Source organism: Sinohyriopsis cumingii, chromosome 3 (genome assembly GCF_028554795.1).
Source record: "Sinohyriopsis cumingii isolate HCF-2022 chromosome 3, ASM2855479v2, whole genome shotgun sequence".
Taxonomy (NCBI): domain Eukaryota; kingdom Metazoa; phylum Mollusca; class Bivalvia; order Unionida; family Unionidae; genus Sinohyriopsis; species Sinohyriopsis cumingii.
The window spans coordinates 58,080,830-58,225,008 of NC_142963.1; the positions used below are offsets into that span (position 1 = coordinate 58,080,830).

Genomic DNA, 144,179 nt, shown 5'->3' on the forward strand with positions numbered 1-144,179 from the left:
TGTTATATCGTTTTGGCCTTAGTCGACAAAAAATTTTTATATGAGGCGCCGCAGCGAACAAAAGCTGTTCAAATGAGAAAGTTGCAGTTGAAATTTGGATGTCGTATGTCGAGAAACACAAAATCACGTGTTGGATCAAATTGCATGTCCATCAAATTCCATTATCTAGATCGATATTTTAGATTTGATATGTTGAATTATACGGTGGTTGCTTAAAGTTCTATTTCCTATGACGACGTTTTACAGCGTATATTTTGAATTACACAGCGATGGTTGAAATTTCAATATCATATGTCGATAATCCCTAATTTACATGTCGTATGCAACTGTTTATGATGAAAGTTCCATCTCATATGGCGAGAATTTAGATTTCATCTGTTGAATTTCAAAGCAACGAGAAGCAGCCTCCTTGTTTAAAAATATCGCGGTCCGTTCACGAGAGCGACATCTAGCGAAGAAATTCATAGTAATTCTCGACCTGTGAATGGTAACTTTCAAACTATAAATGCATGAAATGTAATGGCGCCTCATAATTGAATACACGAAATCGGAATGGTGTATCTTAATACTCGATAGTATTAAAAATTATTAAAGTGGACATTGTGTAATGTTACTTTTAATACCAACACATCATTTCACCATATAAAAATAACAATTCTGACAAGCACAATAAAATGTCCAATCACCGCTGTATAATTCAACAGATACAATCTAAAAACTCAACATACGAAATGGAACTTTCAGCACAATCAATGTGATTCAACATGTTAAACTGAAACTCCCGACATATGACATTAAAATTTCAACCACCGCCGTGTAATTCAGAAAGATACAATCTAAAAACTCGACAATGGGCATCGAATTTTCAACCGGCGCTATGTAGTTCAACAGATGAAATCTAAATACGGAACATAAGAAATGTAACTTTCAACATAAACTCTTTGAACCAATACGTAAAGTAGGAATTCTCGAAGTATGACATTGAAATTTAAACTACCGCCGTGTAACTCAAACGACACAATCTAAAACCTCGACATAGAAAATATAACTTTCAACCACTGCTGTTTAATTCAACAGATACAATTTAAAGTCTCGACCTAGAAAATGGAACTTTAAGGACAATCATTTTTGAAAGAACACGTGAAATCGGAAGGCTGGACGTACGACATTAAAATTTCACGGGCAACGTTCTGATTGGACCAGATCTGTCCGCTAAGGCGCTTTATATTTTGTGATAAAAGATATCACAGCCCCTCACCCTCCTCAGGAAAAGTAAAGGATCAGGCTCAAGAACACAGGGTTGGCAAGTCCGTCACTTTGAACTTCGAACCCCAGCCGAGTCATACCAAAGACATACTTTTTTTTATACTAATAGCTGCCCAGTGCTAAAAATCGCTATAAACTGCCATCGTAGTGATTTGACAAATTTTTTAATGCTACGTTAAAAATCCAAATCACAAACACACGCACGCACACACCTGAACTTGATTCAAACACATCTTTCTGTATATCACTACTGAAATACTTCACTCAGATTTATTACAGTAAACGACGAGTGGCAGAATATTTAAAATTATTACACAAGTTGTCCCGTCCCTCCTCTGAAATCACGACAGGTCTTAGAGAGAACTCTTAACTAAACCAAACGTGTAACCCATTTCGAGTGACTAATGGACGTTTGTTAAATCCGGGTATTCTTAATTGACTGCAGTAACAACTTATTTATCCTTCATTAACTAATGTGTATGATCATGTTTTTGTTTTTTTGTTGGTTGTTTATATATATATATATATATATATATATATATATATATATATATATATATATATATATATATATATATATATATATATATATATATATATTTAACCACATATAATATGCGTATGTAATGTTCTTATTGAAGGATTCCTCTTTCCTTAATTCAGTGTATTTGTGGAGATGGCTCAAGTATAGTGACTTAATTTTCGGACTTTACTGTTTGAATGATTAAGTAAGACATATTCTTGGACAAATACACTGACATTACCATTGAATCCAATGCTTTCTTAGTTTACATTGAATAGACAAATATTGCCGATAATTCATGTGTCATCTGTTCTGGGCAGATTGATCACTATTGATGAAAAGTATCAGCCAAAGATCCCATACTTTCTCCCACCACCATTACAGTTGTCAGACTATTCCGCAGATGTCGGAAATTCTGTCTAAATTGGAATTTTGTTCCGTAGCCAACACAGTCGCATATTTAGTCCTCCAAAGGTTTTCCGACAGTTACAAATTAAATGTGTAAGTAAGTAAATAAGTACATAAATAAATATTTACTGTAGTGACAAAAAAGAAGTATGTCCCTTCTAGTTGCCACTATATATAGTAGTGTGCAACACATTTCAAAGTTGCTGTGCTCTCTCGTTAAAATGGGACCGACATACGGACAGGTCAGACGGCAAACAAATAGGCTCCTTCTTCTATCGCAGTGATGGCATTATTATTTTTGATTAAATAACAGAGAAGAGAAAGATATGTGAAATAAAATTATTGTGTTATTTGTATTTTCTCTTAATATGACATTGACTTTGAATAGTGTACGACATAATCTACGTCACAATATATACATGTTAGAAGTTTACCCAAAGTATCTTTAATGGTTCAAAAGTCATACTCTGGTCAAGGAATCAATTCCGAGTTACATTTATTCTTGCTTTAAACTACACTCGAGGCAGGGTGCATGGCTATGATATGCAACACACCATCTATACATGATATATAACTGAACCAAGTTTTATAATAAACTCAATCCGTAACATTTTTATTCTCCTAACAAGTCAAAGAATTACATTTTCCCTTGCCGCTACATAGGACTCGAGGCTGGGAGCATAGCTATGTAGCTGTGTTACACATCCCATCATACTGTCACGACAAGTACTTTAGCAGTTTCATTAACACATTAACCCCTAGCGACGACTTTACGGGGGCAGGAGGTAGTAGCCTACTGCCGAGCTCTGTAGCGTCATGGTCATGCATGATACACTAATGTGGATGGTATTATAGAAAGTTAAACAGATGTAGCTCTACAATGGTACCAAATAATCTGGAATATCTAGTTGCACAACAAAATACAGATAGAAAAACCTCATTTTTTTGGACCCGACTTTTTTTAAACGCAAAATTCGCCCGTGGTCGGAATCCCATTTTGTGTCCGGATTTTAGACTTTCTGGTCTCCGATCTAAGGCAAACCGGTATGAACTGCAAGCAGACAGATGAGCCTTTGCAAAAAGTAGGATAAGATCGGCATTTGGAATAAAGAATGGTATCCATACGAAAATAATGGCTCCGTTTAGCAATAAAAAAAAAAAATTAAAGAAGTCCAACTTTTACCCTTCTGCTCATGCGCGAGTCAAATAGCCAATGAAAAACGATGTTTCTAACACAACTAAGCAGTATGTTATTGAAAGATGACCGGGGATTTGGTGTTTTCGAGTCTATTCAGAAATAGCATTCAAAATGTGTTTCCTACTCGATTTTCAGGCAAAAATGGCAAAATCCTCCAGGGGTTAATGTGTTAAAATATCTTCAGTGGTTCAAAAGTTATACTGCGGACAAGGTATCTTCACTAGCCAAGTTTCCGATAACCCTGTAGATAGGGTTATCGGAACCTTGGCTAGCGAAGATGCGGACAATGATACAATTCTCATAACTACAAATTTTCTTGTCATGACCTTGACCTTGATCATGAGGGAGGTGGCCTTATGATGTTACACGACACCCCATAATACACGATAAATACTTGAAGAAAGATTAATTTGTTCCGAATCAACAAAAATACATGTCAAACACAAGTCCCCAAAAAGGGTAGACGTTCTACTAGCCAAAATGAAAAGCACCGAAATCACGAGTTCATTTTCTTTAATATGCATAAAAATATCTTGGCTTTTAAAATATCCCTAGCTCTTTTGATTTTTTACCAGTAGAGCTATAAATGATAATGTCCCCATTTCATGGCCTACAAGTAGAGACAGTGAGCTTGGCTATGGTAAGTAAATCTCTCTCTCTCTCTCATACATACACACACATATCCGATCTGCACCATGATTGGCTAGGACCAAGTATAAAGCCTAGAACATTCTGGAGAAAGCTTTGTCAATTTTTTGCGTACGTACTAAATGAATGGCCCCAAACCATTTTCGTTTAGGTCCAGCAAACAATCACAAGTAGTCTTGCACTGCAAAACCCATGCCAAAATGGTTGTAGGTTTTTACGATTTTCAAGATCGGCTTCTTGAGCAGCAACACCTTTCACTTGTGACCAACTAGATCAGGTGTGAACTCGCAAGTGAAGTTTATTGGCATATCTTGTTGTTTACGAGTAGCAGCAGAAATAAACTCGCGCCAGTTGATGGACGGACAATGGTCAACAGACCATTTCACAAACTCTTCGGATTTATGACCATGGCCTAAACCTTGAGGAAGTTGGCGTGAATTTCGTAGGCAACATAGTGTCTAGTCATGATAATAGGTTGTTGGTTGTTGTTGTGGGGTTTAACGTCATTTTTCAGCACACGATAGGCTATGCATGGCGGCCAGTATTAATGGTGGAGTAAGAAACCGGGAAAACCCCGGGAAGAACCACCGACCCACGAGAAGCTACTGGCAAGCTTTCTCACATACCCATATTGGCCGAATCCTAGACTCGAACCTTGCAGTGATCCGTCACGGAGAGCGCTTTAGACCACTCGGTGCTCCATGATAATAGGCGTGTCTGCTTTGTATTTTTAACGTATCTTTTAACAATTTTTCAGTCATATTTACAGTGTGACCTTTCATAGTGACGTCTAGCACTGGCGCATTATGCCGCAGACATGTAGCAAGATGTCCCACCAAGTCACATTATCCTCACACCAGGCTGACCATTCCTAACACTAACTTCTTAATGCTAAGCGCCAAGCGAGGCAGCTGTTTGTACCAATTTAGAAAGTCTTTGGTATGTATGACTCGGCCGGGGATCGAACCCACGACCTCCCGCATCCGAGGCGGACGCTCTAACCACTAGGCCACGGGAGCGATCATGATATCAGGTAAAGTTTCGTTAAAATAACTCGAGTGGTTTAAAAGTTATACTCCGGGCAATGCTGAAATGTGCAGATTCACGTTGCATTGTTTTTTTTTTTTTTTTTTTTTAATCATTTTTGAGGCAGTGAGCACAACTAAATGTTACACTATACTTCGGCAAAGTTTCATTTAAAAAAAATCCCCAACCACTCCAAAGTAAAGGCCAGAAAACCAAATGTAAATAGGAAGATGGATGGACAATGTCACAGTATATAGTCACAGTATATAACACAAGTACTGTAAACAGCACACTACACATACCCTGTGTTTAACAGTCCACTATATAGGGCATGATCAACCAGTGATCTTTGTTCAAGGTAAGCAGAATTCAACTAAACGTACTCTGCAGAAACTATAAATTTATATTAGACCAAGTATAACTGTTAATGATTTCTTAGGTGCAATCCATTTAGTACGTACGCAAATATCTGGCAAAGCTTGATCCCCTCTCCCTCCCTGTACACATGCGTACTTTTTTTAACACCCCCCCCACCTACGTCCGTACGCTTGACGCACCCCCTTTCCCGAATCCTATAGAACGGTCTATATTTAATCCACGCAGAATTAATCAAGGATTAATAATATTACCATGTTTAATAAAACAGACAGTCCACCGACGTTGAATGTCTGGCCGCATCAAAGTAATAAACTGCGTAACTTTAAAGGGTTTGTCTAGTGTCTGCTAAAATTCAAACGCCGACTGAACCCAGTCAAACAGGTTACGTATTAGACAAATTATTATCGAGGTTTCACCACCCTCACCCCATTTCCTATGTGTACGTACATTCTCGGAATACCCCCCCCCGCCATACGCAAGCGTATGCATTTGGGTTACGCCCCCCTCCTCGCTCCATGCGTACGTACTAAATGGACGGCCCTTTAACGACTATTAAACCCCAGAATCAGTCGGTTTAATTATTTCCACCAAGTGCACGCCATTCACAAAGCCTAATCAACGAACACAGTCTAAAACTAGGGTCTCAAACTCAAACCATCCTGAGGGTCGCGTGAGAGCATTTTCGATGGAACAAGGGCCGCACCAACTATGTTATCTATAAAGACACCATGCGACTCCAATCGTTTTGTGGGCCAAAAGATACGGTTAGGCCGGACATACGCGACCCGCGTGTTCGAGACCATGGTCTAAAAAAACAACTTATTCTGCAAAACCGATTTTTCTTCGAGCTACAGTGACCCTGACCTTTGACCCCCAAATTATTAGGCGCCTTCCATGCCTCAAGTGCAAGCAAGGCACAAACTTTGGTAAAGATACGTGTTCTAATAGTCAAGTTCTTATGCATAACACATTTAATAATCTCCTTTTCCATGTGACCGTGACCTTTTGACCCCAAAATAGATATATTCTTTCTTATCCAGTGTGCATCATCAACACACTTGGTTAATATATATTGTAGAGAACCTACATTTTCATGCAGAAACCTTGTATTCCATTACCCACGCCACGTTTATGTTGTAGAACGATGGTTATCGTGTTGAAACCATTTTTCTTCTTTCAGGCACAACAATATTGGCCTATACCTCCCCCCCCACCACCAAAAAAAACCGATCGACTTCTTTCTTACCCCATGTGCATGCAATCACAAAGTTTGGTAATTGTAAACTGCGGAAAAGTCAAGTTAATGTGCAGAAGTGGAATTGATGACAAATGGATGGACATCACAACATACTACACACCCACCATCTTGTTATGGGCACATAAAATCTGAATCTGATCGCCTACAAAACCTGTCTATTCCAAGCGACCATATACAATATTTGCAGACCGCTCCGGTGCGTGTGTGTGTGATTTGGATTTTTAACGTAGCTTTAACAATTTTTCAGTCATATCACTACAATGTCTGCAGTATGGCAGTTTATCGTGATGCCTAGCACTGGGGCATCATTTTATCCCGACACCAGGCCGACCAGTAACAATGCTAACCTCTTAATGCTGAGCGCCAAGTGGATGCTCTAACTAGTCCACCGGACAGACCGGTGGCCAAGTGGTCAGAGCGTCCGGCACAGATGCTGGAGGTCGCGGGTTTAAGCCCTGGCAAAGTCATACCAAAGACTTATAAAAATGGCACTTACGCTGCCTCGCTAGGCGCCCAGCATGAAGAAGTTAGTGTTAGGACTGGTTGACCTGGTGTCAGGATAATATTACAGATTGGGACATCATGCTACATGTCTGCGACATGATGTCCCAGTGCAAAACATTCACTATAAACTACCACAATGCAGACATCGTAGCGATATCACTGAAAAATTGTTAATACTACGTTAAAAATCCAAATCATTTACACACAATCCTTTTCACATGACCATCAACTCGCTAACATTCAGTAGTCAAAGGTAGCCATGCAATCAGTAACAGAGAAATTCTCAAGTTCCAACCTACTGTAAAGACATTGAAAAAAAGGGAATTCACATAAAGGAAAGTAGCAAATCATACCAATTAGATAAAGGATGGGTATAAATGATGAGCAAAGAGGTATAATTTATTTTAAAATATTTTACAAAGTTTATTTTGTTTGGTCTACGTGCATCATTAATTAATGACAGTAGGTCATATTTTCACATGGCTCAGCAAGATTCTGCAAGTCCACGTGAACGAGTACAGGGCAAAATACAATACGTAATTATATACAGAATGAAGGATACATAACAAATAAGGTCATGTTTAAAACCAACATTAGCATGTAAAAGTAAGATACAAGTCCAAAAACTGACAGCTCCTTGCGGAGTTCACAAGTTTTACCGTTTTACAAAATCCATACTTGTTAATGCGGCTTTATAATCTAAAAAGAAGTTTCTTAAAAGAAGTTTGGCAGAAATATTACGCTGTTCATAGTTATTACAGCTAAGAAATGTTTTCTATTTAATACTTGAAGGGAAAAGATCTTGTAGTTCTTGACATCGCAGGTATATAAAAAAAAAAATCGAGGAAAGAAAAGTCACCGTTATGCATCAAACATAAATAAGAGTATGAAAATATGTTAATTAATGACTGATGTTATCAACTTGCAAAGTAGTTGTACCAGTGACAAAATTGTGAAAAACTCGTGAAGAAATGACGCTACTGAAATAAGGATAGTCTTGAATGGAGAAACTCCTTGGAAGGTATGGAAAACATTATTTATATGCAACCAGAAACTTAAATAAATTAGTTAAAAGTCCATTGGTGAAATTTCATAGCATTTGTTTAAACTTTAACTACTGTATCAAACTTCAAAGCCCAAGTCTAAATAGTTCCAATTTAGGAAACATTACAATGTGAACAGGAATCTAACTTCATTAGATCAAAGCAATGAAAACTTGTAAAAAAAAATTAATTATTTAAAAAACTCATGGATCCGGATTTGGTAACATTCTTTGATCAAATAAAATTTATGAAATATAAATCATGATCTGAAATACATCCTAAGAAGTCAGAAGTCTAATTGCAAAAAAGTCAACATCAAAAGATAGACTTCAAAGAATTTTAATTATTAATGTGCTAGCATGATCCACAAATGACAGCTCTTTTCCAATTTCCCATAAACACTCTATTTATCTGAATGTGGGAAGGGATGAAGATTGAAAGTTCTCCCTTTGATCTTTTATAGTGTAATTAACGTTGAATATACAACCACAGCTCGAATGTCTGGTGCATGCAACTAACTTCACAGCTCTGAATTACTAATTACAGAGGTATACTGCCTTCTCATGCAGCTCAGCTCTTGTTCAGTTTGCACATATGTGCACTACATAATCACATCATACAGGCTTAAACCAATAACTTTGAAATACACGCACGCGGAAATTTTGGCTTAGTATAACAATGTCAGTTAATACCAGCATTACGTACTGTTTAATTTATATACCATAAGCCATCAAATTATGATACTGTAAAAGTGTGTACACATTTTTCTTATTCTGAGTGAACCAATAAAGCGTTACATACGGCCCTCTTAAATGACAAGCCTTTGACAGATGATTTGATTTAAAAGCCAGGATATTATATTAATAGAGTAGATCAAAGCTTTGTGCTTCTTTTCAAAGTGGTAACTTTGATTGATTTAGAAACTCTTAGCTAACAACCTGTTGCCAAAATCTCATTAATATTCATATTGTTTTGATCTTGATTGAAGACCGATTAATATTTAACCTCCAAATTCCTTTGATCCTGAAACCTGAAAATGACCCTAACTGGATTAGCAAGGTTGTTAGACCATGTTCTGTAACAAGACCAGGAATACACTTACTCTACCCAAACAACCCCATTAAGCAAGTGGAACCCCCGTACATGTATTCAGATCCAAATAATGAAATGTGTGCATGTATATTTGATAGTACCAGTCTTTTTTTCATACACCCTAATTTATGCCATCAAAACATTTTTCTGCCCTTTCTTTCATACAAAGAACGCAACAAGACTTTGTAAATATCCGTACATAGCACCAGCTTCAAATTATAATCAAGACCTTTTTAATATGTAACTTACACACCCAACTATTATATAGAAAGTGCAAGAAAACGACGCACATCATGTAATCTCTTAGTAATATGAATGTGTACTGCTATTAGTGCCTATCCCTTTGAACAAGTACAGCATGTGATGATTTACTTGTACTATTCAATTGTTAGAGCATTGATTTTTCTCCCATTGATATACTGGCATTTTTAAAAAATAAATTCCTTTCAATATAAAATAATTTTCATTACCCGATTTGTTCTTTCTTATTAAAATAACTAAAATATTAGGCAAATCTAACATATTCAAAACAAGAATAATTACATTAGCATTATTTAATGTTCTTTTATGATAAAATGATGCATTTGATAGAAAACTTGGCAAAAAGACGGTGTTCAAAGAAATCAAATTTCAAACTGCAATAAAATAACTGAAAAATTACTTTAAACACTCTAGATTCTTTTAATAAGACATTTATTTTAACACAAATCTGCAGGTGACAGCTGGCTGCAAGGAATAAAAACTTAGACTGGACAATAAATAAAAACTTTCTTTGTAAATAACTTTCAATCTGTACATTCCATAACACTTCAATGCACAAGAGTACTTCTAAAAAAACCTTTTAGTAGTGTTTGTTAACATAAACAACAAATTAGAACTGGGACAGCTACAAAATGAAAGAATTGTTTCTTGAAAGCAAAAATTTATTTATGGAACAACTTGTCTTGATATTGCCCCAATTATCAAAAACAAAAGCAACAAGAATTTCATTATTTTACCAGATATTAGGTTTTAAAATATTGTAAAAATATACAAATGCTTCACCAAATTTGCATGAGGATCGTTTTGGACTCCATTATGGTATAATTCTCACATCTTTGCTCAATAATTACAAAACTGACATTTTGTATGATAAAAAAAGAAGAAACAACATTCAAGGACACAAATTATTTCCATGGATGACAGATAAGCGTCGCAAGTATGAAATATAATTCAAAAGGATGCAACACTTGGTACCCACATTTAAAACCTGATCATATTTGTTCATACACAACTCTCCCTTTATAACTAGTGCACAATGGGGTCCAAATAATAGAATACACTATAAGCGAGGATATGAATAAAAGAGAGACCTCCACAAAATAAGTTATGCCATCCCTGCTGGACACAAATGTAGGGGCAAGAGACGTTGCTGTTTATTGGCTGAATACTTGTTTAATAATCGCTTTGAGAATAATTGTCAATAGTGCTTTTTTTTAAAACAAAGTTGTTTGCTATTCTGTGTAAATTATGTTCATTTCCAAGATGCCCAACATCTGAAAGATCATTAACATTATTCCAACAGATTTCAATATATCCAAAAAACAACTGATCACATCACTGAATTTTGTTGTTGACAAGTCTGGTTCCCTGCTCATTATTTTTATTGCCAAGTTCAATGCAGGAAGTCACAAAAGGTAAACATTTTCTTGTAGTGAAATGCATGCCGATTGAGCTAAGCAGTAATATTACCTAAATGCCGATACAAAACTATCCTGAATATATTTTAAAATCAAGTCATGTCATGCTAAGGAAATTCTAACAATCAAAACCTTGTTGCCTGGTTAGTTTTCTGTTCATCAGCATGGCTCTGTATCATAACAAAGATGTCCACCATCCTTTCAAGCAATTCATGAACTACACTTTTTTTAATTAATGGTCTAGAAACTAAGGTGTTCAGATTCACATGGTTTCACATTACTGCACAATCTGGACTTGGATCTGAAATAATTCACAGCCTAATTGCAATAATCCACAATCCATTTAATAAACTAGTCTTTTATTGCAAAGAAAAAGTGTAAGAAAGATTTAATAGTGATCAAATTAAATTAAATCTGCATATATCCAAGTCTGGTTTATCCAACATTTTGAAGAGATTTTGTGTCAAATATAATGTACAAGACTAGACTTTAAAACAGTCGTAGAATTTGTCACCTTGCTACTGTTTCCTTAATACTTTATAATGCTTGACCTGTATGAGAAAGTTTAAATAACCTCTGTACAGAGGCAACTGTTATACATTGGTTCGAGTTGTGTTCAAAAACATTTCCTCCGATGTGCATACCTTTCCAATGGAAGAGAGCGAAACAATTTACGTGGACTGGAACTAACAATCTTAAGTACACAGACTGAACCTGACACTTATAATTACCTGGACTGAAATGGACAACCTAGTGCTAACTCTCTTGGACACAGACAGAAAAGTATCACCTTTAAATTGAAAATAAATGACTAATTCGATATGTACACCATAGCCACACAACAACCATACATACAAATCATCACAGACTCTTTAATGATAAATTCTTTACCTGATACTATATGTACATGGTCATAATTACTTTGAAAGCAAGTTTCACTATCTCATGACAGAAATAATTTAAAAATAATTTCAGGTACACAATTTAAATGTACTGAGAAAATTGTAAAAGAACTGAATCTCTTAAGAATACTAAATCTGCATAAAAGAAAAGAAATTTTCTTGTAATTTTTAAAATAATGACCAAAATTGTTCAAATCTGAATATGAAGGCTTCTATCAGACATAAATTGCCAAGTTTTTCCAGAAAATGATAAAATACTGTATATACTTGCTTGCGAGTCCAACTTGATAACCATAAATGGATCTTCAAAATTATTTCCTTTAACAGAATTAGAATTTGTTCTGTTAATCAAAAAAAAAAAAATTTTCATATACAATTAATTTTTTAAATAATTATGGCTTTTTTTACAACACTATTCTAAAGTTTGAACTTTTTAAAAATTATGCTAAGATAATCTAAAATACCACTGCATTCAAATCAGATCTAACTGCAAACTGCCTGCAGATCAATATCTCCACTGTTTTGCAGATGGACTCGACTTATGATTATACACAGTACCTCAGGAAAAAAGCGAAAAAGTGGTTGAGATGAGGGTACAAAAATGTTTCCAGTTCTGTCATGGAAAGCAAAATGTGACAACTCTGTTGGTAGTAGAATGTTTCAAATATATACATACAAGTATAAATAACATGGCAGTGTGGAAGGGCCTGATATGCCTCAGTGATGATGCCAAAAGACCCCTAGGGACCAATTGCAGCCCTTAAATCCTGGTAATGGGAACCAGTTATCATCAATATAAGCATGCAGACTAAATATATTTACATTTACTGCATTTTTGTGATTCTGATGACTGCAACACCAGAAACACTACACAGTATCTGAGGTATGTAAAATATGAACAATATTGTTTATTTTTTTTAAAATTTAAAATTAAAATCTTCCTGAGTTTGCAAGAGCAATGAAAGTCATCTGTTACAGCATTCTCCACAAGTTGGACTAAAGTGTTTGAGAAAATTGTACCAATACCCAATGCCAATGGAGTACACTGATGAAGACTACCTGAATGATATGCAATAGTGGTCGTGTTGCCAATACTGTCAACGAGCAACGTGTCTGAATTTGTCACTTTTCTAAGAGAACGAGTTGGACAACACAGTTGTATCATCATTTCTATGGAGGCATTTATTACACGTCCACTCACTATATACAAGTCACATTTTTAAATCTCTTAATAACAAATGGAATTAGACTTTACCATCGCCCAAATTATACACAATTTCACCTTGATATCACCCTATATTCAACTGCACAATGTAGAAACTAGCTTTGATTATATTCAAATATACACTAGTACACATAACGTGTTGAAATGCAACTTGTTTTACGTGCATGTATATTAATGGGCACTTCAGACAGGAAAGTTTACTTTTGATACATGTTCGCCTCCAAAAAGAACCCATTAGCATGCTGCCAAGTAACTATAATTATTGGAATTTAACATGTCAAAAATAAGTCTTCACAGAAAATAAATGGGTTTTGTCAGCAATACATGTATGTTTAAGAAATAGACAAAAATGAACAATTTTGGGAAACTTTAAAATGTGCACAAAAGAGCCAATTATCAAAACAGTAAACTATTATAATGGAAAGTTTTTAAAACAGAAAGAGTTATCATGTGTACTCGCTTAAAAGTTGTGCCAAACTGCAAACAACAAATATCCTGATCTGTCATAGCATAATACACCTGCAGATAAAGGTACATGTTGTTTGTGCCACTGATTATGCAACAGCAGATCTGGGTCTGTGCATTTTGTAGTTGGTCATGACTTACAAACGACTATACATGGTGTCAATAATTATAGATTAATATATATAGATTTTCTTTTAGCAGCACCATTATGTCATCTATATATATTTATTTGTTATATTTATTCACCTTAGGAAGTATACCCGACAAAAAGAAGATCAAAACCTAATGTAACAATGAGCACTGGTATATTCTATGTCCACATGTTCAAAAGTGCTCTGTATATGCACTGTAGGGCATGGTCCACTCTGAAGATTGAAAATCAAAAGGTCTCAATGACCTTGACTTTTTGCTCCAGGTATGCAGTCTTGAACGAAACTGTGCAAAACAATCCAACCCATTTATTAGATTTACCATGACCATGACCAATGGACTCCAAAACCTGTTTTATTTATGCCCGAGTGAAGGCCATCCACAAAGTTTGTTCCCAGTTTGAAATATGCAAATAAAGTGTGTGGAAACAACATTCCTTCTTTCAGTTGGTGAACTAACCATGAAAATTTTAAAATCACCCCCCCCCCCAACAAAATTAATAGGCTTTGTCCTTGCACCAGCTGAAAACCATCCACAAAATTTGGTAACGGCAGATAGTGTAAAACTAAAGCTATTGTGCAGAAATGCAAAAAGAGACTGATTAACATCAGCAAAATTTTAGTTTCAGACCAAATGGGCATCACAAGCTGTCTATCGCTGAAAACCCATTGTCAATATAACCAACTTTTTAGGTGTAGTAGTGAAAAGACATTGTGGCATATGTATCAAGATAAGCATCCTTTTCATATAGGACCAACGTGGCATCACAAGAGGTCTTTTCATGAATCATTTTCACAATTGACCAACTCGACTCTGAAAGAAGTTTCCAGGTTACTTTCAATAGGACCTTTCATCAAAAAGGAGTAGCAATGACAAGATTTTCAAGATGACTGCCATGGTGACCTAACTGGACATCACCCAGGCACCATTTCTATTTTGGACCAATCAGTAATCATAACAAGTCTCTAATGAAAACCTTATTCTGATTGGAGTTTCAGTCAGAGATTTCAACATGGCTGTCATGCTGGTCACATCAGACATCAGTTTAATATATCTTCATTCAGGACCCACTAGGTATCATTTAAGTATTTTAGTGTCGTCTCTTTTAGAAGTAGAGATATGAAACTTCTGCTAACGGATTGACAGATGACAGACAAGAAACCCTCATATAAAGCCAGTCTAGCATATAACTGGAAAAGCTATTTAGTACAAATTTTAAAGCATGCATAATGGGCTGGCTTTGCCTAAAAACGTCAGACTTCCTGAATATTTCTGACTTGTTTATCCAGTTTATCTTTAGAACTGCCTCTGCTAACTTGTAAAATAATTTACTTATTCAGGTACATAATGCATGGCCAAGTGACCAGACAAGCCAGCGTAGAATGCACTGGCAGATCTGTCTCCATTGTGTGCAACTGTGCACAAATTGTACATGGATTAATTTGGTTTTAAATATTCTTTGTCATACACAATGAAAATGTACTGCATAAAATATTTATTTAATCATTTTCTAGAATCCAGTTCCCCTGGTTGGGGCCATAATATTCTTTATCATCAGAGTCAATATACCACATGAAGAAAAAGCAGCCAAACATCATTCCTGTTTTTTTTTTCTTTTTTCCTGGCAAACTCTTCAATCTTGGGCAAGACAGGACAACTGTCCTTATTAGACCTTTAATCTCTAGACACAAGTTTTGGTAACCAGTCTATGGTAGCAGACATGTCAGTGGTTGTGCGAGATAGAAATGCATTCCTCTACTGCCACCTTGTGGAGATTATTTTGTGATGGGTGGTTAAATCTTGCTTTTGCCTCCAGCTTTGATGAAGATGCAAGACTTGGGAGTTTCTGAACTTCTGGACCACTTAGCCAAGGTAGTTTTTTGTTGATTAAAAAAAGTCCTCACGACCTGCTAAATTCAACATCTAGCTTTGATCTATCTTGTCCACCTTAGCAACAACTTTTCCATCCCAGAGTGGTAGGAATGCACTATCATCCTTTATTTCTTCAAAGACTACATCTGAGTCGAACTCTTTGCTGTTGCTGTAGGTCTTGAAGAAATACCTGAAAAGAAAGAACAGACCCACTTAAGTTTATATTTCATACCACAAAATTAAATATAAAAAAAAAAGATTGCTTCTATTTACCAGAAAGTTTATTAAATTTGCTCAGGCTGGATTAAGATTATAAGGGCACTAAAGAGGGGAGGGTCTAAGTATGTATTACATACTGCAAAAATGTGTAATGAAGGGCCTAAAAGATGACTTTACAAAATTAAAATGATGGCCAAAGAGTAAGACTATATAGTCTTATTAGCTAACAAGTTCATGGCATCTCGCATAATTAGTTTGTTTTAGCTTTCTTAATAATGAAACATGTATTGCCTGGTACATATGCCTATTTATTCAAAATAAATGCAACTTGCAGGGGCATTGTATACACAGACAATTTCAATTCAAGACTGTGATAGTTATTTAGACCCAAGCTGCCCAAGTTACTCAGCAGGGAAATTGGGGCAGGATACTGGTTTAGATGTCATGCTGTTAGCTAGGATAGCTTTCCACCTAAACTCGAGAACATATGGTACAAAAAATCCAGTGAAGCACTTCCACAGCAAGATCATATTCTCCCCCCTTTAATGTTGGATGTAGAGGAAACTGAGGCACTTGTATGTAGTGCTTGCGTTCTTTTATCTCAGGTACATTAAAAAAAAAGTCATGGCTAGTCATAAACTTGTATCATAATTAACTACATTCCAATGGGCCTCAACTAGACAGCCATTTCTTTCCTTAGATAACTTAGAAACAGCAAATCTGGAGCTAAACACATTTTCTTGCATGCATGCAAAAGGGCCCAATTCAGGTCTGTATTATATTCCCTAAAATACATTTAAAATGCCCCACCGAGGCTCCATCTTCAGTTTTATCAGACCATAATACTCGTTAGATAATCCTCTATCAAATACCAATGTTACTATTCCACATCGTCAATACATCCATCCGTTAATATAGGTCAAGTACAGTCCCTTTTAAAACTTCTATATAAATTAATACTGTATATACATGCTTACAAGTCGAGTCCAACAGCAGATCCTGATTTGTCTTGGCATAATGCACCTGCGGATCAGAGTTTATGCTGTTTGTTCAAATAATTACGCCTAACAAACTGCACAGGCCCAGAGCTGCTAGCAAGTTATGCAACAGCAGATCTGGGTCTGTGCAGTTAGACTTGTCTTATAATCACGTTTAGACGGTAATTAGAACAAAACTTTGCTAAACATGAGCCATCGAAGGTAGTCGATGGAACAGTTTACCCTAGATTCATAAATCCAACCAATATCTACTGGTGAAAATAATTTTATAATATATCCCAATGACAATTTTTCTCACCCCAACCACCACTCTTGTGGTAAAGAAGCTTAAGAGAAACTGCCCTCTACGAAGTGGCAAATTTCCTACCAACATGCATAAATGGTTTTGTCAACAAAATATCCGGTGAAAACCGTGCTCTGACTTCCCACCTTTTTTTTCTTCTCCCGTAGGTGAAGTACCTGTTGATTAAGAAACTCTGACCAAATACCCATGTAGGCACACTCGATAGTTCCCTGTCTACCAAGCCTTCAACATACATCACGCAAAATTCCTTTCCTGTCCTTGTTCCCACATGTCCCCTGCTACATTAATCTTAGCTGAAAAGTTATCCTTTTGATGTATAGTGTTCAGCAAAATATAGCACCACTGTATGTAACAGATCTGTATTTATACCTGTACTACAGCAAAGATAAACCATGACCGATTACACAAATAAAAAATGCCAATCTGGGTCAACTTCAGCTAAGTCCAATGCCGCTGACAAATATTATTGGGAAACCTATCGTTTCCTTATGACACATCAAATGTTGTATTATACCATTTATTTCACTATTTTAAAAAGTGAATAGTAGTCGGCATAAATCTCAAGCAGAATGGGTTAACAAAAATGGCCATCTTTTAAGGACTGGAATAAAACTTAGAACATGGAGCAAATTTATGGGGGGGGGGACCAAATTTATCTTGTTCTATATTTACCTTTATCAGTATATACTCTTCATTATCTACATAAAAAATTGCTTTCAAGCAGGACAGATGACAAGTACTCAAATATGTGAATTTTAGAAACAAAAAGAACCCACTAAGAATAATAGCATACTACCTATTCAAAACCCACCGTTTAAGATAACACAAATTTATACTTTGCATGGCAAATCAGGAGTTTGCAATCTGTTAATATCAATTTATTCATCAGCAGCCTTGTTTACCGAGATGTCTACCAATCAACACCAACAGGTGATAAAACATGAAATTTTTTAAAGACAGTCTCACAAATTTTAAGTGAAGATCAGATTTTAATTAATTGGGCACTTGTACAATTACAATTATTTTTTATTTATTTTTTCTTGACAAAACAAACATGGATATCCAAGACAATTTCATGACTTTAAGAATATATTAAATTGCCATTCATAATTTACCATGGTAGGCTTTCATAAGAAAAATATGAAGAGACCCAAAACCAATATAAAGAGGCCAAACTCTGGTAAGCATCAGAGGCACAAAGCTGCTAAGGGTCTGGAGTATACAGGCCCCCCATTTAAAAAAATTTAAAAAAAACATAAATACTCATTTAGGTATATCTGGGAAGCATTTCTGGCTAAGATTACAAAGGAAAACAGGCATTTAATTTCTGAAAATTCAATTATTTCCATTTACAATCTTATCAACATGATAATATCGGTTAGAAAATTACAACGAAACTGCATGGAACAATCGGACTACAAAAGAAAATGCATGTATAAAAATGTGTACACGTCTAAAAATTGACGAATACATATTGATTGATAATTTCCACTGTATAACGTTTTTATATTCTCTATAACAATGGCAAATACCGCTTTCCAGAATATGCAATCATTAGGAAGTATGTAAAAAGTATATGTATATTGATCAATAATTTCCATTTCTACCAAAGTCAATTAGATTACCAAGATACAAGTGTTTTAGTTTTAGAAAAATAAAATGTGAGATCTACAAACTCTTTTCAAGCTCAGTTTAGTTTGTTGCTTAGAACTGTAAAAATTCTTGCCATCTGAACTGGCCAGGAAACAACGTGAATTTGGTTCTTAATGAAAAACCTGACTCGGAATGCTTTTGATTATATTTGTTGTGGGGTTTAACGCCATTTTTCAGCACATGATAGGCTATACATGGCGGCCAGTATTATTGGTGGACGAAGAACCCAGAAAACCCCGGAAAGAACCACCGACCCACGAGAAGCTACTGGCGAGTTTTCTCACATGCCCACATTGGCTGAATCTTAGACTCGAACCGCCGCAGACAGAGGTGAGATGGCAGTGATCCATAACGAAGAGCGCTTTAGACCACTTGGCCACTCGGGGCCCCGCTTTTGATTATATGAAGATTGTTTAAACAGGGATCAAATACTAGGAGTTCAAATGTTCACCAACATTTGGAATTTGTCCTGATTGCAAAGTATACTGATCAAATCTTTGTACTTAATGCTTCAAAGTATTTTGTTTTCATTTTCATTTTCTGTTATTTATATTTTGCATTTTACACCAAGAAACGAAATATGTCAAAATAATACTATTCTTCTTACCAGTGTCCATAAAGACACCCCCCAAATGTTTTCTTCTTGAATTTCAATTTCATTGCAGTTTGAAATTTCACCCACCCACCCACCCATGTAATTATGCAAAATTTGGAATTGCTGGTACGGGGTATGGCAATGATGGTGAGATTTTTCTGTAATTTGCAATGAGATGGATGGATACTCAGAGGAGGCAGCTGAATACTCCGGCATAAAAGATCATAAAGCTTCAGATGCAAAACACTATGTTAATTAAGCATTCAGGCCAATCTTGTTGATACACTTGTTCTGCACAGTCAACATTCACGTCTCATTCACTTAACGTAACCGACATCACTGGGACAAGTTCTTGATGTTCAGGCACTTTTCCATTAGCAATACTGGATAATGGTGACTATGGTCACAAAACCTATGATGTGCAACTGAGTGCACATCAAGTTGGCTGTTGTAACTAAGTGATCTGCCAATTTTTCCAAAATAAGAAAAATGTCAGGGACTAAGATCCCGTCTGTATTATTTTACAACAACAACAACAAAAAAAAACAAGTTGAAAAGCAGGGTGTAAATTACCCGATTCATTAAAATCTTTTCCAAGAAAACTAAATGGGAGGGCTGATAAACAACGTCTGAATGATACCAAATCTACATATTCCAAATTTACATGTTATTTGGATAAAAAATAATCCCGTTGAACACGTTTTACATAATCATGGCTCTAGTGCATGAATGCCACAAGGTGATGTTTATTTTTGTGTACTAAGTTTTAATGAATTTTATGATCATTAAAACAAGTATGGAGACCCAACAAGGAGTTCCTCCCACAAAGAAAAATATACTCTAAGGTGAAGTTTGAGATTTGGGTCTGTAAATAAAAATTATATATCCAATAAGAGCGAATGACAAAGAAGTCATATTTTCACCCATCTATTTTGTGCATGGGTGAAATAGGCAATCTCAATCAACTTCTACATATCTAAGCAACTGCAAACAGACCAGTCTTTCTGAATCAGATACGCTTGTATTCAACTGGAACTAACCAAACAAAACTTCCACCCCTGAGATGAAAATTTCCCTATTTTGGAGAGGCATTTTTTGGGGTACCAAAATGAAACCCTAGTATTTGCATGGAGATAATGACAATAAAATCATCTGTGGCCAACTCTATGAGTACTCATTTGGCTGCACCTGACCTCTATCTCATTCCAATTGTACCAAGATACCTATGTGAATACCTGGGAGAAATAATAAAACCAATTAACCTGTACTTGAAGCAAAAGCCAGCCGTTTTTCTCATCATCACTGCCATTGGTAGCCAGAACATTTTACAGCCACAAATACTTTCCCTCAAAATGACAACACCATATGACCATTTTTCATGTTTCATTCATGTTAGGGCAATAATAAAACATTTCTTCAAGTTGCTTGCAAATAAAAACATCTGAGCCTCTGTGCAAGGCCGATGTGCCATTTTGATTAATGCCAAGTCTTTACACTCTAATGCTTGCTTTGGCATTCTTCATTATGTAATATTCATTCTATACCTAGGTCTTTTTGCCCCTGGACATGGCTGTACACTTGCCAAGTTATCTAAATTGTTGACCAATATGAAACCAAAACAATTATCTTTACAAACTGGAAATGAGTTCATGGAAAATGGATGGACCATCAATATCCAAAATCATTTAATTATTAAACTTGACCAAGTTGTGAAGGACGCAAGTATGTACAGACAGACATGACTAACATCACATACCAATAGTCATTTGTGGTAGGGCATACTAATATCTGCTCTATTTTCATCAAAATAATTTTGTGTTAACATCAAAACTGCTTGAAGGGACAAGATTTTGAGCTCTTTACCATCAGGCTGTACATGTAAATGAGCAACTATCCAACAGTTTCAAGTTTACAAAACATTATGAATGCGAAAGTCTAAAATGAGAATAAATGAAGACTTTGTGTAAACTGACATTCATGTAATCGAAACAGAAACAAGTCAACATGTTCCAGAACTACATGTGCTCTCATGCTACATCTCAGCAGAGTCACATGGGTTCAGAGAACAGAGGATGCTGGTGATAGACTAGAAGACCCAGTATCCTAAAATGCAAAAGAAAGAACACTGAAGTTATCATTCTACAGAGGAAGCCTTAGGCTACAGAAAGCCAGTTTAAGAAAGTCTCACTGTACAATCTAAGTTCCTTTATCCAGTTAACATGCCCGCTCACTCACTTTTGTTGCATTTTACCTAATCAACATGTCTATAAATGAACATTTGATGCAAAGTTATGACTGCAGTAAGAATATTTTGGTGTGATTTAAGTTATCCTACATACCTGTAGTTTCCTTTCTTGCTGATAAGATGCTTGAATTGACCCAATGTAACGCTGGAGGACTGAATTGTGATTCTGTATGGAATTGGCTCTCCGCACAGGTAGTAACCAATCACGGTTTCTTCTGGTTTGCTTGAAGTTGAGGTGTTGCCACTACCTGAAGATTTCTTGGATCTCTTCCTGAAAAGAAGAAGAAGAAAAAAGATGTCAAGTAGAGGAGATGAATGATATTTCAGTGCACAATGCAATATACTTTTTGCAGTCAAGGAAAAATTAAAAAATTAACTTTTCAAGAGAGCAGGGCCAACCCACACCAAGGTTTTACTCAAATGAGACTTTCAAATTTTGCTTGTGATAAAATTGGGAATACAAAAATTGATTTTATTCCAGGATAAACTCAAATCAAAGGTAAATGCTGGCCAGGTAATAAAGAGATGTAGGGAAAGTCTCTAAATGTAAAAACATTATAAATTACATGCTTAGCTAGCATCTAACATCCATATGCTTGTTACAAATGTACTGTATGCATGCTTTTTATTCTTGGTCATGTGCAGGATTACACATTTGTTCAAGACTTTCTTATCACATCCTTGAAAGAACCACTATGTACTCAAGCTACCTATTGCTCATAAAAGTAAAGGGTACTAATTGTAATACTTACAACTGATTACATGCAAATTAATTGATTAAGCATTTACTCAACACAAGTCAATATCCAAGTGCTTACTCTGCAGTCTGTGCTGTAGACTGACTACTTGTAGTCTCTCCCGAGATATCAAGGTCACAAGGTACAGGCTTTGTGCCTGGAACAGCAGGGCGCGGCATCTGTGTTGAGCTTTGAGAGGTGGGTACATTTGGACGCTTTGATGGAACCCCAGCAAAGGATCTGAAAATTAAACATTCCTTGTTGACTTGAAAACATGGATCTTCCCTCCCCCTGACAACAGGCAAGTCTGGCGACAATATACTAACTGGTATATAAAGGAAAAATACACCAATACCTAAGTCAAGAAGTCTGAAGATTTGGACATAATGACCTAGTTTTAGCGCAACTGATTTTCTCTTTAAAATGCATTCAAATTAAAATTTTCACAAGTGTAGGTAAAGTGGGGTCCAGGATACTCATGGTGCAACCAAGGAAAAAAAACCAAAACAGACTGAAAAAACAAGGAAACATACAAATCAAGTAATAAATGGGCAAAAGGCTATATCCCATCCAAACATTTGTGCTACAATTACTACTAAACAGATATTAAAATATTCTTGATATCTTGCTATTTCATGTCCAAAAACTTCATTTATAACATAATTTATTAACCTTTTGTGATAGAAAAATATTCCGGTTGCAATAAACTATGATGTAGTCAAACATACACATATACTATTCAAAGAATCTGAAATGACAAGAAATCTGGAGACGGTGAACACTGCTGGGTTTCTGACATTTATAGATAGTCTTACAAACAAGCTGTACAGAGCCAAGAAAATTTTTATACTTTGATTTGACTGGTTTTGCAAGGTCAGCCTCAAGCACAAGTCGACGGTTGACCTCGTCCAGCTGCATTGTGGTGTTTGGATGTGGCATAAGTGGCATGGAGGGATCCTGCATAAAGGGCTGATTCGGTTTAATGACAGCTGGAACACCTGTCCACCCTGTACCACGCTCAGCTGATGTGGACCGATTACCATGCATGCTGCTCTTCTTTGATATGCTGAAATATATTTTAAACAGACCTTAATATACATCTTATTTAACATGAAAGACACACAAAATTAATTTTAAACATGAAATCTGTCACTAATATTGAACTTACTCAGCGCTTTCCAACACTCAGTTGGGATATGATAGGAAACATTTTCAAACAATTACCACAAATTTTTAATGTACCAAATTTGATACTATTTTCAACGTTAGCTGAACAAGATACATGCTGAAGACACTGCATTCTACTTTCATGTACTGCTGTCATCAATAAAAATCCTAACTGTCAAGTCAAACAATTATATATTTTTTGCCAAACTGTCAAATAACTAATATAGTTTACCTTGCTTTATGCCCTTGTGAATAAACAGCAGATGGCACAGATGTCTTGCCAGACCGCTTATGTGATGAACTCTTGTCTGAGTCTGGGTAAGCTGAACTGGCTCCACGATTCTCATTGCCCATCATCCATTGTAAAACTCTAGAATACAGAACAAGTCATACAGTGAATCAAGTTATTACTGGTATTCTTGTCGTCTACATATTTCTGAACAGAGAAAAGTATTTCAATGAGATAGTCATAAAGTAGATTAAAAACAATAACAAGAAAAACCAACAACAAAAAATAATCGTTCTAGACAAATAAGCATCTGCAAAATCAAAATGCAAAGAATAGTCTAGACAACTATGTCATAATGAAATCTAAGTAAGATGCAACTTTAACAATGGCACTAAAACCTAAATCACTTCTAGTATTCTAAAAAAAGGCTTCCTAAAAGATGGCTAGATATGACCATATTGGATGGGAGATACAAATGCAAAAACTAGCAAACTGTTCAAAGAATTTTAAAATACTTACAAAATGATAGCTGAGGGACAAAACATGGGGTAAAGAGTGACCAGATTTCGTCTGGGGACAAGACATTTTTACCAAAGGAATTCCATGCCCAACCAATGAAAACTATAGCCAGTCTCTAAAATGAAATAAGACCAAAGCAGCAAAATACAAATGGAAAATAGATTCCAAATACATTTGCTGTTTTTAAAACTGTTAACAATGAAGATTAATATACTAGACTGATTAACCCTTAAAGTTACACTATTGGTAGCGGTCTTGTACTGCTTATTGCAACTGGAGTCTTTTTTTCATGTGAACAGCTGTTTACAGATTCTATGGTTGTTAATCTAAATTTAATTGGTACAATGGACCCTGGAACAAGCATTTGTCATGTTTTAACTGGTCAAAGAAGTTTTAGAAATGCATGTTTTGATAGGAACTACTTGCTCGAATTGGCAGACTCCAAACATGGTTCACCTCAAGATGCTGACTTGATTTTTGAAAATACTGACTGATTATAGCAATGATGACAGTGATTTTTAAAGTTTTGAGGTATACAAGATTATTAGAGCTGGGAAAGAGTTACTAAATGCCAGTGAGAGATTTAAATACAAGTCAAATGTACATGCTAGATGGACCTAAACTGATAGCATGTCAGTCAACCCACACTGCTCATTTCAAATTTAAATGTATAACTGGAGATTATCAACCATATAAGGCTAATTTTTTTTCTAAATTAGGATTTCTTGCATATGACAATAGGTTAAATTAACAGAATAAATGGAGTAGACTTGATAGACAACAGCCGTGAGAAAATGGAAGCCTGTTGCACCTGATGAACTGTTAACTGTTCTTTTTTCATATAGGTTAGGTCCATGAATTTAATGCATGAATCTGAATTCCATTTTTATTGGACAACAGAGTTTGTGATAATTAACCCCATACCTCGCCAAAAAAAAAAAAAAGAGTTGGCATATACATGTATTTCCAACTTCTAAGCAAGCAACACTTGAACAGGTAATGAACTTGACAGGTGATTGTCATATTCGAGAATAAATAATGAGAAAACTGCAAAGCTTTGTCAACTTTTGTTACCGAGTTTAGGGTATGTAAACTTGCTTGTGTTGTTCCTCAACTAGATATTCATTAACTGTAATCTATTCTACAACTGAGAGCTTTGAACAAAGTGTAAAAAGATGTACTGGCTAGGCCACGTAAAGAATATAGTATTTTTAAAGGACATATTTGAACTAGCTGTGGACAATTTTGTGTGCTCTGGATGTGTCGAGATTGCTGATCTAAACAACTGGCTTGTCAAAGATTGCTTTGATGCGTGTTGCCAATTTCAAAGAGACAGTGATAACTGAAAAGATTTCTTTGACAGGTGTGTTAGGACAAAAAGAGGCACTCCTCTCCAATGATTAGTCTCCTCAAAATCTAGCACTCAAAAGCAGTGTTAATCAACTACTGCTTTGGAGATTATTACAGGAGATTTACTGAATCTTGATTTTTGGCAAATATTTAAATGAATATAAAAAATGTGTTCTTAATTCCTTGTTAAACAACTTCTCTACAACTGTTTAGATGGATGTTGCCAATACCAATTTGAAAACTGGAGTGTGTGTGCAAGTTATCTGGATCTGGAAAGTAGCTTTAACAATTTTTCTGTCATATCCTTACGATGTCTGCAGTTACAGTTCATCCTGTAGACATGTAGTATCGTGTTCCATCCAGTCACATTATCCTGACACCAGGCTGACAAGTCCAAACACTAACCTCAATGCTGGGCACCAAGTGAGGCAGCTGCTAGTACCATTTTTACAAGTCTTTGGTGAGACTTGGCCAGGGTTCAAACCTGTGACTTGTGCATCCGAGGCAACTGCTCAAACCACCCAGGCCACTGGAGTGTTTGAAAATATGGAACTGGAAACAGTGGACATGACACTCCCATAAATAAAAAAAGCCAGCATTCACATATATAAATTTAATTATATGCTATGAGTTATGTATGATTGTATTTTGACGCCGACCTAGTCCAAAATCAAGTTAATTGTCCACCTGACCAGAATCATCCATCTTTTTATTATTCTGTAAACAACCAATACATAGCTAATATTTTCTCTATGAATACGGGTTTAACAACAGGATCAATATCAACAGAAATATAGATATTTATCTTGGTACGAGTCAAGGACATTATGTTATTCTTTATCATCATTTTAGTTACAGACCTTATAATTATAACTAAGATTTTGTGTAAGGTTTTTTAATATAATCTTGTTTACTGGACAAATTATTCATTCCTGTGATAACATCTGGGCAAAAGTAATTTATATTGTTATATTCAGATTTTGATTCGGGTGAAATTTTTAATTATTCTCTGGAAATACTAAATGCTTGATATTATTCTTGGAAAGATATTAACTGGGAATTATAGTGAATTTAAACAAGGATACCTTGGAATATGTAACTGTGATTCAACGTAAGACTGTTGACAAATCAATACAACTCAGGGCACTGATACATTAGTACATTAGAGACTACATGCCACTACACGCACATCAAAACTTTATTTATCCATAACTGTATTAGTAATTCTAGGATTATTTGGGATTTAATTTGCAATACTGTTAATTCTTTTATTACTATTTTCACTTTGTATTCCAGACCTGCCAACCCTGACGAGTCCGTCTCATAAGGCAGTTGATTTTTTCCCATAAGGCTGACCAGTTTTCAGTAAGGTGTAACAAAATATCAGTAACTGCTGTGTAAAGCTGGAAGACATAATTAAAAGTTTGATGCATTGACAATAAACATTATGTTCAACCTAAAAGTTTGTAAAGTACACACAGACTTTATTTCCCACTAGTACAGTTACACAAACCTAGTTCCAAACCCTATACACCTCAATGGCTTGTTGCTATCTCTCAACTTGACATAATTCTTTTCCAATTCACATGGCGACTGCAATCATATCTACCGCCATGAGACATACTCAAACTGACATGTCCAATAAACATAATTGTTTCATTTCCAGCTTTTATTCACAAGAATCTCAATACACCTTTTTATTCTTCTGTGTTGATTATTAACACTTTTCTAGAAGCTTATTTATCCTTTCGTCTTAAACATGCATCGCTTTCTGGATGCCATTTTAAAAAAAATTATATAATCACAGTCTGATCATGCAGGTGCTTCGCATGAACAAATAGGTGCAGTTTAAAGTGTCTGGGGTGCTGCTGTAAAGTCTGGTTCACTGACTAATTTTACTAATTCCAAGATGAAACCAGGATCCGTATAAAATATGGATGAACCAATTATCCGGACTTTTCGGCAACGATCAATTTCTGTATTTTTTGCGAGTATGCCGTAAGTCTGTGTTTTAAGGGTAATTTTCATAAGACTTATGACAAAATCGTAAGAGCTGGCAGGTCTGGCATTCTAGAAAAATAAATTATTAGTTGAATTTTATAACACTTGTTGGTTTCCACTCTTTTCTGACCATAGAGTCGTAACATCGATATTGGAATATTTGAGTGAAGGCCTCTGTTGTACTTTTCTTTTTCTGGTAAATCTGCATGAGCAACTAACATTAGTTGAAATTGTAGGAACAAAATGTTTTAATACTAAAAATTGATCAAAATAAAGTTAGCACAGTTCAGTTCTTGGCAGTTCAATTTTTCAGTTCAAGATCTTTTTCATACAACATTGCTCTCATAAATTTTCTTCCAACACCCTCATCTACCATTTTTATGTATGTACATGTCAGTTTAGGCTCTTCCTTCTATAACAGCAGTCTAACCCTTCCTTTTGATAACTATAATTATTGATATTTGGTTTAAAGGTACAAAGATAAAATGGATAAAAGTTCAATATTGTAAAACATGCAATGGGATTTCATTAAAACATCTGGATTGTATTTTTTTTACGTTAGCCATATTTTGTTGCCATATTTTTGGACAAGCTCAAATCCCATGGGCAAATTCAATTTTCCATTCGAATTTCCAAAGCTGATTTGTTTAAGTTTTGTAAAGCCCTGATTTAAATTTAATTTCCATTAAGAGAAATGTTAATTTGAACTCATTCAGATTATTGATCATTTACTACGGACATGTCAGTATTAATAAGCATTACTAAATTCATCTACCATTTTAGTTCAACTACAGTGGAACCCCGCTATAACGCGCCCCGCCATAACGCGAATTCGGATATAACGCGGTCGTAGCATGGCTCCCGAAATTTCGTATATTCATTCACACATGGAGAAAAAAAATTTGGAGAAAAGTAAAAAAAACAAATCAAGAAATTAACTTCATTTTGGGCATGAGATTAGTTGTGACTTTTAAATTAATATGATCGTGGCATGGTTCCTGAAATTTGAAATTCATTTACGTGTATTTTTATCGGACCGTGAAAATATTTGTTTAACGTACGAGAAATAGTGTGTAAAACGTTTATTATAATTTGGTGGAAGAATTCGCGTATGACTTTTAATAATAAACGATCGGAACTTAACAATTTATCCAGGTTCTTTAAGTGATTTTGGAGAAGTGATCGTGTATGAATTCTAAAATAATACGATATATATAACGTACGAGAAATAGTGTGTACAACGCTTGGCTTCTGAAATTTATCAATTTGAACAGGTTGTGGTGAAGCTCCGTATTCTACTCTAGAAGAGAAAACTGGTTTCATTAGGTTTTTGAATTGTTAAGCCGAAGTAAACATTATCGGAAGTGTTACTTATTACGGATCCATGAGTAAAGCCAGTAAATCGTCTTTGTGATTGTCTTCCATGAATTCTGTATACAGTCGTTGCTCAAACAATAGCCGACATGGGCTTCTTATTTAACTGCAATCACAGCCAAGCAGCAGACAAAGCTGTGGTTGATACAAGAGTCGCACAATTTAATAAACGTCAAAGGACGAAAGCCGCCAACATGTATGCTGTGCTTGGCGGTGTGATCAAACAACAAACAGTTGAAAGTAAATAATATCCAATACAGACACCGTATGTAGACCCGGGAATAGCTGCATGCAATGACCGTACGATATCAGACGGCAAGTAAATGGTTTCAATATTTTGTTCATCCTATATTTTACACGACGAATTCAGACTATTACAAAATTATTGAATATTTTAAATCTGTACGATTTTCAATGAACTTACATCCATTATGGATGAACTGCATGCCACGACGGCACGGTAGCATACGGTGTTGATACACTTTTCATGATATAGCGATAGTCTGGTATTATCGGTCAATCTGTATTATCGTTCAAACAAATAAAAATTAGTAAATGTTTTTAATGCACAGTAATAACCTATAAATATATTAGCCATCGATTATTTTGAATATATCTTAATTAATGCATTCCAGTTAATATTCATCTGATGGTAAGCCGACTTTTGATCATTGTACATGTATACACGTATATGTTCTCGGAAAAAAAGTTAAATATTGTAAAACCCCGCATTAACGCGACCCCGCTTTTAGCGCGATCCGATTTTATGGACCCCGATCATCGCGTTATAGCGGGGTTCCACTGTATTTCTGTCTCATTTAATCAGCTTAGTAAAATAAATGGAACCAAATAGTACAGCCTGATTCTCAAGTTCATCAGTCAGTATAGCTTGGCAACATCTTCATTAAGAAAAGATGTGAAGAAACAAAGATGTATAGTATGGAATGAATGACAAAAATCGATACACATGGAACATGACAATTGGTTCCATTTACATATGGCAGTGATGAAATAATCTACACCTTAAGTGACAGTCTGAGTCCATTTCATTTTGGCATGGAACCCTAGGATTTTATTTATTTTTATTTCAGCCCCCCAAACAGATTAAACAAAACATTACCCATGCTCTGATTTGTAGTAATTAAAAAAAAAAAGAAAAATTATCAATACAAATCCAAAAAGCCAAAAAAAGATATTATCAAGATAAAAGTAAACAAAAAATCCCCGTTAGAAAGAAAATGACCGTTTTCCACCCTACACCCAAATTTAAAATGGCTAGTCCCTAAACGCTCCCATCATGGACATAAATTAACCAGCCTTTATAAATCTTTACTGGACAGATCTGACAAGGACTTGGAAAGCAATTTGTCTGATTTTTGTTGCAAACTAAAAGTACTCATCATAACATCAGCCAATAGATTTTTAAAAACAACTGACAAATTATTTGTATTCAAGCTGTTTATTTTCAATTTGATATCCCTGAAGTGAAGTTGCAGCAATAAACACAGATTTATCCATGATATTAGCACTAATAAAAGCTTGGAATACTCCTTGATTGCATGTAAGAGATGTAATTACAAAAGGGATTTTAAAAAATTATCCTTGTCGACAAGATCAAGGGGAATAAGCTGTTGAAAAGGATGATAAAGAGCACTTGAAGTTGTACGAATGTGCATCTCGTTTGTTTTGAAGGCTGCTTGTAGCGTATCATAACACTTCAACCACATCTGTGACTCTTTGTAATGCAGGCACACTTCAAAAACCTCCTAACAGCTGCTTTTGTTCGTAGGCCTTTGAACTTGTAGCGAAGTAGAAGATCAAAGCAAACTTTTTAAATATTTACTCGTCTCTCTGAAATCAATCTCTGTGAAGAACGTTTTCTCATGTCTAGTGCATATTACACCATGCATATGGTATGCAAGTTGACGGCAAGATGCAAATTACCACGTAATCATAGGCAGTCCAGCATCAAAGAAACAAAATTCAACTCGAAAAATAACAAACTTTTTGCTTTTCTTAATGTTGTTTTTGAGGGGTGGGGAAAAGTTTTTAAAAGATTTTTTTCCATGCCGCTAACCATATCAAAATAGTATTCAATTACTTTACACTTGTCTCGGTTTTGTTTTGTTTTATAGAAGACTTCACTTTTGAAAAGGGGCCCCCGTATGGCCAAGTGGCCTAAAGCGTTCTCCGTTACGGATCACTGCCATCACTCCTCTGCGTAGGTTTGGCCAATGTGGGTATGTGAGAAAGCTTGCCAGTAGTTTTTCGTGGGTCGGTGGTTCGTAATACTGGACGCCATGCATAGCCTATCGTGTGCTGAAAAATTGCGTTAAACCCTACAACACGTTTGAAGAAAAAAAAAACGTGCATAGCTTCTAGTATTTATGTTGAAAAGCCATAAAATCCCAGACACTAGACGGGTCTTTTTAAATTATCTCTAAAATGCAAATTTTCTTTTTTAGAATGTTGGCATCTTGTCTGTCACTATGAAACAGTTTATCCTGTGATGACCTGCCTGTTTGAATAGTTTAACTTTATTGTTCCTAATAAACACTTAGTTTTAATATTAATAATACCTTTTATTGCGTCTTCTCTTTAATCAAGGAAAATTGAAGGGTTCAAAAATTTAATTTCCCTCTCCAAGTGACTCAGATCTTGTGAACAAAAGGTACAAAGCAAGCGAAGTCCTTAATGTGCAGAGAACAAAGAAACATAGTTCCTTGAAGGTCTGCTTCAATCGCTTTCATTTCAGCAATCTTACAGCTTGCCTAGAGATCACATGACCTACATAAAAGCCAACACAGTCTACCCGTGGCTGCAGGATATCTCACAAACACACAATACACCATATTTTCCCCGCTTTCATCCTGAACAAAAACAGGACAGAGTAGCGCTTTGATCTTCCCTCGAATTTCATTGAGCTGGTAGCACAAAGACGACGCTATTCAAACAGCTTTTAAAGCTGCCAGCCAAAGATCACTGGCCTCTATTGAGCTGGATTGTATGCCAAACTTCGCCAAAAACAAGAATAAAAAGATAAATCTGCCCCTGTATTTTGTTTTGTACATAAAAGAGGATAATAAACTTGATAAATTTGGTATGTGATGTGATCCACAAGTGGCAAATTAAACCATTTGCTTTACAGACACAACTGTGGCCAAAATTACAGGCAACATAAAGGCAGTTAGATATTATGCAACTGTTAAATAGCAAAGCAGACTATATGACGCAAAGAAAAAGTAACTTGTTTATCTTGTTGTCATGAAGTGGAAATTAAAAAGAGTGGTTGACAAGATATGCAACGATCAAAGTAACTAAAACATCAAACAAACGGTGCAAACGTTTCTGATCAATGGGAATATCACAGTTCAAGGCACAAGGCTTCCTATGTGCGAGGTGCTTGGCACTACAGCTCCGATATAGTTTCTTAGTTTTTGGTATCAGTCTATGGTCATGCTACACACGATTCAGCTATATGCAAATATTTTCCGCTACCATATATTTCATCGATTAACGTACCACTGCTTGAATATCTAATATATACTGGATCAAAAAAGCTAAAATTCATGTGTGCCTTTTCTACAGCAAATCTGATTGATACTAGTTATTATCAATATCAAAATTAATGGATTGCACACTTAAAAGCCTTTTCAAGAGTATATAGGTATATATAATGACGATTAAATACTGATATTTCAAGCTTACATAAAGTTAGAGAAATTGACATGTATACAAGTGGAGCCCAACTACGAACTGCGCAGACTGAGATCTGAAGATGCATAATTCGCTAGCAGGTCTGGGTGTGTGCAATTTGTCAGGCATAATCAGTAGAACAAAACAACAATCACCTTGATCTCCAGGTGCACTTTACTATGGCAGATCAGGATCCTTTTTTATTGCAGTTTGACTCAATTTACAAGCGAGTATATATGCTTTATGCCACTGATAAACATTTGCTATCGAATTATTTATATATCCTGTGGTAATTATGTTAATACCGAGGATTAAGACAACTTTTTACCCCTTTTGATGTAAACACCAGGCGAAAAAGCAAACTGCCAACCTTCAGGCAACATACAAGACTACATTTTAAAGGTGTGGCTAAGGTTTAGTTTTGTGGGTTGTAAAGTCTTTGAAATCCAAGAGCCATAATTATACTCTTCTCAATTAATACAGGCACATGGATTACCAGTCAGTGGAGAATACCAGGGAATAACAAACTTGTTCAGAGTGAAAACACCGCTCAGATTACAAATGGTGTACAATAAATGATGGTCCACATATCATTTAGTGGAAACATGACACGCAATTTATGGCTCAAAATTACAGAGAAGGCCCATACATATCATAGATAGCATTTCATTTCAGGCTTTTGTTGTTGGAATGAATTAAAGGTAGCAGATGATAAAACAATACAAAAACCAATAATCATATTCCTTCTTAAACATTTGCAATGTCACTGCAAGTGCCTCTTGGATAAAAAAAATTCTGGGCAACTGGAAACCCAACATCAAAGGAAAAAAAATTCTAATTTGTAACTATGACTGCCATAATATTTACTATTGATTAGCAAAATAATGGACTGACTCTACCTTAAGATTCTGGCTCTCAGACACTACTAACATGTCAAGAAGCTATGCAAAGTTCTAAAGTATTGTCTTCAACTGCTTAACAAGATTTAAACTAAAATTGTAAATTTAAATTTGTTTCAAACCAGCCCATGACTTGTGTCTGCCAAAGCCAGCAATTTCTGGAGCCAAGTTGAACATGCTGTCTGACAATGACAATATGGAAAATAGTTAATAATTAATAACATTTTCTTAATTTCAATCTTTTTTTTACATTTCGGATTTTGCCAACAACTTAGGTTTACCACAAATCAGTACACAAAACTGGTGATGATTTATAAGGAGGCACAATCGTCATTGTTCAGTCATTCATGTGTGGGTAACCATGTGGAAAGACCTCTCCAGGCTGTTTTTTGGGGGGCAAGGCACAGGGGCACTTGTCATCTCATTTAGATTAATTCATTTAGTTTGGTATACCAAATAAATTTAGATTTGGGGGGGGGGGGCAGAGAGTGTCAAATACATCTGTTACCGAAGAGGCTGAACAATTTTATTAAAATGTCTTCCCAGTCCTGCAAGTATTTAACAAAAAAAATTGACTTGCCTTGAATAAAGTCTTACTCAACCAGGCATTATCAAAATCTAAAAGTTCCATTGTGTGAAAGGTCGTTTTCTGGAGTTTACTAACCATTTTAACACCAGCCATAAGTAGTTACAATTTCAATCCAGTCTTCTCCCCCTCTGGAAAGCACTTATGAGTGAGCGTCTGCATGAGCTTGATCATGAAAACAATGTTCCAGCGGAAAGTAGTGACTTTCAATGAATAAAGCAATACTCTCAACTGAACTAATTTTTATTAAATAGAACCACTGTTTACTCAACTGCTGGAAATTTTCAAATGCAATTCTGATCTGGGCTAGCAAATTGCTATCAACTACAACTCCATCTTTCTTCTTTGAACTTGTCTAAGTTGATATTCCAACTACACTCTGGTTCTTCAATATAAAATGCTTCCTGCTCCACCTCTCAACATGCTTTTTTTTTTCTTTTTTTTTTTTACTACACATCAAGAAAACATCATGAAAATTCTAGAATCTTATGACTATTCCATTTAAAGAAGAGAAAACAAGCAATTACCATACCCAAGTTAAGGAGGACAGGAGTTAGAGACTCGGTAGAAGCAGGAATATTTCTTCAGGGTACGCAAGTGCCAAGAATACCTCCCTGTCCCAACTAGAAATCAATCTCTTGCTGAATAAAAAATTTTTTCTTCAATTTACCTTTAAGATGGTTTGTTTCTCAAAAGTCCAATTTAGTTCAAAAATGGAAGGCAAAATTCACTCAGTTAATCACCAGTGAAAGATCTCTGGTAGGATACTCTATTATTAGGGGGTGTCTGGTAAATGATCATTCCCTAGCCAGTACAAGTGATGATTTTAGCATATGTCAGATTTAGAAACCCTTACTACAGTAGCATCAAAGGTTTCAATGGGTATATTGAATATACAATTTCCACCAGAGGTATTAAGGTCACAAGTAGTAGCATTTGGAACAATCACATGATTGGGTGGGGGTGGGGGTGAAGAATTCAGTAGCTTGTACTTACTTGGTTGTTGCTGGATCTGCAATATTGGGAACCGGTGACACTGACTCCACTAGACTAATGCCACTGTCAATATTACTGCTAGAATCAGAATGCTTCCGATTTGTTTTACGTGCAGTCCTTCCACGATCATGATCACCCTTGCGCTCATAATCACCCCAACACACCATACTATGATTCTGAGCTTCAATTTCAAGCTGTGATTTGGATTTACTTTCTCGTCCATGATGGTGGTGGTGGTGGTGGTGAATATGCTTGTGAGTTTCAAAAGCATTCTTGTCCTCACCCATTCCACTGTCGAACGAAAGTGTGGAATAATAATCTGGTCTTTTCTTTGAATGTAATGCTTTTGTATGCAATGTCCCTGGCATACTGGCAGGACCTGAAAATGGATGACCCTGTGGATCTTTACGTAATGTCCTATCAGGTGATTTTGATCGACTTGGTGAATGTCTCCCAGGGGATCGACTAGGTGTATCCTGAGCAGATCTTTCCCAAATCCTTGAACAATGTTCATCAAGAATACTGTCTGCATTTTCCTCCTCAAAACCAATTATTGAGGAGCTCATTAGAGGCACAAGTGAGGTAGCTGTGTTATTGTTCTTTCCAGAAGAACTTGAAGTGCACGACTTGTTCAGATATGACTTGTCCAACGCAACCTCGTCAGATATATCAGACTGAAACAAAGAGAATTTCATCATTACCAAAGAACTGACATGAAAGATTTGTCTCCAACTTGCTTAATTCAGCGTTGTGTGGAGTACCAATGTACTATGTGTCAGCCATTTCTTTTTTTTTACATAAAATATTGCGACTTTTCATGCACAGGGATGTCCTCATGCACCTACAATCTCTTTGTACTGTTATCATTTATCTAGCTGATTATTTATTCCAACAGAATCCATCTCCCTGACTGCCTAGATAATGGACATCTGATATTGCCATGCTACAAAGTGAACCTCAATGTAGTGCAGAAGCCTAAATGGGAGATGTGAATTCTTGCTTGTAATAAATGCTGTACACATGCAGAATACAAGGGTTTGCTTCCAAAATATATCTAGCAGACAAATTAATAAACTGGTCTCTAAAGATGAACTTTTACAATGGCTTAATTGAAATATCAGTTTTTGTGCGATATCAAGGTTCAGTTAAATACTTTATCTTGTGCAGCGAAACAGAAAAACATTTCAACTTGGTGAAAACAGTTTAATTCTTAAAAACAAATATAAAAATTAAATCAGAAATTCGTTGATTTAAAAAAAAAAAATTATATTTGCACATGACCAGTACTTAAAATGACTCAACCGTAATCAAGACGGGTATTAACACTGACATGAATTTTTCAATGTGGGCCTCGTCCACATACAATATTGCATACAATGCAAACAAGGAACATTCAGGGTACCTCTAAAACAGTATATATGGTAGGAGCAGATTGCACAGCATCAGTATTCAAGCAAAGTGATTAGAATAGCAAATGGAAATAATTAACTTCTGCACCAATTCAAAGTGGAAAAAAATTATGACTGATAGGCAGAAACTGGCACCCTACAGTGACCATTGTTGGGAGGTTTCTTTGATCTATAGGCTCTTTTCTTTTCGTTTGGATTACCAAGGGATGCATATTGTACATTTAATTTAGCTGTATTGTCAATGACCATATGTCTCTGATGCTATTGTTTTTAAAGCATGAAACCCTCTATATTCAACTGATGATAGAAGTAATCTTGTACAGCCAAAAACACACACTTGCAGATCAAGCCAATATATGCTCTTAATTCAATACTTGGCTTCCAATAACTGTTTTCACTAGATAGACGCATGAAAATTGTCTGCAAATTAATCATCTGCAACTCATTTACACATTTTATTCTCAAACATTTCCATGGGAAAATGTAAATGACCATTATAAAAAAATTACGTTTTGCTTATACAGGAAAGTAGTGGTAGAAAATAATGAAACTCATAAGACAAAACACATCCTATGTGCAGCAGAGTTAGCATACTTGAATGGTCGTACTGGCATAATGTCAAATCATCTAAAGCACAAACAAAAATCCACAAACTGAAACTGCTTCAAAATAAATCCAAACTCAACAACCAATAAAAGCTTTCAAAATCTTCCCTACCTTCTTCAATGGTGAAAGCAAAATGGCAACAATGCACTGAAAATATAGCCTCCATGTGTTCAAGCAACCTGAAACCATTCAGCATAGTTTCTGCACAAAACTAGATCCATCTTATAGTCTCCTATTTTTGAATTTTCAACTTTTAATAGTTATGTTTAAACCTGGTAAATTACAATTAGCTTCATGTATTAAATGTCTGCATAGGATGCAAATTCATCCAAGCTTCGTAAGCCATTTTTTTGCTCACTTTCAAGACCCCTTAATGGTCGGAAGTGACCACCTGATTTTACACAAATGCTGCTATTCTCAAATTTACTAACATCTGGTGTGCTTGTGCCATGTCAAATGTATATACATGTCACCAGCAATACAGGATTTTAGATCTAAATTTGCAATTAGTTTAAGATACAAGATTTTATTCTCATTACCAAAATTACTGCATTGATGTGCAGTTTATTTAGTGGTCACCTTGGTATCAAGTGAGAAATAGCACAGTAATGTACATTCAGTTTGCATCATTGATGGATGTGTATTCTACCCATATCTTTCAAACTATTGGGGAAATGTAAAAAACTTGCAAACACTTTTCTTTTAAAATGATACTTGTACACTGTAGCAACAGATGTATTTATTCTTCAAAATTACATTGACGAGATTGCTTATCAGCCACTTTCAGCTGGAGAAAGCCATCTTCCTTGTGACCTACTACAAAATTGCAACATCACATTTTCATGGATTCATCATCAAGTTTCTTCAAAGACATGTAAACCTTTTCAATATTTTGTGAATGACACTTTCTCATTCCAGACTTGCCAACCCTGACAAGCCTGTCTCAATAAGGCAGTCGATTTTTTCCCATTAAGACTGACCAGTTTTCAGTAAAGGTGTAACAAAATATCAATAACTGCTATTGCAAAGCTGGAAAATGTAATTAATAGTTTGATTCATCGACGATAAACATTATGTTCAACTCAAAAATTTGTAAAGTACATGTAGACTTTATTTACCACTAGAACAGTTGCACAAACTCTAGTTCCAAACCCTATGCAACTCAATGGCTTGTTGCCATCTCTCAACTTTACATAATTCTTGGAAATTCTTTTCCATTTCACATGACGATGGCAATCATATCTCCTGCCACAAGACATACTCAAATTGGCACGTGATGTCCAATAAACATAACTGTGTTTTTTCCAGCATTTATTCACAAGAATCTGAATACTCCTTTTTATTTTTCTGTGTTGGTTATTAACTAACACTTTTCTAGAAGCTTATTTTCCCTATTGTCTTAAACATGCATTGCTTTTTGGACACCATTTTTTATAATTCTACAATCAACAGTTTGATTATACAGATGCTTTGCATGAACAAACAGGTGCAGTTTGAAGCATCTGGGGTGCTGCTGTAAAGTTACTCTGGTTCCACAACTAATTTCACTAAGATGAAACCCAGATCCAAATAAAACACGGATGAACCAGTTATCCTGATTTTTTGGCAATGATCATTTTCTATAGGTTTCGCTAGTATGCCATAAATACTTATTTTGAGGGTAATGTTCGTAAGACTTGTGACAATCGTAAGAGTTTGGCAGGTCTGTCATTCATTGTCAAATTGATTAAGCAAATAAAAACAGTAGCTTCTTTAATTTAAAATGAAATCTTCTCAACAGCATGAAGTTTGGTAAGCATCCAGCAAGGGTGGTCAATGCATTCCCTTGGTGAAAAGCATGAAGCTTGAGTAAAAGAATGCTTGAGAATTAATGCAAGTTAACTCATTATCATATGAGGGAGACAACCCATGATGTATGTAAATTAATGTCATCTGTAGGCAGGTCAGAAATGACAAGAAAGGTAAGCCCATAAGGATAAATACCTGACTCATTACTTTGCTCATGGACTCTTGAAGCCGTTCCTCTTTTTCTTGTTCTTTCTGTACCCTTTCTAATTTCTCTATTAACAGCTTTGCAAAACTTTTGGGATCAATTTCTGCTATATTTCTATCCTTTGGAGCTCGGTCTGTTCTCTGCAACAAACACACGGATTTATTTGAGTACATTGAAATGTAAAAGAGATGAAACAATTACTGATTGCTGACAATAATAATAATAATAATAATAATAATTTATTTTAAAAATAGTAACCAGTTCATATTCATCTATTAGAAAAACTGAAGAACCGGCTCAAATTAGTATATTTTACAAGTATGAACAAATGAAATAAACTTCTTACATAATTCTAACCAAGTTCAGTCACAAGTAATCAGCTGATAATAACGTAATTACCAAAGTTTCATGTGTACTTCAATTTTGCAAACATATGCCAACATTTTCAAGGAAGAAAAAAAATATGTACAATATATGCCCCAAAATGCAGCCCAAAAAGTCCAAGACCAAACAGTAAGGGAATAATCCTATAAACCTTACAAAAATCATTCAAATGATACAAAACTCAAATCAACTTGGTTACAAATGTATATAAATGAGCACAACATGTTTTCTTTGCCAAAGTAAAGCTATAGTCACTCTATAAAGTGCAAAAGATTACTCAGTATTCAAAAAGCATTTAAATCTAATTAGGTCATCAACATAGAAACTGAAACAAGCTTATCCACTTTTATCAGTAACAAACTGTATTTTTTATAATTATTCAAAATTTTCAGCAGTCAAGAATCCAAATGCTAGCAGGGGACTAAATTTTATCATTTGTGTCATCATCCTGGCTTTTTTGTTCACCATAAAAAATGAAATATTCTGCAGCGAAATTCAAAATGCATTTTATAAAAAGCTAGCCTGTCATAAGCAGACAGATGAACACCGCCAGGATAAAGGTTTTAATAGAGGTATTCATCAAAGTTGTACCCAAAGAAAGCTGTGGTATTTAAATCAGAAGGATAATCATAAATTTCTTACTGGAATGAAATATTGGTTGATTGCACTTTCACGATTCTGTTCAGCACGTTTTTGCATCGCCCGTTGTTGTTTACGAAACTTCTTGGATTCTCTATGGGATAAACCATCTCTGAAAGAAATAAAGAAATGAAATAAAGATGGGAGCCCATTCTTTTTATTTCAAGAACATAATCAAATCTTTTACTTATTAGTACCATAGGCAAACAGAAAAAAATCTCCAATTGATCTTCAATACAAACAATAATTTGGTTATTTTTTTAAAAGATCTTTATACAGAAAAGAACAAGCAAGACTGTGTTCATTATCATCAATTATAGAGCATTCCCACCAGCTTAATTACACAAGTGGAATGTACAACTGAGAGATCTGATGACAGATTAGAGACTATGCTGTCTGTAGTCCAGTCCAATTATGCATAAAGATGTTGGATTGGGGAAAATTAAACATAACCTATATATATATATGTTTCATTTGAAAGTACACATCAAGTCTAAAAGGCCCAATACATACAAATTATATTGTCACAAGCCAGATTAAACTGAACTTTACATACCCTGTTAACAATCAGCAATACATACAGTATATATCAATAAACTAGTCCAATCTAACTGCAAACTGTACCGACCCTCACAATGTGTTGGTAGAGCACACAATACTGACCCTAATCTGCTGACGGATTATGCAACAGCAAATTAATATATATATATATATATATATATATATATATATATATATATATATATATATATATATAGAGCTATCTGCCAACTTGCAAACTTTTCATGTCAACATGATTTCATTACTTCTTTAAAATTCATTTTCTTAGTGAAGATTAAAAAATAATGAAATTGATAGTCTAAAGCCCCAAAAAATTGGGATTTATAAACAGCTAAATAACACTTTAAAATGAAAATTAAAGGCAGTGAAACTAAAAATGTTGTGATCAAGGGATTACGAAAGTTTGTACCCATGATTAAATCATGATTTTAGTTCAGGAAGGATGAAACTGTTTATTTTCTCTAGAAGTCTGTTGAAATTGTCTATCTGCCAGTGATGTCAGAGTGATATATGACATAAAAGTGTCTTTCATCTGGTATCAATACATCTCTTTCATGTAATTTTTCAAGGCAGATCTAACAAGCTGATCAGGTCAATCCTTTCTTTTCCAACCCACTCGAGTCTCAAAAAGACAAGCTTAATTTCTGGTTATGATATTCATACTTTCTTCCTTAATTTTCTTCAATGAAAATTTTAAAAGATCTCAGTCAGGACAAGAAAATGCCATGTTCATCCTCCCCTATTACAAGGTTCGAGACATCATCACCATTTCTATTTCTATGAAATTTTAACAATAGAAAGGTTAGACCCTCCAATAAAAATAACAAAAAAATTATGGACATATTGAAATGTCTTGTTCAGGCTCAAGGCTTTTCTTTGCCCAAGCATAGACATCTTTAAACAAGATGATGTTGCTTGTATAGAGTGCAAACGTTACAATATACTAAAGTGAAAAAGGTTTATTGTTACAAAAAAAGAAAGGAGGGTAAGAAAATCACAAAAAGCTAATTTTTTTTAACGAACCTGCTACCTATCTTGGGGCATTAATGCCTTTATTCCGCAATGCAAAAAAGAAAAATATGATAAACTAAGCTTGAAAGTTACACTTTACCCCCCCCCCCCCCTTTAGCCTAGGGCAATAAGGAGGCCAAGTGAATTCCTGCTGTGTACTGGTAATCCAGGTCTTATCTGCCTTAAATGCAAACAGCCACTATGTGGCTTTTCAAGTCCACAAGTACACTGATGGCCAGCAGGGTTCAAAGAAATGATACTCAAATAGCATGTATCAGCCCTGCTATGGAACCACAAAGAGAACAACTTCAAACAGATCAAAACAATGAAATGAATAGATAGAAAGACTTGTGATGCATGAATAAGCCATGAGATGACATTAAATACACATACATTCATCTAATCCATCAAACTATGAATATGTTCAACTACCAAATTAAGCTAAACAGCAGGAAATAAATTTGGTGGCCTTGCAAAATTAGTGACAGATCTATTCATTATTCTACTGAAATAAATCAGTCAGTATTAATGAACAATTCAGGCAAAAATGTTTCACTATTACAATAAAGATAAGGAAAGCTGGTTCCTTGTATAAATTATAAGCAAGGTATTTCAAGTATCGGATGATACTTTCAAAGAAATTTGGTGCTTCCTGATGGATGACAATTAGCCAAAGACAGTGTAAATTGAGAATTTCCCATTTTGCATCTGCTTTCATAAATTAACTTGTTCCAAAACTCTTGCTCTTTAATACAGCCACAAGTTATGCATTATGCTTCTAAAAATTAAAAAATTAAGAAGAATATTCTATCCCCTTCATTCATAAATAATTAATGTCCTTTACCCCAGCAAATAAAGGGACCTCTTGTTGGTACATTTGCACTGTCAGGGTCTAATTTCTTGTACTTCTTACACCTACCTATTCTGATTTTTTGTTCAGAGTATATTCATTTTGCTTGAACAAATAAATCCTGCCGGTATTCACAATATTTATAGGTTTTCTTTGGGAATGCAGTTTTTGTTGGCGACTCTTGTCCATAATGTACTTTGTGAATTTGTCTTCACCAATTTGGAGAACTGGCCAGAGGCATTTCAAGTCTCCAGATGACCTCGTATGAGTATGTAAATGTAGCAAATGAAAAATGCTCAAATAATATGAAAATTAAAATGATACATGGAGACACTTTTTTCCCCTTTCAAAAAATCAACATCAGGTTCAAGATCATTTAATCCAAGGGCACTCTGATTTACTTTCACACGTTTAAAATGCATTTAAAACGATTTACAGAGAGAGACGTTTTCTACCTGGAAAGCTCCCATCACTTCAAATTGAAAATCAAAACAGTTTACAGTTCAGATATCAAAGCTGACAAAACCATTAAAAGTCCATTGGCAATGGATGGCTAGTTTCTACCAATACACCTGCGATTTGTGTACAACACCCGAGCAAGTTTTTTGATGGTACTGTTCAAAGCCTTGTAAGAATACTCTCACCAACAGATACATGTACATTGCTATGTGGCACAGCATTTAGGATTGTCCAATATATCCTAGTATAGGAACACAAGTATTAAAAAAGAGTTTATAAAACTTCTGAAAGGGATTTGGCTCCCATGCTAATGACAGTATAAATATGACCAATGCAGTATTTTACTAAAGTTTAGCCATTAGGCAATACTGTGTATATTTTTGTCCCTCTGTAATAATTAAAAAAATAGGAACTGGGAGAGTTTTTGTGTGACATGGCCTTTTGTAATGTGGACAAATGTCCCCTGGGCTCACCCAAGGTACAACAAATGTATACGCTGGGTTAAGGTGTGACACAAAGGAATGTATTCATCCTTCAATCATTAAACATCACAAATGCCCGTGTTTGTACAATTTCAACACATTTGCCAAGAATATCATTGCATCTAGAATACAGAATATTTATCAGCTCAAGTTTAAATGGTTTTTTTCTTCAGAGTATACAAGGCAGATTTGTTACCAGCCGCTACACTGTCAGGAGTGCAAGTTCAATTTTAATGAGCCCATTTCCTCCTCCTGCTTACCAGAGATAAGAAAACACATCAAAATTCCACCTGATTCCATATAATTTCAGTGTTGCTTCAGTTTCTAATTAAATAAGCACCTACATAACCCATTTTTTTTTTAAATAAAAAAAACGTCATTAAAGATAGGTTCAAGAATTAATTAATAGATACCAACAGGTTGATTGCCAAATGGATTCAAGTCTCTATCAGAAATGTCTTAATGTTATACCCAGAGATGCTTTTCATAGTTTTTACAAGTGAATGTGGTACATTGATTTTACAAACTACCATATCACCATTAAATATTCAAGAGCAATTATAATTGTCAGCATTGCAGCAATCAACACCCAATGCTATTAAATCTGAAGTAGTATGCAAGATTAAACTAAAATCAACATCATCTCATTAAATATGTAGGTTAATCTAGGGCATCACTCTCGTCCAATTAGTGCTCTGATTAGATGTTTCTTTTCTCACAGTACCATTCACACCCCAGCAACAGTGCTTAACAGCAAGGATCCAATTTTTATTCAAGTATGATTATATTTCAGTCAAACCTATGTCGAGTAACCTTGGGATTTTTTTAAAATATGGCCTCCCATACATCTGCATGCAAACTTGTTTAAATCATTAGGTTTAGTCTGCAGACTCCTCGCTGGGGTTATAGTTGTGAAATAGGCTTTCCATTATATGTCATTTTACCCAAATACACAGAGAAAGCAAGCGTCCTCTTTTCTCAGGATGAGAGCATCATCCTTTGTCTTTCAGGGCATTTGTACCACCATTACAAGATCAACTCTTGCGTGACTCCTCCCCTCCTGGTCAAATAGAAGAGCCATGTAAAATAGTTCAAACAGAGCACTTTCTAGCTTTTTGGTCAACTCTTGTGCCAATTTCATTGTATGGGTGCAAAATTTTGTAGAGATAATTTCGCTGTACGTTCTGGCAGGAGCAGCGTTACATGTAAACATTAAGTTTGATATATGGGTTAGACTAGCCACAAATCGTTGACCGAGGGATACACTCTGTTCTGCTTGGAGCATAAACTCAATTTTAATTATGATTTATGTGGTTAACAGTTAGGCCAGATTAGAGTGCGATGTTAACACAAGGTTAACAGCAGTAAAATGAGTAGAGTTGGGATGAACCAGTGAAAAAAGTGTTGTGAAGTCGAGGGGGTGGGCATTTGAAACAGGTGTCGTAAAATGATATTTTCCAGAACAGTTATCAATAAAGGCAGTTTAGAAAGGGTTGCTCTGACAGGAGTGATAGAATTGTTGGCCCTAATAGTAACAATCCTGATTGGCTAAGCTTAATAAGGGGGGTACATGTCAGAATTCAGGTTTTTGAAGTAATGGTTTATCTAAAGAGGTAAAATTATGTTACGTCTAAGTAGGAATACAAGAGCAGCCAGAAAGACATAAACTCATGATTAACAGGGTTGTGAGTGTATTAGGTGTGAAATGACCATAGCTTGTTCTCTTGAATTTCAATAGACCATAAAGAGCGGAAATATTGTTGATTCCAGAAGAAAAAACATGACACGTATTTAGGTAGACCATAAAGTTGATTTTTTTTGTTATATATTCCTGTACATGTCTGTCTTCTGGTGTCCGCTTATGAATTTGCAGTTACCCGTCTTGTCAAGTTCATTACCTATTCAGACTTGCATAAATATTAAGAAATATGTCCTAACTTCTTTTTTCATTATCCCTTTACCTCATAGAGCATAGTTACAAAGTGCAGCGTGCTATAAACAGAACACCTGTTACTTATTCGACTCCATTCGCATAGGCCTGCCTGTTAACTGATAAGCAATGCAGTGTATGTTACGTTTTAACAGCAATTTTAACCATTTTACTTTTTTGGTACACATATATTATGTGTGGCAAAATTTAAGAGTAAAGTCAGATTGTTATAGATATGTAATTATTTTTCATGGAAGAATTTTTTATGTGCTTTAAAATCTTGAGAGAACTCGTTCACTGTTATGTCAGTGAGGCCGTGTGAAGTTTTTCGTCTGCGTCTGCATCAAGTCATCTGAATTTGATAATTTATAAAAACTAATTGCTACCTACATCAATATCAGAGCCTTTACCTAAGTTATTGAATCTTACATAGTTGTGATTCTAATCGTGAAAACTTCGTAAGTACTGAATGAAATCCGCAACCACCATTTTTGGAGAGTGGAGATTACGATCCCGTTACTTTAAATAGCAGATATTGACCAGTGCATAATCAGTGACCACGTTATCTGACGTAATTGTCATTCGCAGAAATGAATGTAGTATCTAATAAGGTGTTTCCCCGAAGGTGGCGCTACGAAAACCGGCTCAAAAGGCTGATGTTTACAGCAGGCGACAAAAGGCGCCTCCATGTAAATAGTGTAGAGGCGTTAAAAGGCGCTTCCATGTGAATGGAGTAGAAGCGTCTAAAGACGATTGCATGAGTTAAAGGGTTATTGTTGTTGCCAAAGTACTGTATTGATTTCACATATTCTGCTGTCCAGTAAAAATCAAAATTAGATTTAACCATCATAGCCATAACTAAATGCTAAGTCTCAATTCATCAGGTGTAACACCTCTATTTTCCCATGTGGCTGTTTTCAATCAAGCCTGTCCAATTTACTCTGATATGCCTCAGGATTCATTTTGATCTATGATCAAATGTCAAAAAAGTCCTCACTAAAAATAGCCTTAATTGGTCAATAGGCTTGGTATTCTCATTTCTAAATCAAATTTCAAAACCTCACTGGCAGGGGGTTGACCTGCATGCCAAATATTTTATATATGCAGCGTTGGACTTGAACAACATATTTGGTCTTCAAATCACAAAAACTGATAATCTACCCCAACTCCAATGATCTTGAACTTTAACACTTTCAAAATCAATGTCATCATCAGTATCATCAGCCAGCATTCCCTGAATAAAACTGTCATTTGAAGACGAATTATGTTTGGAATCTTGTGAGTGTTCTAGGGCCAAACAAAAAAAAATACATGCATGTTTTTGGTTGGTAGACCATCATTGTTTCTCTATGCCAACCCTAGCACTTTGTCCCCCATGGTAAAAAAAAAAAAAAAAATCACATTAAATATACACATCCTTTAACACATTAACCCCTAGCGACGACTTTACAGGGGAGGAGGTAGTAGCCTACTGCTGAACTCTGTAGCATCATGGTCTTGCATGATACACTAAAGTGGATGGTATTATAGAAAGGTAGACAGATTTAGCTCTACAATGATACCAAATAATCTGGAATATCTAGTTGCACTACAAAATACAGATAGAAAAACCTCATTTTTTTGACCCGACTTTTTTTTACGCAAAATTCGCCCGTGGTCAGAATCCCATTTTGTGTCCGGATTTTAGACTTTTTGGTCTCAGATCTAAGGCAAACCAGTATGAACGGCAAGCAGACAGATAAGCCTTTGCAAAAAGTAGGATAAGATGGGCATTTGGAATAAAGAATGGTCTCCATACGAAAATAATGGCTCCATTTAGCAATAAAAAAAAAATTAAAAAAGTCCAACTTTTACCCTTCTGCTTATGCGCGAGTCAAATAGCCAATGAAAAACGATGTTTCTAACACAACTCAGTAGTATGTTATTGAAAGACGACCGGGGATTTGGTGTTTTCGAGTCTATTCAGAAATAGCTTTCAAAATGTGTTTCCTACTCGATTTTCAGGCAAAAATGGCAAAAACCTCCAGGGGTTAATGTGTTAAAAAAAGAAAAACCCAACCTGCCTACACACATTTTAAAAACAGTGCAATAGGAAATGCAATTTGTTTTCTTGACCTAGATAGTGCGTCTTTTAGCCAGGCAGTTGAAAACTTCATTGAATGCAAGGTTAAACTAAAACAACCTTTGTTTGATGGCCAAATGTACCAATCAATCTGTCACCTGTTTTGAATAGTGACTCACTTTTGCAGTTATCTTTTACAAAATAAAAAGCAACACTACAACTTCGCGGAAGCAAGAAGTCATTTATCTTCTTCAAGTTTAAGAAGTATTTCTTATGTCTTCTAAGACACTCCTAGGACTTTTTATCACATGGGTGGATTTTCCCCTTGTCACAAAAAAGGGTGGAGTAGAATAACAATGAGAAGGAGGAAATACCATAGTCCAATATTTACATAACACTTTAATATCCATCTCTCTCTCTTCTTGCTTCACTCTGTAAGACCCCTAATGAAATCAAAATCTGTTTGTCCCAAGTTGCACAAGCATTACTTTGTTTATTGTTTCTAAGATTGGTATGTTCTTTATCTTTGTATGAATATTGTTCTGTACTGATACCCCCCCCTTCAAAGTCAGCTGTTTAAAGGGACATGCACATAGCTAGCTGTGCAAATTCATAAATTTTTTTGCATTAATCACATGCCATGTAGGTTTCTCAATGTCTTATATTACTTGGTGCAACGATTTCATATATTCAACATTCTTATGTCCAAGAATTCGCTAATGTATGAGGAAGCAAGTTGTACTGTTAATGTAACATCTAACTTAACAATAGCGGTCAAGCCTCTATCTAGCATTTTTATCCTATAGTGTGCTGGATGATGCTGTCTTTCCAAGGCATATTTTACACTAAGTTCATTGTCAACATTTAAGGCAAGATTGTATTTTGGGTGGACAATTTAAGGATGTCTAATAATTAGGCTCATTATTTTGGTTGGTGTCAATCCAATAGTGGGTGTCTTGTAAAGTGCAAGAAAACTTCATCCAATGAAAATCAGAATGTACACTTAACTGACGTACATTAAAATCGACACTAATGGGCTCTATAACCCTGCATTATCATCCAATCTAATTTCATTGCAATAATTAACACTGATCTCTTATTCCTGATTGCATTCATTTACATGCCCTTGTATAAGAGGCTTCTGCAAGGCAAGTCAGTCAACTTTGAGGAAGCCCAAATCTGACCTAAATATCATCTATTAAAGAGGCAGTTAATTCAGTGACTTGAATAGAGAAAATGAAATCTGAATTGCAAGCAGAGGATATCAACGGTGCCTGGAGCCATGCCTTTGTTAAACTGGTGTCCAGGTTAAGAGACCAGCTAATCTATCAAACTGGTGGCACACCAACTGAACAAACCTTTTTCTTCTAGAGCTACAGATTTGCATCCACAATGTCCTGTCCAGTGTGATACAAAGCCAACAAGATAGAATGTCCTCACAAACCTAGCCATCTGTAAAATCCACCTCAGCACAGTGACTGCCCATGCCTCAACTCCAAGGAATATTTGCTAGTTTAGTTGCCATTGGGTGTAGCAAGCCATTAAAAACAGATATTCTTGGAATGAAATCATCCCAACCCCCCAATCATATTTCCCACCTTGAATGTTCAGCATAGCAAGGATCAACCTGGATATTACAAATACACAGCAAATCTGCCCTGGCAAGGTTCTTAAGTTAACAGATGGTGGTAGAGTGGTAAACACAAAATACGGAGCATTCAATATTCAGATATTTCTGGGCTCAAAATTAGTGGAAGTCTGCTACTAGAAAATTTTCTGTCAGACAAGTTGTTTTTGTAATTTCAATAGTCCAATATCTATTAAAGTTTCAGATGTTGCCAGTTAGATTTGTGAGAAGAACAAATGAAGATTCAGCAGTACTACTGGACCAGCCTACATCAGCCACTGTGGCATGTCCTTGGCAAGTCACTTTATACTCCCATTGCCTCAGCACTAAGTAACCTACTTGTGTTGCTGTGCTATAGTGCCAGAAGGACTGGTTTCTTAGTCTAGTCATCCATCTGGTTACAAAGAAATTGATGTTAAATTTGGGACCTGTATTTTCTTAAATCTTCTGATATGGGGACTGAGGCCTATGGAAATGTGACCATCTTTTATATCCCTTCAGAAGAATCTAAATATTCCGTGTTTATTCTTATACTGAAACGTTTTCAGAGCTTTATTTTTCCTTTCATCTTCAACAGGCATCAGTAGCTGGACACCATTTTAAAAAAATAAATGATATAATCAACAGTTTGATCATGCAGACACTTTGCATACGTGCAGATTAAAACATCCGAGGTACTAGTGTAAAGTTAGTCTAGATCACCAATTCCAGTAAAGCTAATATGAAACCTGGATCCATCAACATGGACAAGCCAATTATCCAGATTTTATTGCAACAATCATTTCCGTATTGTTATTATCATGATACACAACCCATGATAAGATTCAGAATCAATAAGGGCCTCAGATGGCAGAGAGGTCTAAAGCAAATGCCTTTATGAGTTAATGACACCTCACCTCTATCTGCATGGGTTTAAGTCTTGAGCTTAGCCAATATAGGTATGTGAGGAAGCCTTCTGGAAGCTTTCGCAGGTTGGCAGTTCATGCAAGGGTTTTCGCACATTTTTTCTTCCACCTGTTATACTGGCTACCATGCATAACCTATCACATGCTGACAAATGGCATTAAATCTAACAGCAAATGCATTATCAATCTATATGTTAACTTGAAGATCTTGTAATCTAGGAGGACTATCGTGATAGGATGGCACTATTTCAGACGTGTCATATTACAAGTATTCTCAAGAGCATTTTTGTTGTTGTTGTTGTAGGTTTTAACGCCATCTTCCAGCACATGATAGGTTAAGCATGGTGGCCAGTATTAATGGTGGAGGAAGAACCCGGGAAATCCCCGGGAAGAACCACCGACCCATGAGAAGCTACCGGCAAACTTCTTCACATATCCACAGTGGCCGAATCCTAGACTCGAACCCACGCAGACAGAGGTGAGATGGCAGTGATCCATAACAGAGAGTGCTTTAGACCACTCGGCCACCCAGGGCCCCCAGCATTTTTGAGAATGCAGCTTCATATACACTAAACTATGAAAAACAGAGACATGGTTAAAAAAAAAAAATCTTGCCATCCATGTAACAACTGGTTAGTGTATTCAAAAGTAAGTACAAGTCACAGACTTATCTCAAGATTTGTTCCTTGACCTGGACAACATTCAAAATATTTCAAGTTCATACATGTTGTTCTTGGTTTAAAACCATATTTTCAGCACACGAATACGTGGCAGCCAGCACATTTGGTGAAGGAAAAAGACCTGGAAAACCCCCCAGGAAGTTACTTTTACAGCAGGCTTTCTCATGTACCCCTATTAGCTCAGCTGAGATGTAAACCCACTGAGGTGATATATGTGAGTGATCTGTAAAGGCAAGCAACTCAGACCATAAGGGCACTTGGGGTCCCCATTCAAATGCTAAGTCACAAAGTTTTCATGATGTTGATGACAGGCTTTATTACTATGTTGTTACTTATTTTAATATCAATGTATCCAAAGATTATATTGAGAGAAAAAAGTATACTTATTTTCAAGCGATTCATCCCAAGTTGCAAATACCACATTCCCAGTTCCCAGGATGCCACACTGCATGGAAAGCTATGAGCACAATGAATCTCCCTTTTTGGCCCAAGTTAAGATTATTTTTTTTTAAGATTCCTTTTTAATTATAGAAACCACCTATTTCTGTGTTTATGCACACGTTTCCATTGTGGTGCCTGGAACCTTACTGCTTCTACATTTCTTGTCCTTCTCTAAAAAAAACAATGGTATGAATTTTTCTGTGGGAAACATATGCCCTCATAACATCAGAGTGCCAGAAGCACTGGGAAAGAAAAAAAAACAACCTAGGATCAACGTTGAAAATTTTGCCACAGGTTCAATGTCCAACATTACGTTGGCAACAGCCATAAAAAATGCACACTGCACAAGATGGGATGTAGTCCACCAGTTAGCAATGTACACGTGTAGATTTCAAACTCGCATGTGCTTGAACATGTGCCTAAAAATACACCTATTTTATTGTTGAACTGTGGACCTTCATATCAATTATCCAAATTTTATGAAGCTCATTTCCTTTCCAAGTATATCTTCCCTTCACCAGGATCAGGGGTGATGCTGAGAAATCATAAGCACTTGGGTACAATCAAGTTGTAGTTATTTTTCCAGGATTTATATACATAGCGCAAATCCTGCTCATGCATTTTCTTGATGCAAATTTCCAAATTTTAAGTGGGGCCAGTTCAAGTTAACAGATAAAATGTTGCAATGAAGATGCACGATAATAACCTTAAAGAACATAGATGAAGCCTGCAAATGTTTATATCTATCAACTGCATAGTAGCATAAATTTTTATTATGACAATGGTAATTGTCATATACATTTGCACTGTATGCAACAGCAGGAACATGGCCATCTAATAAAGTAATTTAGATTTATAGCATTTCTGACCTTGCAGTTGTAAAAAAAGTTTTAAAATCTACATAATAATTGACAGCATCTTGCTCTTTAAATGCATAATAAGGGGCAAGCCTTGATTTCAGCATAGGTCTATAAATCAAGCACCTGAATGACCAGTTCAAGGCTGCAACATTTGCCAAAAGATATAAAACATGTACAAGATATGCCATGACAAAATGTTGCTGTTTAACAGAAATGATTTGAAAGTAAACTGTTCTCCTTATCTGCACATTAAGCTTACACATGACTGCCATTTATACATAAACCATTTATAATGTACATGCTGTACCTCACTAACTACAATTGTTTCATTTGCTGTACCTCTTATAATGACAGATTCCCATATCAAGACATGTCTTTGTTGAATAAATCAGAAAATTTTGTTGAAGTATCCTGATGATCATCATGGCTGTTTGATGCCACATGTACTCACATAATGAAAAATCTAATGCAACTGGGTGTACTACTTGAATATGCACAATAGAATGTTTTTGTGGGATCAACAATCACTATAAGAAACTGCTCTGGCTTACAAACTAAACAATTTTTTTCTCTCAGTGTCATCAGTAAATCAACCTGAGTAAAGAACAAGTGTCCTGAACTTGTGCCTTTTCCCAAAGATGAAATTTTACAAAAAGAATTGACAGAAAAATCTTGTCATATAGTGGTCTTGTGCAGTGGCATAGCAAATACCCAAGCAAGTAGCACAATTGTTGAGATGGGAGACAAATTCCCATCTAACAATTTTTTATTGGGAGGGGACCCCTAAATCAAGTTCTGCTAAACAAGAGGGTGTCCAGAATTTCTTACTATGCTAGCAAGGTGTGGTCCTGCATGAAGTAAAGCCACATGCATACAAGCTCATTTACATGGTTACACATCTGTAAATATTTACAGGCAGTCAACTAAACTGAAAACATTTACACTATAAATATTGCAGTTCTGACGAAAACAATTGTGTTGTATTGCCTAACTACCTTAAACAATAGCAACTTTGATCTACCAGCACATTATCCACCTGCTCAGCTAGGTTAACTTCATCTATGGCTTTTGGACTTGACAACATTTCAAAAGATTTCATGAGACCTTGTGCAGTCTATTTAAACTTCACACCTAGGTGGGGTCACAATAAACCTGATATTGAATAGCTTGTAACACTGTCAACATCCTCTATTTCACAAAATGGTTTCTTGCAAATGATGATCTATCTACTCTTCCAAACAGACATCAGTACAAGGTTAAGGACCTTGATGATATGATGAACATCATAAAGATAACAGTGATATTTCACATCTGCATGTTGGCAAGGGACGTAGTCCAGAATCATGAATGCATGTTTCTACTTATCATGTACCAGATAATGTTTTCCAGCCCTCAATGAACAGATGCCACTAGAAGGTGATCAGTGTTTGGACGAATTTGTTTGCATGCACAAGTCCACTTGTTTGAATGTGTGTACTACCACACCCACCTGCTTTTGCATTTTGTGTAGAACATGTAATTATATATGAAATTGTTTTGGGTTTTTTGTTGTTGCAAAGGACAGATATACATGACCATAAACTCTGACCTATTTTTCATCAAGAGTCTTTCCTGAGTGTGCACCAGTCTGTGTATGAATGTTCTGTATTATAATATCATATCCATCTGCTTCTGCATACATGTAGAAGAAGTAACCATAAAAGAATTGGGTTATTTTAAAAGGACAGACATACATGACCACGAACTTTTGAAGTATTTATCGTCAAGATCTTTCCTGTACTCTCCTAAAGCCTGAATGCATTTCATACCTAAAAACTGAAAAACACACAAATACACACAACAAACATCCCTAGTACATGATACACGCATGTAACAATAACAAGATTATAAATCAATTTTGTAGCAACTCGATTACTGTGATTGCAGTTTCTTTCATGGATTAAACCATATGTGATGCTTGTTGCAGGTGAAATATGGAAAACATACTTACACACTACTGTCAGTCAGTGACCTCGTGTCATCAGTCAGTGCATCACTGGATAGGCTCTGTATTTCACTATCCTGGGCAGAGACTGTGGTGTACGATAAGTGATATGGATGAGGTATTGTTCGAGATGGCTGGCCTGGGTATGGAACACTACAAAAGAGGAGAGAGTTAATGTTCTTGGAAAGATGAACTTTATTCTGCTGGAAAAAAAAAAATTCAATGCTATATAGTATTGTTTGTCAAGTTTAAAAATGTTGGTACAAAACTGAAGCTTCATTACTGCAGGTTCTATTATACTCTACAACAAGCTGACAGAACCCAATGGAGATCACAAAGCTGTCTTAAACTGCTCAGCAATTACTTATCAACCAAACAAGCCATATATTTAAGTCCTGAAGTCATAGGTTCAGTTGAAGTAGTTACTAGTGAGCTGCAGTAGCTCAGTTTATGAACTATCAGATTTGTAATCCATAGGTCACGAGTTTGATACCTGACCTGGTAACTGCCAAAACCAAAGGATCAGTTAAAAGACCAGGAGATGTGTCATGATATAATACATTGCTTCTGAAAAGTAACATACAAACTGTATTTAAAAATAATACAAGTAACAATGAAACAATGAAGTGCATACATCCAACTGACATTGTATTACATCAGACCACAAAATCTTGCCCAACTACAGGGATGTAATGTATCTACACAAGCAAATTGTCTAGAAGTACATATGGTCTGATACAAAACTATTAAGTAACAGAAGATAAATGCTTGAATTCACGATTTAAAGGTTAGCTCATTTTCTCAAATATCCTGGATACAAGTCTGTTAAATTAAAACAATGCTCATAACCATTGGCATAGCATGACATGCTTCCAAAGTCAACCAACACAGTACACCAAGTTACTGGAGGAAAACGACCATGCTGCATGAATATTTATAGAAATCCTTAGCTGTAAATACTATCAGCAGGCCAAGCCTAAAGCACAACATAGGATGTTTCTAAATGTGACACAAAGAAAACACCTCTTGCAGCATCAAAAGGCTTGCCAACAGAAGTCTACCTGAAGGTTAGACAGTGCTAAGCAAAGTGACCATGGAATGAATTTCAAAGAAAATACTGTTCAAGCCATTATCAGTGCAATTAACGGCTGCATAAATTTTATTTTAAACTGTGACTACCATAGTTTTATTAGGAGCTTTATTCTCTTTGTAACATCCCAGATATATAATTTCCCATGCTCCAATGAAGACCTGTTTCCACACTTCAGAATGTTATATAAAGGTAACGACATATATCCACTGCTAAATTTAAAACAATATAATACAATCATTTTCAATTTTTATAGAATGGGAAAAAAGTCTTCCAGCATCAAAGATAATCAGCATGTACATTCTTAAAATGTTGTACTCAACCTTCAGAGTAAACTTGTGCTAAACCATTACTTTTTTTCATCTTTGAAGTAAATTGCTTAAAATGCAAATTCTCCATTATTCGGAAATCTTTTTGTGGAAAGAAATGTCTGCCCCTGAGCTTCATTTATACAATGAAAATGTGTGACTGGGTGAAATATCATGATACATGTCTGCTGCATGATACCCCAGTGCAGTATGTCATTATAAACTGCCCCACTGCTGACACTGTAGCAATATGAATAAAAATGTAAAAGCTATGTTATAAATCTAAACCATGTGCACACACAGTTCTGTGAAATTGTATCAAAATTCTTGCTCAATTAGGAGCATCAAAAAAGATAATATTTACTTTTTCATGAGAAGCCATCTTATGTTTTTGTCCACAAAAATATATCATCCCAAGATTCTATGTAGCCTTCTGTGAAGAGCTTTTAAAGCTCCAGAATCTTACAAGCTAGGTGGTACCTTGGTCACCATGTATTGCCTGAAGCCACTTTTCTACTTTTAATAATACACATCCAACTGACAACAAAGCAGAGATCAACATCAAAATTTGATTGTTTCAACAGACTGGGGGTAAAAAAAATCCTCTGATAATGTTCATCTAATGTGTGCGAGGACTGTGTAAAATACTTTTTCTTCCAGGAACAGACGAGATAAAAAGATGATTAGCACTTTTTGGGTTAGGGTTTGCACTTCTTGTGTAATGCCTACCAAAACTACAAACAGTTTGTGCTGGTGTCTACACTTGTGCCAGAAGGTACACTGTACTTCTGACAACGGTTTTCAAGTGAACAGCATAACACATGATCTGCTTGTGTATCATGCAACAACAGATCTGGGTCTATGCTCTTTCACACTTGGGCAATTAATCACTGGAACTTTTAATACATGTATCTCAAGCCTCTATGCCATTGATGTAGCACCTTTGAGTGCAAGGATACTCCAAACTGATTTTCAGCCAGGGATCAAAGGGAAGCCCAGAACTGAGGATAAATAAGGCATCTCAAGAGGTCTCTCTGTTAGAGCTACAGTATCAAAGGTTTTAGGGAGATAACGCTGATTTATATAGGGCCAATTGGAAGAGCCTTTTAACTTTTTACCAGAGAAAATAACCCATGTTTTAACCTGCACAATGACAGAAAGGGGCACCATGTGGAAATTTCCCAACAGAGTGCTTTTATTTGAAACACAACAGCAGGTATGTCCAATCAAAATCTACTTCCAAGAAGAACTCATGGAGAAAAAAAAAAAGGTACCAATCTGATTAAAATCAGACCTCCACTGTCCAAGGTGAAGATCTGACATTGACTACATAGAGGTCATGTTCTGTTGACCTTTGTATTAGCCAATGGGAATGCAACTTTCAAGAATCAGTGAATCAAATCATTCGGAATTCACTGATGTGCAGAAACCATGTTGTTTAGTCTCCCAAAAGGAAAGATATAAGACTTTATCTGACTGGCTGATAAAATTAGCCATTATGATAATAACATAGGTTACCAGAACATTATCCCTTAGCGGCCACTGTCAGATCTTCAAGGACAGTTGAAATCTGATTTTAATTAGATCAATCAAGTAAAAATTAATCTGCAGACGTGGAGCAATGTGGGGGGGGGGGGGGAGGGGCAGTGCTTACAGCAAGTATATCAATTTAAAAATGTGGGTGAAAGTAAAAGAAACGACCTTATCAAACTTTCACCAAAACATACCAATACAAAAAATCGAACAAGAAAAGACAGACACCAATCCATAATATTTTGCTTGCACACATGGTCCTGGCCCAATCAAAATATTTAGGAGGATTTCTCAAACCCTGAACACTCTACCTTGTTTCAACTTTCTCAATTAATATATCAAGTTCTGATGGTATTTTCAATTTGAATTGGTACAAGAGGCAACCCAGTATTACGTACATTCATGTTTGTACATGGTACAATTTTCTCAATGAACACCCTTTTTGCGACCCTGACTACCGATTTTGAGTGCTGTGGATCACTAGGCATCTACTGCAATCCTAGGCAAATACATATAAAATCTAACAACAAAATAAAATAAAAACAGGAGTTGCTCTTTTCAAACATTCAATCTAGTTGAGAACTGATACACAGAAAGAAAAAGATCTTTGTTTTCAACACCTCTGTCCATAGCAACTATAATGCATGCTCCTAACATCAAAAAAGTCCCCAATGGTACACAAAGTACATTCCGATTTTCCAACAACCGTCACGAGAATGCATTTGCTTTCCACCCACAAGATCTGTACAAACATAGCCCACTTGAACATCAAAGAATATTGGACAGAACAGATGATTAGAGACAAGTTTTGTCCTTCACTTAATCAACAACTTGAATTCCGCCATAACGTGTTCAAGGACTTGTTAAAGCCACTTCCCCACACATGCATTCACAATTATTGGGCTATATGGATTCATAACTGTTGGGCTACCACGATAACAACTGCAATGGATGTGGAGATGGGAATTTTTTTTTAAAAACACACACACCCAGCACTACAGACAATGTATACTCCTGCTCTGCTTACAACACGAGTTGGTCATGGACACTAGTACACTGGTCAAGTTTGTATTATCACTGCTACTTGTTTTACTTATAACAACTTACTGGCTCAAAAGAACCAATTAAAAAAAGTTCACTTTATTAAATACTCAATTTGTGTTAGTAAGCACTATTAGGCCAAATATCGAAAGGTGACACTGGTTATATTAAGAAAATTATTTTGGGTTGGTAGGTTTTGGCAGGGTTATTTTGGTCTGAACCGATTCAAACGAAGTATGAATTATAAAAAGCATCATTTGATTCCTGATGTAACTTTGATCAGAGTTACAGCCCTTTAATTTTCCTCCCAAGATTCCCCCCCTTCAAAATGTAGGGTTGGCAGGAAAAAAAAGATCAGTCAAGTTTCCAGAATCACATGCACATTATTATTTGGCCTTATTACAAGGAATTACTATAACATCCCTCAGTATATAGTGGACTCCTCTATTAATGTTGGATACTGTTACAGCTCGTATGAACAGTATTTTAATAAAAAGCATGGTACCTTCCAATTTTATTAACCTTTTGACCCTGAACCCCCCCCCAGCTGCATGGGTCTGCATCTAAAATGTTCATTCCTTACTTATATGTACTATGAAACCATATACATGGACTTCTCTAATTGTGCAGGGTCTATTCTGCCACTGAAAAGGGGGAGTGGGTCTAACAATAGTAAAAAATACCAGAATTTTCTTAACACTTTAAGAAATTCAATGTGGACAAGTTGGGACCTGAATATCAGGTGAACCAGAGATTTAAACATTTTCATGCTTTCATGGAGTAATTAATAAAGCATTTATTAAAGTAATTCTAACATCCAAGAAAATGATGACACTATTTTAATTTACCCCTTTAAAATGTTGCATGTCCACAAATTAGGGAGATAGAAGATACAATCTTCAATACCACTGAGATCCTGGATACAACAAAGTGGACCTCAAAATCTTTGCAATCTAGTAAATTATTATTAAACAAGTCAGATTGTCCAAAACACAATTTTTTTTGCAAGGTAGAAGGTGAAAGCAAGTTGACGCAAAACACCATAATTAGAATATATTGATTTTCATATGGTCTTAAAAACTCCCAAAAATAAAAATATGAAAATAATTCACACATGTAATAAGACCACTCTGGTGGCCTAGTGGTTAGAGCATCCGCTTTAGATTCAGGAAGTCGTGGGTTCAATCCCCAGTAGAGTCATACCAAAGATGTACAAGAATGGTACAAACAGCTGCCTGGCAAGGCGCTCAGCATTAACAGGTTAGTGTTAGGACTGGTCTGCCTGGTGTCAGGATAATGTGACTGGGTGGGACATAATGCAACACATCTGTGGCATGTTGCCCCAGTGTTAGACATTCACTATAAACTGCCACAATGCAGACATCGTAACAATATGACTAAAAACTGTTAAAGCTATGTTAAAAATCCAAATCACACACATGCACAATAGCAAGAAAGTTATTACTGTAGGCATCAAGTACTATGTCCTGAAACATTGATTAGGTATACAGTATTTTGATGTCAAACACAGGGTCCTCACAAACGTCAAAATGCACACCTGCATGATAAAATTGCTGATAAAAGATGAGGCAACATCAGCAAGAATCAACATCCCCGATAACCTTATTCTGATGAAAAGAATCATCTCTAATACCTTGATAACAGCATATCATGAACCTTGTGAACCTTCATTTGAGATCAAGGAATTAGATTCAATGAGCTGATAATTTACACTCATTGCCTACATACAGAGCTTTTGTCCCCTACCTATTCTCAACAACTATGGGTAAATTGCCAAGAACAGAAGAAAGGACCTCATTCAATGTTCCAAACGCACCGAGTACCCTGTACCTGTAATGCATACCTCTGAATTACAGACCTATTTCCACTATAGAATTACATGTACTATTTGGCATCAATTTAAAAAATTCACAATTGGACAAGCAAGGTTGACCTCAAAGGCCAAAGGTGTCCCTGGGGTGTTGTACTCTCTACATTAGTTATAAATAAAATGTAAACCCTTCAATGAACTACACCAGAAGGTGTTAAATGATTTTGAGAATTTTTTTAAACAATGCTAATATTTTCAACAATATTCACACTAAGAATATGATCTGACAGGGGAAACAGCATTAGTTTTAATGTCTGCTTGGGCAAATATAAACCAGCCTTTGAAATTAGGAAATCTTCCCACAGATCCACTTGATCCCCATAATATTTCACTGATTCTATTTAAATTTCGCTAATCCTTGTAAAATCAACAAAACCATTAAAAAAATTACAAAAAAAAAACCAGAAAAGACTCCTGCAAACTTTTATACTTCACAACAAACTCTGAGCAGAAAGTACACATCACCTCCTTTCCTAGGTTACACTTTAGCCATTTGTATGAATTTTCCCAATACATCTGGTAATTTGCCCTCTTCTCTCGACTTTTATCACTTTCTGGTGCCATATATTAATTTCTGACATTTCAGTGCCAGCTTCAGACCTCCCAATTAATTCATATCTTTTTACTTGTCACCTGACAATGCAATTAATGTGCATCAACAATGACCTAAAAATAAAACCTGCAATTCAGTACAAATCTGCACTATTTGTCCAGTCTGACAACACTGCTTCATTCAACTGGTCAAGATTTGGCAATATCTGACACACATGTCAGCACTGGAAAGTAGTACTTTGGGAAAGGTCTATTTTCCAAGTACTTGGACTTCTGACAATCAGCACCTCTATTTACTAGATGCATCTAGAGCATTCATTGTACCTCATAAGTGACAGGACTTGGCAGGTCATCACTTGACACAATCAACACATCAATAAACTACAAATGACAACGCCACTGTCCCATGGCCCCTGCAATTTGTATGCAAGTAGTTTAAGAGGAGGCCCAAAATTCCATGAATTAATAGAGAGAAGATAGGATGGCAAGAGCAGACATTATTGCCACTAATAGTATGGAGAGGGGTAAAATATTTTAAGTTATACCAATGATAAAACTCTGAAGATAAAAGGGAATGCCCTCTAATGTTACTTTACATGAATCTGACAAAAAACCTGTTGGCAACCAATGTATAGATCAAAGTGATTTGTGAAGATCGTTTTATTTTGTATAATAGTTGGCATATTTACAGATTGTGATTGAACAGTTGTGCATTAATTATGAACCCTGTAATGCTGGTAACCAAATGCAAAAGGGTCAGAATTCAATTTACCTTGGTGTCTCCACAGCACTGATCTCGAAGGATGATAAAATCAATGGATACAAAAATTTAAAGTCCAATGTCACACACAGAAATCAAGTTGGAGGAATAGAAAAAAGGAAATTTATTAAACAATCCGACTGCTCCTCACTGCAAAGGTACACATCATTATCTGTGAATCTAAACAACCAAACCTGAGGCACATCCATAGCTCAATATGGACAATAACAAAGTTTTCATTACTCACAAGCACCTTCATCTGTATGACTGCATGAATAAATACTCTTTAAAGAATATTTTAAAAAATGTCTCTGTAACATTTGTATATAATTGCCCTTTTACCCTTTGCAGGAAACCATGGGAATGAGCCTGATAATTACCCATTCCTGATGTCTGTCCCATCAGCAACCTCTGTATGAAGTTCATCAGTTTAGTAACAGACAAAAACATAAGTTCAGACAGAAAGATGGTATCACAATATACCTCCACTAAAGCATCCACCAAACATGTACAAAGTTAAAGAGATCTGGCAAGACAAATTTCATGATGAAAAGAATACCTTTGTGCTCATTTCAATAAACATCGCATAGGGTTACATGCATCTCCTCAGGCAACTTTTCCCTGGAATACATAGTCTCACTTGGCCTATTCACTGGAGTATACAAAGTATGTCCCAGTGACCTACTCTTGTGCAGAACTGTCCTTAAAACTGTACTGCACTGGACATCCAAGGGACAATGGAAGTGTGGGAGGCCCAAGACAACATAGCAGTCATACTCCTACTGTCCAGACTGAGATGAAGACCTACCACCATAACTGGGCCACACTAGAGAAAATGGCCAAAGAAGTGGAAGAGCTATGTTGCTGCCCTACAAGCCCAGGAGGCTCAATAGGCAATAAAGTGACCTACTCCAGGAAGCAATGCATAAATGTAGTATGCCAGATAAACCATTCCTTACTGATGTTATAGATAAAGTCCAGGACCAGCTTTCCCCTAAGTGCTATAAAGTCGTTACAACAACTAGGAGTTCAAAGCAGGAGTTTACTATCATGATTGCAAACTCTGACAGAATGTAATAAAATATTCTAGAATGGGTCTCCAACATGCAGCCCATTCTGTATTCAGTAGAAGGAGTCATTTCCTGTGGTCCACAAGGACACCCAGAATATTTTGTAAAATAATTAATAATACAAATATTTTCTTTACTCAGTCCCTGGTGTGGCCCTGTTGGTGATACAAGTTTGAAACCCATGTTCTAGAATACTGAAGAAATGTAGCTCAATGCCAAAAATAAGAAATCACAAAAGTGCATGTACCCAAGACAAACTTTTCAAGAAAATTAGCACACATGCAGACCTTTCTGGGGAATGGACCCCCCCCAACTGCACACGTGTAATCTCTTAAAGATCACTGAAAACTGAAGCCATATGAAATACTGGCCCATTAAAACTTAATTTATGAAGAGTCAATATTGTAAATTGTGAAGTATTCAAACTGCTATAAAAAAATTAACAAAAGAAAAAGAATTAGAAACTATGCAAAGTACTGGCCATCAAATTCTGGCCTAAAAATATCAGGAGCAACTGGCCAAAATCTTTGATGCCCATACTGAACCCTACACCAGCAAGGCAATATCTATACCTGTCTACTATGAGCACAACACAGCAGTCCTTACTGACTGCCTACTTGAATATCAATATTCATTGGTGATGAGGCTCTAAAGCCAGTGTACAGAAAACATGCTTAAAATTTTTCACACAGGCAGTATGGTGTGCATTACAGCATGCATATATATATATATATATATATATATATATATATATATATATATATATATATATATATATATATAGCGCTAATGGTAGTAGAATAGTAGAATATCCTCATTATTTTTATGCTTAGAAAACAAAATTTCCATGGCAACTTTCTTACCTAAACATGTCAGTTTTTCGAGCACCTTCACAACTATAACGAGTTCTCCCTGTTGAACAGGGCTTAACAGGAGGAGGGCCCAGGTCACTTATATATGAAATATTTGTAATTTCTAATTCCTGGTCCTCTGGCAGTGTAGGGAGTGACAAGGGCCTAGCACTGTTAGATCCACTAGAAGTATTACTACTCTTGGGACTTTCACCTCCTTTCTGTACATATTGCACATAGAGATCCGACTTAAGGAATAAAGGGTATGTATTGTTTCTCATTTCTTGCTCAACCTCTCCCTGAGCCATATCAAATATACTTTGATCCAATTCATTTTTCCTCTGAATTTTGTCAAAAATCTCGTGTTTAGATTCCTCTGTTAAGAATGGTAATTTATCACTTTTTATATACTTCTTGTTTATAACACGTATCACATTTTGAATCTGCGAGTCATCCACATGTTTCTTTTTTAATCCCTGGCAAGCGAACCAAAAATCTACTGAAGATGAACCAATCCCTTCCTCCTCCAAGAATTTGCGAAACAACTGCACACCATCCCTATCATCAAGCAAAAAGTTTAAATTTTCTGCCCATTTTAAGTATGGTGGTGTGCTGTTTTCTGTGAAAGGTGGAGAATTTGCAGCAGATCCCTCAGGTTCAAATCCAAGCGGAGCTTCTTCTTCTGAACATTCACAACACTGACCTAACAACATGCCAGTTTTATTGGATTTTCTTGGTGTAGCTGCTGGCGACTGATTTACATCACCTTTATTTGAATTCAGGCTCCTGTTTGAGGAGGCATGACTTTTAGTGGATACCTGGCTTTTGCGGGATCCACTACTCCGGGTTGATTGGCCCCCATTGCTTTGGAGTTCATTTTCCTCCCCTGGCACAGGAGGGCGTGGTGCTGTTTCTGTGAAGTTACTCCCCCCAGATTCACTTAAAAACAGTTTCACTTTACTCGCCATGGCAGGCACTGCTGCAGCAAGGGCCTCGGTTAAGTTGGATCACCAACAGTTGTCATATTGGCTGAAATAAAAATGCACATCTTTGATATGACATTATTTAATGCTAAATGCTCAAATATTCAACTGACAAACATTGACAAGAAATCTTGCTTTCATTTTTTTGTTAAATCTCACTGTATAATTAAATGGGCAGAAATAAAGTGGAGCCTTTTGCACAACAGGAGTTTGTATACATTGCAGACAGATCGACTAAAATGCTCAAATGGATTATGAATGTATGTTGGTAGCGTGCCACTACTTTTTATTTTGTCCCACAAAGGAGATGTTCGTAACGTATCTGCTGTGTATCTGTAATTTCTGATGGTGGTGGCTGCTTCAATATGCACAACAGACAAAGCAATTTCATAATAAATGGGTCTCTTAAGATGTTGTTGTTCAAGGGTTTAACGCCATTTTTCAGCACAAGATAGGCTATACATGGCGGCCAGTATAACTGGTGGAGGAAGAACCCTGGAAAACCCAGGGAAGAACCACCGACCCACGAGAAGCCACCGGCAGGCTTTCCCACGTACCAACGTTAGCCGAGCCTTGGACTCGAACCCACGCAGACAGAGGTGAGATGGCAGTGATCCGTAACAGAAAGCACTTTAGACCACTCGGCCACTCGGGGCCCCTCTCTTAAGATCTAATGAAAATATGTTTGGACCATGCTCAAGGAAGATAAACAATGGTTAAGTTTTGCGGAGTTTAATGACACTTTTTAACACAGGCTATGCACATTGCTAATAGAAATTTTAGTTCAGGAAGAACCTGGAAAAATATGTCAACCCAATGAAGACAGTTTTTTTCTTCAAACTTTGCATAGGTCAAGCCGCAACTTGAACAAACACCATGGTCAGTTGGGAAACCGGCTGTAAATCCAAGCATCTTGAACCACTCTGCAACCTAAGGCCCACAACAATAAAGGTTTCTGTTGCACATGCATCCACTTGGTGGACATCAAAACAATGGCAAGTAGATTGGTGTATACAGTTCCTTCAGCCCCTTGTATGTAGCGTAAAAGCACTTTTCATACTAACATAAGAAGATGCTACTCATTTTAAAGTATATCTTCATATGTACAATTCCAGAATGATTAGCCAACACTGTCATATACCCAACAATACTTATAATTGGATACCAACATGTGCACATTTACAAATGAAAGTTCTAGTCTTGTGCAGGATAATACTACAAAATGTATATTTCTGTATAAAATGTAAATTTTTCTGCAATCGTTTCAATAAAGGAAACATTTTCTTTGTTCTTCACATTCTCTGTAAGTACAGTATACGCTAGTTAAACTTACAAGTAAGCGTGTATCAATGAATCAATGTTTCTAAATGTTCAAGCTAGCAAGAGGTACGGCAAAATATTTAAATTAATCACTACAAGGAAACAAGTACTTCTAGTTCACATACCTCGACAAAATTCTTTTCAAAACTAAGAAAAACAAACAAACGTTACAATCCTCCAAGCGTTCAAATTTCACCTGGCCAAAATGTCGCCTACACGGTCCCTGTTTCCCCTTTCTTCCAATCGAGTTGGACCCAAAATCAATTCAAAAACCATTTACGCCTATACGACTTTTTAACAACCCAATTCGAATATCCTCACCACTATGCTATATAGCTGGTATTTTTACGACTCCCTTTTCTTTGCATTTTTATTACCGTTCCTTTGAACAATTGTCCATCACCCTTGCCCTACAACTTCAATCGATCTTGACCGTAGCGGGGAGAGCGTCCCAAGCTTCACGTGGTCTTTGATCTGTCGAAACCCTAAACTTTGCCAAGATGCGATATACTTACATTATCAATCTATAACGAACGAGTCCCACACAATATAGATCCAGGAAATGTGCCTATCTATTGTGGTTAAGTGTCAAACATTTGGGCCATCGAAATGAGAACACGAGGCCGCCATTGCTGTGAAGCTCCTCTATGTGGGGGCTCATTAAAGGGAGTTAATACTATGGAACCAGTCACTCTTCAGACCCAACAAAGCGCTTATAACTAAATAAATAAATAAACGTTTCTGAAAACTCCAAGACTTGATAAGTAGCCTTTGGTAAAGAACATGTTACAAATAAAAACAAGGAAGCAACTTTCAACTGATATTACGATAAAGAATTTTAAAAAATGTGTATTGTTGAGAAACCTATTTACGTCACGAAATACCATAATTATAGTCCTTCAATTTTTTCAAGATGAAATTTGATGGAATCACATCTCTTCCTGGTGTTCCTTTCAAAATTACATTTTAAACGCTCTAAATTCAACGTGCATTGTAAAATTTAAATATTTAATACCTCTCTGTTCTCTTTACGTGTTTTACTAATCCCCATTTTGTGTATGAAAAACGTAACATTTGTTCCCAATATAACTGCGCTTGGTGATCCAACATTCCGTTTCGCACAAAATAAGAAACTATTTATTACATTACTCAACAGTATCGACGAAAGCGGTATAAAAACCATAGTTCAGAAAAGGTTTCAAAAACTATAGCACTTCACACAATGCATATGTTTTGAAGACATAACTATAAGATCGATTTTTAACAAAAAGTATCATAAGCATTAAAAACAAAACAATAGTAAATACAGTAAAGTTTCTTAATTAGCAATGTGCACATCAAATAAATGACAATACATTTTTCCTATTTCCGTACTTACAGTAGAAGATAAGTGAACAAATATTGATTAAACAATTATCACGGCTCTCCGATCTTTGTTTAGCTCAATTCTCTAAGTACAACGTGCAGATCCTCTCCAATAGTAAATATGTTGTAAGCGGCCGACCTGAAATGCTGTATATACTATTTTGGGATGATCCCAACCTGTGAGGAACCTCCAAGGTTTTCATTTTCGCATCTGCGCGATTAAGTGACAGAATTTTTCAGTGTTAAGTGCTTACCTTTTCTACTCCATCGTGGGGACACATTTTACAAGGAAGTATCGTAATATAGTCCAATGTTGCTCAAAATGGCCGAATGAAATTTGAAAAGTTTGAATGTAGAAGATCAAAGCCACATGCCCGCCGCCGACAATCCCTGTAAATGGTGACGTCACGCCTTTAGATGAACCGCGCCAATCAACGTGAAGATAAAATCAACATTCAGAAAAATGCGATGGTAGAGTCCATGATCAAAGGGGTTGCCGAATAATATTTGAGTCATTTATTAGTTCTTTGCTTCTGTTGAAATAATAGTCTTGGCACTAGATAATATTTTGGGAGTACATCTGTTTTAAACAAATACAAGAAAATAAAATAAATAATAGAATGTTACGAACAATTACACCGCCATGCAGTTGTACAACAACCTAGAGCCGTCATTGCTTACCCCTCAGTCTTTCTAAGGTACTTAATGGCTTCCGATAGCAACATTAGTAAGGAGAATTGCTTTCCTTAGATATTTTCCGACACTTTAGATGAAAATATTGAATTAAGCTGACATTTTTTATATAATACATCAAAGAAAAGTATACTTCTCGTGTTATTATCTATGTGTATATGAAGTTTTGGACCTTAATCTTATTTCGTTTAGCTATTATAACTGTTAACAACAACCCTTTGGAGATAATACGCGTGCCCCTATAAATTACACACGTTTGCCGTGGATTCTCTTTGAAGTTTCTGGTCAGTACATTAGATGTAGTTGTAAATCAGCTGACAGATCGTTTTGAAAAAGTTTCGCCGTAGGAGATTTGCATAGGGTTTGTTTCATGTAATAACACATTTAAGTCTTTTGATTGTGTATCCTTGCACGAAACTGCCAAGTGTATATTTTTTTCGAAATTTTGCTCGATTCTCTGGGTATGCTCTGAGACTAAAACTACAGCAGTAATTGGCAAAGATCCAGTGGTGTATCCCTTTGATCGTGAAGAAAGATACAAATAGTATGCGTATAGAAAATTAAAGCGAACATAATAGGATGGCGGAATAAAAGGATATTAAATTAGCTTTTTTGTTGATTCTTCCACGCTTGATAATCAAAGGGCAGCCGGCCTCTCTTTGTTCTCTTCTGACGTACAATAGTTAGGTAGTGTTTCAAACTCGATCTGGACGGGACAGGTAAAACTATTCAAAATACAAAGTGTAGTGATCAGACGGGACTGGCTTTTAGCTCAGTAATAGGGGGGAAACCCTAGACGGTGTGTGTTTGTTCTGGCATAATTTTGAATAAATAGCTGAGAAGTGTAGTGTTATTCAACATTATCCGCCGCTATAATGCCGCTGGATTATAATGGGGCGAGTGGATACGGATGCCTGATCTAAATGTTTAATTGACTTTAGGCAAAACAATATAGATCAAAGGGTTGTATTTAAACAGCTGAGGGTTAAACCTAACTATTGATCGGTTTGTACAAACGTAATTACGCCATTTTTATTTGTGCGTATACTTGACCATTCAACACCAGCTTGTGCATGTATTGAGTGATTTTATAGTATAGTTATTATGACAACACAATTAAATTCATCGCATATTTTTCTAGAACGATGTTTTAGATGGAAAAGAATAACATTATGTATAAGGATGGTTATTTTTTTATTATTGAAGCATATAAAGATGTTATTTAAAAGTCGATGTTTATTACATGCCAATGAAAAGAAATTGAAATATTTTTTTATTATATTTTTTTTTAAATACACAATTCTGGCTGCTGAACGACCACAATGCAATAATCATCAGAAGCACGGATTAGCAACATATTGTAAAGAATTATAGTACATTGTATTTTTTTACACGTTACATTGTCACCGCTCCAATGGCCTAGTGGTTTGAGCGTCCGTCTTGAATACGGGAGGCCTCAGATTCGAACCCCAGCCGAGTCATACCAAAGACTTATAAAAATGGTGCATACGACTGCCTCGCTAAGCGCTGAGCAGGAAGAGGTTAGTGTTTGGACTGGTCACCCTAATATGACTGGGTGGGACATAATGTTAAATGCCTGCAGCATGATGCCCAGTGGTAGACATGACTATACACTGCCACACTGTATACATCGTAGCGATAAAACTGAAATTTATTTAAAGCTAAGTTATAAATCCCAAACAAATACAAACGTACACACACATACTTTACACAGTCCGATTCCGTTCTTGTTATAATGTTATTTCTCACAACAGTCGCTAATACCTTTTAACGTCAGCTGTTTTACCCATTGTAGGGTATTAATAAGTGGTTAACATTACCACTAAAGTTGCCAGTAGTTTTCCGTGGTTCGGTGGTTCCTATTGGACTTTCCCCAAATTCTTACTCCACCAGTTACATGTATACTGGCCGCCATATATAGAAAATCTGACACCGAGAGTGGCATTAAACCCAAATCATCTGCTAAAGTTGTGTCGAAGTGATTTACCTCACTCATACTGTTGGCGTTATTGTTACTGATATTATTATTATTAATATTAGTGTGTCAGTCTTCCAACACCCGTCATAGGCGTCCACAGAGGGAAGTGTTTGCCTCTCACTCTCTATACACCCCAAGATATTATGCTATCCGAGTGCGGGACCTTGCTCCTATTGGCACCACTTTGAAGCCTCGTTCCTTTGATTTTGGCTTTAAACTGCCACACCCCCTCCAACAGAAAAATTACAACGGAAGCCCATGATCCCTCCCTCCATCTCTCTCTCTCTCTCTGTACTGAAAAAATATCTTTTAAAAATTATTAATGATGGTTTCAAACTCGAGTCGTCGAACTAACAAGCAAACGACTAACAGTATCACAAATCTGCTTGTTTCAATCTGTTGCGGCAAGTAAAAATCTTGTCGCCAATGACTGGTAGATTTCTCTCCCTTGAGTAAATTGCATAATGTATTCAGTCTTGTAATCTCGCAGGCTTCAAATGGCTCGAATCGTTAATTTGCTTGATCCATCAGACATCAAAGGCTGTTACAAGGGATCTCGTAAATCGGGCTTGGCAAGCCGATTACACCAAACAGTCCAATTAAAACAAACCTATTGAAGTCCGGAGAGAACTATTCGCGGGCGATTGACTGCAAGAAACGTGGATTTTGGGCGCTAATTGTAATCAAAAGGGGATAAATTGGTACTTTCTTGTATGGTCATTAGGGAAGCCACCAGTTCGAACAAACTGAGCCATAAAAACATTACAAAAATTCTTTTCATGTTTTATATACGTCTCGTTTACCAAAATCTTTTCCATTTTCTTCATTTGGTGCATGTTTGTTCCCCGTCCTAATGAATAAAGCGATTCCTGCGAGTTTCCGAAATCCAGTCAGTGAATTTGACCTGGCAATTTCTTACTTCATTTCAAAGATATTTTTGTGCGTGTCTGTTATTAGTTAAAAACACACTTTTTTATATAAAAAAGCAACAAACAAAGAAAAAACCACTATCACGATGCTAGTGCACAAAGCTTTTATAACGATATACTTTTTTCTCTTCAAGGAAAAAATAATGCCTACAGTTTTACAAATTTATAAGCGATTTTCGAGTTAATTGGTGACATCTTATATCAGCTATTGCTAATCATTTCAATGGAGAATGTAGAGTATTTTCAGACAAATATTCGGAGGCAAAATGAAATAACAAAAGCTATAGTTGCTCTTGAAATTTTAGGTTTTGCATTCAAAATGTTTTTTTGTTTTGTTTGATATTTATATTGTCTGCACAAAATCTGACGCTTTAATTTAAAAATATGTGTGTGTGTGTGTGTGTGTGTGTGGGTGTGGTTTGGATTTTTAAGGTAGTTCTAACCATTGTTCAGTCATATCTCTACGATGTCTGTAATGTGGCAGTTTATAGTGATGTCTAACACTGGGGTAGACATTTAAGCATGATGTCCCACCCAGTCACATTATCCTGACACCAGGTCAACCAGTCCTAAAACTAACCTCTTAATGATGAGCGCCTAGCGAGGCAGCTGTTAATACCATTTTTATAAGTCTTTGGTATGACTTGGTCAGGGTTCGAACCCGCGACCACCTACATCCGAGGCGGACAATCTAACCACTAGGCAACCAAAGCGGTTTGAAAATATTTTTTCATCAGATGTGTCCAACTGCAGGCGATAATTCGAAGGTAAATATGCAATATTGTTTTGATCAAAATGTTTATGTGTTCATCTTTTGTCATGTTGGGTAGCCAAGGTGTATATGTATTCTGTCATGAATCAGTGGAATAGCGTTAAGGAACTCAAGTAATTTGATTGTTTGTATATGCATTTTTGTTGTTGATGAAACAAAATTAAACTTTCATTATTATTTAGTCACTTCAGTCTATTTGCGAAATGTCTGTAATGTTTCATATCGAGAAATGGTCGATCGATGATAAATGGTTTTAATTTGGCTCTTTTTAATCGTAATGCATTAATAATCAAACCACCAAAAGAACTGTATATTCATAGTCCAGTCGTTTTCCTAGTTGGATTTCCGAATTTTTCATGGCCTGTTCTTTATGTCATTCCTTGGGATATCTTTCATCGCCATTATTAAACGATATCTTAAAGTATTACAGCTTAAGTGCTACCACTAAAATGAACGTATTTCCGAATGTATCACTATCACTCCTGTATGCTGTCACAAAATATAAAAGCTATTATTGTTAAACAGTAAGGCCAGAATCTTCATGTCGAATTCTTGATCAAAGTATTGCTGTCAAACGCGTGACATTGGCCCCACCTTAGGCAGATTGAGCCAGCATATCGCAGATTAAATTGTTTTAGTTTTTTTTTCTTCTTCTTAATGATTAATCCAAAGCATTCAAACAAGTGTTGACAAAATGAAAGCAAACGAAGAAAATAAATTAAATAAACAAAAGAATGATACAATTTTATGAGTGTGACCTTGACTCTAAGGTCATAGGGCAAGTGAGCGTGTAAGGAAATAATAACTTCAGTTTCAAAATGATTCATTTCAAGTATGATGAAAAGCTGTAAGATTGTTTAGGAAATAAAAGCAAACTTTAAGCAAACTCGTGGCGCAAACTTCCTATAACTGTGACCTTGACTCCAATGAACGTTCTAGATTTCTAGAAGAGATAACCCAGAACCACGTTATAGGATCATGCGCGATATACTTTCTCTTGACTTGGACCGGGACAAAAGCGGTGTGGAAGGAGCAAATATTGCAATAATGACAGGCAATATTAAGTAAAAAACTGTTTTACTCCCACTCCAACCCCCAAAAATATTAAAAGCAAAATACATTTTAATAGCAATAATACGCTATCGGTCACTATTGCCTGGCTGAATTTGGCAGTTTAGTGGGATGCTGATGCCCTTAAATATATGGTATGAATATAACAGACATACCCTTATGGCACTGTAAGACTAGGAAAATTAGGGGCCCATTTTGTGCCTAACTATTGGGCCCGAGGGAAAATGCCTCCACTGGCGACTCAAAGACCGAAGGTAATAAGAGGAAAAGGGTGAACGAAAAACAAAAGCCGTTCTCATAACATCCCCCAATGATGAATGATTAAATTAGACCATTGGAAAACCAATACCCCCGATTTTTTGGGCCGTAATTCTCCCTCAAGTGGGTAACTAATAAGCTTTCTTGATAATGAGGACAATCCAGCTAAAAAAATTGGATGGCTAGATATTAGCAGTCTTTTATAAGATAGGAAGAGACGCTTCATACTGTTTCTTCTCTATTTTGACGCTGAGAAACAGAGACATAACCCTAATACCCTAACAGAATAGAGAAGTCTATCTTGATCAATCCCATCACGTATACGACTGAGACTGGAGATCTCTGTAAGGAGTCTGGCTACTGAAGAGAGCTTCTTTTTTGTCACAAAACCTAAGTTAAGGAAGGAGAGAAAAAGACTTTTCCCGCAAACAAGATGATTCACGTATTTTCGGTAATCTTTAATCAAAAGTCGGTAATGAGGACTAGCCGGCACCCACAGAACCTTTGGAAGAAAATGGACAAAAAGGAGAGGGTTCGAGTCTCTAGAGACTCCATCTCCATCCTTGGAAAAGGTGATGTGCCGAAAGATTTATTCCCTTAAACCTTCTGAATTTGAGACTGGATGCTTGAATTTGTGTTGCGTCGTTGATTGCTTAAGAACTTTGAGGAAGGTCCCAAGAAACGATTAAAATGAGAATGCTTCTTACCGCCTTCTACGGGCCAGCAGCGGAGGCGAGGGACCGATGTTGTTCGCTCCTCGGGTCGTGATATGCGATGGAGTGAATGAGACCTCCAACGAGCGTCCCTGTCTCCAAAGGAGCTGTCGTATGAAGGTTCAAACTGTGTTCTAAGAAGACATTCAGCGTTATTCAGAGCAACGTTTATGCGGAGGTAGAGCAGCTCCGCTGATGGTGCAATGGACACTAAAGAAATGCCATGATGTTTTAGTAACAGCCTCCAGTAAGCGCAACAGCGTGGCTGGAGACAAAGATTCCTAATTTTAAAAAAAATGAAGGAAGCTGCCGTTAAATAACTATTTTTAAAAAAAACGGTATACGGGGCTTAGGAAACGAACGAGCATACCAGTCTTAACTCTTAGTACTTTCAGTGTCCTGACTGGTAGAGAACCGAGTCCCCTATTGAAATCCCAACTTGTCGACCCACAGAGCTCCTGAGGAGGTGCATAAGAGGCCAAGCGGAAAAGTGAACCCTAGCGATGGACGCTTAAACCACCAGTCTCAGCATAGAGGGGAACAGACTGTCCCTTATGGTGTCTGCCGAATTTCTGGTCCTTCGAAAGTCTTTTTGAAAGTTCTGTTACCATAGTAAAAAAAGAAAGTAAATGGAGATACGACCGTGATTCAGCAACTGACAGATTATCCAGACTGGAGTGTTTGAAGGAAAGGGGTGGGGGCGTTGCAGCTGGTTCCTCCATGAATTCGCCCAAGTTAGTCAAAACCTAAACAATGTCATTGTCCTGGGGGAAACAGTCTTTTCTGGCCCAGTGTTTAACCGAGACCTGGCTGTATTAGTAATTTTCCCGAAACTCTCCACACGGAGTGGTGAGATTCTCCCTGCTAACAAGCTTTATAGGAGGACGCTAATCGTCTCTCCTTTCGGAATTTCATTGTCCGTCAACTGCCTACAGGTAGTGGAGGGAATATCTTTACCTGCAGACCTTTTAGGGAAAGTGGAACAATTATTAACCCTAATACTAAATAATCTGAGTAGGGAGACACAAGGAACGCACCACATCGCACACTATTTTTGTGGGTTTGGCTCAACATGAACAGATTATGCCGATTCGCAACCCACCACATCTAAACTGTTCTGATGCTAAAAAGCCTGGACATTTATGGCGCCATGAATAGGAAGAAAGATTTCCTTCCCTAAAATGGATGTCCCCGTAACCTGTAGGTATTAAAAGGAAAAAAATGAGATCCTACCCATACCCTAGTCAAACGCATAAATGCTGACCCTCCGTCCCCAACAGGATTGATTGGTATAATATTGAAAGGGGAGTGGGTGTCAATCCGATCCCTGTCTCCGTACCACTTATAAGCCTATACTGACTGATGACTGGTACTCAAATACAGGTCAGGCGACTATAATCTGACGCAGCCCTATTTAGAATGTATACAACTTGATCGTTTAGCTCCCTTTCATGATAGCCGCCACCTGCTTGTCGCCTTGACCTAGATAATGGCATTAATAGGTTTCTGTTCCTCTCTTTCAGCTGGCGCGATTTGTTCTCTCGGGTCTTGAGAGGATGCTCCTACTCTCCATATAGTACTCGCTCTTAAAAGGGTGCTTCTCTTCCAGCTACGGCGGCGCGATTCGTTCTCTTAGGCCCTAAGAGGATGCTGATCCTCCCTTCACGGGTAGAGACTCGCTCACACGGGATCTGATATGGTATTGCTACTCCCAATCCAGGGAAGGACTCACCCCAGCATTCACTGTGTCGGTATGACTGTCAGTGATCCTTATTATTATTAGAAGTAGTAGTAGTTTCTTCTAGCAACGCGGAAGATCCTGTACGCTCCATACCCTCATGAGATCGAGGAATACAGGGGGAAGAATGTCGTTTCTTCTTCCATTCAGAAGTGGGTCGACTTAGGTCAGGTCAAAACATCGTCGGACCAGAGACAACGGAACGGAAAACAGTCCATTCATATGCACCAGTACAAGATTAACATCCGGGTTTATGTTCCAATCCTGAAAAGAAAAGTATGAATAGTCAAAGATAGAATCCTCTGAAGGAGAATATATAATACAAATATCTGACTACGAAACAATATACTGTCAAATCGTTGCAATAAGTTATTTAATGCCACAATTAAACTTGTGCTGCCCGGACAAGTACTTACAATACATTTATTACTGCAACAGTTCGAAGTCGTACTGCCCGAGTTAGAAGCTATTTTAAAAATAAATCGATTTAGTATTGTCAGTGCAACAATTCAATGTTCTGCCCAGTAGTGATATTTACCCAAAGAAGGCAAATAATATAGTACTGCTGAACTAAGTTTCAGAACTATAACACAGGAAGAAATACTGGCCCTAACACCAATGAAAGGAAAAGGGTGAATAGAAAAGAGCGTCCATAATTAGACAGGACGCAATAAAGTCCCTTAAACAAAAAACAGAGCTAATGTCATAAACAAATTTTGCAGGACATTGGGGATAATCGTTAAATTAAAACGAAAGGAAGACAATTTTCAGAGAATTAATTTTACACGTCTTTGCGGAAGAAGCTTTTAAAAAAAACAACGAAATATACCACATGACCCTATGACCTGCTACTCGGACTGGTTCTAGGTTCCTCTCTCTTCTAGGAGGAAAAAATATCGCTGTCTAAAGGACGTTTGGAATTATGAGTTCGGACAAGGGGACCCGGAAAAAGTAAGTTTGGTGCTGGTGACAGGTTTTGTATTACTGTTATCAAAAGGAAATTTACTATCGATTAGGATTTTAATGTGGAGCAATGTTTTATGTTTATTAATTGAAATCAATCTTCAACTGTGTCCATTTCAAATTTGGCAGTGAATGTCTTATTTTCAATTGTGTCCATTTTAGATTTGGCAGTCAATGTCTTATATATATATATTTTTTAAATTTTACTAAGATGAATATTCCGTTTCCTAATACGTGTACTATTTTTCTGAACATGTATATGTCCACATCTGGTTTTTCTTACTGTCTCTATTTATTTCTTCTTTTTCACTTCTATTAATAATCACGGAAAAGAGCACTTGCTAAATGAGTTATATTATAAAACAGTTGTACTTATGATGGAAGATCTAAATGTGTAATGATGAATAATGATGAACATGAGTCATTAGTGACATGTAACAAACCACTGTATTACATTCCCAGCAAATATTAAGCTGTATATAATGTCACTGTTCTTAAAGTTAAGATATTATCTTTCTTTTCAACAAAATTTTAAATTTCTGTGTTACTTTCATGGTCAGAATCCGAAACGGAGTTTTGTCTCTACTCTTCGACTACCTATGAACCTCGACCGTACTTTCAAAAACTGTTTGGTTTAATAGGTTCGGTTGTAAGTTTTGTTGTTGTTGTTGTTCTAGGGTTTAACGCCATTTTTCAGCACAAGATAGGCTATACATGGCGGCCAGTATAACTGGTGGAGGAAGAACCCTGGAAAATCCTGGGAAGAACCACCGACCCACGAGAAGCTACTGGCAGGCTTTCCCACGTACCCACGCTAGCCGAGCCTTGGACTCAACACACGCAGACAGAGGTGAGATGGCAGTAATCCGGAACGGTGAGCGCTTTAGACCACTCGGCCACTCGGGGCCCCGGTTGTAAGTTTTCACATACTGTTTGATGCAAAAAAATTAAACTGCTTGACCAGTCATGGATCCTGCATGACGAACTTACCGTTTCTAGTCATATCCATCGGTTTCGGAACTGGGACTTTAATACTCAAAACTCTGTTATAAACTGTACAAAACAACACAGCTAAAAATATGAGTCAAAACCTTTGATTCTGAATTCATTATCAGGTACTGACTATAACGTGTTTTGAGTTCATTATCAGGTACTGACTATAACGTGTTTATGGGAAAGCGACTAAAAACAAGGTTTGGTCAAAATTCATATGCATTTGTACGAGTCGCTGATATCGTAAGTGATAAGTATATCTATGTTGTGTGCTTAATTTTTGTTTGTGAGTGGTGGTAGTGCCTACTTGATTTATGTCATGGCTAAGAAGAAAACAAGATGTTAACTTGAATTTGAGTTCAAGACTTTGAATTTTCCCTTATAAGTTCGAGTAAAATTAGTATATATGTGATTTGGTAAACAGTTGTTCATTTCTGTTTCATGGGAATCTATGATCAGAGTTTTATAATTGTGTTCAGACATAATTCTAGAAACCTATTTTAAATTATTCATTGGAATTACAAAGTGCTCATCGATTCCTTGGACTAAAACACTACTTTGTGACTATTGAGAACTCATTTAAAGACATGCTGGGTTGTATCATTGTGGTTCTAATGGTGCTTAATGTTGAGGAGTTTTTGTTGTCGCAGCACATTTTGTCGTGGTCAGCGTGACATGTAACCATTAAGGTTGACGTATCTGCTCTAGGAATTAACAAGTAAATTTTCTCGTTAAATAAATCATACAAGGGGCGTGATTCTTAAGAGACCCGGAAGCAGAGAGAGAGAGAGATAGAGAGATATTCGGCTGCATGGAAATAGCGAGTATCGAAAAGGCACAAAGATATTGTTTCAATCACATACAATATGTTCATTGATGAAAGTTTGTAACTATTTGTTGAATTTATGCGTTTTAATTATATACTTCAATTTTTTTTTAAGTTCTGAAGTTAATCGTATATTCATTGTCTTGAACGTTATACGATTCATTCATTGTAAGAATGTCATACAATATTTCATTGATATGAGTGTGTTCGGATTTAATGGTTCGTATATAATAGAAATCATGCATTGTAGGAACTTCATGCATTGCTCTGATGTGGACTGTGAGAATTGATGTATCTGTCTTAACTTATATGTAGCATGTATGCTGCGAAATTATATCTGTCTCAATGAATCGCTAGTTAATAAGTAATGTAGTTAAGACAATGCGTGAAGTCCATTAATTCATTTAAATAATTAAGTTGTGAATTCTCTTAACCGATAAAAATCGGCGTGTGTCCACCGACATCGTTCAGCTTGCAATTTACATTCCACGGTGGGACGTAATAGTTATTAAAGATGTTTAGTTATGTCATGGTTCCAGTTAGGAATGTTGCTAGTAGCCTGGGAAAAGACACTCATTTCATGTTAATATGGTGGTGTGTTTTTGTATCAGGATGCTAACTGACCAAGGCATTAGTCTGTTAAGATAAGAAGACATCTGACATAACAAGAGTGTCAATATTGTTCAACCCCAGGGAAGGAAAACCTGCTATTTCGATTGGAAATTTTAAAAAGCTTCTAATTTTAAAAAATCTTGAAATTGATATGAACTAGTCAGTTGCCAATTTTAAATCACTAGGAATAAATTTCTCTTTAAATTTCGGAGGATATGGCTGAACTTAGTTATCTGACGAAGTTAAAGGAAGTAAAGAAATTGCTCGACTGGTGAGACAAAAGAAATTTGTCCCTTATTAGAAAAAAATATTTCGATAAAATCCTTGATTTATCCAAAATTTATAGAATTCTTTTTGCGTCTCTAACCATTCCTCCACCCTATGTAGAAAATGTACTGAATAAATTATTTTTCAGGTTTATTTGGGGTGGCAAAAGCGAGAGGGTGAAAAGAGACACTCTTATAGCTCCCTTTAAGGAAGGGACATTAAATATAATTCACTTGCACTCATTTATGTGTTCCTTAAAACTCTCCTGGATTAGGCGACTTATACTTAACGAAGATGGTTTATGGCAAAAACTAGTTTCAGAACAAATATTTGTAAAATTTGGAGGTATACGAAAAGCGAACTATCAACTGTTCAGGAATATTTATCTTAAGATATTCTTTATTTAGGAATTATAGACAATTTTAAGTCACACACAATGTGTAGAACAAACGGTATCGTACTTATTATTTTGATGCACAATGATTTCTATTCAGTTTTGATGAAAGAAAACAAACAACACAAAATAATAATTTTTTAAAAGTACTTTGCTCTTATCTAAAAGATATCAGTCAAATGGAAAAAGAGAATTAAAAGTTGTCTTTTTGAAGTAGAAATACTTTTCATATAATACTAGACAAAGCTTCGCTACTCAGGGTAAGTGCAAAGAATCGGTTTATTAATAACGATCTAACAAAAACCAAGATACAAAAGAAAAATGGTAAATATGAAACCTGGTCCATGCAGCTAGGACGTGTAATTGGTGAAATGAATTATCCAACTCTTTTGTTTTGGCTAAACTTAGTATAAAAGATACAAAACTGATTAGCTCTAATTTTATATTTGTGCATAGAACTATTGCCACAAACAAGCTTTTGAAAAAGATTAATTTAAGGAATAATGATAATTAATGCACCTTCTGTAAGGAAAGAACAGAACAAATTGAACACTTATTCTTTGACTGTTCAATTACTGAACATTTTTGCAATTTTTTTGTGTGGAATGGATCCAAACTTATTAAACAAATTTTAAAATTACACGTAAAGATGTCTTTATAGGAAATAAATCTTTGATGATCTTGTCAACCTTCTAATCTTGCTTGCGAAATATGTTTATATCCAGATCACGTTGTGCATCAAAAATCCCAATTCTCATCTATTAAAAAAAAATTGTTTTATCAAAAGGCTGACAATTATGTGGCCAAAGTGAATAACAGAACTGATGAGTTCAAGAAAAAGTGGACTCTTTCGTCAACTTGTGGTTTCATTTCTTAGTTTTTCTTTACTTTTGCATCAAAGAAACAAACAGGCAATGTAAAACACCCTGGGTTTGTAAATGAGTGGTTCTTTTTGTACAGTATTTGAGATTACGTGTCTGTGTATGACTCTGTGTGTGTGTGTGTGTGTGTGTGTGTGTGTGTGTGTGTGTAGGTGAACATAAGTAAAGTTCAGGGTGGAAAATAATCTTTAGAAAATGCCTCATACACCTGGTCAGGTGTGACGTAGTGGAACATGTAAAATTCTGGCAACTTATGTACAAAAAAAAGAAAACTTCACAAATATTTAGGTTGTGTTTTATTTATCTGAGGGAAAAATAGCTCCATACCTGTGCTACACAGTGGGAAGGAGTGCCGACTGCAACCAAGTTAAGTTTGATGACCCGAAGAAGTTGGAGAGAAACAGACAGAGACAGAGAGGCAGACGGTCACAGACGGACACAACAGACACAGACAGAGACAGACAGCGAGAAAGGGGGGGGGGGAGGAAAAGAAATACGGCAACGCTGACCTATCACCAATAGAGATATTGAAAGGATCGGAAGCAACCAGGTTATGATGACATGCCGGCAGTTTGAGTTCGATCATTCACTCGATCCTGTGATGAAATTTGTTTTATTGGTGTAACAGAACTGTTAATTGCATTTTGCTTAAATTTTGTTATTCTATTTCTAAGAGAAAGTGCATCGTTCAAATGTCATGTGCAATTTCATTTTGTGTATGTAATTGTTTAATTGCTACGTTTAACTTATGGGGGGGGGCGTCTTGTTGTTCTATTCTACATCTTTGCTCAAATCTCTGTTATTCCACCCACTAATTTCATACTGTTTTTGTATTGTTTGTTCGATTTGGGCAATAAAACCGTGGTCGATCATCTCCTAGAAAACGATAATCAACGCACGATAACAGATGGGGGATTATATATCACTTCCTCACAGTGGTGCATCAACAAGTCAACAAATCCAATACTATAAATACATCAACACATTTAAGAATATTCCAAGAACGACACCTTCAAGACTGTTGACACATCAGCACATACAAGACTATATGAATTCATTAGTGACGTTCTATACTTTTAGACACGTGATTAAACAATTATGATTATTTTGGGATTTCATTCGCAATATCGTGTCTTTTGATTTTTCACCTTTGTAACTTAAAAAATATAAATTATCGTTAATTTTATTAAACTTGTTGGTTTCACTTCTTTCGGTTGCATAGTTTAAGACCTAGAGTCGTAATAATAAGCGAAAATAAGCAGAATGCAACCATGATTTTTTTCTTCACACCAGCTCAGTTACGTCTTGTTTGAATACTTCACAATAATAGAGATATACTAGTGGTCAAAGAGAAGATAGTTTCATTCAGAACCAGTTACGTATTAGTATTGCAAGAAATGTTGAGCGAAAACCCAATTTTGTGCCACTATTCATGCAAAAGAACTAGTTACAATAGCGATTTTATTAGACAGTTGACCGGGGATGGGTGGGAGAGAAGTTTTATCGAAACAAATCACTATCAATGGGTACAATTGATAACGATAATGTGCACAGGTTACTAAGTAAACGCTGTGTCCCACTGTGCTGCGAATCGGAGAATAGATCGTGATAGAGAGAAGTATTTAAAACAAACAAAGATGCTCATAAACTTCATTTTCTTGTTTGTATGTCTGTAATAACACCAAGCTGCAAAAGAAAAACATTCTGCAACACACATATATCCTCAAGCCTGTATAGTAATGACGACTATGTATGACAGTCCTCTGCTGTCTGATGGATTTATCAGTAATGAAATTTACAAGAAAGACGATTCTTCAGAGTGATCAGAAATGTGTTTGTGCCATCACTTCAATAAGAATTAATGTCACATACAAGCGTTCTTGCTAGCTAGTCACTCTCATTTTATTTCCATACGACACCGTCAACAAATTGGTCTTTAAAAGGAATACGTACCGCTCCGGAAGCCTAAGCGGTTAGAGCTTCCGCCTCGGATGCGTGGGGGGGGGGGAGCAGGTTCGAACCCAGGCCGAGTTATACCAAAGGCTTTCAAAAATGATACAAGCACTTGCCTCGCCTGGCGCTTAGCATTCAGATGTTAGTGTTGTGAATGGTCGGCCTGGTGTCAGGATAAGATAGGGACATCATACTGCATGTATGTAGCACGATGCCCCAATGCTAGACATCACTATAAACTGCTACACTGCAGACATCGTAGCGATAGGACTAAAATCGTTAAATTTACGTTAAAAATCCAAAAACACACACACACACATACATAAACACACAGAGGAATACGTAAAGAAATGGTGAGAACAGATCTATTCCGTGAAAAGTAGCAAAAAAACACGATTAACACATGAACCCCTCTTTGTCGTCGCCGTCTATATCCTTCCCCGCTTCCCGATCGCACCTGGGTTCCCGACTGCGGCTTGTGTAAGGTGTCTATGCTCTTGTTATTTTTGTTTATCAGAAATGAAATATAGCCACCTATAAATGAAATAAAAGCATAATCTTAACTGAAAATTGTTTTATCTTTGCCAAAAAATAAAATTTTAATTTGGTTGTTAAAGGTATAGGTAACTTTCCATTAAAACAATGTTATAGAAAAGTACAGACTCTAAATAAGCATGTACCACTCTTGTGGCCTAAGTGATTAGAGCGTCCGCCTCGAATACGGGAGGTCACGGGTTCGAACCCCAGCCGAATCATACCAAAGACTTTTTAAAAAATGGTACTCAGCAATATGACTGGTCGGCCTGGTGTCAGGATAATGTGACAGGCTGGGACATGATGATACATGTCTTCGGCATGATGCCTCAATGGAACGGGATTACCGCCATAATTATATGCGTGTATTTTCTAATCTTCCTTTGTGCATTATTGTAAATGGCTGTTTGCAACTGCTACTTTCATAATTTTATTAATGTATATTGTATTCTTCATTGATGCAGATTGTACGTGGCAGTCTGCAAAAAAAATTAAATAAATTAAATGGGAATGAATGTGAATCCCAAAACTGCTTATGATACATTGGATTGGCTTGATGGAAACAAGATGGCCGCTATCGCTTAATCGGCTTGAAGCAACTGTTCCGTTTTTTTTAGTGCCGTTTTCATGATATTTGTGCTTGTTGCCTGTTTTCATCTTCGTTATTATGTTCATTATGTATTGGCTGTTAAATTCGTATGTGTTTCTTCATCTCCTTGTTTTGAAAATGAGAACGAGAACAATTAGACTTTTTCTCAGCTGTCTTGCTCCACTGTTTTTGAACAAACCGCCATCACGTGATACTCGCCAGTCAACCCGTTTATGCTACGATGGACCCTCATTAATTGCTTTAAATGATCACTCCTTGACTCTCCACTCTACATTGTGCTCTAGACTAAACGAATTGGGACTACATTCATCATTACCTAAATGTAAACAGAAGCAAAAAAGGAAACGTTGTTTCAAAGCTGGCCGGCGTAGAACAGGAAGAAGAATCCCAGTTACCTCCCTTATTTCGGCTCAACAATTAAAAAAAAAATTCGACCGTTAATTTAGATAACCTATTTCAAATCCCTATTAATTCGTCAACCTTTGTGTCAACTATCCAAGAAATACCTCTACGCATTGCATTATTCAATGCCCAGTCAGTAGGACCACCGGAAAAACGCACAGAAATAGTTAATTTTATCAACGACCAAACTGATGACATATTTTTCCTGACAGAAACATGACTAAAAACATCAGGCGATGAACCCAAGTGTGCGGATCTAACACCCACTGGTCACTCCATCAAGTCGTTCCCCCGTAATTCTCGCGGAGGTGGAATTGCTGTCATCTCAAAGAACTCCATGATAAAGCGTCTTAACAACACCACAACATTCGATTTCGACCACACATCGTTTGAACTAGTCCAAACTACACTCACACTGGAGCAAATGTCAGTCCATTTTTTCTGCCTATACCGCCCTCCTCCTAGTAGAAAAAACAAGCTGGCTGACTCTCTCTCTTTGGAGAAGTTTCCGAATCTCCTGGACTATGGAAATTTTATAGGTGGCAACTGATTATTCTTGTAGATTTCAACTTTCACTTTGACTGTCCCGGAAATTCAAATACATCAAAACTCATAGATTCTTTTAATGTTTTCAACCTGAAACAGTCAGTTAACGAACACACCCATAAACATAGTCACATTTTAGACCGGATTCTTCATAGACCTGATGATAACATTCTACGGTCCTCCCTGGTATCCCATGACCTTGCATCAGATCACCTCCGCATTATATGCCATCTTGACATATCAGTCCCTAACCCTCCACCTTTATCTGCTACTAACAGAAACCTCCGTATGATAAATAGAACCAAACTAATGCAAGATATCTAAGCTAACCTAACAACTTGCTTACCTCCTACCGCAGAACAACACGATAACTGTCTGCGTTCATTGCTTGACAAACATGCCCTATCTAACGAGTGCAGAGTATCAATTCAAAAGTGTTCTCCATGCCATAGCAGTGTTAGGGACCAGCTTCGCACTGCTAAAAGAGACCGCCGTAAAGCTGAGAGGCTCTGGCTTTCCACCAGACTCACTATTCATAAGCAAATCTATGAAGTCGCTAAGAAGAATGTCACAAATATAGTCCATGTAGCGAAATCAGCCCACTACACTACTAAGATCATGGAAAGTTCCATCTGCAAAGAGCTCTTCGAGATTACTAACAAGCTAACGTCAAGGAACAAATCTACACCACTTCCAGCTACCTTCTCTCCAGTCGTCTTTCTGGACATGTTTGCAAATTTCTTTCGTGACAAAGTACAAACCATTAGCGATAAGCTTGATACCACAATTTCAATTGACTCGTCGTCACCATACAGTTGGGATACAGAATCTGAGCGGCAACCATTAGCAGTATTTGAATCTGTCTCCATGGATTTTGTATGTACAATCGTGATGAAGAGTGCACCAAAGTCATGTGAACTTGATCCAATTCCAACATCACTGCTGCTTGAGTGCTTAGATCCAATATTGCCTTCACTAACTGATGTTATTAATACCTCTCTCTCATCCGGGGAATTCCCATCATTTTTCAAAACTGCCATTGTAAAGCCTCTGCTGAAGAAACCAACACTAGACCATAACGATTTAAAGACCATAACGATTTAAAGAACTACTGCCCAGTTTCTAATCTCACATTCATATAAAAAAATCTTTGAAAAGGTCGTTTTATCCCAGCTTGTATCTCATCTAAGTTCAAACAGTCTTTTTAGCAATGTACAATCTGCATATCGCCCTTACCACAGTACTGAAACTACTCTTCTAAAAGTAGTTAATGACATTCTCTCTGCGTTGGATAGCGGAAAGATTACAGTCCTCACCATCCTTGATTTGTCTGCAGAATTTGACACAATATACCATGATATATTACTTCACCGTCTCCAGCATGTATTTAGCATACATGATACAGCCTTGCTGTGGTTCAAGTCCTACTTGGTCAACAGGACACAGATTGTATCTGCACATGGAATACACTCCGGCCCAGTTGATCTATGTTGTGGTGTTCCACAGGGTCTGTTCTTGGACCTGTTCTCTTCATTCTGTACACTCAGCCGCTCTCAAGTGTCATAGATCATCATCCAGTGTCTCACCAATTGTACGCTGATGACACCCAAATATACAAATCTAGCCACCCAACTGAAGTTGATGCTACTATCCAAGGTGTAGAGAGGTGCATTTCTGATGTGAAATCATGGATGACATGGAACAAGCTGCAGGTGAATGATGATAAAGCTGAGGCCATTCTGATCACAACACAAAGACTTTCTCATTCACATCCTTTACCTCAAACAATAAATATCAGCAACGCCAACATTAAATTCACACAATCAGTACGAAACCTAGGTGTTACTCTGGACATATGCAAGGCTGTATATCTTGAGCTGAGACGCATGAGCTCAATTCGCAAATATCTGTCAGTTGATGCCACTAAAACATTTGTGTGTTCATTAGTACTTTCAAGCCTGGACTAGTGTAACTCAGTTCTGTTTGGTTCATCTCAATATCTACTAAAGAAACTTCAAAAAGTTCAAAACACAGCTGCTCGGATCATACTTAGAGTACCACGATCAGAGCACACCTCCCCGCTGCTCTGTACCCTACACTGGCTATCCATTCGATCCAGAATCAAACAAAATTTGTTCTCTGTGCTACGTTTGACTGTCGGACTCTTGTCCAACATAACTATCCGATCTCACCCCTGTGTACACACCAGCAAGATACTTACGCTCCTCTTCTGACAAACGTATACTCATTATTCACACTATGAAAACGAAGTCATATGGACAGCGTTCTTTTGCATAACAGGGCCCAGCAACGTGGAATTAATTGCCCACTGAACTTAGACACAAAGACACAGTGATCACAGTCAAGAGGGCTCTCAAAACTCACTTATTTCGACTGCAAGAACAAACTTAAAGACCTAATAATGTTTCCTACCTGAAATATTCTCAGCATGTTGTTTTTTTTTTGTTTTTTTTTAAATGTTTTTCTAATTTCATGGTGTTTGTTTTTGTAATAATATTATTATATGTTTTTTTATCTTATAGGTGTTGTCTAATGTTGTAAAGCGCCTAGAGCTTCTAAAGATTAGGCGCTATACAAAGTCCTCATTATTATTGGCTAAGGAATTTACACACTCTCTCTCTCTCTCTCTCTCTCTCTCTCTCTCCTTAGTTTGCTAACTCCTTGAACAAATATGGATAATAATGATGAGTTAACTCATCCTGCGATACATTTGCAACGGCCAGTTGCTTCAGTACTATCAGCTATGTCAACTCGTGTGGCTTCTCGGATTACACAACGTTATATTTCCGCTGACCCTTCCCACCCCATTTTGTTTGAACATTTTGAGTGTAATTTACCTACGCCGCACGGTGGGCCGAAGAGAGTATCCGCTTACAAGCAAGGTTTATGGTCCTAATTTGTTTATATATTCTCATTCACAAATGTTATCAGTTTAGAGCATGTTTATTGTTTTAGAGTGCAGTGCAAATTCTGCTTTTTGTATCAGTAAATACCTTATAAGATTTAAGCAAATTGCAGATAATTGTACATCAAGGCTATACTTTCTTTTTTTATTTATTCACGAGAGAGAGAGAGAGAGAGAGAGTTCATAACAAAGATGAGGATTCTGTTTATTCTTTCATCCCTATGTAACTAATTTTCTACTGCTAATATGCAGTTTAAAGTGTCAGGATATATATATATATATATATATATATATATATATATATATATATATATATATATATATGGCATGGATGATTATGTAGTAGCCAGAAAGTATTGTCACTAGCTGTTTGTGATAAGTATCTGATTCATTTAAATCTCCAATTCCAATACAACAGCAAGAGGCCAATGACTTAAAACAAGGACATCACATACAAAGCATCAACTGTAGCATAGCTATATGCTATAAAAATATGAACTTATTTCATTATATAAGAAAAGAAAATCTAACAGCATGAATATATTTTCTATATCTAAACATAAAGAACATTTCCATACAATTATGAGTTGCTTTATTTCCACAGAAATCAAACTGGAAACTACATTTTGTTTACTATTTAAAATCGTATTCATCCGTATATGAAGCGGTATTTATAGTACAGATAAGATGATTGATTGTATGGTACTTCACTGATAAAACACCATGCTTCTTTGGTAGCAATTACAAAAATATAAAATATTGATTATAAATAACGTTGCTCCCGCTACCAGTAACAAGCTCAGTTTGTTTTTATTATTACTGATACAATACAGTACTAGTCTTCTTGGATACATTTGGATATGAAATTAATGTAGTAGTTAAAAAGATCAATACAAAATTTTTGCATGTATCTTCTACAGATCTGATTGTTTTCTGTTAGAAGAGTAACACACACACACACACACACACATAATTTTCTAAACAACTTTTAAAGTTTTTAAGGCTACTCACAGCTCAGGCTGTTATAGCATCCATCCCCTCCCCTTGCATAAACATCGTGATTTGTCTGTGATTTTATCATTATTTTATTCTGATTAAAATATAAGTTAATATTGTCATGACAAAAAAAGTATCAGCAGAATAAAATTATGCAATGAAGAAAATAAATAAATAAAAACTATATACAGTCCTATGTTTAACTTTTCATAGGAAATATAGGAGAAAAATAAATATTTAACGTAAACCGGCATTCTTAAAAACATGAATTAGTCTAAAAACAAAAATTATCACACATGTAGGCAGTTATAAAGAACAAATACCTGGTTTGTCTTGTTACACTGTTCCTAGATTTATTTGCCAATCCGTTTTGTTTTTCACTTTCACGTGAATAAAACATGAATAAAGACAAGCTTTTCACACAGTTTGGCTTTTGGATTGGACACACACTCATAATTGCAAATTCTGAGTAATTAAAACTGTAAATTCTGGATCGGCTAAGACACATTACCTTTTGTATACCACATACATTTGTAAATTATGACTCAATAACAGTCAGGTTTTATTCTCTAGTGACTCTTTCAAGAATCAATTCCCCAAAACATTACTGGATCAATATTCAGTATATACACTGTACAAAAATGCTCACTTTTTGGAGAATTTATTTTTTCAGGCAGTAAAATAAGTTGTTTGCACTTGATATGAGCAAAAAACCATGAACATGATTATTTTTTATTTGCTAATTTGTTATTTCTGATACTTTGACCTTCACAAAACTATTATATTTATGAACCTGAGATGAAATTTTAAATTCGGTATGTTATCCCTTAGAACAATGAATAAGGTAAATTTAAATGACTTAATCAAGAGAGAGATTCATAAGTAAGTTAGTTTTTTTCACAGAATAATAGAAACCACTAGTCAATTTCTGACCGCAGTTGTAAGATATATGAGCAGAAAGAAACGGCTACTTTATAAGCATGCAAGTCATTTTAATGTGAGTTATAGGCCCCCAAGTATTCAAACACTTGTAAGCAAACATTTACAGCTTGCATCAATGACGAAGAGAAAATTCATGACTAGAATTATGAACGTAGTACTTGCAAGCAATCACTTACAATAATGCAGTGCAAACTGCCACTTACAATTTGCATCAATGAAAATACAATATAGGTTGATAGAAGTATGAAAGTAGCATTTGCAAGCAGCCATTTACAAAAATGCATCAAGGAAGATTAGAAAATAGCCCATAAAATTAAGCCGGTAATCCCCTCCATAAAGCTAGACATTATAAACCGTCACACTGCAGACATCGTAGCGATATGACTCGAAAACTTTCAAAGCCAAGTCACACACACACACACACACACACACACAACAAGCATGTGCTGTGCTGCTGGGACTTAGAACCGTAGTGGTACTGTTCCTTTGATCGCTGGGTCAAACAGAGATTGGGTGATATCTGAAAGCTCAACCCTAACCACCCTTCTCTCCCTTCCTCCTAGCCACCAATACCCCATTTTGTGAGTGTATGACAGCGACACAGTAATAACGCTTGCAAAAGTTATAATTTTAATTCCAATTTTCGTTGATCGTATGTTGTTGTTGTTGTTTAGATTATAGTTGTTTATCTGCAAATGCTGGCATATACGACTCGTTCAGCTGTGCGCTTTTGCGCACTAATTTGGTGAGAGGAATTAGAATCTATCCAAGGCAAGTCGTGAGTAACATGGTGCATTGATTGCCTGCTACCTCCTATTTGCTGTTTCCGACTCCTCCTGCCCACCACCTGTCATTTTTTTCCCTAATTTTTTTTTTCAATATAGAGTTTTGCCTTGTTCTTTATTTGTTGCGGGTCGGTCCCTATTCTAGCGCCGAAGATGTGGTAGGTCTATTCACAAATCCGATTTGAATATTTCAGAGTTGTTAATTTTCCCAAATAGTTTATGATTCGTATGAACTGCGTAATTGTTTATTTTCCCAAAAGATGTACCGAAAAGTTGGCTAAGAATAGCCGATTCATTTTGTGATCTTAATTTGCGTTTTGCGACCCCCCTCTCTCTCTCTCTCTCATTATGCAGCTTGACAATCAGGATTATTTGTTTTGGGGGTTCCTTTAGGGGTTTTCCTCTTTGTTTTTTTTTTTTTTTTATTTTTTTTTAGGGACATACAACTTAAAACTTTAGTAAGAAGAGGGCTTTCACGTGCCAGATTGAAAGCATTATGCATAAATTATAAGAGAATTATGTTTATGAGAATGTGAGCATTACTGTGTGGTTGTCGGTGTGTGTTTCTGCGACAGTGGACAGCGAGTAAAGAGGCAATGATGCTAATCCGGAAGTGAAATCTGCGACCCATTGCACGTTGCTTAGTTGACAGTCTAGCCTGCCACAGAAATGTCAGATAACGTATGACTTGGAACTCTTCACAATGACTTCATCTTTGAACTATTTTAGATTATCATATGGTTTATTATGATTTGGGTAAAGTGGAAAGTTCAGTACTGAAAACCGTCGAATATCTAGGAAAAATTGTGACCCGAAACTAGTCCGTTAAATTCTCCCCCCCCCCCATATGTGTTGATACTGATGGACGATATATGGGTCTGATGTGACCTGTTCATTAAAATGTGTAATTTTGCTGCATGCTAATCTTTCCGGAACAGACATGCGTACACTTTAGACACATACCGGTAATTGGTAAAAGCTATATCAAGCGCGAAATTCAAAATGGCCACAGGACAACTAGTTGTGCTATTCCATGTGGATTTACAAGTCACCAAATTTATGATATGCTCCGGAAATATAATGTACATGTCACCAAAAGAACTCTACAGCTGACGGTAGCTGCACAACCACGAGAAATACCGGTAAGTGTATACATTGTACACCGATGTGTGCAGGCAAATTTTGATGCAGATAATTGCAGCTTTTAATGAATAGGTGGCATCAAACCCTCACAATCAACATCATCACGGGCGAAGGGCTGATTTATCGGCCTAACCTGAGTCCACCAAGGTTAAAATAAGCTGTAACCGTGTTCTGTAGGAAAACATGCATTTTTTACTATGCCTATTGTAAATTACGATTTAAGTGTCTGTACTAAGCGAAACGTCAACTTTTCTTCTCCATTCCGTGACAATATTCTTCGTTAGGTTTTATTATACAAATTGTCAAAATTCATGGTTTGCCTCTTGTTTTTACAAAGACTTTACCAATGTGTACAATTAATGTACATCGATACATTCGCACATCTTTTATTAATAATAGAATACCTTCATTTCTTATATTAATTATAAAATATTGGCACATTGTGGTTTACAAAATATCTTGCATTTTGTACCTTGAATGATTTTCTATGGCCACCTAATCAAATCCACCCTTCGAGTTTATATATCAATGGAAACCATATTTGAATAACAATAAGGAACGGGGTGATAGTTGATGGGCTAGGCAGGTAGTGTTTAATTCCCTTGTATGTTAGTGTCAGCATACACGTAGAACACGCCCGCCCGCACACACACACACACACACACACACACAGACAGAGCAATACTTGTATCGGGTTACATCTTTGTTGTTTGCTCATGGTGTTCCTGGTAGGTTTATGAAAGTAGCAGCATGTCACCGTCAGCATCGTTGTAGATTCGCATCTGCGTCCACTGCGACAGGTTCACACATATGTGAACTTCGAACACAAGTTCCCGTAATTGCGTCTGTACAGTTAGGCGTTTGAAACCATGGATTTACAGTACGAGCTTTCAGGCGGCATGGCACACATTATGAAGGCATGATTATGTTATGCAACAAATGACATTTAACAATGTATCAGGAAAAAGAAAATTCACTGCAACTGACTTCTCGGCGAATCAGAAGTCTTGACCCCCTAAACACGGTGACACGTTTTCAACTCAGGTCGCAGTCTGATTATTGGCCAAGCTGGACTTGGAAAATCTAAGTTGTTGTAAATATGATCGTGCGGTGGTTAACGTGATACGTATAATGTACTCATTTTACGGAAGTGCTTCAGTCGTCTAAGACCACTTCGTCGTCCATCGTTGAATTCTTGTCCACCATCGATAATCTCCTCCTGCAGGCGACATTGATATATTCGTGTGAGATGATGTAAAAGTTTGAACACACATGTGTTCTATCTCAGACAACCATACGTACACGGGTCCCAAAAGTGATCCGTGCCACCCACGTTTCGTGTGAAAGAGGTTCGGAATATGTGTGTGGTGATCACCCAGAACCTGAACAGTTTCCTCACTATTGACTTGGCGAACTTCCGGAAAATATCGATCAGTTTGAACATAGCAGTTTAGACGACTGTGATAAATATAATGTTTAAATGTGTAAATGATATGGGGAACGATGCCAGACAGCTTCCTGTGAACACAGCAACTCATCTAAACGTCAGAGCCGGCCAAACATGTTACAGTCGAGACAGACAGCATGGGAAGACGGGAAGATCTCACAGAGGTATTTGATCAAATATGTGCACCTCTGATCAAACCAACAAAAGATATCGTAGCCAAGACAGTGGGCACCACAGAACAGATAAAACTACAAAGGTGATAATGGGAACGGAAGATAAACCTGGTCTGATTAATGGGACAGCTCGAGTCCTTGAGCAGTTACAACAGCAAGAAAGATTCCAAGATATCGGAGAAATTGAAGAGATCGTTGGTGTGATTGCAAAAATCACCCGTTTACTCGACGAAGACGTTACAGAAGCACTTGAGAATCTTGCACCATTACCACCATCTTTGTATTAGTAAATACTGAAATCACCGAAGCAAAGCTTCAATGACTTAGGTCGCTAGTGTTTGTTTTGTGTGTGTGTGTGTGTGTGTGTGTGTGTGTGTTTGGATAATCCCATACTTCCGGTTTCACCTTACCTTTTCGACCAGCCACACTCACACCCATGCGGGTAGAAGCAATTCGTGATCCGATCGAATGAAAATAATGTATGGACCATGTGGGTATTATGGGGGATTGCTGCGTTGAAACAATCCGCTTGAGAGTACTGTTAAGATTTTAATAAAATACATTTCAAGCTGGAGACCTTAATGAAATCAAGGCAATATTTGAAAATTTAATGAGGTTAATAAAGTAGATAAAAATCATATGATGACCTCGTGCACGTCCACACGGAATCGAAAATCGACCCGAATCTGACGCACACAAACCTGGATCTAGGCCGAATCTGCCATGATGCGATTTTCCCAAGCTCAACTTCCGCGAATTTGTAACTCGGTTGGAAACACTCTTGGGGGTGGTTCACGCGGGCGTTAACGCACCACAAGTCATCAATGAGGCCGCATCTGTTGGTCAAAGGTTGCTCGCCAACACATCGTGGACCCGGGGACGTTTCGTTGATACACAAACTTACTGACGATATTGATGAAGTATATAATAAAGGTATGAACAACACCGATGATAAGTCCTGATGCACTTCCTGTTTAACATGATATCAATGATGCAAGGCAACGCGTTGTTGCGAATATAACCCCGAGAGCTTACCTCGATAACGATAGTCTCATAAACAAACCAGATTTGTATGTGACATTTTCTACAAACATCACCGCAGAACCTTCCCGCGCAAGTAAGACCACACCATCATCATTGCGCGTGTATTACAGTTGACATTATATCCCGCAAATAATTCGTTCGTTGTTTTTGTCAGACGGTGACTCCACCTGGAAAAATATTGAACTTTCCACGTGGGCGTACGACATGGAATCGATCAATAAATAGATTCGACGAAGAATTTCGTTGGTGATCGGAAACTCTAAAAATGCGATGTCGCAGATTGCACATCCAGATGTAAAACTATACAGGGTTTGTTTCTACATCGATGAAGTGGAATTCACCGACAGATTCGCCTCGGTTGCAATCCCCGTTGATTATGTTTCATCTGCATTAACTCAACCAAAAGGAGACAAATCTATACTGTCATTCAACAAAGACGCACTTATCACTGTTACTGTTCTTCGGCGAAGATGAGAACGATCGTTTCAGACATGATTTAATGGTGTAATCAGTATGGTTCCATTTGAAAGTTATGCATAGCAACAAGAACGCACAATCGCTGGAGATTTAAATATTCCCGCAAAAGATATTTTCTTTGATTGTAAGATAGTTGTACCTGTAATAAAAAGGGTAACGGATTGGACGTGCCTGTGCATGTTGCACCATAAGAAAGCCAGCCTATCGAGATATTATACTATGCGATCACATCATTAATAGAAAAACTATGATCGACCCTCAAACTTTCCGTGGTAAAGAAATTATCGATGCGGAACAACAGCTGCGAAACAAAATCACCCAAAAAATTAAGCTACTCGTGAAATACAATGCGTATGTGTGTGTGACTGTAGATGATATTTGCCGAATTACCATCGCGAACATAGTTTGCCTTGTCGTTATTGCAATTCTGACCATTGTATCTATCATAGATACATCTATCAGATCCGTGCGAGGTGTGTCGATTGCAACCGGCATCGTAAGTGGTGCTCATAAAAAAATATCTTTACGCTGTATTCGTGCATTTTGCACAGGACCGCTCCGCTGACATAGTGGCTAGAGCTTCCGCCTCGGAAGCGGGAGGTCGTGGGTTCGAACCCAGGCCGAGTCATACCAAAGACTTACAAAAATGGTACTTACAGCTGCTCGCTAAGCGCTCGGCATTAAGAGGCTGGTGTTAGGACTGGTCGGCCTGGTATCAGGATAATGTGACTGGGTGAGACATCATGCTACATGTCTGCGGCATGATGCCCCAGTGCTAGAATCACTGTAAACTGCCACACTGCAGACATCGTAGCGATATGACTGAAAAATTGGTAAAACTACGTTAAAAATCCTAATCAGAGACACGCACACACACACACACACGCGCGCATTTTGCACAGACATACAGACACAAAGAGAGACAGAGACAGAGAGAGACGAAGAAAATGATTGATTTAAGCACGCCGTGAACTGCAATTAAGTGACACCGATTGGAATGTCAGGAAAAATACACACAGACAGCGACACCATCCTAATAGGAGGATACGTTGACCAACAGCCGTGTTGATTGTCACGTATGGCATCTGTGGTGGCATATTTATGTTAACTACAAATAAGTCGTCGTCGTACGCAAATAAATCGACCAATCAAAATCTTCAGGCTATATAACGCATAGACCTAACGTAACATAAAAAAAAAAAAAACAATGTAAAGAAAAGACGTTATGTGGCCTGTATATTTAGACTGGTCAACTTATTTCGCGTCTGAAAACGCCTTATCTGTAGTTTTGTCGAAAACTCGGAATAACAAAGGCGTATTATTTAAAAGTGGAGTAGTGGCAGACATATGCAACCACACGTGACATAAGTGGGCATTAACACGTTATTTGTCAATGACTGAGTTTGAGGGCTCTCAAAACTCACTTATTTCGACTGCAAGAACAAACTTAAAGACCTAATAATGTTTCCTACCTGAAATATTCTCAGCGTGTTTTTTATTTTTTTATGTTTTTCTAATTTCATGGTGTTTGTTTTTGTAATAATATTATTATATGTTTTTTTTTATCTTATAGGTGTTGTCTAATGTTGTAAAGCGCTTAGAGCTTCTAAAGATTAGGCGCTATACAAAGTCCTCATTATTATTATTATCTTATTAAGTCGATATAAGCAAACGGATATTTTGAGTTCGATCTCACAAAAGCTAACTTAATTCTCATCTACAGCGACCTATTTATAATTATGTCAAGATATTTGAATGAATAAGTCGTCTTATTTAAGTAAGAAAGTGGTTGGTGCAAATCTGCCACCATAGAGTCCATATTTATAGCCATTTTAAGTTTCATTTAATTATCAAGTGACGGAATCATTTGGTGAAATACTAAGTCACTGTGAATATGAAAACTAAACTACTAATTTATAAATAATATTTATTTAAAACAAATTATTCCAAAACTACACTCAGTTATCAATATGTTTCTTAGCTTGTGTGTGTTTAACTTGTCTTTTTTTTAGATCACATAAATTCTGAGAAACAGATCGAAGGCTACGTACTATTTTTATATAAGAATTTTGTTATTTATCTTTCTTTCCCCCACCACACAACACCACACCCACCAACTCTCCCACCACACACCACACCCCAAAAAATTAAATGGCATATGCCTTTTTAGTCTGACTTACAAATAAGTTACATCCATTTTTTTAAATAGCCTGTCAGGTGCTGGTGACAATAATGCAGTAGAAATGTTTGCCAATGTCTTAAAAATGACCCCACTTGAAATCGCTTAGTATCATTCTAAACGTCGTGGAGCGCCCCGAGAAATAGAAACAAATAATGCATGAACAAAGTGAGTGCTATTTGCTGTCAGCTTGTAACCGCACTAGATTGCGTCATGGCTATCTAATACAAACGTTTGCGTAATACAATACGTTTTTCCACGCACTCCATTTTTGGAACTAATATTTGTTTCTTTGGTGATCAAATAGCGAAGGTTATACTATATATAAAGGGAATATTATATAATGTTGGCTTATGGAATATCTCTTTGCATTCTGATCCTTTGATCTGCATAAGCCATGTGCATTGAATACAAGGATCCAACCGATGGTTTCACTGATTCCGAAACGCTTAATTTTGGCTATGAAGTGTAGATGTTATACTGTAGTTATCTATGTCTAATCCCCCTCCATACACTGATGTACGAATAATCCAGACTGAGATTCACCAACGCATCATACGCATGCAGGTTAGTGTCTTCTCTCTTCACTCGAGTGATAAATAGAGTGAACCATGCAAATCTTAATCTACGACCAATTGTGCAACGGTATATCTGGGTCAGCATTGTTTGTAGGTGTAGGTGTACGATTTATCTCTCCGTCAAAATACTAATACATTTTTTTATGAGTACAAGTTGTATTTGGGCTAGAGGAGCGATCTAGCAAAGGCGGGGCTATGTTATCACAAAAAATTTGATTAAGATTCGCAATAAACCTACGAGGAATACCAGTCATCGCCTTTGATATTTGTAAATCGTCGATTCGTATCTTGCTCAGACTGTTTATGAGAGAGAGAGAGAGAGAGAGAGAATTGGTTTAACGCCTTTTTCAGTGCAGGATCGCTATTCATGACGACAGTACCACTGGTGGAGGAAGTACCCAGGAAAACCTAGACAAGTGCCCACGGGAAGCTACTGGCAAGAAAAAATAGTTTTCATTTCAGACTAATTTGTAATTTTAACTTGAGTGTGAGGATATCAGATTTGAGACTGACGGTGACTACCAGTCTCATCGTTGCACAAACAATATTACCAAGATCATAAAAAGAAGTCGGATATAAATGCTCACTGATATCCTTTTATTATCAATCATTCTTTTCAACATAAAAGGACGGATCGAAATGCAATTTGGGTCGGATCCGGTATTAAATTCTTTTAATCTCAATAAATCTCATTTATCAGATCCCTACTGTCATATATTATCAGCATCATTGACATTTTCTTTGTTGAAATTGTCACGAAATGTTTGGAGACTAACTCTGGATTCGGACTAAACGTTTGTGTGTGTATATATATATATATATATATATATATATATATATATATATATATATATATATATATATATATATATATATATATATACACACACTTTTACTAGGTCAAGAGAAAGATCGAGATCTGGGTACTATTTTACTAGGTCAAAATACACTTCTTACGGTTGTATAATTGAGTCTTGAGAACTATGAAGACATGACACAATGTTCTTCTATGAGCTACGAAGGAAAAAAAAAGAAATCGCAGGATACACATGTCATGTATATTTGATTTAATTATATCTGATTTAATATATATTTATTTCGATTTAATTGTTTGTCAGTTGTTAAAAAAAATTATTTTTCAGTACATGATATTGTAACGTAAATTTATTCACTAAGAGATGATACTTTTTTCAGAAAATAGTTTGACCTTGACTGTTAGTTTATAAACACCAGGTGTTGATCTAAACTCTGACCTTGTTTCAAAATTCGTAGCATCGAGTAAACAAGTTCTATTTTATTTGAAAATGATTGGTTGTTGTCGAGGTCATGATGGGACTTCGTCTTTAAGATGTAAACAATTTTTTTTTATATTTCTTAGAGTAAAATGATTGGTTTTCGTCAGGGTCACACTGGGTAGAAGTGATCTTTATCAAGTATGTAGTTTATCTAACCTTCGAGAAGATGATCACATGACCCCTTGTTTACGTTTTTGAAGACCATATAGCCTCTATTTTGGAAAAGTATTCTCAGTAGAAGCTGGGCTGTAAAACTGTTAGTTGTATGTTGTGCTGTTTGGAGTTATTTCAAATTACTTGGTTTGAAGTTATTTCAAATTGCTTGGATTCAAAATAATTAATTCTGTTATTTTTCTGGAAGATACGTGTGATCATGTAATATTGTGAAACAAGGACAGTAATTTTTATTTATAAAAATTTATTCCGCCATCAGAAACCGGAATGATAATTCTTGTTTCTACAAAGAACTGTAGACTTCAGCACTACAGATTGCAGCATACGTCATCGTCTTCCATCTTGGATTCTTCGTCAGGATTCGAACTTGAAGAAATCAGTAGAACATTTTGTTATTAGGACTTCAGATATTTTATTCTTGGATTATTCTTGGATTATTTTGGAACCGTAAGTTCATATTTTTTCTTCATTTTTACAGAATGTTTCCAGGGAAATAAATTATTGTATTTTTCAAAGTCTGTTATTTTCACTCTTTCTTGTGTTACTGTTTATTCGACCCTAAACACGTGACATAAGACACCTCAGAAGTCTTAAGTTACAAGGACTCAGTCGACCATTGTCTTATTTTAGGAGATATGCCTTTCATCGTAAAACAAAAACAAGAATATCTACTTTTTCTTTATTGGCGGACCATTTCTTTCGTTTTATATTTATAATTTACTGATTAAGATCGTTTTCTACTCGATAAAAAACAAACAAAAAAGTAGTAACATTTAATTAGAATGGGAAAAAAAGATAAAGTGCCCCTTCTAGGTTTTAATAGTTTCATATACCTGTATAGTGGATAAAGCAGCATCAAGAAAATGTGATCTCATACCCAAATAATAAATCCATGAACTTTAATTGGATTACCACGATTTAACCCAACAGCCCATCGTTCTGTAGCTTTCGACTCTAACTTCTGTTCATAGTCGTCAATGTATTATTTGACTCATCTCTTGAACCGTCGTTTTTAAAGATAAACCAGTTGAACCTTTTCTTGAAACCACGATGAAGTTGTTGTTGTTGTTGTAGGGTTTAACGCCATTTTTCAGCACACGATAGGCTATGCATGGCGGCCAGTATTAATGGTGGACGAAGAACCCGGGAAAAACCCGGAAAGAACCACCGACCCACGAGAACACGGTGAAGTCATGACAATTTTACACGTAATAATGATGGCCATAAACTTAAATTTTCAGGCTTCTGTTACATTTAATAATTTACTACCATAATGGTATTTTATGACTTTAAAGGCTTTATCAAAGTAATGACTCATAGATATGTTCACACACGTCAGTAATCATCTTGTATACCTCATCTGCATATATTTTCAGCAGATTACTCAGAGAGATTATAGCAACGAGAATACGAGACTATATGACCAATTAACTTGTACTCCACCCCCATCCCCCGCCGTCTAATGACCACTGTCACAATAATTTAAAAAATAATACATTTCTTAACCCGAGCAATTACAAGATATTTTTATTGTAAAAAAAAATATGTTGGCTGGTTTCCTCTGCGTCAGAATTTGTTGGGTTGTTTAATCGCCAATTGTAAATTACATTTGGATACTCTCCGTAACAAACAAATAACAACTTTAATAGAAAATTTAACCTCAGTACAATATTTCAAACTCTGTAGAGAATTCGATTTTACGACTTAGTGATAATAATGGATGAGGATCATTGTGTACATAAAGCTGTAGGTTCATTGATCCGATAGCAATCCATTTAAAACGACAGAGCAATGCATTCAATTTATAAAGCTACTATTTGATCTTGCTTGCGACATCCATCAAAATGAAATGTAAAACTTTGCTCACAGGAACACGGTATCTTCGATTAGTTTTGACATGTACCTGACGAAACCCGTTAGGCCTATTCACTTTGCTGAAAGTCATGTCCATGCCTCGTATGAATAAAAAGTAATGGAAATAATATTTCAAGGTATAAAAGTCGCTGAACAAAGAGAAAGTCTCACGTCACTAAAATAACAGTAAAAAACTGATCATTTGTACAAATTTTACAGTATGATTACATGTCTCAAATACATTATTATTATTATTATTATTATTACTATTATTATTGCTGTTGTTGTATTATTCTTGTTACTGTACATGTTGTTGCTGTTATTGCTTTAATTAAGCAGCAGACCTATCAACATCAATCAACATTTTGTAAAGTTTCGGAGCACTATTTTAGGACTTCTGATAATAGATTTTGGTTACAGTTTCACACGTGAAACATCATTAATGACGATTTTTATAATCGTACACCTGTTTATAAATTTAATATGAATACAAAACAAAGTTAAGGTTTAATCTGCTATTTCATTTGGTCCGGGATACAACACATAATTTTGTTTTGCGCTAAAGCGCTGAATGATTCGCGATCGACAGGGTGCGGGTTCGAATCCTACCAAAGGATCATCTCAGGTCGCCTATTACGGTATGTTTCTGGCAAAGGCATTATACTCCTATTGTCTCGACACTTGATAGCATGCTTGTGTTCTTGTGCAGTTAAACACTAAGCCAATCATTTATACGCTTGAGCTTCCATAGTACTTCATGTGCAGTCAAATACCAAACCAAGCAATTATACGATTGATCTTCGATACTTCCTGTGTAGTCAAATACCAAAACCAAGCAGTTATACGATTGATCTTCCATAGTACTTCCAGTGTAGTCAAATACCAAAACCAAGCAGTTATACGATTGATCTTCCATAGTACTTCCAGTGTAGTCAAATACCAAAACCAAGCAGTTATACGATTGATCTTCCATAGCACTTCCTGTGCAGTCAAATAGCAAACCAAGCAATTATACGATTGATCTTCGATACTTCCTGTGTAGTCAAATACCAAAACCAAGCAGTTATACGATTGATCTTCCATAATACTTCCTGTATAGTCAAATACCAAACCAAGCAATTATACGATTGATCTTCGATACTTCCTATGCAGTCAAACGCCAAACCAAGCAGTTATGCGATTGATCTTCGATACTTCCTGTGCAGTCAAACGCCAAACCAAGCATTTGTATGCTTGATCTTCCATAGTACTTCGAGAAAATAAGGCAAATGAAACAAGTCCCAAAATCATCTTTCAAAGGGAAAGAGAAAGTGAAAAAGAAAGTGTTATATAGACGCCAGGACTTTCATAGTAACGGATCTAAACCTGTAAAAGAAATGTCAAAACTACTTTTAGAGGAAAAGAGAAAAAGAAAAAAATAGTATGTGTACGCTTAGACAATATATATGCCCTACGAAAATCAAGACGTGTGACCTTTCAAATGCAGTTAACATAAAGGATCAAAGAGACTGGATAATGGATGCTGGAGTGAGTCTTTCGCCGCAAGTCATGTATCGTATGTTATCATTTTTCGTGCATAGCTAGTATTCTCTTGAAGTCCATTTAAAGGTAAAGTCTAATTTCCACCATAAAAACTCGTGATCATGATCAAAGATTGTTGTGGACATAGAACACACACACGCGCACACACACACACATACATTCACCACACACACACACACACACACACAATTATGTGATGTTTTCATGTGATACAATCAGTAATTTATTCATTATTTATAACTGACGACTCCATTCCAACTTGTTTGCGAACTGATTTATCCGCTATGTCCATTTGAAGATTAGTTTATGGGAAAGTAAAGAGTGTGTTGTAAATATTTACATACATAATACTTCAGGTATACTTTGAAAATTTTCGCAGAATTGCGAAAAACAAGTATTTGTCGAAAGTATGTCACTTTTGTCCAGACGAGTTTGTCACCTACGTATATTTAGTTATAATCACATTTGTATAGATTAGAAATTCAACATTTTTTTACCAACGAAACATGTTTCGTCATATACATGTAACTCCTGAGTAAATAACAATGCTTGTTTTTGTGCATCACAACCCCTCCCCCGGCCGATTTTTAAGGAATACCTGTCTTATTTCCACGTTCATAGCTTGCATTCGATTTTGTATAGTGTAGACTCTGATCTGCTGTTACATTATGTGCCAGTATATCAGATTCTACGCTATTACGTCGAAATCTTAAGTCGAACAAACAGGCCGCATTTTGCCCAGACCAAGTTGGGCCTGCTGCCGAGGTGTCTTTCTGAGCAAGGTGCTGTAGTCACATAGTAACCTATTATATGTTGATGTGCTGTAAAAACCACTCAACCCATTTATGGGTTTATTCAATGTGCTGTCAACACGATTCAACCGATCACATTGTTCAGTCAATGTGCTGTCAACACCATTCAACAAATCGATGAGATTAGACATTATTACAATTGACGTCAGCATCATTCAACCAATCAATGAGTTAATCTCTGTTACTAAATATCGCACTTTTCACTTGATCACTGATCCATCTTGCTGTCTTATGTATAAAAAAATCAGAAAGATTTTACAACTTCAACAATTCATTATTTATTTTTTTTTTGCCTTTAGAAAAGAATGAAATAACTTCCGTTACAAATTTTCAAAATATTAATCAAAGTTCAACCAGATTGTTTTCCTTCTGGTGTGAAATATACTATCTACGCTGTAATATTACTGATACATTATGAAATCCTGTATCATGTTTTAAGCATTGAGACTGACCACACACACACACACACACACACACACACGGATGCGCACTTGAAAAGGGCGTCGTTTTGTATTTCACTGGTTATTTCCTGCGGCACAAGCACGGGTGGTGAATTTTACATTGAATCATGTGAGGAATTAAAAATTAATGTATTGTATCTGTTACAGTCGGTAGTCATGAAGAATACAAAAATAAACTGTGAAAATATTGATCATCAGAAGGAGTAATCATCGGTTTAGCTCGCGTGTTTTATTTTAGTAGAAATGTTTCTTTTAAAGATTGTTATGTGTATGCGATATTATCTTTTGCTGTGGACGTATATTCTCTGTAATGTTGGGGAAAAAAAGTAATTTAGTTGTTTATCGCTTTTATGATTAATCAACAGGCTCGTTGTCATTATAAAACGTTATTCTACTCAAAATCCTACTTGAAAATAATTTGACCAATAAAACCACCAATTTGTTTTGGTATTATTTATAAGTCTGTTGTTGTGTTATGCTACTAGAAATGTTGAGTAAAGTTTTATGCCGGAGAGGCGGTATCATGCGTTATAAAACTTGATTCGACTCGAATCTTACTCAGAACTAGTCTGTTCAATCAAAACGCTACACGTGTCGGCTTTGAGTAAGAATTCAAAGTGTGGGGTTACATTAATTACTCCAAATTTTTGAGTAAAGTTTTAATGAAAGTGGAGACAGGGTGCTTTTTTATTCTGTTTTGACGTCCTGTGCTTTTGTGACGTCATCTGTACTAAAACATCTGAATTCCACGTGGTTCTTGAGTATGGGGTTCTTCATATTGAAAATCTTTTGGAGGGTTAGGGTAATTGGTATATAAGTTATGCTCCTAGCAGTCGTCTAAGAATAGCAAATAAATCAACGTTTACTGTGCGCGAACATTTTGCTGTAGTATTCGGTGAAGACTTGATATAGTCCAATTCAAATTCCTTCCTATGATCTGGCAAACGTTACATACATACATACATACATACATACATACATACATAAGACTCGTACATAAGACTCGTACATAAGACTCGTATAATACTACAACCCAGTTATACTTATTCCATAATAAGTAGACTTCAAGCACGCTTTCATTCCAAATTCTTTTGTGAATACTTTCCATGATATCACTGTTAATTTGTTTAAAATAATTTTATAACGAACATTTCTACGTCTGTAATAATTTCTGTGGATAGAAAATTGGTCTCATTTTCAAAACTTTTTCAGATGGAGAAAAACTAATTATTTGTCTACGCTACCAAACATACTCCATAAGATGACCTATGGGTATACTTTTGGATGAACGCCATGAAATTACATTTTTCTTTTCATGGTTTCTAAGTGGACACACTGCGATTGATGATTCAGACAGGTCAGATGTACTATTCGAACCCGTACCTTTTTCAGCATCTTAACCAATGAGACACCGAGACTCCCTCTTCAAGATGTGAGGAGTCATGCTGTACTAGGAGTTGGGACAGCTCCGGTCTTTTGTGGTCACTGTGGACCCGAAAAGACTTAAGGTCTCGCTGGACAATTTTTTCTTTATTTTGGTGAATTTTCATTGGACTTAGATTGAAGAACAATGAAAATAACACTGCATTAAAGATATAAAGAAAACCTAACCAATCATTTGTACAGAAAGCATGCTTGTCAGATTTTAATTAAGGTATTCAGATTAATTATTTGTACAAATGATAGCTTTTATATTCAACCAACACTACAACCTCCCTCTTTAACAGTTTTTGTTTCCGACACTCAAGGTTATTTTGAATAGTTTTCTTCTGATAAGGTGGCTCAGACATGCAAACTTGGCCCTATGCATGACCAAAGCTTGCTGTCGTTATAACAAATTGGCATGCTTCTCATTTCCCATCAACCATCTGATTTTCAGATATTTATATCTTAGCAGGCCTACACAAACACGTAAGCGAAGTTGACCGTTTATTTGAAGCCCAAGTTACGCATTTGATCTTTAGTGCTATTCTAACTGTCATAGGTCGTCACCAAAGAAACCAATCCATTTTCAAGCTAACGCGAAATATATGTTAATCAAATTGAAGGTTTAGTTTCTGTGTGAATTTACAGAAACAAGGCCAATGCTTTTATTCAGCCGCATGCCTTCTACCTTAAAAAATAGTGTGTCGAAAGGGGAGATGGTGCCATTATGCGAAACAATCCAGCGAGATCTAAAGCATGAAATATCGAACAGTTGAGACGAGCCTTAAATTACGAATGGACACGAAGAAAACCAGACAGATTAGAATGATATTGGAAGCTGGGTTTCATTGTTCACTCGGCCATCATTGCTTAATTGTGCAGCATGGGGTCTAATTATCAATGATCTTTTTGATGTCCTTCTATTTATCCCTCAGAAATTTCCATTACAAATATTTGTGAAACCCATTGTCCGTTTTGCCTTTCATCTTATAATAAAGAATAATACATCAAGTGCTAGTCTCATGCAGACAGAAGATCAGCCAAGCTTTAGAGAGTTAATGGCCTTTGATTCATAAATATGAATTCAAGTAATCTGGGCATCTTTTCGAAAATTTGCATTTATAATAAACATCTGAGACAAGATCCCGAGATCATTTAGGACCAGTCTGTCATAATATTACTCGTTTCCTATACGTATGATACAGTTTTAAAACAACAACAACAACCAAAATTATGACAAGAGAGCTCCATTATACATCGGTAGCATGTAATAATCCACTCGGTCCAGCAGGTTAGATTACGTCATTTCCTTCTCTTGTTTTCTTGCATAATATATGATTTATAAGAAACTTTATTGTATGAAGCATGTCAATTACTGGATAATTTTAATTATTATTATGTTGTTGTTGCTGTTGTTGTTGTTCTTGTGGGTTTAACGCCGTATTTCAAAATATGACAGGCTATACATGGTGGCCAGCTTATATGGTGGAAGAAGAACCCGGGAAAACTCGGGGGAAAACACTAGATTGATAAATTATATTCATTGCAGTTTTATAACATTTTTATCCAATTGATATTATATGTATAAAACACACCCGCACTATTGACTAAGATGGACATCAGTGTAAAACGGCCTACCTTTCCGCGAGAAGTGCACACAAAAACATAGAGAACAGCGAACGGACATTTGATCCAGGTTGAATTATTTGTCTATAGTATTTGCATACCCTCCCGTTTGTCTGTACCCGTTACCGATTTTAGAAACGAAAAGCATCAATGTATACAAAAATGCATAAATCTCAGTCAGATCATTCAATGATTTATCAAATCTAACCTGATTGTATCCAAGGGGATATAAAAAAAAAAACTGTGTCGTCCGTGTCTACTATTTGCTATGTCTAGTTTTAATATTTTTAAAATAAATTGAATTAATAAAAATAGGACGAACTCTTGTATACATGTGTTCAAAGAGATTAAGTACAAAATTTTGGGAATTATTGAGATTTTCAAAGATGTCGAACAACATTACATCTGTTACTTGAAAACGCAGACTGGCGCAAGCAAATATGGCAACCATGTTGCTGAAGAAGCTCCCTTTGATTTGAAGCGCCAAAAAGATGACAGTGTTTGGGACACCCTGGCGACAAGGTTTTCTGCACACAAAAAAATGAATATCTTTAATGCCTTCTATTTTGAAATTAGCGAGGGTGGGTGGGTGATACAAACACGTGGAATAGGATGAGAATACTATAGACTGATACCATGGCGTTTATTCCATTCGTACCTCACTAAGTCGTATCTCGTTCAATTAAACGAGGTGTGAATGGCGCTTGTTTGTTTTACCTCGGTGAAGCGTCACACGCAGTGATATCAGTTTCTAAAACTAGCCATTCGGACAAGGCGAATGGTTTTCAGTCTTATTTTCCGTGTTATTATTCTTATTATCGTTCTTACTGAAAACCATGTACCATGCGTTAAATTTGTTCACATGAATATGGGTGTGCATTCCAATATTTAGTTACAATGGTACTTAAGCCTGCAGACTGTATACATCATATAATCAAATTTGATGAATTTTCTTGAACAGTTCAATTCACAAATTCCTTGCATTTCATCACCGATAGATATACCCCAAATATTTTGAGATGAAAGTTCCAAGGGAACTACCAGCCCCATACCCCACAAATACTGTCGATGAAGTATTCATATATGTGATTCATGTTTTAACACATAGAGAGGGATGTATGTAGGCAAGTGACTTTTTCTTACATCTTGTTTAGCGCATAAAATCACGCTTTGTTTAGCTGATTTGATATTATACATAAAGAATCTAGAAATGTTGCATATATATTGAATAAGTTTAAAACAATGTATCAATTTTTTTTAATTATTATGCAGTAGTGATATTATTATCCTTTTCTGATTCTAATGTGTTAATCGGTAACAAAGTTAAGAAAAAAGGGGAGAACATTTATATGTGTATTTCAATGCCTGTTTTACAAACAAATTGTAATTTTTAATGACAGTTTAGAACATAAAAGAATGCATTATGTTCATTAGAGATATGGTGTTGAAAAGAGCAGCACTGGTTGATTATATTTATACACTGTATTTAATAATTTCCTTAATTAAAAGATAAATGCAATCACACTTTGTCGGGAAGCATAATTGTATGCATGTATTGATGGAAACAGCAAACAAAAGCTGCTGTCCCTAACGACAAAAGCCACCCATAAAATTATACACATTTTACACACAAATAACCCAAAGTATATATAAATGAATATTACTGGTTTCAAACACATTCATTTGGGACACACAACAGCTTTACTCAACGTAGATTTGAAAACAATACTAAAGGATGACAAATAAAAAAAATGTACAAAATTAGTACTGTACACACTCATATATTATAGCCGAATATATCGCAACATTACACAGTGATGGAAGTTCAATTTAAAACAAACTTTATTTTTACCTATATGTCGTGAATTACTGCGTGTTACTATCTGTGCTTTGTCCGAAAACAATATGGCGGCAGCTGGGCACAGTGATGGACTCGCGGTATTAATTCAGTTCCCATAGTAAACCTATGCAAACACCATGATATTTAAAATTCAATAACTTAAAATTTGTGAGTGCTCATGATCAAACCTAAATTTATCAATATAGATGAAACCTGGATGTCAGCTTCTGTGCAGAGGAAAGGATATGAGCCGCGGCATTTTTTGGACCTGCAGGTGTTTGAAACACGTGCTTTCAATTCCGCACCAACGAGTCAGGTGCTAATTTTAGTAATGAGTGTTCCAAGCTCAAGACTTAAAGAACTGAAATTCCACCAGTAAAACAATGTCTCTGATTTTGTTCACTTACAACTAGGATAAGCTCTCAAAAGATTCTTTTTCCTACAACATAACTTACATTATTAACCAATCTTGGTCAGCCTAACCCATATATACTCTATCACCCATTTCCAGGCTGTTTCCCATTTTTCCATACCATTAGTACTGTGTTTCCTGATGTGTTGGTATATTTCTAGCAAAAAGTAGAATTCAGTACAAGCGCCATAAAGGTCATGGTACCAAAAATATGCCTTGTTCTTTTCGACCTTAGCTTGAACTAGGCTGTCATATTTGGAAGCACATGGTCTTTTGTTTCATATTTCAAACTGAATTCTCCGTGTGAATCATGGCAATTTCAGTTGTACGTGGTCGTGATTAAATTTAAACATACTACAAGAAGATCTGTATTCGTGTCTGTTTGATTCTTTCTTTGTTAAAATGCGATTCCTTGTCCTTTCCAGGTAATTATTTCTTAAAAATGAAAATCTACATTGTTTCGCGAAGTTTGTGGTTGAAAGCCTGCATCTGATATTTGAAATTTTAAATCACCTGGCTTTGATAAGTTTGCCTTTGGGACCTTTGATATAGGGTTGTTAAGCAGTTGCTCTAGTGTGACGTCACCAATCACTACCTCATATCTAAAAATAGAATGTAGCTCCAGTTTCGGACAAGCAAATAACAACAAGGGGGGTCAGCACTATTATTTAAATTATAAAATACCGTACTTGGAGAAAATAAACAAAGCAAATTAATTTTTAATCAATATGATGAAGCAGAAATTAATATGATTGATCGCTTTGTAAATACTGTCTAACAACCTATCCGTACTGATGTTATGTTCCATTCGGACGTCTCTTGAATACTATTTATAAACATATTCTTACACAGACTGTTATTCTAAGATCCATTTTAGACTCATTCTATATTTGTATGATTTTATTGTTTTATTGTTCTTTGAACAAATTTAAAATTTGACTTCCGTTTCATTTTTATAATAATAATAATAGTAATGAACATTATTCATTCTCTTTTGCTAAATTCAACTATGGTAACGGAAAATACAATAGCATGTGTAGAAATGCTGGGTGCAAAACATCCTCGTTATAAAATGACGTATGCACTCTTATGAACTCACACACCCCTTCACACACACACACACACACACACACGCACGCACCCACGCACACACACACACACACACACACCGATCGAATTTCATATTAACGCTTAATTATTTTTGAAAGTATGTGGTAATAAAAAGAATATGTGAACATATAATCTTGTATGAGTCAAGGTCTTTGAGTCTTTATATCATTTCTGTAAGATAACGGCAATTAAACAATGAAGTAGCCTGTGTTCTAAGACTGGGAAAACATTTCTTTTTACTGTCAGTTAAAATCACTAGATTTTTTTATAGGCGTGTGGGGCGTTTGAGATCGAATTTGGATGGGTTGTCGGTTCTGCTCTATAACAAGTTTTATTATTAAAATTATGTATTATTCTTGTAATTCACTTAAAATGATTTACAAATGACTCGTACAAAGATCCAATAATAATAATAATAATAATAATAGTAATTATTATTATTATTATTATTACTGACCGCTCTGGTGTCCTAAATTGTTAGAGTGTCTGCCTCGGATTCGGGAGGTCGCTGGTTCGAATCCCGACCCTGTCATACCAAAGACTTATGAAAATGGTACTAACAGTTGCCTCACTTGGCGCTAAGCACTAAGATGTTAGTTTAGGACTGGTCTGCCTGATGTCAGGATAATGTGAATGTGTGGGACACGATGCTACATGTTAGCGGCATGATGCCCCAGTGTTATCACTGTAAACTGCCACACTGAAGGCATCTTAGCGATGTAACTGAAAAATTGTTAAAGCTACGTTAAAAATCCAAATCATTATTATTATTATTATTATTATTCCTCATATATCATTGCAGGCTAAAAACAACAATTATTTAAAAGTTCATCTTGGAAAACACACAATGTTATCTCTTAGATAAAGATGAAGAAAAAAATAAAGTTTACTAACGCTGTATCCTATGTTTGTCCAAAATTAATATGGCCAATGGCGCAATGCCTAGTGGGTTAATGACATAATGCGGTATTTATAGTTCGCTAAACAACGCTTCGGAAGAAGCTCTGAAGATAGTTCGACATCTCGGCAAGAATCCATGATTTATGAAAATAAACGTTAACTTGGATGATCTTCATCTGCTACATGTGAACATTAGGTTGGCGTGCGAGAGATCGCCGATTGGGCTTTGTGCAGATTACCTCACCTAGAGCGCCTATATGCCCCTAATTTGAGCAGAAGTATCATATTATTGCTAGATCAAAGAAGGCCGACAAAATTGAATTACATAATTATTCATTCCATTTCTCGGTACCGCTATAAAAGCAATTTTCCTATCATGAATAAATTACTAAACATGTAAATGAATACACACTTCACAAAGAGTACAGCCTTTTGTAAATCTAGTGGTCTCAAATTCATTGACTATATGCTGATGATGGTTTTAGTTCGTGAATTATCTGGGGACATTGAGTTAAAACCAGGACCAATATCTATATCAGATTCAATGGATTCCTACAGCTGAAATAATTCACTTACGTCATCAACGAATAATACCTTGTGCATTTAGATCTGTTTATCTCAAATTACATTTCGCTCTACATACTTGGCTTATTTGGAGATTATTGCATTTAGAAAGACTAACGTAGATGATAACATTGCTGACGATGATCTTACGTAAAACGGGTATATACACAACTTAGCTCTGATGGAACAACTCGCGAGGAAGGTGTAATAGTCTGTATTTCAGAAAATTATTTTTTCAGACCGTATACCCATCTGTTGACACGAGACCTTGACTTGATAGAGATAATAAATACGTGTATAAGGTACGAAACAGGGACGTCATTGCCCCCCCCCCCAGTTTGCATGTGCTGTAAAGTTGCTGTAGCCTATATACGAAAATTAACAAGCCCGTCAAGTCCCCCAACCCGAAAAAAATTGAAATGACATCCCAGCTATTACTATCTCTCTAATCTGTTATTCAGCCTGAGCCAGCGCGTTGATATTTGCAGGAATCCAGTCACCCCCCCCCCCATCAAGCCCCCACCCCACCCCCGAAAAAAGTTGAAATGACGTCCCTGGTACAAAATATATTATTTGTAATCTACCGACAGCCATCTGTATCATGATACTTCTGGGATTCATCGACTATCGTCATAGAATGGTGCTTCTTGTAGGTGAATAATATATTATAATTATTATGGGTGATATGCACAAGGACGTTTTGAATGCCGAATTTAAACATCGCAGAGGAAATATTTATATCCAACTACAGATGTTCTGGCACATAGGGGCAAGGGAAATTTGCACTTGCTTCCCCTCCCTGCCCACCCCCACCCCCCGTTCACCTCTAAACATATTTTAGTCTACATCCGTAAAACTTAATAGCAAACCAGTACATGTTTGTCCACACCACCTCTAAAGAAAATATTTTTCTGCGGGCGCCTCTGCTTTAGGGTTAACTCTATTTTTGCAAGTGATCAGAAAGAGGACATGGCTGCATAGCAAGTGTTCAACGTGTTATAAGAGAAAATCATGGCTCTAAAAGAAAGAAAATTTTTAAAAATTAAATAATCGTTTCACAATTATAGACTGGGCAACGTAAGTTAGGAACATGGGATGATGCAGTATTGTCCTGCTTGTCTTATCCTCACCAGTTTCCTCGGGCAGCTTAAATGAAAATGGTTGAACGTTTTAGCATGGCATCTGTAAACTATCCAGGTTTCGTCCAGCGATACAACGACTTTGTAGACCTTATGTTTTGTTTGCAGACTGATGCCTCTGCGCTTCTGCAAATGTGTGCGTAGTCTGCCGAAGGCCACACACTGGCTTTGGCGATTCTAGAATTGGTTCCGTCGTCGATATATACTGCACATGGTAGTGTACTGCGGAGGTAGATAAACTTGTCCTCTGTCTGGAGTGTCTGGGCAATCAAAGTGATGGTATGCGTTCTGTTAGGCCTTCCTCATGCAGGTTAATATATCACCTATGTCTGCTTATACTAAGTGTGAGATCAAAATTGTAACAAGCTGAAGATAAACGGTCCACACTCTGTTGCATGTCTTACTCAGATTTATAATTTAGGAAACAGTCATCAGCAAATAAGAAATCACGACCAGTCACTTGATGTAACTGCGTCTTCGCCCTTACGTTACCGTAGGTTGAAGAGCTTGCCATAAGTCCTTTATCTGATGTCGATCCTAATAATGCCCTAGTTACGGAATGCATATTTAATCATGTTAGAGAATATTGATTAGAGTTAGGGCTAAAATGCAGCCTTACTTTATTATATTGATGACTGGGTATGATTCAGACGAATCGCTCACGTCCAGGACGCGAGAAAGAATGCCATCATGGAGTTTTCGAACTATCATGATTCTTTGGGCAACCAAATTTTGATATAATCTTCCTGAGATTCACACGATTTAATGCGTTAAAAGCTTTTGTTAGGTTGAAGAAATGTATGTGGAGGTTGTGTTCTGTTTCTGATGTTTCTCTTGGAGTTGACGACCTACATTTATGTAGTACCCCATCCATTCCTGAAGCCAAACTGACTCGCAGGTAGGAGCACAAGGCGAATCAGCAGAAGTCTGACAGTCGACAGCAAAGAGATGCAATGAGGGTTGCCGCATCATTTTTTATATATATGCCTTTCCGCTTGTACAAATGGAAAGATATACCGTTGTATCCCTGTGGTATACTTCTTCAAGTCCATATTGACTGAACTGTGTACGAGCGTCTGGCGTTATAGACTTCTGTTTGTATACATTCTGCTCCAGATGCTTTGCAATCTGACAGCCGGTACATTACTTTCGCTTAGTTAGAATTAGAGAACAAGCAAGTGACGTTTTGATCTTCGCTTGAGGCAGCTGATCAATTGTCTCCTTACTCATTGCTAATTTATGTATTTCCTTTCTTAGTGGATTGTGCAGTCAGCATTGTTGGAAATGTTTTTGGTGACTGTGGGGCGTAGATTGTCCTCAGATCATCAAAGAAGTTATTCATATAGTTCCTTTAATTAGAACTGAATCTCATCTGCACGTTGCTCAGGCACGAGTCTTAAAACTCTCTAAGTTTGCACTAAACAGTCATCTTGATGTTGTTGAAGGCTGTTTGTGACGACTATATGGTCTTAGAAAGAAAGAAGCAAAACCAACAAGTTAATTTAAATTAAAAAATAATTTATTCCAATAAGTCACAAAGTGAAACTTTAAAAGGGAAGTGATTTATATTATTGTGAATTAAAACACATATAATCCTATATGTTCTAACACGCGTTCAAACGTTTATAATGTTCTGAATGATTTCCAATAATCTTGAATGTATTTATATACCAATAGTTTTGAATTAGCGGATGCACTAATAGTATTGATACATCACAATATTATAGGACAGAATGTATTTGAATTAATTAACAATAATCGCTAGTAGTGTTTTAGTCCAAAAATTAAACGATCACTTTGTACTTCCAATGAATAATTTAAATAAATCATTCCTTCTAAATTTTATCTGAACACAACAGTAAATGATTCAACCGACTGAACTTAAAACAGGAAATAATATTTTCCCCACATCCTTATATATGAATTTCACTAAACTTAAGAAACAATAAAATCGACAAGTGAGGGTATTCCGAATTAATTCCAATATTGAATCTGCTTATGTACCAGTAGTCTTGAATGGGTTAATATACCACCAGCCCTGGTGTATCACAATGATATAATACCGACTGTCTTTGAATCAATTCTCAACAATCTCAAAATAGTGTTTTAGTATATAAAAAATCGATGAGTTCCATGTAATTCCAATGAATAATGTAAATAAATGATTCGTCTCATATTTTTTCTGAACACTACGGTAAAAGATTGCACAAGAAATGGGAATCAACAATTTGTTTACCACAGTCTCAAAATAGTGTTTTAGTATATAAAAAATCGATGAGTGCCATGTAATTCCAATGAATAATGTAAATAAATGATTCGTCTCATATTTTTCTGAACACTACGGTAAAAGATTGCACAAGAAATGGGAATCAACAATTTCGTTTACCACAGCCTTATATGACAACCTAAGACACAATAAATTGACCAGGAAGTTTGTCGCAAGTTCTCATACAGAACACCCTAAGTTTGTAAATAAGTCTTGACCTTGAATTCAGATATCAGAAATAAACTATTTATAACTTACAATCATGACAAAGATCAGAGACACACAAAAGACCTATTTTCAATCATGCACAAAGGTCAACAATTACACAAATGATACTTAAGGAATTGAATATATACTGAACGGAGATTACGAGTGATTGACGATTGGTCAAATCAGTGGTTGGTTGACTTTTCCAACCATAACTGAAGTAATGTTTTTCTCACATAAGCCAGAGCCTATTTTTCTTGACTAAAATTCAAGATTGATTTTTTTTACTACCACAAAGATCTTGGGGTAGTTTTTAGCAATGTAGGCAACTGGACCAGACATATTCCTAACATATTGTAATCGACCTCGAAACTAATAAATGTCCGAATAAAGTCTCAGCTGTAAATTATTCAAACATCGTTTGAAAGGATATATTTTACATGCATCCACCCATTACTTGAATTTGGTGCTGATTTTGATATGGCGCCAATTTTATAAACTACGTTACTTTCATAAAATACTATGTTATCTCCTTCTTATATTACTGACCTCTTACCACCATTTGTTGGCGAGACAAAATGTACAGTCTTAGAAATAGAAGTAACTTTGCTGGAATTAATGCGAGACTAGAAATAAGGAGAAAATCGTTACACCCTTGTATTCTGATCTACAAATTCACTTCCTGGTTCAATACAAACGTGAAAGTAACTATTCCACCTTCAGAAGTAAAATCGAGGTGAAGACCACACAAGTACATGTCTATTTCTTTGTTGGTCAAAGTAACAGAATATTAATTGTTCTGCTTACAAGAATTAGAAGCAAAATCAGAGATTTACATTATGATGAATATTCCAAGTATACGAGGGATAATCCATCATATGTATGTGGTGAAGATGTAGAAAATGTATACAATTACGTATTTATTTGCAGATACTGTACAGAACAATGTAGAAAACTGGTTCAAAGTCTAGATCACCTATATCCTGGCAATGTTACTATTTGCTTATTTTACTTATTCCAAACAATTATTTACGACATAAACGCAGTAAATAATTAAAGTGTACTCAGAATCGTATTTCTCAATTCAGTTATGTACTGTCATATTCATAAACAAAGACACGAAGGTATATTTTCCAAGCTATTGAGCGTTTCCTATTCTTGTATTGGTGCATGCATCCTTGTCCACTAGCTGTCACGATCAATAATGCAGTGTTCTTTAGTGGCGCCCTACGTTACAACAGAAAACAGTTTTTATGTCAGTTGCCAACCTCCCTCCTTCCCGCCACCTTTTCTAAATTAAATTTTTGGGGGAAAAAATGCGGTAGTCATACTGACGTGATGGTGAAATATTAGGAAAATTTCAGCTGAACAAAAAAGCATCCAATTGTCCCCTGCCCATCGTGCTGTTATTGAAATTACATGTTTAGTTATAATTTAATTCATATAGTCTCTCTCTCTCTCTCTCTCTCTCTCTCTCTCTCGTATGTTGGCATACAACAACATGGAATCATATTATTTTGTGTCGCTATCAATGTAAATTTTTAATTTATTGTAGAGAAAGGACTTATTCTAAGTTGTGAGAATATGTACAAGACTCGATTTGTCAGTATTTATGGCAATGGAATATGTTTGAATGCAGTAGACCTTTATTGATTCGTGTGCCTCGTGGTCGCAGTTTAGCACATCCCCGTTTCGTGCGAGAGAAAGAATCGCTGCTGAGGTCAGCGTAAGTATTCATAGGTTACAGTAACGTATTAACAGGAGAGGGTGGATGGGGCGGATACCCCGGGCGCCAAATGTTTTGGGGCGCCAAGGCCCCTTTTGGGCCTTCGTCGTCGCCCCGACGCCATTTAACTGATTGGTTAAAATAAAATATATTTGTGGCATGGCGTTGATATGAATCGGAAGAAAAAACATTGGTTCTGCCTATCGAGTGCTCTGGCAGTTATTATTTTTCATGGAAAGTGCGACTTTCATGTGTCAGCTGACCCTTATATACAGTTGCAAAGTCATATGATTTCATCTTAGCTTAATGTAGGGTTCATTGGTCATGATTTGGGTGTGTGTGTGATAAAACGACCACTCCTTATATGTTATAAGGTCAGTGGAACTTTATATGGAGTTGCTAAGCCATGATAAGGTTTCATCTTAGCCCAATGTTTTGTTCCTATGTCATTATCTGAAGTCAGTGGATAATGTAAATTCCCCTTTAAGTGTGGTCAGCTGGACTTTATATAGAGTTGCTAAGGCATTCTACGATTTCAATTCAACTTAATCAGTCATTTAAGTATTATATAGGTCTGATGAACGCCATATGCAGTTGCGAAGCCATGGAATGATAGCGTCATTTGCTGCCTGCAGTGAAGATTCTCTTGTTCGAGACTGTACCTAAGTTATATGTAATTTTTAATACAGCGTAGTTTGTTGTTGGTTCTTTGTTAATTGTCATAGTAGAAGTTTATTCCTTGTAGTGCCCATTATTTTTTTTTATATATATATAATTGTAATTATTTATGGATTCATATTGTGAATATCCCATTGTTATCGCTTAATTTTTCCTTCCGTGTTAATGATATTAATGTAGGTATTCTCACTTGTTTAATCTATGGTGCTAATTATAAATGATGAGTTCTTTTGTTTGTGGTATTTTGTTGTATGTTTAATCTGCTCAGCTTGCTGCTTTAAGCACAGTATAACGTCTTTGAGTCTTAATTTAAAGGATGGCAGCTGAATGCAACACGGATATGCAAAGCGTTTTTTAAAAAAAGGTTGGCTTGGATGAATTTGCTGGTAATTTTGACAAACACAAAGTATCTAAGACATTGTCTGATTTTTATGAGAACAAGAATTAAATCAACCAGGACTTTCAAAGTAAGAAGAAATGATCAAACTGTGTATGAAATGTATAAAAAATGGTGCATGGATGACAATGATAAAATACGAACAGAAAGAATTGGTCATACCAAAGTGTGTTTTACAAAACCTAATTCATGATGGCTTCCTGATCTCCGATATTGACAAACTGCTATCTGTGTCAGCGAGCGGTCTGTCGTAGGATGCTACATAACCATATTACTAATGCAGAGATTTCAAACATGAATAAGGATGAAATACGTTTTCGTGTTGGAAAGTCTTAAAAGAATTTCCATTTTGTGGGTAAAACATTCTGAGACAAATACTAAACATGATGATATGTACGAGGATGGAGATAACGAGATATAACGCAATGGTACAGAGAAAAAGTGTCAGTGAAATGAAAAATATGTCTTCAAAGACGAGTGTACAGTGTAAAGGGACCAAATCGTATGTGGCATATTGACACTATCCACGAGCTTCTTTGTTGGCATATGTTTATTGCTGGAGGGATTGATAATTTGAGTCGTTTGATTGTGTATCTGCAATGCGTTGATAACAATAGGGCTGAAACTATCTTTCATTGCTTCGTAACTGCTGTTGAGAATGTTGGTATTCCCAGACGAGTTAGGTCTGACAAAGGCTTGAAGAATGTGTGTGCTGACAATTGCATGATACAACAGAGAGGCACTGGTCGTGTCAGTATGACAACTGGAAAAAGTGTACACAATCAGCGAATCGAAGGATTCTGCAGAAAACCCCGTTTACTTTATGAAGGATGAAGGTATTCTGGATCCTTTAAATAAAATGCATATTGCAGCTCTTCACTGTACATTTCTTCCAAAAATAAATGAAAAATCATATTTCTGGAATTAAGCATGACGGGCCAGACACAATGCGAACTGTCGTTTCATCTCCACGAATTTCATGGATTGCTGGTCAGCTGCAAGCTCCAGCTCGGCATGTCCATGTCAGATTTGGTCGATTATGTTGCTGAATTATGTACACTAGTGCACTCTGTGTGTGTGTGTGTGTGTGTGTGTGTGTGTGTGTGTGTGTGTGTGTGTGTGTGTGTGTGTGTGTGTGTGTGTGTGTGCGTGTGTGTGATTAGGACTTTGAAAGTAGCTTTAAAAAAATTCAGTCATATCGCTACGATGTCTGCAGTGTGACAGTCTATAGTGATGTCTAGCACTTGGACATCGTGCCGCAGACATGTAGCATCATATCCCACCCTGAGACCAGGCCGACCAGTCCTAACACTAACCTCTTAATGCTGAGCGCCTAGCGAGGCAGCTGTTAGTACCATTTTTGTATGTCTTTGGTATGACTCGGCCTGGGTTTGAACACACGACCTCCCGCTTCCGAGGCGGATGCTCTAACCACTAGGCCACCGGAGCGGAGTGCCCTGTGGAGGATGCGCGTCCAGTTTTCGACTGTTGACAAATATAGACTGAAATACCTGCCAGTCGTGTTTCACACAATCTGATTTTAATCAGATCTCAAATCGCCTAGGTGAAGATCTGACGGCGACCGCTTTGGGGTCATGATCTGGTGATCTTTGAACTAGTCAAAGAAAATGTAGCTTTAAAAAAATTTAAAAGTAAATTAAATCCTTCGGAACACATTGATGCGCTTCGACCACAGTCTCCCAAACGCAAAGATATAAGACTTCATCGGATTGGCTGATAAAATTAGCGATTATGATAATAACACAGGTCACCAGAACGTGACCCCTTAGCAGTCACTGTCAGATATTCATCTAGGATAGTGGACATCTGATTTTAATCAGACTGGATTTCACACAGCTTTGGGACTTATATTTACTTGAATCCATTATATATTATTAGAAATCTTAGTAATGATGCGTAACAATCAAAGATAATATTCATTAGAGACTATATATATATATATATATATATATATATATATATATATATATATATATATATATATATATATATATATATATCATAATAATGGTATAGATGTTTTCAGTAACTCCAGTGGCTTTCTTCAAAACCTTATTTTAAGAATTTTCACGATTTTTTTTTTCAAGGCTTATTTATAAGAAAGGACATCTTTCTACCTGCATTACTTACCTCATCATAAACGCAAGCTCTGTTCTATGGCTTCTGTTTTCGGTCATGGTTTGCGGATTTATCTTTACCATAAGACTTTGTTTCAAAGAAAAATGACAATATGAAGAACTTTCATATCTTTAATCACATAACTCCAAAATATGAAATATCTAAAACAAAACATTTTAGTTGTAAAATACATTTTAGCACTACTCAGTTGAAATTTAAAAAAAGCAAGACATAAAGTAATACAGAGCAAATGATTTGTTCTCATTGTTAGGGTGGCTCACTTGTTATGTGGCGCCTTTGGTTTGGTTATCGTTATATAAGCGATGATCGACCACGGAGTTATTAACAATTTAATAAATTGTATAAACAAAATGAAATTGAACACGACATTTCAATTATACGTTTTCTCCTTGAATTTAATTACAAAATTACGAAATGCAATTAGCCGTTTGTTATACCGATAATACAGATTTCGTCATATAATCGAGTGTACAATCGAGTTCATTTTGCTCAGCATGCCTGCATAACCTGTTTTGCTTCTGGTCCTCTCACAGGTAGTGTTGGTGACAGGTCAGAGTAACCGTATTCCTTTTTCTCTTTTTCTATATCTCCTCAGAGTTTTTTGACTCATCAACTGTAGCCTGGTTGTCTGTACTCCTTTCCACGGAGTGATGCACAATGGAGGTATCTTTTCCCTTGTGCCTTCCGAGACTAGCTCCTTTTCTGTGAAACCGAATCTATCTTTCCGTGTCCCTCGTCTTCCAGACACTCGTCCATTGGACAATTTTAACTAGAAAGTTCTTTCTACCGATCTGGAAGCCAGTTTCTTGGCTTCCCACAGAAACTCAGACTAGACTAATTACGCGAGGGAGAATACATAAAACCTTGCATTTCGTTTGGGAAACCCATACGCCTCGTGCATCTTAACCAATCAGGATTAACTTTCTCTAATAGCCACAATTTTAACACGCTCATCGAAGTGAGAATAATTCTCTATAATCCGCATATCCTAATAACTATTATGAAAAAGAAAAACTCAAATAGTATGCACAATTTATCTCAGATGCAATCCAGACAGTTTCTTCCACCAACCGAGATATAACACGAAGGTCAAAAAGTGGGCCGATCATCGTCTAAGTGATTGCAAAGAAAAATTTACGGAATGGGCAAATTTTTCAATATTCAGAAAAGTTGAGCTTTATGCCCATCGGCGTGTTTATGGGCAATAAATGCCTAATTGCTAGTTCCCTATAGACACTAACATTCTAAACCCTGTCCACGATCATTTCCATAAATAGCTCTTTCCTAATTGAAGCAAAATAATGACATTTTCTTTAGTGTTGCTTCTAATTATCCACAAAGATATTTTAAAAACTTTTGCTAAATATCAGCGATAAGTTTATGGTTATCGAAACGAAAATATACCAGATATTCTTTTTTCTTTCAGCTTGTTATACCATATCAAGTATGGTCCCAAAAAACGTGTATGTCATGTTGAAAGCTATTAATAATTCATACCAATTAATGCTTGTTAAGGCATTGCTATACAAAATGTCAACATCTGCTAACTTGTTCTTTGACTACACCAGTTTAAGTTTAAAAATCCGATGTTTTTGGAGAAGTTGTCGGTTGTCGTCCTGAACAAACATACGCGAAATTATTTATAATATTTCAAATAAAAATATTTATCACCAAAACAAATGTGTGCAGAAATGTTTTTCGCTAGAGTTTAATGCTCATCACGTCTTCAATAACGGCATAGGATGTGATTTGATAGGATGTGATTTGACCAACATTTAGCGATATATTAATTAACCACCTATTACTTCAATACATCTAAATCGCTCGACTTTAGCGATCATTGTCATCTCATCATCTCATCTCTGTCCGTGTAGGTTCGAGTCTCGGACTCAGCCAATGTGGGTATGTGAGAAAGCTTGTCAGTAGCTTCCTGTGGGGCGGTGGTTCTTACCGGGGTTTTCCCTGGTATTTCCTCCACAATTTATAATGGACACTATGTATAGCCTATCATGTGCTGAAAATGGCGTCAAAAGCCACAACAACTACTTCCATTAAAGACATTTTCCATCTGAAGCTAAATATGTCATAGCGATGTGCCGCTACCTTTGGTCAGATCCAGTAATATGGCTCCGTGCTAAAGAAAGCAATTTTCTCATTAGTCTATTACAGGTATCCACGTGACTCAGTCGGTAGAGTTTCGGGCTCATAGTCCAACAAACACATGTCCTATACCCGTCCAGGCCAGTTCGAGACAGCTGCCTCTGTGTGTATCGGGGATAGACACTAAACTCTCCATTTTTCTGAATGATACAGTCATTAATTAAACCCAGATGTTGCATTGTCCAAGTTTTTCTGCATCATATAAAATTACAATAATTGACGGGCTAATTTATATCAAAGCAAATATTTCTCTTGATCTAATGTAAGTTCTAACGTTTCACATAAAACAGCAAGGTGACAGTTGTTAAAAGTGCCGTTCAAAGCAACAAGATACCAACATAAAAATATCTCCACGCTTGCCATCACCAAATATATTTGCAAAAGGTCTTTCATGAAATCCAGTTTAAAATTGAATTTATAAATTTTTTAGGTTATTGACATCTTTTCTGAGTAAATATTGTAATTATTCACTAGTTTAATAAATTTCATTGGTGATGATCACCGGTGACATGCTAATGTGATCACATGACGACAAATATTGATTTTTTTAAAACCGAATTATAGTCCTGTCTTTTAAGACATTCGGATTCTTTTAAGATTACTCAAATATTGTGCTGCATTGTTCTTCCTTTTTATGAAACCGAACTACCTGTTAGATCAATATATATTTCAAGACGATCTAATTTTATGTACTTCATTAAACTAGACAATACAACATTTGGGTTTCATTCTAACTGTCAAATATGTTAAGAATGTTCTTATTACGCTTGAATTATTGTACAAAAAATCGTATATACTCGGGGGCCCCGGGGGGTCGAGTGGACTAAGCGTTCGCATTTACAGATCACTGATATCTCACCTCTGTCTGCGTGGGTTCGAGTCTCGGCTTAATCAAAAAGCGAGAAAGCTTGCCAGGAGCTTCCCGTGGGTCGGCTGCTCCTTCACGGGTTTTCCTGGGTTCTTCAACCAACAAATATACCATGTGCTGAAAAATGGCGTTAAACCTATAACAACCAACCAACCCTCCACACCCACAATAGGTCGAGTCAAACTGCACAGACCCGGGTCTATCGTCACACAATGTGCCGTCAGATTTGGGGTCTATGCAGTTTTCTTATGCGTAATCAGTAGAGCAGACAACATAGGTTTTATACGAGGACAGATCAGGGTCTTTACTATTTGCAGTTGGACTTGATGCACAAGAGGGTACATACGGTATGTACGTTACCGATTTTCCGCCCTCTTGTTATGAAGGTCTTATTTCAAAATGTTCATTATGCAACTAATCGTATCTGGGGGTAATGTGAGATCAACAGATAAAAGGAAGTTGCTATAAGTATGGTTTTAGAACCTATATTAAATATCAAAACCTTCTAATTGCATTGTACTTGGGACATATTAGTTTACAGTGTTTAGGGTTCATAGCTAACATTTTGCAGGTCACTTGAGATCCTTTGCATATATAAAGTTGTAGGCTTTGTGTCAGTTTACATTTTTTAAAACAATAGACTGCTAGCACAGGAATGCTCCGTCCTGAATCAGTTTCGTTTCAAAACTTTAAACTTCTGAAGTGAGTATTTTTACAAGCTTGTAAAAAAAAAAAAAATTATCTAACGTACACACAGTTGAAACATGGTATTTGTTCTAGAAACCAAAACAAACTTGAAGTATATTTATGGAACACGTATGCTAGTGCCTAAGATAACCTGAACGCAAAACTTACCAAAGTATAACGGACTGACATACGGACTGACGGAAAAGCTTTAACAAATGAACAAATGAAAAATTAAAGTACACTTATCTTTTAAAATAAATTTTTCCCTCCGGGGATCCAAACTTCAGGTGATTTATTTTTCATACAGATTTTTGTCATTTACCTTAAACTTAATTTAATTCAGACATTTTTTTGCGAATGAGTTTAGGTCATTGCGGTCAAGTTGCATCTCTTTCAGGGTGGGTTCCAGTCTTGGGCTCGGTCAATTAGGGTACACGAGAAAGCCTGCCAATAGTTTCCCGTGGGTAAGTGGTTCTCACCGGGCTTAACCAGTTTCTTCCTTCCTGGCCGTCAGGTATGGTGTGCTGAAAAACGGCATTAAACCCACAACAACTTAATAGTTCCTTCGGAATCGAATGTATTGCATTTAACCGTGTATCACGCGCATCAAACAGCCAAGTGCGTATATCTAGGCCTGAAAATCGTAAAAATGAGATTGAGTTTGACAGCGAGTTTTCATTTAAAGTCAATCAAATGTGACGATGGAGATGTAACATTCTTGCTGTGGCACATGTCTACCGACCGGCAGGGCCGTGAAGAGCGATCACGAGCTCTGGGGTAAGAAACACCCATGCCTCTCCAAGTTCTTGTTTGAACAAACATTTTCTGTTTTAAAATTAAAAGGTGTTGTTCGGCCCGGAACTCCTTACATCCCGGGCCCCGTGTGTATATATCCCCGGTTGCCACCCCCACCCCCGGCCACCCTGCCGATAGGGGTCTTTACTATTTGTTTGAAATGTCTTTTTGTTTTTCTTTAAATTACATACCGAGTCTTTTAACATTTTTCTGTCCTCATTACAGGCCGTTCATTATTTCATATCCATAGCGATATCAATATTTTTTGGGAGTCGTAGCAACTTTCGTGGAATTTGTTGTTGCTACATAGGTTTTCTCTCGCTTTTTTAAGTGCTTGTTCTATTGATGTAAGATGTTTTATCCTTTGTTTCGTTAGGTGGAGAGAGAGAGAGAGAGAGAGAGAGAGAGATGGCATTTTGGCTACCTTGTGTAATTCTCAATGTAAATGCATACAGACGAAAGTCACTGAAATTCAGTCATTTTTTATGTGTTGGGGGGTCATTACGTAAAAATTTTGGCTCAATTATTCAAACTTTTAAAAATTAATAATATATAAGCTAGTTTGACAGCGCATTTTCAAAGGATAGTCGATCACATTATGACTCTAATTATGACTCTAATCTTAAGTGACATCGCTTCTGTGCACATGAAAACCCGAGCATGACTTGTATCCTACCCATGCGATTACTCGACATGATATCGGAGAAGAAAGAAGGAACCAGCCTACGGTAAAGAATGGCCGACAACACACCTCTTGTCTTTGTTCTAGTTTCAAATGCATGAACAGGCCCGTACAAATCTATCTCCAGCTGATCATCAAAGTAAAAGCCAAATTCCATCGCTTAACACCTTGTTTCAAAATCAGATGAGATATTTTTATGTCTAGACATCGTTCATCTGGGGATTGTTTTGTCAAAGGCCTGTCTATAAAGTTGTAATTCAAACATTCATTAACACGCATTAATCTATCCATCTCAGTTGTATGGCTTTTATGTTGGACTTGGTCCGTCTCTTTGACCGCGGGGCTTTTTTTTTTATATGGGCAGCACTTTTATGATTTCAGCATGGTGAAAACAGTTGGACGCGAGTAAAACTTTGCCGCATATATCCCAAAATGGTTATCCAGTAAAAACATAAGCTAGAATACAATTCGTTTCTTTCTTCATCAGGGTAAATTAAACTTTGATTCATTGTATTTGCACAAAAATTCAGGATGTATGTGTGTGTGTGTGTTTGTATTCTTCCATTAGAGCTGGATGAGGTGGCTTTTACAGCACTTCCTATGTCCCAGGTATTGTCAGCAGTGCGTTAGCAATTTGACCACAACTAATTATGTGAGGCAGACTATGCCTTCGATGAATGTCGGAGTAGTAATTTGCAGAAAAATCACACATTCTGAAATTTCTTCGCTTAAAATGAAACCGCAATCTATTCGGATCGTCTTGGCTATTTCTGCCATGTGATCAAAAATATATTTACAAGTACTCAGATAATCTTGCGCTGAGTTGGTCTGAATTCAAAAATAGTTCGATGGTTAATCTGAATGTTTTGAAGTGGCACTGATTCAGACCACCTTGACTATCTATGCGAGGCCAAATATACATCGGACGTATGTCGGCGTTGTAACTTACAGAAAAGTTACATTTTCTTAAATTAAACTGCAATCTATTCGAACAACCTCGGCTATTTATGCGACTAATTAACTGTAGAAATGACAGAGTATCTACAAATGAAAAATGCATTTTAACTTCTATATAATTTCTTGTTCCACAAATAACTTCGGTGGTCCCAATGGTAGCTATTGGCAAGTAATCCATGTATGGCCAGCAAGATTGACCGAGAAGTTTCGAATAGAGCGCTTTTACGCTGTATGTTTTTCTATCATAGGCAGAAACGAGAATGATCACCGTGGAATTGGTGGTAGTCTCATTCAGTACAAATTATACCAGGTTCTGGTATAGCTTCATCCCTCACCCGAAAGAGACAAGGGCGTTCAGAACGAGTGTTGCAGGTGAGAACTGTACGAAATTGCCACAAAGAAAAATTCTGACCGAGAATTGCACTCAATAAGCCCATGAATATGGCAACAGAAACGACCGAACTAGAAAAATAAGACGTGCTTCTCCGTTGCATATCATTTGGAACTCTTATTTTTTTCTGAAAGATACGAAAATTCTTGCATTTTTGTCTTACATGTGACGGAAAATGCTGTGGCTGTTCCTATCACACTGCACTCTAATATCTCTGGCACGATTTACTTTTTAAATGAATTCCATATTTTCATTCCCCAGTATGATGTATAGCCCTGACAAAGTGTATATATATATATATATATATATATATATATATATATATATATATATATATATATATATATATATAGTACTATACGGACTGATTCGGCATACCGGTAGATACCTAAGTCTGATATTTAAAAAAAAATCAAAGTCATCTCTCATTTGTATGGAAGATTAAAATACGTACTTATTGTAAACCGAGCCAAACTGATGAACTATTAAGTGATGCATCAAAGGGGACGTTTTTATTTATGACCATTTGATTACTGTCTGTCAGTTTCCCCAAGCCAATAACACTTTAAATTGCTATGGCAGTATGAATTCGAATATAATACAAGGAATTCTTGATGCATAATAGTAGAAATACGACGGTGTTCTGCGCTGATTGCTTAGATAATTGTAGAAATTATAGGTTTCAAAATTAAGATACAGTGTTAACAGGTGTGGTGTTGGGGTTTTATTTTTATTACCCTGTAATGGTTGGTTATCGATGTCTAAAGGATGATCAACCTCGGTGTTATAGCCCGGATCGAGCGAATATTATAAATTTGAAATTGATGGATGGAATAAGTATAGATCTGAGAAGAGAGATAGAATAGAAAACACGAGCCAAGTAATATAGAATATAATAATTTAATAAATTAGATAAAACTAAATTGGACAAGACCAATTCTAAGATACGTCTCTACTAGAAAATAAATTAAGTAAAAGTTCAAAAATACAATTAGCAGTTCCGTTTACTTTGATAAGGCAAATTTCACCACGAATCGTGTGAGCTTTTCAAACATAATTGTCCAGCATGTCTGTATAACTTGATCTGGTTGCTGGTCACCTCCATAGTTATCGTAGTTAGTCGGTTGGAGTCGACTTGTACAGCAGCACTCTGTTCCCTCTGGTCTTCACTCCTCGTTCAGGCGTGGATTCTTTTATCCGCCAGGGTTCCCTACTATTCAGTGTGAAAATTTTCTACTAACCGACACTCCGATGTGGAAGCTATTTACTTGATAAGTAAAATAAATGTTGCCTAACATTTTACTCTACATCACTTCCTGGAGTGAACTAACATTCCATCTCTCGTCCACTTCAGAGTGTTCCATATTGTATTACAAACAGAAGCTAACTGCTAACATGGCTTCAGGCCATGCCCTTCCATACCATACTGTAATTTGTTTACATACCACATCTTCAGATAAACATTATATAGCATAAGAACTTAATGTATGCCTCTGATACATCCAGTCACTATTACTAATTGATCGATAACATAGTCTGCTCTTAAAAAAACAGACCTCTGCATTGTGAAATATGTATCACTATCTTGACTAATGTCGGACACATGTACACATACAGTCGACAATAAGTAGCCGTATAGTCACAATTGTTGCTCTAAGGCTAATGCAACCGCTTCAGAGGTTAAGAGAATTCAGATCAGTTTTAAGAAGGAATTAAACAATATTCACTTCTTGACTTTACTAAAATGTTTGCTAATTAACAATTCATTGGCATAGGTGTCCTACAAATGTAATAGTAATCGATTCCTAGCATGCATGATTATTATGATATTTAAACAAATCAGTTCAGACAATTATCTTAAGACTCATATCAAGGTAAAATTATGGAGAAAATTAATACATTGTACCTTGCTTTCTTTTCCTTCTTTAGAGAATCGTCTCTTTACACTTCAGTAGAGCCGTTGGCTTTTCAACTTTGGTTTCGATTCTCCGAAAGACTTGAAACTTCACGCCCCTTGGACAGTTCTTAACGAGAGAATATTGCTACTTTTCTCTGGGCTCAGACTTCGCCTTTTGCAAAACTTAAGCTGACTAATTTTGCTGTACTAGGCATTTATAAAACACGAAACTTTGCATCGAAACAGATTCCAAGTAGTTAACTTATCCAATCGTAATTCATGTTATCAAACTGTTATTATTAACACACGCCCATCCAGAGTTGGAAAATGTTGACCGCCCGCTTCCTTAATAAACCAATCTCTGCAACGTTACAACCTATGACAAATATTTCAGTTGTACCAACGCTGTTTCCGCAACATTTCAACCCTTGGACATTTGAAAAATAAAACCAGCTGTCCTCCTCACGACTGGTCCCCTGATACATTTATCAAATGGAACCAATTAAAAATCAGTAATCAAGCATGTTCCCTCCAAATGCATTAGTGTACCGTATCTTCACACATGCTATTGATTTAATTGTGTGCCTAATCACATACATTAATTTAATATTGTTATGTTTCACAATTAAACCTGCACATTTTCAGACATGTGTAAAATTCATACTGTTACAAGGAGACATCTGTGTTGAGCGTATGGACATTTATTTTACTAGTGTGCATCTGATTAGCTCCACACAAGCACAAAACCATGCATGTACAAAATATAGTCACACCAGAATGTCTCATTGTGCTTGTAAACTCCTGAATTGACTGATTTACATTCGAATGGACTTTAAGAAAAAAAAACATTTTGAACATTTTAATATCAAAATTCTCTCTCTCTCTCTCTCCACACACACACACACACACACACGAACAATATTAGTTTTGTTTATTCAGACCAGACTCCCAGTATCGAGTTATATTTCGTTGGTTGTTGGCCCGATTGGATTTGACGATCAACCGTGTTGTTCAGTTGTTGCAGATTTTACGGTAGCAATTCAGTTGTCGGTAAGCATTTAACGTTTACTGTTGATTTCTTTTCCAAGTTCGATAAATCTGTTACCACTGCCGACTTTCATCCGAGTGAGGATAATCTTGTCGTGAAAGATGATGTGATGCTTGATCACCAAGATCAGTGTCGCACAACGATAAGGGCGCCCCGAGTGGCCGAGTGGTCTTAAGCGCTCTCCGTTACGGATCCCTGCCATCTCACCTCTATCTGCGTGGGTTCGAGTCTAGGATTCGGCTATGGGTATGTGAGAAAGCTTGCCAGTAGCTTCGCGTGGGTTGGTGGTTCTTCCCGGGGTTTTCCTGGGTTCTTCCTCTACCATTAATACTGGCCGCCATGCATAGCCTATCGTGTGCTGAAAACGGCGTTAAACCCAACAACAACAACAATAACAACAACAACACAATGATAAGTACACATACATAAAGTAATCCGAGACAACTGTAGCATCTGGGTGATAGTTTGCGGCATTAATGCGCATGGTCTCGCAAACTTTCATTCGATTTGGTGTGCGTGGAATGAGTTTCGTAATATCTTTGATGTGATTACTTAGTAGCCTTATAGTTTCCGCGCTATTGACCCCGATCAAGTGAAACTTCTACGTAAATACACGCAAATGTGTCAAACATATATTACAGTCGCGACTGGACGCACTGAAAGACCTCACGGAGGGCTTCGAACAAAGATTTGCACCGTTAATCAAACCCGCGCGGGTTTTATACCAGACGGGATTTATATCAGATATTGATAGAATAACTAAGAAGTATGGTATGGGAAGTGTTTTTTAGACTATGCAGTACGAGTGAAAACAGAAGAAATTTTTTTTTGGGAATCGACATATTATTGATATTATTCAAAACCATGAAGAAACTACATGGAGAGCAAATATGGGACAATGGGGTGATTTAATTCACTTCAGAAACATTCATTTGGACTTAAAACCAAGTAGTATAAGGTTTCTTGGGCGTAAATTTCCATCATTGTTATCGCCTCTCTCTGAAGTAGTCAAACTTTATCTCATGCCTGTTGGTAAAGGTATGATCTGCAAACTCTGTGGAAAAGACACTTACGACAGAGCGAAACATCTTATTTTAGGTTGTGAAATGCTACTTGAGGAACGAAACGTTTTCTCTGAGAGAGTGATTGACTCTTTAGAGGTGAGAGACGGGGTTAACTTATTCAATCAAGAAGACGATATAGTGTTGTAGACACTTCTTGGAACCAGGGTTGACTGCATGTCGTCTATTGACGATGATGTATCGGATAGACTCATGTTGATGACGGCAAACAGTATAGCTTCATTCTACAATAAAATGTATGCCCTACTATCAACCAGCATGTTCAAACATAATATAAAAAATAAGATGTAAATTAACATTAGAAATAAAAAATTAAAGGCCAACGTCTTCTCGTCAAAACCGCACATTTTCTTGCGTGACAGCTGAAAACAGTGTATATGTTTATGTATATATATATGTACGTGTATATATATATATATATATATATATATATATATATATATATATATATATATATATATATATATATATATATATGTACGTATGTATGTATATATATATATATATATATATATATATATATATATATATATATATATATATTTATATATGTGTGTGTGTGTATTTGTTTATGTATATTTCCTATAGATTTCTGTATGGTTTTCTGTATTTATATATCTCATTTTCTAAATGCATTAGATGACGATGTATTTATCTTGCTTGCGTACTCGTCTATGCTGTGTCTTATAATCTTATGATACGTATAATCTGTATCTTAGTAACCTGATATAATCTTTGTTGAAGAGGTAATGACGTCATTTAGACAGTCAGTCATAGATAAATGCATGCACGCACGCATACGCGCAAGCAAATATATATATATATATATATATATATATATATATATATATATATATATATATATATATATATATATATATATATGCATAAATACATGTGTCATATAAAAAGAACTACATATATAATTACACTGTTATAAGTTTTCCATTTCCAGCTGTACATTAAACAGTGACCTGATATTTAAATATAAAAATATTTGTACGTGGATTTGTGAGACCAGTACGTGTTGTCCACACGAGAAACCCATTTACGCCACATATTACTTAACTGGCCTTGGTGGTGTTTTCAAGGGATTCTTTACAGACGCAATAAAGGTTATTGTGGCCTCGTCTTCACGCGCTACATCGATCGCTAAATCGGTTGCATTGCGATTTGTAAATAGCATCAAAAACGCTAATGATGATCGGGTAAAAAATCTGGGACTGCAAGTGGTTCAATCGATTTGAGATCGACTAAGACTCCAACGCCAAAGGCGATTACATTACCATCTATAACAACAATGTCGGCGAATCCGATCATGCAGATCATTTACAGGATATAATTGGAAACGCTTCAGGAGATGCGCAGACGGCGGCTGAAACTGACATCAATGCGTATTACAGCCATGGATTTGCACAGCGTCGATGTCAACTTCACTCAGACCCATTGTCGTTTTCGTGTGCCATTCCTGTAAGTCATACATTTGGATTTTGCAGAGATGTTCGCAAAGCTATTTTCGAAGTTAAAGACATGGTCATAGTATATCCAAATCCTAACAATAATGATGCAATTTGTCATAATGGATGTGCTGCTGGCAAAAGTTTGTTCTTGAAATTAACATTGTGCATACCTGTGATAACTCCTTCGATGGCTGCAGAACACGTTTATTGTCATTCATGCGTTCTTGGGCACATCACCGTTATCATTTCACACGCTCACCTAAGACTTTTATGAAGGCAACGTTCAGCAATTATCATGCCAAATAAAAACACTAACAAGGCATTAGTGCACCAAGACATGTGTTCTTTCTTTTCAAAATGTAGCTTGCGCTCGTGGTGAATAAACTGTTAACAAATTGGTGTTCGACTGATTAGGGGCATCTTTGCGAAGTTTCTTTGCGAATAAACGGTACTCACGAACCAGCTGAAGAAATTGTTTGATTTTACGAACAATCATGTTGCACGTGCATATCAGAAACTGTAGTCGTTTGTGTGTCGGGATCAAAACGTTGACACAGGTCTGCATATTTCCCAACAAGTTTTTTGTTCATTGTACCCGATTTGTTACTTTTGGAACACTTGGTCCTTGTACAGACAGTATGTGGTCGGCGTGCATTTTCCTTCCATTCCTGCCGGTTACAAATGTATTGATGTAATTCTCTCTAATAAGCTGATGCTGTTGGAGGGCGTAGGTGGCCGAATGAGGGTCACGGACGCATAAGTGGAAAACTGGTTAAGTCTTCTCAAACATGTAACTGAATCTGTTATACTGAGTTTTTATGATATTCTCTGTATTGAGTTGTCATAATATTCCTTGTATTGAATTTTCATGATATTCCCTGTATTGAAGTTTCATGGTATTCTCTGTATTGAGTTATCATAGAATTCTCTATATTAAGTTTTCATTATATTCCCTGTATTGAGTTTTCATGGTGTTCGCTATATTGAGTTTTCATGGTACTCCTTGTATTGAAGATTCATGATATTCCCTGTACTGAATTTTCATAATATTCCCTGTATTGATTTTACTAAGTGTTCCCTGTATTGAATTTGTTTGGTATTCTCTGTATTGAACTTTGACGGTATTCTCTGTATTGAGTTTTCATGATATTCTCTGTATTGAATTTTCATGGTATTCTCAGCATGTAGACATTTTCCGTAGAATGTGTCTGCGGAAGGCTGTCTCTCCTGTCAGCTAAACATAATAATAATAATAATAATAATAATAATAATAATAACAATAATAATAATAATAATAATAATAATAATGACGATGACGATGACGTGGATTTAGTTCAGCACAAAATCTTTAGAAGCTCGTAACGCTTTCCAATATTAGATAGCAAATAAAAACATCCATAACGACAAGATTACAAAAACAAAAACCAATAAATTACAAAAAACAAACACCATAAAATTACAAAAGCAGACACCATACAATTACAAAACACCATAAAATTACAAAACACTATAAAATTACAAAAACAAACACCAAAAAATTACAAAAACAGACACCATACAATTACAAACACCATAAAATTACAAAACACTATAAAATTACAAAAACAAACACCATAAAATTACAAAAAAACAGACACCATACAATTACAAAACACCATAAAATTACAAAACAAACACCAAAAATTACAAAAACAGACACCATAAAATTACAAAAACAAACACCATAATATTACAAACATAAGATTACAAAAACATAAACCATACAATTACAAAAATAAACACCATAATCTTACAAAACAAAGGCATACTGACAATCCTTTAGGAAGAAAACATTATTAAGTCTTTAACTCCGCAGATATTCAAACATCATGCTTTGTTTTGTTACCGATTGTATCATTTTTATTTTTTCCATAATATTTTCCATTTTATTTCAGGATCGTAACCTCTACCTGAATATCTATATGTTTATCAGCCTAATATATATATATATATATATATATATATATATATATATATATATATATATATATATATATATATATATATATATATATATATATATAATGTGTTTAACTTTTTTCCATGATTGTACATTGTAAGGGTCATTTGCAAACAATAATATATTACATAGCTAACGTTTGTCCCAAGGCTGTAGATCATACATTAGGATTAGGATTATGACTATTTGTAAACAACATGATTACTTGGACTTGAGTTCAGAACATTGGTTTTTCACCTGGAAATTATATTGTCCACCTGACTTTGTCTTGTTTGTACATTATAATTAAGTCTTTTTAAACTGGTATTTGAGTTCAATGTCTAGCCTTATTTTTAAAAAAGTTGAATGTTCCAGAAGCCAGCTTTTAACCCACATCATGGTCATCCTATTGTGTCTTAACGTTTTAAACAAGACTGTGATAAAAAAAAGGGTTAATTCCTATTCTGATTTAAGTCTTTGTGGAATCACTTTTAGTTATGTTCAGATACAATTTGGGACGAATTATTGATTAAAAATATTCGAAGGATTTACTAAGTGCTCATTGACATTTTGGTTTAAAAATTATGTTGTGATTATTGGTAATTCATTCAAAACATATTCTAGGTTATATCATTGTGATACAGCAAGACTACTGGTATTTCGGCTCATTCAAGAATATTGGTATATCAGCAAATAAAAGATTCTTGGAATTCATTCTGAACATTCTATACTTTTGGATATATATATATATATATATATATATATATATATATATATATATATATATATATATATATATATATATATATATATATATATATATATATATATATATGTGTGTGTGTGTGTGTGTGTGTGTGTGTGTTACTAGTTACACGAGTTATTCAAAAGTGTATGCGTTAAAAGTGAGCGATTTGCTCTGAGAGGTAAGGGGTTCGCAATAAGGCATAGTTTTCCTCCAATGAGGTAAGTTTAATCAGGTTTGTCATTTTAAACAGATTAGTTTGTCGCTAATAAATATTTGCACCGGAGATAGCAATATTCCGCAAGGATCACACAACAACGCGTATTTAATAAGTGTCAGAGATTTTTTAAAAAATATTTATGGATAAATAAATTAATAATGACTCAGCTCATGAATAAATTAATATTGACTCTTTTGATGAATTTGTTTCTCATGAATGCTTGTGCTGTTTGCGACAACTCTGAAATTCAAAAGTTCTATGTGCATATTTCTGCATTGAATGCCTCAGGCCACTAAGGACATTTGAAGACTTTCGAAACGCTTGATACATCAGTGTATCTGAAGATTTAATCTTTAGTTATCCATTGACCCTGACACCATCTGCACAAATTATTTTTTTTAACAAAGAAAGCAGGCTCCTCAAAGTCTCCGATTTAAGTATGGATGGAAGTGTAAAAGAATACAAGTAAACACCGTTTAGACTCACGTAAAATCATTAGGAAAATCATTTGTAAAAGTGATTGTTTTTATTTTTCTTCTCTGACTTCAAAACAGATTCTATAAACCATATCGCACATAAAACGTATCGTCCTCACGCCGTATCAACTTTGGGTGAAATATTTCAACCGTCCAATTTATCAAGTTTTGGTTTTCTTTAAGAAAACACGCAACTCAATTGATTTATTTTTCATGATAATAAAAAGCATCGTGAATGATTTATAAAGCACCAAGACACGATAAATAGGATGATGTTCCGCGCTAGATTCTCGTATTTTACGCCTATTGATTAATTTGTCCACGATTGTTCACAAAATCTATGACGCTTATTAGTAGTTAGCACACGCGAAAGCTCGACCTGTTATACTTTTGTGCATATCATTCCGAACAGGAACACGAAAATATATTTTTGTTAATCAAGGATAAAAAGTAGTTGACCAGCAAGACTGTGATATGTTTCAAATACATTAAAGTAACTAGGCCAGTCCGACAATGAAGACAATTTACGAGCACTAATTCGATATTTTTCACACATATATAATGACACAAAGTTACACTGTATTGAATTCCAGACTGATCATATAATTATTTAACGGGCTTAACATGGAAGTAGAAATGTCGTCATCTAGAGAAAATTTATATTTGTTTATAAGTTTTGACGGGATAAACTCGTGTTTAAATCTATTTGTACTGAAGAATAATATCCAAGAGATTACAAGTATTAGTCTATTGATGTCAAACTTGAAAAGATGTGCTCCAGTGGTTATGAAGAAAGTGCAGATTTCCGGATTGCTTTCAGTAATAAATACATTGAAATCGGTATTATAAGTCCTCTTAACGAGGGTGTTAAAACACTGCAAAAAGAAGAAAGAACAAATTACTCTCGGATGGGAGTAAGTATACAACTCTGTATTAAGCTAAATTTATGGCACGATTTGGACATCTCGTAAACTTAACAAATTCAATTCCAAGCCATAGAAAAATCTTGAAATCGTCCCCACAAGCAAAGCATTCTCGAGAAATACCGTATCAGAAATAACGTTTACACTGGCAATACTGTCCAACCCGCGGCCCGCGGGCTGATTTTAAATGGCCCGCTAGAGCTCGAGCAGCTATATAGTCGTTGCCCTCGGCTTCAAGAAAAACATTTTGCAGTGTCCCATTGTGTCAAAAAGGTTGGACAGCACTGCTTTACAGGTAGGACAATCAGAAATACAATATACAGTTTCAAACGTAAGAGCCAATGAATCACAAGGATACAACTTGCCGAAAGCGACACAGACATTAATATCTACAGTGTGAAAACCCGATAACATTCCAAAATAGTGCCCTGCAAGAGTGTTCGACATTAACATCTGACAATGGTCTTAATTTCAGGTTGCATAATTGATTTGGTCATTGTGTGTATGTGTGTGTGTATGTGTGTGTATGTGTGTGTGAGTGAGAGAGAGAGAGAGAGAGAGAGAGAGAGAGAGAGATTTGGATTTGTAACGTAGCTTTAACAAATTTTCAGTCATATCGCTACGATGTCTGCAGTGTGACAGTTTATAGTGATGTCAAGCACTGGGGCATCATGCCACAGACATGGAGCATGATGTCCAACCAAGTCACATCATCCTGACACTAGGCCGACCAGTCCCTAACACTAACCTCTTAATGTTGGGCGCCAAGCGAGGCAGCTGTTAGTGCCATTTTTTTAGTCTTTGGTACGGCTTGGCCGGGGATCGAACTCACCACCTTCCGCATCCGAGGCGGACGCTCTAACCACTAGGCCACCGGAACGGTTTGATTTGGTCAGAAACATAAAACACTAAAAGTACCCACAAAGTATCATACACAGTGTTAAAGTCGGTGGATGCTACCACAACAACAGCTTGTATGGGAATAACATCAGCTGGTTTATGCGTTGCATGACTACCAACCAGTGTAGCTGTTCATTTAGCTTTCAGTGGGTTTCGTGCAGCATTTATAGAACTTATTGCATTTTTTTATTTTGGTATTCGAACCCCGTAGGTTTTCCCGTTTTCGGTCTTAATTATTCGCACACTACTTAGAAACATTAATTTGCACCGGAATCTGTTGTGTTTTTTTTTTAATATAAAAAATGAATTGGCTTGCCTCTCTCCATCTTCGCTTGCTATGGGTCATCCATACACTCGTTCCTCATGAAATGAAGCGGATGGACAACTTCGTGGCTACTGGGGATGACCCATTCGTGCAAAACCATGTGTTACTGTAGGTCCTTCTTACTTCTCAAGCACAACACTTATGACGTTGATTGTATTTCTTTCTGGTGATTGTCTGAAGTTCAACTGCAATTCGAAAGAAATTGCATGCTTACATTTATAGGGTTCAATGGCATGTCAGCACAGTACTGGTTATTATGATACAGACTAACGTGAAAAAAATGCATACACACGAAAGATAAACCTATTAAAATAAATGTAAACGTGCAGTCCTACAATGTATGGCTTTTCTGATTCTTTCAAAAGGTTTAAGATCCCCTCCAGTGGTATATCATCATGAATCTTCTTTAATGAGTTGGCATCAAAATATAGCATTTTCACAAGGTAGGAGTTGAACTGATCGACAAGAATATGTTAAACTCTCAGTGGACACCGACAAGGGACACAGTCTGGTTGAGGTTTACCCTTTCGGTATACCTCGGTCAGGTATATATGTAGTTTTGCCTTCGCTTGTAATGCATGATTGTTTTACGTATTGTATTTGGAATGTAATTTAACCTTCGACAGTACCTTCAAGGAATAGCCCTTCAAAATGTACAGGCCTCGTAATTTTGTCTTTTCTTCTTCTTTTTTGACGGATCAATAAATAATAACATAATATCTTGTAAACAAACCAAGGAATGTTCCTGAAAAGATTTACACAGAAACATGGAATGTTTTAATATAGTGGTATACAGTAATATTCAGAAACATGGAATGTTTTAATATAGTGGTATACAGTAATATTTTATACATTTTTCAAAATCATGTATGTACGGTGCATTATTGCATTATTTACACCCTGTATAGCAAATCTCTTAAATGGAGCCGCAAGAAATGCCGGCAAGTGTATAAAATCCACACCGATGTGTGCAGAAAAAAAATATCAACTACTAAAACACCAATCAATATTATTACAGGTGTGGGGCTGATTTATCGATCTACATGTATTCTAAGTCACGATATTCTTGGAAATTTATATTTTTTGTCCTGGAAATATGGAAAGTGTTGCTATTACTAGTACAATGATAAACTATATGGAAATCTTGTGGAATAGCGCATGTGGACTGATCAATGAACCACTCCGATTGCTAAGTCGTCGTTTGAAATTATATTGCAATGTTTGATTCAACTGAGGCTGGATGGGGGGTATTTGACAAAGTTTGAAAAAAGCAGGTCTGATAAAACACATTTATAGTTGTTGCCCTCTGCGGTAGCTCTTGAGAGAGAGTTTAATATTTGTTGTCAGTGATGTGTATATCCTGTTGTTTCTGTAACAGTGTTTTCTGCTATAGTACGTTTCATACAGCGTCGCGAATTTTATCCTGTTTGTAGCTCAGTAAATTTCAGGTCAACATCATTAAATGTAGCTAAGATTAACTAAATCCTTTCAAACTAATTAGATACTTTTAGCTACATTTAGTGATGCTGACCTGAAAACTTACTTGGTCACAGATACGATAAATTTTGTCATGCTGTATGGAACGAACTATTGTTTCTAGGATAATACCAAATATCTCAACTTCGTGTGCCTGTGTGTGTGTGTTTGTCTGTCTCAGAATGTTTTGTATACATGCAGTGTGTTGTCCAAGTCGGAAAGAGCTTCAGCAGCTTTGTGAGTGAATTTCTTTTTGTTGTATATTGTCATTTTTTAACAACTCTGCCAGGTACAACAGAAGACATCAAGGGTTTCTCCGTTTTAAAAGTAGTTTAGAGCGCATGGACACTTAGACTGAGACGACCTGGCTGAGACAACCAGACTGATATTAAGAAAAGTAAGGTTAGCAAAAGAGATAGATTTCTATGTTGCATGGGTGAGAACAAAAAAAAATGCATTAAAAATGTCAGTGCCGTAATTTACTTAAAACGCCATACATTTTGTTCGCAAGATATTTCTTTGCCACAAAAAACTGCAATATATTCGTTCCATCTCTGCTATTTGTATGATTGAATTGACCGTAGGACTGACCGAAAATGATCCTGGTACAGACATGTAATTGTATGTTTGAGTATGACTGGGAACCAGTTTAGACCGAATAGTTGAAAAATAATAATCCGGTGTATTCGCAACTCATAGGACCATCCTCGTTTCGTACATAGCCTAGGCTGTCCGAACGGTAACTAATGGCAGCAATCTGCACATTCGGAATGTCGTCTTCTTTACCGATGCTAGTCGAATGACTTGGAATATCAAGAGAGACCTGCATGTACTTCCCAAATTGGTACATTTTTCGAGGATGTGTAATTTCAATAATCATTCCTTGCCATTTTTGGTCGGTTACCAGTGAAAATGTGCATCTCCTCAAAATTGACCTTACACTATCATGCCAAGAACTTAATCTTTCAACATTCTTCCTGAGTGATATAAATTTTACTTTTGTTGGTGAGATTTGTTATGCTTTGTTTTACAATATTTTCTTTGCCTTTTTATTCTCCACAGGCCTAATGGCAAATCAATCCGCTTTATATATCTGAGCTTTTTTTCAGGATTTAAATAAAAGGTCGATGTTGTTCAGACTGACAAATCAGTAGCTTTGTTAATATCAGGCTGAGCGAAACTAAGCCTTTGCCAGATTATCTTGTGGCTAACGTCTCACGGAGCCACGCGAGAGATCTGGTTGAATGTGCCTGCACAACAAAGACATAAACATATTTTAGTATTGCTCCATGTAACGCTACCGGCACTACACTGTTGTCTTTACTGCATGAGATCATGAGGTCGCTTGAGTATTCAAAGGGGAATTAATTTGGAAAATATTTCTTAAATGGATTTTTTTTTGGCGCAGCAGAAAGGACATAAGCGGTCCCCTATCTGTTGCTCCAGTCTATGAATTCGATAAGATAAGACTGACTTCAAAATATAAGCCCAGCATGAGAGAGAGAGAGAGAGAGAGAGAGAGAGAGATACTGCTATTTTGTTTATGTTGCGAAAGCTGAATTGTCGATGCAGAAGACAAAAAAAAAATTATTAATTTAATATCGGCCAATCTCACGGACTGCGTAATTGCAAGAGTATCATGGAAAATCTGTTAGCATCGGTTTCACGTGATTATATGCATTTCGAGTGAAACTTGCAACTTTAAACCTTAGATCCATCTAAGATTATTCGGAAATGACAGATTCTATTCCTTTGATATTTTTAGAGCTAATAATTTATCAAATCTTCCGATATTTTTCATACTAAGTTCAAGATAAAAGGAATTTGCTAGGCGACATCGCATGTGAAAGACGATCGATTGGGCGAAAAAAATTAGCTCTTAAAATTGAGATGCATGTTTCATCTGCATCAAAGAAACTTAATCACCCAGATATACCAGTTTCAAGTGTTTATCACAACGATAAAGTGACTAGGTGTGGTTGTAAGTGGCATTCGTGGTCATTGAGGCTGTTGTCAACAAAGATATGTTTATCGTCAGCATCTTTCCAAATAAACATTTCTCTCTCTCTCTCTCTCTCTCTCTCTTACACACACACACACACACACACACACACACGCACACACACACAGCCGTTCCGATGGCCTAGTAGTTAGAGCATCCGCCTCGCATACGGGAGGCGGGAGGTCGTGGATTCGAACCCCAGCCGAGTCATGTCAAAGACTTGTAAAACTGGTACTAGCAGCTGCCTCGATTGACGCTCAGCATTTAGAGGTTAGTGTCAGGACTTGTCGGCCTGGTGTCAGGATAATGTGACTGAGTGATACATATTGCTACATGTCTGCGGCATGATGCCCCAGTGCTAGACATCACTATAAACTGTCACACTGCAGACATCGTAACAATATAACTGAAAAATTGTTAAAGGTACGTTAAAAATCCAACACACACACACACACACACACACACACGGCAAGCTTTTCAATGCGCATAACTCGCATTTTTTATTCATGTTTTATTTACTTTTCAACATATTTGATAACGACATGTTCCCTTTGTGTTCTTGCGTATTTCGAGATGATGTGGGGTAGGGAAGCATAAGAGTGAACAAGAATTGATGCAAATACTCCTACCTTAATTTCAATAGTATTCATTTGTAAGTATCTTCACACAAAATATATAAAATATCATATCAAAAGATACAGAGGACTGGTCAACATGCTTAAGTTAATAATTCCTCATTAACTATTATATGTGCTTACATGAACAGAATGACCTGCAGGGCCGGTCCGACCATAAAGACGAACTTCCGGTCCCATAGGGCACCTTTCTTTAAGGGGTGACAAATTAGACGGAAGTGAATTTGCGGGTAGGGGATGCAAGTATCATAGTTCGTCTAGGACACCGAAAACCCTTAGGCAAGGCCTACTAACGTGATTAATAAAATGAACTTTGCACACAATTATACAGTTTGATGCTAGTTAATTAAATATTCAAGGAAAGCTGTATATACAATATTGCAATTGTAGCAGAGAACAATTAAGGTATTGCTGTCGAAAACATGCTCTTGCATACTTACAGACGCTACGTGAAAAACACATGTACATTAACCAACTTGTATGCGTGAGGCTACATAATGCTACATAATGGCTTAATTGACACTATAAAAACTCACATTTTACTTAATTCGGCGCAACCAAACGCTTCTTCTTGTTGCTGCTGATGTTCTTTTTATTTTTCTTCTTCGTTATTTAATGTAAATACATCTATCGGAAATTTAAATACAAATATCGAAGAGTGTTGGGATCACTAGATACATAACCACTCCATAGTAAATTCAAAAACCATTTCGCTGACAAAATGGATCTTTGGATCCTTTTCAGATTGATTATTCGTAAAAGACACACATTTCATCAAACATAAATAAATAAGTTAATAAAGGAAATTAATCTCCTCTCTCTCTCTCTTACGGATACGTTGTGGGTTTAAGGGGGTGGGTGAGCGACTACTTGTATTTTGCTGTCTACATACTGTAAAGTAACTATTGGAGGTGTACATGCCTCACAGCAAATTCAAGAAAAACACAAGCCCGAAACACCTAATTCACATATATATCATTAATTATGAAACACTAATATCTCAAAAGTCACTCATAGCCTTAAGTTACGAAATTTGGTTGGGTCCAATTTTCGATCATATCCCCTGCCACTAAAAGTCATATGCTTCAATATCGAAAGTAAGAAGAAGAAATTATTAAGAAAATGCATTTATTGTTTATTTTGTTGCATGGGTTGCTCTGATTTTACCATATTTTCATATTTTGAAGTTTTATCTTTCTGTAATGAGCCATACTTTAGGGTTCCTAAATTAATACCCCCCCCCATTTCTATGTCTATTCCAATACTCAGTAAAATATTATATGAACCGTACTTCTTTCTACCCACTGACTTATAGTCTATTGATAGTTTCCAGTGGTTAGTCATACAACTTAGACACCAGCTGTTTGTCAATCGTTGTTTATTCGAAATCCCATTGGGCCGCTGACTAGTCTGATACCGGATATATGTATGAGCAATTATGTAACAGAGCTCTGTGTGTGTGTGTGATTTGGATTTTAACGTAGCTTTAAAAAATGTTCAGTCATATCGCTATAATGACTGCGACAGTTTATAGTGATGTCTAGCACTGGGGCATCATGCCGCAGACATGTAGCTTCATATCCCACCCAGTCACATTATCCTGACACCAGGCTGACCAGTCCTAACACTAACCTCTTAATGCTGAGCGCCAAGCGAGGCAGCTGTTTGTACCATTTTTATAAGTCTTTGGTATGACTCGGCAGGGATTTGAACCCACGACCTCCCGCATCCGAGGCGGACGCTCTTACCACTAGGCCACCGGAGCGGTGTAACAGAGCTTTCGAATATATAGATAGCATAGTACAACGTTGGACTTAAGGTCCTTTCACTTTACAGCGTCATCACTATTTTTATCGTTTACAAAATTAAAAACCATTTAGTCACAACAACAACAGTAAATACAAAATTTAAATGAAAGGTAAGCAATTTCCAAAAACGGCTGTGCATAACTACCTGCTTCCGAATAGACGCGGAAAAAAATCTTGCTCTAATAGAAATATCAACCAAAAAAAAAAAAACCATTGCTGCTTCGACGTTTTAGTAAGATTCAAGCCTTCTTTAACAAATGTGGATCCGTGTTCATTAATGTATTCACGCCACTATCCCATCCGCCCACCCCCACTCCCTAATTAGGGAAATGAACACGATGCACGGAATGTATAATAATGCTCTTCGACATTTTTTTCTTTCTCAAAAATGTTTATGACAAGGTTATCAAAACAGATTTCTCAAATGGAACAGTTTCAATCTCATTTTCGCAGTCTGGTTTAAAAGACGCCTGAATCTTTCACACGAAGAGCACGTTTGGTATGGCCTTAATTAGCAGGAAAATCACTAGTTATTTACATGTGAATGTAAGCTTATCGTACCGACAGACTGTTGGAAATTTGATTCATTAACATCAGTAAGGTGTTAAAGAAGATTTGAAATAAATAAGATTTATGAAGATTATCAAGAGCGTAACAATCGTTTAAAGCATGTCCCGGACTAATTAATTGTTGAGCAGTGGTTTAATGACTGGTATCGCATCTGTTTAACATGAAGTTATAATTAAGAAGTTTGCGTGACGCGATTAAGACTGCGTGCATCATCTAATGACAGAAAATTGTAAAGATCCCCCCCTCAACACAAAAACATCATGTATAATGTTTATTTTAAACAAATTTAAAGGCAGGTTTTACTTTCATTCTCCCTCTGAATGCATAGGTGTGTGTGTGTGTGTGTGTGTGTGTGTGATTCTGCAAGTCAAATTTAACAGTGAAACTAATTATTTTCATAAAAGTCAGTAGAAGTTGCAAAATTAGAAAATAAGGTATACGCAACGTTGATATATAATTGTTTCAACAGATCCCTTCCTAGTATTACAGTACTGGTAGCCAAACAATTTGATTAAGTAGAAAAAGACAGACAATATACATCCTTGACACTGATCACTAAATTACTGTGCTGAACGATTGGCTCGTCTTGCTTGTCGATGTTCAACTTTGTGAGATCTGATTGTTGTTTTATTTGTTATTTTTTGGGAGGGGGGTATTTTTAATGTAATTTTTCATACATTGTTGACTGCCACGTGCTGAGGAAATTGTAGATAAGTACCTTTCCCAAGGACACGTCGAGGCAACCGCCTCAGGCTGGCATGTGCGAGTATCGAAGCCGTGACCCTCGGATTACGAGTCCGATGCTCTACC

The 144,179-nt window shown here is 36.3% G+C and overlaps 1 protein-coding gene across 2 annotated transcripts; it reads right to left on the reverse strand.

The window, feature by feature from the left end:
• Positions 1–7,607: 7,607 nt before the first annotated feature.
• On the reverse strand, positions 7,608–67,245 carry LOC149802911 (axin-1-like). Of its 2 annotated transcripts, none has more exons than XM_089952403.1 (11): positions 67,107–67,245; positions 63,197–64,213; positions 54,095–54,241; positions 40,240–40,348; positions 39,204–39,353; positions 35,206–35,879; positions 23,788–23,925; positions 23,239–23,454; positions 22,470–22,628; positions 21,746–21,922; positions 7,608–15,827 (listed from the first exon to the last, which is right to left on the reverse strand). In XM_089952403.1, exons 2-11 carry the CDS (start codon positions 64,150–64,152, stop codon positions 15,689–15,691), a joined length of 2,865 nt encoding a protein of 954 aa, XP_089808529.1. In that variant the 5' UTR covers positions 64,153–64,213; positions 67,107–67,245; the 3' UTR covers positions 7,608–15,688. The 2 variants fall into 2 exon arrangements, with proteins under 2 accessions (XP_089808529.1, XP_089808530.1); XM_089952404.1 differs by lacking the exon at positions 67,107–67,245 and adding an exon at positions 66,003–66,116.
• Positions 67,246–144,179: the final 76,934 nt, after the last annotated feature.

Bases quoted from the DNA above. Each gene is read 5' to 3' on its own strand.
- LOC149802911 (XM_089952403.1), bottom strand. From the start codon at position 64,152: ATGGCGAGTAAAGTGAAACTGTTTTTAAGTGAATCTGGGGGGAGTAAC. The intron at 54,242-63,196 runs GTAAGAAAGTTG...CCTCTTTTGTAG, and splicing joins CGAAAAACTGACATGTTTAG to TGTTCCATACCCAGGCCAGC. The intron at 15,828-21,745 runs GTATGTAGGATA...CTTTCTTTTCAG, and splicing joins AGCAAGAAAGGAAACTACAG to GTATTTCTTCAAGACCTACA.